General features: G+C 37.2%; 2 protein-coding genes across 3 annotated transcripts; both read left to right on the top strand.

The window, feature by feature from the left end:
* Window positions 1–22,015: 22,015 nt before the first annotated feature.
* On the top strand, window positions 22,016–86,753 carry LOC149773080 (baculoviral IAP repeat-containing protein 8-like). Of its 2 annotated transcripts, none has more exons than XM_089946875.1 (8): window positions 22,016–22,059; window positions 49,237–49,807; window positions 53,934–54,119; window positions 79,590–79,768; window positions 80,710–80,785; window positions 83,372–83,479; window positions 83,998–84,132; window positions 85,044–86,753. In XM_089946875.1, the coding sequence occupies exons 2-8, from the start codon at window positions 49,408–49,410 to the stop codon at window positions 85,241–85,243; spliced, it is 1,284 nt and encodes a 427-aa protein (XP_089803001.1). In that variant the 5' UTR covers window positions 22,016–22,059; window positions 49,237–49,407; the 3' UTR covers window positions 85,244–86,753. The 2 variants fall into 2 exon arrangements, with proteins under 2 accessions (XP_089803001.1, XP_089803000.1); XM_089946874.1 differs by lacking the exon at window positions 22,016–22,059 and adding an exon at window positions 48,482–48,738.
* Window positions 86,754–101,579: 14,826 nt separating this feature from the next.
* LOC149773079 (baculoviral IAP repeat-containing protein 8-like) lies at window positions 101,580–131,591 on the top strand. Its single transcript, XM_089946873.1, has 8 exons — window positions 101,580–101,980; window positions 118,896–119,441; window positions 120,045–120,230; window positions 120,547–120,725; window positions 122,007–122,085; window positions 124,929–125,036; window positions 126,339–126,467; window positions 128,822–131,591. The coding sequence occupies exons 2-8, from the start codon at window positions 119,057–119,059 to the stop codon at window positions 129,016–129,018; spliced, it is 1,263 nt and encodes a 420-aa protein (XP_089802999.1). The 5' UTR covers window positions 101,580–101,980; window positions 118,896–119,056; the 3' UTR covers window positions 129,019–131,591.
* The last annotated feature ends 11,281 nt before the right edge of the window (window positions 131,592–142,872 follow it).

The following is a 142,872-nucleotide window of genomic DNA, read 5'->3' as shown; positions in this document are numbered from 1 at the left end:
GAATGGTATAAGAAAACTGATTCGTCAGAAATTGTTTCAGTGGTCAGACATTGTTCAAAACTTTGAGGTCACCAATGATGTACATGTTCATAATTTTGGTTACTTCGACATTCACTTACTGCAACGTATTGAGGAAGACGAGTTAAAGGATTACCAACATTTGTTACGTGGAATCTGCTTAGCGGAAGACGAATCCCTACTGGAGAACGAAGATCTCTGGCTAGAAAGTACGTGTATTGCATCCGAAAAAAAGAGAATATAAAAACAGGCTGCCATGCCACGACTTATGTCACATGTCATTGAACAGATTCCGTGGAAGGAACTCAATGACCATATTCAAACCGTGGATCATTACCATCGATTATTACAAGAACTGTATCCATTCAATTTGGGTCGACAAGTGGTGTGTGTCTTAGTGACTTGTTTTCTGGGATTTCGTTTACCAGCCGATTCTTTGTGGACTCTTTACGATCAGTACTTACCACCTCAATGGCCTTAAATGGTCACGAAAAACTCCTCTTGCTCAAAGCCTTGCGTTTTCATCTGGATACTTCTCGACCTCTACGGGAAAAAAAGATTCGTCAACTTTTAGCTACCCAAGACGTGTATGACGATGTGTGTGTAGCTTGCGACTTACATCCCCATTGGACAGATGTCCGTGCCTGGAAAGAATGGGATTTTGAGGCTTGGACCCAAGAAGTGGCCCAGTATGCACGAGAGTTGTTCAAGGAAAAAAGTTACTTTTCAACCCGTGTTAGTGACGGTGCCAGAAGAACCCGTCACCCAGGACAGGACTGTCGTGGACAGGCCTGAAAGACCCTTTCGGGAGGACACTTGTGTGACCTTACCCCCTACTATAGATCTGGTTAGAACATTACCCAAAACATGTTGTACAGACACTTGTTTTTATTCCACGTTAATGGTTATCATGTACCTTTTATCCTTGTACTTAAGCCTTTGGCTTTTATGTATTTTTGTCTTTCGTATTCATGTTTGAAAAAAACATTCAATAAACGTGTTCTGAAAAAAGTATATAAACTCTCGTCTTGTTTGTTTTCGTGTCACAAGTGACATTTCTCACACAATGGCTACCTCTACTGTCTCTGCTCCCTCTTCCTCCACTGTCAAAGTCATCGACGAACACTTAGATCGTGCCAGTTGGGAGGCTTTGTATCTTCGCCATCCCTTTAACATGCTCATTGCTGGACCTAGCAGTTCAGGCAAAACCGAATTCGTCAAACGTTTGATCGAACATAAACATCATTTGATCGATCGGCCACCTCAGCGGATCGTGTGGTGTTACAAAGAGTGGCAATCGGCGTACAGCCTCTTGCGAGAAAGTCAAGGCGATTCCATCGTGTTTGTGGAAGGCATCCCTAAAGAAGACGACAGCATCGTCTCTGACTCTCGTCAAACATATTTGGTCATTTTCGACGACATGTTAGGAGAAGACGAAGAAGAAATTAAACTGTGGTTCACGCGCAAAGGGCATCACCGTAATGCCAGTGTCGTTTACATCACCCAAAATTTGGTTCAACAAAGTAAAGCCCATCGCACCATCAGTCTCAATGCGCATTACGTGGTCTTGTTTAAAAGCCCTCGAGATAAATCGCAAGTGCAAGTCTTAGCCAAAACAGTTAGGAACGCCTTGGCTGACTCAGGCGTACGACGATGCCACTCAAACTCCACACGCCTATTTACTCGTCGATTTGAAACCTACGACCCCCGAGGATTTGCGATTTCGTACCCACTTGTTTCACCACTGGTGCCAAGACGGAGGGCCTGTCCTGTACACGTCTCCGTCCTCGACTTAATTTCACTCCACATAAAAAATCTATAAAAACCTCAGACCTTATTCGTCTGTCTCACACAGTGTGAACATGACGTCCCTTCAGTCGCATCTTCCCGTCAAATTGATTCGTGCCTTGTATGGCATCAGTCGAGAAAAAAATCCACAAACACGAGCTCGTGTCTTAGAAGCTAGTCTCAGAGAAGTCTTACGATGGTTCACGGTGACGGCACGTCAAATACTCCAAGGAATCATTCAGATTCCTCATCAAACCAAACGCTTTTTCGATCGAAACAAAGTCGCTTTGGTCCAACTGGCCGATCCCCGTATCGACACTCAAACCAAAAAACAAATCATTTTGAAACCTGGAGGGAGCGGTACTCTAGGAGGGGTCATCATTCGCTCTCTCTTAAGATGGGATCCTAATGCCCCCAAAGTTATACCCAAGAAAAAAGTCCAACGAAGCCCCAAGAAGAAAAAGAAAAAGACCAGGTCCCCAAGGAGAACTTCTCCAGTGGCGGGACCCTCCTCTGATCAGACACCACCACCCCGGAAAAAGAAAAGAAGCCCCCAGAAAAAGAAACAGAGAAAAAGTCCCCAGAAAAAGAAAAGCCCACAGAAGAAAACTAGTCGCAAGAGAGGCACTTCGGCCAGGACGCAACCTTACACTCGGAAACCACGATCTGCCACGGCAGTGACTGCGTCTCCGGCATCCTCACGTTCATCCACTTCTCCGTTGATGACACCAAGAACTGAAGAGTACTTGGAGACGTTGATTACACCAAGAACTTCTCCGGTGGTGACCCCAAAAAGAACTTCCCCAGTGGCAGGACCCTCCAATTTAGTGGCAGTGGCTGCTGCTCACAAAGTACCTTCTCCCAAAATCAAAGTCCAAGAAAGATCGGGCATGTTACAAAGTTTACTGGATTTGTCCAAGCAAGAACTGGCTCGATTTAGTCCGTTGCGTACCCCTGCACGACGTGTCATGCCTGTCCTCAAACTGATACGACGTAAAGACAATCAGTGGCGACGCGTTCCAGTATAAAAAAGGCCTGTGGCCAAGTCGGGGGTATCAGTGCTTTTTGGTACTCCTGAAGACTCAAAGATGTCACCCTCCAGAAAACCCCAAGGAAAGAAAAGGAAAGGACTACCACCACGTTTAGTCAAACATGGGGACATGTTATCTATCCTGTCCAAAGCTTCTCCACCTCTACGAAAAAAAACTCATTCAATCGGCCTCCAAAGAGGTCATCAATACCGTGTGTGAATGTTGTTTGAACGTCTTGAAAGGCATGATCCCTTTGTCCAAACACCAGAAACAATGCTTAAGCAAACATCGTCACGTTCTTCGCCAAATGGTTCAAAAGAAAATTCCCATTCGTCAAAAGAAGAAGATGTTGGTCCAACGTGGAGGCATTTTGCCTCTCTTGTTAGGCCCCATACTGAAAGGAGTCTTGGGAACCATGTTGGGAGGACTGGTGGGAGCAAGATAAAAAGGCCCTCGGAAGTCCCAAGATCTCAGAATCGACCCCTGACAACCCCATGGAAGGACGAAAACTAGCTTTAGTACCTTACAAACGATGGATGGAATACCATCGGTGGCAAGAACAACGCACCCCGCATTTACCTCCCAATCCCAATTTGAGCGAGATGTCCCAGTTACAACACGAATTGCAGTCCTTGATGGATCGGCAAGATTTGTCCGAAACAGAAAAATCGCAAAAGTACGGTCAACTCTTGCAACGACTGCAACTCTTTCACCAGAAAGCTTTAGACGAAACAGCTCTACCCACTCTGAAAGATTTTAAGACCTTGATGAAAAGTCCAGCTCCATCATCACTACCACCATCACCACCACCACTACTACCATCCCCAGGGGTCACCAGAGATGCTACCCCACGAAGACCTGAGGAAGAAGAGATGCGAGAAGTGTTTCAAACACCGTCAGCAGCTCCCATTTCGAGTAAGATTGCAGCATCCTTGTTGACCCCGTCCCCCACACCCCAACGAGAAGAAATGAAAGCTTGGGTTAAAAAGATGATGTCCACTCCTCCTTCGACAGAAGTGAAAAAGAAAGAAGGGAAACCAGAAGTGAAAAAAGAAAAGAAAACCAAAGCCATTCCATTGCCACCTCCACCAACACCACTACCTTCGACTTCTACTCCCGTAGCCCATCGGACACGTAAATCCGTTTCTAAACCACCCTTTCGACCCACCCAAAGTAGCATCACCGAAGAGTGGGTGACATATTAACACACCAAAAAATGGAAAAAGTCTTAGCCAGCATTTACTACGATCCCTCCCTTCCTGCAGGTTACGCAGGAGTTCAAAAATTGTATCGTGCTGCCAAAAGTCGACTGAAAAGTCTCCGTTTACCTCAAGTGCAACGATGGTTACAAGAACAAGCTACCTACACTTTTCACAAACCCATTCGACGCAAGTTTGCCAGAAGTCGCACCCGAATGGAAGGCATCGATCATCAATGGCAAGCCGATTTAGCCGATGTCTCTCATTTGGCCAGCTACAATCGTGGCTACAAATATTTGTTTTGTGTCATCGACGTCTTTTCCAAATTTGCCTGGGTCGTACCCTTGACTTCCAAATCGAGCAGCGAGTTAGTGCGAGCTCTGCAACGGGTGTTGAAACAAAGCGGTCGTCACCCTCTTCGATGGCAAACGGACAAAGGTACTGAATTTCTGAACCAAGCTTTCCAAAAAGAATTAAAGAAACGTGACATTCATTTTTTTTACCACCGAGAATCCCGAAACCAAAGCCAGCATCGTGGAACGTTTTCAACGCACTTTGAAAGAACGCATGTGGAAATATTTTACGCATCACCACACTCTGAAGTACATCGACATCTTACCGCACCTGGTGCAAGCGTGCAACCAATCTTACCATCGAAGCATCGGACGTGCCCCGCAAGACGTGACTCCCGACAACGAAGTGTTGGTGTTTGAGCGCCTGTTTGGTACGTCCCCGACGAGGGCTGTCCCCAAGAAAAGTGGAGAGTTGGCCGTAGGAGATTGGGTGCGCATTGGCAAAACCAAACGCACTTTCGACAAAGGTTACTTACCTAACTGGACGACCGAATTGTTTCGCGTCACTGGACGAGTGCATGGCCGTCATCCTACCGTCTATAAATTGGAAGACATGAACGGAGAAGTGCTCAAAGGAACGTTTCATTTGCCCGAGTTACAACGTGTCACCAAAAAAGAAGACGACGTGTACGACATCGAAAGCATTCTCGAACGCAGAACCCGTAAAGTGGGAAAACGACGTGTCAAAGAAGTCAAAGTACGTTGGAAAGGATATCCACCCAGTTTTGATTCTTGGATCGACGCTTCGCAAGTCATCGACTATAAAAAGAAGTGACCATCATGCCCTTTCACACAGCAGACGCAGCTACGTCGACCACTCCTCCTTCACCTAGTTCTTCTGTGCAAGATTTACAAAAACAACCCTTGTGGGTGTGGTGTGGAGAACGTGTGCCTAAAACGCAAATCGTCTTTATCTGCCAAATCTTCGTGGTGTATTGTGTCATCGGTGCAGCCATTGCCAATTTGAGTTTGCAACAAGGAGACAAACAATTGTGGACCATTTTGTTGAGCAGTTGCATCGGTTACCTGCTTCCCAATCCCTCCCTGAAATTCTCCTCGAACGGGAACAACGGGAACCTTGTGTCCAGTGCCAGTGCCAGTCACCACTCCAACAACAACCACAACCAGAACCCCGTTTTGGGCGGAGACACGCCTCTGACGTCCAGTAACCCCTCGGACAGCCACAGAACTCTAGAATTATGAGTCACCAAAACCAATTTTACTTAACCTTACCCAGTGACAGTTCCATGGAGGTGTTTCCCCACAACACGTTGTGCTGTTACACGGCCAAATTACCTCAGGCCATCCCCTTAGATCACGAAGCCCATTGGGAAGTGGCTTTAGTAGAAATGATTCACCCGACCCAAGTCCTCAATGTCCTTCCCAATCAAAATTTTTTTCATGTCGAAGTTCATGACGAGCAATTGCAACAGGAGTTGGATAAGAGAGCCATATATGACAAGAAAACCTATAATGAAAACACTCAAAAGTGGACCTACCACTTGTTGATTCTCCCAGGCTATTATTTTAGTGGTCAACATTTGGTCAACACCATAGCTGCCAAGTTTAATGGCGTGTTTGGGAAAGCTTTGGAGAATATCGACAAAAGTGTCACCATGGAGTACCACAAAGTAGTTCGTCGCTTCTCGATGAAATTTGAGCGGAGTAAAATCATGTCCATTTTATTTTGTCCTGAATTGTTTGACATGTTGGGCAGAGACATGAACATGAGAACGACCATGCTCAATAACAACGAATTACCCATCGTTTACGACAACGAGTCTTTTAGCAAGTTATTTCGTACCCCGGTAGAACTGAACCAAGGACTGAATTTGATGTTCGTGTATTCCGATGTGGTGGAATACAACGTGGTGGGACACACCTCCGTACCGTTACTGCGTGTCATTCCTTTCAAAGTGGATTCTGCCGCGAACGCTGACGAGGAAGGTGGAAACACTTACCACGTCCACCGCGAATTTGTCCATCCTCACTATTTGCCGGTCAGCAAGTCGTATTTGGACACGGTCAACATTACTATAAAAGGAGATTTGGGACAAAATATTCCATTCACCAAAGGAAAAGTCACGGTGAAACTCCATTTTCAAAAACGGTTCTCTCACGACTCGTAAGTCATGTATCCAGTGTACCGAGGGGTTGCTCGACAGCGAGGACACGGTTTAGGAGACATGTTAAAATCGGCCTTTCGTTCGGTGGCCCCAGTCTTGAAACCGATGGTGACACGCGGATTGCACGCCTTGAAAGATGCGGCACTGACGCAAGGCAAAGAATTTCTCCAAAATGTCATCATCAACAAACAAAACCCTAAAGAAGCCTTCATGAGGGCTGGCAAAAATGTCTTGCTGAAAACGGGCAAAGACATTTTGGACCGACGAGACACACCTATAAATGCCCTGCACGTTACCGAGTCAGGCATTCAGCAAGGACAAGGCAGAAAGAGACGACGCAGAAAACACCCTTTCACCAGACTTCAAGCTAGAAAGGCCAAGAAAAGAAGAACCGTTCGAGACTTAGACGTTTTCGATTATTGAAACACAGAAAAAAAATGATGCACCGAGAGTCTTGCGCTTGTTCCAAGACGGAAATGGACCTGTTTGCCATGCCCCCCACCATGATGACGATGCAAGAATCCCAATGGGTGGAATTTCATCCCGTCTCCTCTTTGACGGATTCCGCTCCCATCGAGTTTGAAATCAAAGGACAACCCGAAGATTACATCGATCTGAATAGCAGTTACCTGTACTTGAAAGTCAAAGTGAGCAAAACGGACAACAGCAATCCTGGAGCCAATGATAGGGTAGCTCCTGTTAACAATTTCATGCATTCCTTGTTCAGTGAAGTGGACTTGTACTTGAATAACAAACTGGTCAGCGGCAGCATGGATACTTACCCGTATCGTGCCTACCTGGAAAATCTCTTGACGTACGGAAAAGAAGCCAAGAATACTCATCTGGATGCTTGCGTAGTATGGAAACCTGACACGGCCGGTGCAAACACGTTTAACGACACAGCCCTGACAGAAGATAACAATGATCACAATGTGGGGTTTAACACACGTAGAACTAAAATTCTGCAAGGGCGAAGTTTAGAACTGATGGATCGTTTGCATTTGGACATGTGGTTACAAGAAAAGTATTTGCTGAACGGGGTGGATATCCGTCTGAGACTGAATCGTAGCAGTGCCGCTTTCCATTTGATGGCCAATACCAATGAATACAAAACTATCATTCAAGAAGCCAGACTCTACGTGCGTCGTGTGGAAGTGTTACCTAAAGTGGGAAACGACATCAGTCAGACGTTGAGCAGAACGACCGCCAAGTATCCGATCCGACGCGTGGAAGTGAAAACGTTCACCATTCCCAAGGGACAGCGATCCATGATCGAAGATCATCTGTTCCAAGGACAGTTACCCAAACGTTTGATCGTTGGTATCGTCGAAAATGAAGCCTTCAACGGAGCTATCGCTAAAAATCCTTTCTACTTTCAACACTTTGGCGTGTCCAAGATCGAAGTCAGTCGCGATGGCAAGACCTTGTGTACCCGACCTTTCGAACCTGAATTTGACAAGAAGAATTACTTGAGATCGTACTTGTCCCTGTACGAAGCCACCGGACAGTTAGGAACCAACACCAGTCACGGCATTACGTACGAGGATTACGCAGGAGGCTATGCTTTGTGGGCTTTCGATTTTACTCCAGACCAAGGCAGCGACGAGGGACATTTCCACCCTCTAAAATCTGGCCAGATTCGTGTGGAAATTCAGTTTGCAAACCGAATCCCTGATGTAACGGTGAACGTCATCCTGTATGCAGAATTCGATAATACCATAGAAATCAACAGTTTGAGAGAAGTCATTCTAGATTATTAGAAACCATGGAAGACTGTTCTCCCTCTTTACCTAGCGGAGAAACTTTAAAGATGGAATGTGAGGAGACTGTGGAAAAAGAAGAAGTGATCATGATGAAGTCGAGATGGCCAGAACAAGAAGCCCATTTAGTCTCCTGTTTTGCCAAACACCTGGTCGACAAAATGACGGAATTGATCAAGAAAAATTGTTATGGATGTCAAAACGATCATCCCAGTCAAATTCAACACGATAAATGCCTGATGTTGAGTCAAGAAGAAAAATTGGACGAGTATCTGGACGAAGCTTGGAGTCTCATCTCGAACAAAGACGTGTTGCACCAGTGGTATAAAGACTTGCGTGAACATTCTTGTCCACCATTAACCACTCAAGAGATCCATCGTATCGAAGCTCTCCTGAATCAAAGTGAGGAGACGAAACAAAGAAACGGTTATTTGTCAGACATTTTCAAGCAAAAAGTCAGGATCGAATTGACGACGTATTATTACCTGTGAAGAAGAAAAAACACACAAATCAATGGATACCTGGGAACTTTATTACCTTTTGAACCACAGTTCGTATACGGCTTCTTGGAATCCTGTCGTCTGTGCTAAAGATGAACTCTCTCATCGCAAACCTCAAGACCATCAAGCTTACGTGATCAACACGGACGACAGTCATCTCCCAGGAACCCACTGGGTAGCCGTTTACTTTCCTCAAGAAGGATGTGTGGAATATTTCGATTCGTATGGATTGCCCCCTTTGGAAGACGATATCATTGACTTTATGAGAAGAAATGCTCAGACCACCCGATTCAATAATGTGAAATTACATGGCACAGATTCCTTGGTGTGTGGACAGTACTGTGTGTATTTTCTGCATCATCGCAGCCTGGGCTATTCCTTAGAACATTTAGTGACTCATTTTGATCTTCGTTCTTCATCGAGAAATGATGTGAAAGTAGATCGATGGTTTTGTGACCATTATGCTTATCTTTTGTCTCAAGCTAGGAAACGTAGTGTCCATCAATGGCCTAATGACTTCCAACAGTGGAAATCACAATTTCATTCACAACGTTGTCAGCCCTGTTTAAAGTAGATTGTCAATTGAGAAAAAAATGTTTGTGATTTGAAAAAATTGTTTGATGTTATCATGTTGGATTATTGTTTAAAATATGTTAGAGTTGTTGTTGGTTAGTGTTAAGTGATTTTTGAATAAAAAATGTTGTGTTTTGAAAAAAAATGCCTTTGTCTTTTGTTTAGCTATAAGAATGTTGGATTGATGCTCTTTAATTTCTTACTATCCCTCTCATGACACTCATTGAACGTTGCGACTCGAAAACGGTGGGGATGTTTTCCTTCACGTCCGCGCTTTGACTTTAAGAACCGGGGCAATTTCCAGTCTAACCATCCATTGTCGACTCATCCTCCTACGAAGATGTGCTCCAAACTAGCTAAGCTCAACGAAGCCTACGTGAATTTGCATAGGGTCAGACACAGTCTGATACCGAAGCCAGAAGAAATAGAGAATGTGAGAATGTTAAAAATCACTGAAGACCTGATAGAAGAACTCTTCAGAGAAGAAGTGAACAGGGAGAAAGAAGAATGGACAGAAAAGTACAGACTTCAGAGACAGCAGCAGCAACAGCAACAGCAGCAACAACAACAGCAGCAGCAACCTGAAGCTGACAGAGGCTTTGTCGATTGCCGTATCGACACCAAAGAGTTCTTCTTCTCTTTCCGAAGAAGCAGACCTATCGCCAGAAAGTCTATCCTCAGAGGACATCGCATTCTTAGAAACTAAAAAAAGATTGCCATAGCAAACAAAAAAAACCAACCCTTTTCAGGGCTACCCCAATACTCTAGAAAAGAAATAACCATCAATTTGCCAATGTGTAGGTAGAGTAGTGTGAATATAAACACTAACTCTTTTTTTAAAAAATGTGAGGGTATGTGTTTGTGTGTTTGTAAGTGCTCACGTACGTTGGTGTGGATAGTAGATTAAAATGATGTCTTTTTTGGTGTTTGAGGTGTAGATTTGGGCTTAGATTGGATTGCTTTGCGTATGTGGATAGTCTATTGAAGTGGTTAATAACAAAAATTTTTTACAATAGTAATGGGAAGCATAAAAAAGTGAGTGAGTGTTTCTTTTAGGTCCGCGCGTTGTTGTTTTTGGTCATGATCTAGGTAAGATCAATTTTATGTTTTTTAGGGGGATGTTTTCCTTCACGTCCGCGCTTTCAGTATAAATTGAAACTCGCTGGGCAGTCTAGCTACCCTTGTTGATTGATCAACACCAAAAATGAACACGAGACTGGCGAAACTGTTGGAACTTCATGTGCATCTGGAATATTCCAGGCGCCTGCTGAATGAACTGGCCGCGGAAGCCATTGTGGAAGACGGAAGGATGAGAGAGGAGGAGGAAAGAAGAAACAAAGAAGAGGAGGAGAGAAAATACAAAGAAGAGGAGGAGGAGAGAAGAAACAAAGAAGAGGAGGAGGAAAAGGAGAGAACAAGAAGAAGAAATTTCAGAATCCCAGAGAGCGAAAATTGGGATTCTGAAGCCACATATCCTGCCTCTGCTCTCTCCCCCCAAAAGGTAAAAAGTAACTGGGGGACAAGATGTGTATGTGGCGCCAGGCCTGGAAGGTGCCACCATTAACCAGGTGTCCATGAATTTAAAAAAAAAAAACAGCCCTTTTCAGGGCTACCCAATACTCTAGAAAAGAAATAACCATCGAATTGCCAATGTGTGTAGGTAGAGTAGTGTGAATATAAACACTGACTCTTTTTTAAAAAATGTGAGGGTATGTGTTTGTGTGTTAGTGTTTGTAAGAGCTCTGGTATGTTTGTGTGAATAGTAGATTATGGGTTTCTTAGCGTATGTGGAGAGTATAGTTTGGGTTTTATTATATGAAATGAGAAAAGTGGGGATGTTTTCCTTCACGTCCGCGTTGTTTAGTCATGATCTAGGTAAGATCAATTTTATGTTTTTAGGGGGATGTTTTCCATCACGTCCGCGCTTTCACTATAAGAACCCACAAAGTTTGATGTTGGAACCATTCTAAGGAATAACTGAGACAAAATGACTCAAGTATCAGTTCTATTTATTCTATTGAGAGACATCTATTTCTGGATAATGGATGTAGAATATGTTTTAGGAAGAATAGAAGAGGAATGGAGGCATGGAGATATGAAAGACTTTGTAACGAGTCAAGTTCAAGGCCTAAAGACAGCAAGAGATATCATAGCAGGGATGATTGAAGAAGAAGTCAATAAGTCAAGAGGCTTCATTAACCCACCTTACTTCAGAGTGGGAAGTTTGAAGGAAGCACTGGATAATGTCGTCAAAGTCCGGTGCTTCCTAGAAAAAATATTGTACTGGACAGAGTGGAGAAATGGAAAATGGGGATTGGAAAAGGTGAAGAAAGGGGAAGATCTTATGAGAAAAGTAATGGAGGAAGAAGTAGAGAAGATTAAAGAGAAATGGAGGGAAGAAAGAAAAGATGTGGAAAACAAAAAGAAACAGGCAGAGTTTGAGAGGTTGAATCAAAATTGGATAAAAGTTCAGGAAAAGTTTAGAGCTCTAGGTCATCCTGACTGGATGCCAGAAAAGGAGAAAAAGAAGACAGGAATAGTGACAAAAGTGAGAAGATGGTTGAAGAAGTGGAAGTGTTAGAAGAAACCCAAAGGCCCTTTTCAGGGCCAGCCATATTTCTCGAAAAAAGAATGACTTTTCAATTGCCTACCCCTTTTTTAAATTTTTTAAAAAAAAAAAAAAAAAAAATCCCATATTCAATTCCCCTTGTCCCTAAACAAGCCCAAACTCTATTCCCCATGTTAAATTCCCCTTGTACGTAAAGTGACCCACGATTTATTCCCATGTTAATTCCCCTTATACGTAATCTGACCCACGATTTTTCGCCATGTTAAATTTCCATTGTACGTAATCTGACCCAGGGGTCTCTGTAATGCTAATTTCCATTGTACGTAATGTATCCCTACTTACTACTATTGAATGAAATATTTGGCAACAAGAATTTGGAAAAGATATATTTTATGAGGCTCGAGTGTATATTTTATGAGGCTCAAGTGTAAAACTCAATATCTTGTTTAGATTTGGTTTTTTGGGAGGGGTGGATGGGTGGGATCACTAAGCTGATTTTGTCAATAAAGTCTGCCAACAATTGGCCTCTGTATCGTGATCACCAAGGATGGAAATTTCATCATCTCTAATGTTAGTCTCTCATCAGTATTATTTCTCCAAGAGAAGTATAAGATTCAAAAAGGGAATCTGTATTATCAATACATTCTTGGTAATTAAGATTATCACCAGCAGGGTGATAACCCCCCCCCCCCCTTTCAAAAAAAGAAACAATCAGAATTTTTAAAATCAACCTTCATTCAATTCTATGTTTCTGTCGTTACTGCGATCTAATTGTTTGACAGAATATGCAAGAATTTTCCTAAAAATTATTGCTGCAACTATTTTTTTTCGACTTGTATTATTAATGCCATACTTACTATCATTTACTTTAGTGTAGCTTGAACATCTATCGCGTAAAGTACTGAAAAATTTCTCTGAATGGTTTTTTAACTTGAGTTAGCATATGACTGCATTATCAGTATCTAATAAATCAAGTAAATTATACACTCTCACATTTTAACTAAATATTTTAAGACTGCCATGTAACTGTGTGTATCTGTGTATTATATCTGAGACCGCTCCGGTGGCCTAGTGGTTAGAGCGTCCGCCTCGGATGCGGGATGTCGTCGTGGGTTCGATAACTTAGATTACCCCCATGACCCGTTCTGACATAGGGGGACGTCCATTAATTATGTCAACAATTTTTAGGCAATTTTTTACCCCCCTCCCCCTTTGTCAACAACTGTCAAAATTTCAGTGACCCCCCTAATAAAATTGTACCCCCCCCCCCACAAACTAACAATATTTTATACGGCTGGCTTTTATGCTAAAAATACAATTATGGAAATTAAAAGGTCTACAAATAAATTTTAATACATTTTTTTACTTGTTTAAAAGATTTCAAATTGACTATAACACTTTGAATTCAAGAAAAAATCGAGAGTTTATATTCTAGCTTCTATCATCTTCCCATGGGGAAGCCACATGTTCCTCAATTGTTATAATGGGCATAGTGGCTGATTCATTAATTTCTTGTGGAACCGATACACACGACAAGTCGACATCTTCTTCATCTAACCATTCTGCGCTTAACATCTCTCCATGAGCAATAATTGCCATCAGCTCTCTCTGTCTTTTGGCAGCCACTCCTATTGGCCGAATTCTTTGCGGTTGAGGAGCATGTGGTAATTGCCTAGGCCCAAGATAGCGTTGTCGGTGCTGTTGAAAATGCTTCTTCAACATGACTTGTGAAGCAACATAGAGGTGAGAGATTTTGCAGATCCGTTCAAGCAACGACAGCTGAATGGAAGGACAATATAGATCATATGGAAGAAGTTTGAATGCCTTTGCCGATCGAGGTAGCATGTTATCACTTTCAAAGGCTGCTTGAAGAAAAGAGATGGAAATCTGTGCAAGTCGCTCTCAGATGCATCTGGTGCTTTACGGCCTGTCTACAGTCTACAATCTACATTGAATAAAAACAAAATATGATGATGCAAGACTATGACTTCCTTGGCAAGAGCTCAACCGGTTTAGGACTAAGCTGGTGGGCTGTTGACGGGCGAGTGAGTGTGTGCCATACCAACGCACCGACTAATTTCCTTTTTGATTTATTAAATTTATTGTAAAAAATAACATTGTTGACGTCAATTTATCTTGAACTCCCCCTCCCCCATGTCAACAATTGTCAAACTTCTTCAAACCCCCTCCCCCCTATTTTGTTGACATAATTAATGGACGACCCCTATGACCCTCTCTATCATAATATATAAGAGAGTAATTCCGTACCTTCTCTCTTATATATTATGATAGAGAGGGTCCTATGTCAGAATGGGGGTAATCTAAGGTATTTTTGTCACTCTGTATGATTGTTTCCTTTAGATTATTGTTTTTATTTCTTTTGTTTCTCTCAACATCAAGCTCGCGTCGAGCACCTGTGCTACTAATGTGACTACACAACTCTCGCAACCTAGTTGTCAATTACATCAGAGGTCATACAGTCATGTGATATCAACAATAAACAATTTCTAGTGTTGTTGGAGGAAAACAAATCGAACATATAAATGAAAGTCAAATTATTTTTTATAGAAAAATGAAAGAAAAAAAACACATAAACTTCTCAAAATCTTTATTGTGAAAACAACGACCAAAAATCTGTAAGTGTTGCAGAATTTGAAGAAGAAAAAAAAAAAAGATTCACTACGCAGAGAGCACGTGTCAATGTGGTTATCTCGTGACACCAGCAAAAACATCGTTATCACGTGCTCGGTACTTCTTGAAAATAGTTTTCTGCACCCTACTGCGATACCGGCAGGTTTCTGGTCGTTGTTCTCAGAATAAATACGCTGAGAATTAAGTATGCATTATATTTATTTACAAACATTAAGTGATTTTTATATAATATATCCAAATTCTATGAACAGCAACTTTGAAAATGTGTTTATTGTCGATATCACGTGACTATATGACCTCTGATGTCATTGACATGTTGGTTGCAAGATTTGTATAGCCATGTGACTCGGGGTGCAAATGGTCAGATCCAGGTCAAATTTCAGCAGTGACATACTTTCGTCTCTTCTGTCAGCGGATTAGAAAATAAATCATATTCTTATCGATTTCATGCGGGTATATATCGATGAAAGGTCGTTCAAGTTGGCTGGGCTGGCTAGTAAGCGGCTACCCCATGCGAATTCCAACTTTTCGATAGGGAATGGTCTCTAACCCTACACACCAACATAAATATCCAAATATAAAAAATGGAGGGACAAGGGTCAAAGGAAAATCGGACCGCATCAGCAGGGCACATGCCGGCACCAAGCCAAGAGCGGAGGCGGCCAGTTTCAGCACCACGTGGCAATCACTATTTTCGAACCGGAGCCTGCACAAGCTCTTAGCATGAAGAGAGCAGTTGCAGAGTGAGCTAACTGATGAAGCGCTAAACTGTATTCTCGAGGAGTTTTCATTAATCCCTCCTGAAAAGCCGCAGAGGTCTATTCTAGCATTACTCCGAATATTAAGGCGACTGTCCGATTTTATATAGCGGCAAGGTAGAGTCAATGCTATTATGAAAGACTAATGCACCACCGTGCCCGATAAACACGAGAGAGAAGCAGAAGTCCTGGAATTTCTTAATGCTATCACTTCTAGGGTACATTATATTCTGTCGAGAGACCTTAAATGCCTTGATGGCCTTAAGTTTGGCCTCATCGTACAGGCGCGATGGAGAAACTTATGCCTGGCGTAGGAAACGTCTAAGATAAAGGGAATGAAATGTCAACCACAAAACATTATTGCTCAAGGGGTCTGGATGGGCAATTGCGATTGGTAGCCCTTGGCATTGGCGTGTCGCCGTATTGCACATTTCGTAACCGGAGCCACATTTCAACACCACAATGCATACCTAAGCGAGCAAAGGCATTTACTTTCTTGTCAACCCTAGCGATGTTGCCAAGCTTGGGCGCTGCAATTTACTATAACGGCTAATGTCTTTGGTTGGAATGATGGCTTCTACCTAATGCATATTAGCGAGGAAGTTAGGCCACGCGTTATCTATATATTGCTGATTTCATCGATTCCAGAAGGTTAAGGGATAGCTGAAACCACGGGAAAGAACAATTCAGTCTAGATAAAAGACATAAGCTGTAAGATATGAAAATAAATTTAATGCAAAAATAAGCTTACGTCGGCAATTCGCGTCTTTAACCGTGCAGGCTTTTGGAATGATCCATCAAAGACGCCTTCGGTATAGCAAAAAGCCACGGCGACCGTCCTTACTAAAAGAAGGCAACACCATCATAGTCTTCCGGAACCAACGCCAGATACGTGTTCAATACATCACTGGAAACATGGAAGCACTCAACGTTGCCTTTAATATATAGTCGTCAGATGGGACGGATTAACCAAAAGAGCCGGTCTATTATTGAAGTAATGAGGCTATTGCCACCTTCGTCTAGAGTATAGTGCGTATGTTAGAGAAGATCAAAGAGGTCTCTGAAATCCCGCGGAGATGGTATTTTAGGGAAGACGACAAAGAAGCTTTAAGAACGCCAACGATTGCAGCATTTACGGCAAGAAACTTGACCACTATCACACAGGAGACCACTGCCATATTACCAGAAAGTTTGCGGAACCGCCCATCCAGCATACATTCTCAGGTTGCGAATCTAGGGAGAAAAACAGGTGGTTGTTAATGAGACCATTGGAACAGTATCGACACAATATAAGCGACATTTCAAGCATGGAGAAGTACATGCTGTTCTCATTGGGACAGTTACAGTCTGATGACATCCTCCAGTTTATAAGCAGTATCCTCGAAAAGGATGGTTGCCAAAATGACTAAAGTGATGTTTCACTCCACGGAACGCCGGATGTAGATATTACACTTTTGTTTCGCAAGGACGTACTCCCAATATATGAGCAGCTGTGGACGAAGAAACACAGTTTCCACATTCCAAAGTGAAGTTAAACCGACCAAACAACCTTTACTGCAACAAGATTAAGGCTATGTATGGAGACAAGGTGGCCATGCTATGCACATACACTGACAGGCTGCTGCTACAGATCGAGACAGTAGATGTCTATCTTGAAATGGCTGAAGATGCAAGCCTGTACAATAAGGTCGAATACCCAGGACACTCGCTCTACAGCGCGGCCAGCAGGAAGGTGGCGGGCAAGTTTAAAGATATGTGAGCCAGCTAGTCCATTACCGAGACTGAAAGCCTCCGCCCTAGATGTATAGCATTGATTTGCATTGCCAAATACATTTCGGGTACAGTTGCAAAAGCTGACCTCAGGTACATCTTATTCCTGGAGTTCCTCGTGTAAAGAAAAGAGTTTCTGCTATGATGTTGTAGTGTAATTTTGATGTTGTACTGTTTTTAATATACTGTTGTACTGTCTTTAATGTGATGTTGTATTGTCTGTTATGAAATATTCCATTGTATTTAATCGGATGTGACATTGACACTATAATTTCTACACGTATATTGTTCTACTGTAATGTACTAACTGTATACCTGTCTGTAAAATTATGAAATACTATTGTTCTGTCGGTAAAATAAGTCGTACAGCGCTAGATTTTTTTAATGTATTTTATTCAGATCACCGACGTTAAATAAAATGTATTGTATCTTGTATCTTGTCATCCGCTGTGATCACCAAAAATGTGTAGTCATCCGCATGGGCAAGACAAGCTTGAGTTCGCTGGACATAAAAAAACAACTTACGGAGAGTTCCTGATGGCATTGCAACTCGGGCATATAGCCACTACCTACTGAATTAGCCAAGTGATGCGACGAGGGAGGACACTGAATTGACCAATTCTGATGACTGCCTGCCTGCAGGGGAGCTATCAACCCACCCCCCCATGGTCAATTAAATTTTCATATTACGCTTTTTATAGTGGACTTTTAGTTTTCATGTACTCGAAACTTGAAGATCCTCCTGATTTTCACTTTAGAAAGATATGCAAACTGAAACATTCCTAATTGTTGAGGCTGAACTGTACCGTAAAAAACGTACAGATGCGTGGTAAACCCGTTTGATGGGGTTGACATTGTACTTATGACTGTGTCTATGGGCACAGGTGTGTGTGGGGGGGGGGGTGAGGGCGTGGGGGGGGGGTGCTTGGGCGTGTGGGGGTGCGTGTGTGTGTTTGACCTATTGTCATTGCCACCCCTATCACGCCTATGCTGGTTTCAAAGGCTGGAAGTTTGATTAGCCGGCAGATCTCCTTTAAGGCCAAAACATCTCTGAGGAAGAGTCAAGCTTATCATTCATGAAGTCGATAGATATTCGGCTATGAAAAACAAGATACGGGCTCCGTCATACTAGATACACGCTGAAAAATATCATACTAGTTACACGCTGAAAAATATATGCATTGTGTTTTTTTTAGAGAACCTGAAAATTACATTGCATTCTCGGTGGTTCTTCCCGGGGTTTTCCCGGGTTCTTCCTCCACCATTAATACTGGCCGCCATGCATAGTCTATCGTGTGCTGAAATATGACGTTAAACCCAACAACAACAACAACAACAACAACATTGCAGTCTTCCGAGTCCTCCCTCAAACTCACTTGAGCTCATTAAACATGGTGTTACCTACAGCATTTAGACTAGATTAGTTTCGGTTCAATACATTTAATTATTCTTGTATGTTTATGTTACATAGGTGAATCACTATGTAGCGTGTGGGTGGGGGGCGTAAACACGTAGAACAAGGTGTCTGTGGGATGGAACCCCTGGTATGGGCCCAGGGGGTGAAGTGCTTGCATTTTAAGCATTTCCAGGGTATACATTTAATTATTTAACTGTGAAGAAAACTTACTTACTCTAGGATTAGTGCTCGTCATTGTAGGGGAAGAGTTGGGGGGGGGGGGCAGCCATAATGTTCTAATTCACTGTGCTCAGTAACACTTAGCATTAGATTCGTTACCAGTCGGAAGAGTCAAATGCATGTCGGTATTAGTCGTCCGCCTGGATTGTCTGGACTGAAAATGAGCACCTCGTTTATGGGCGTTCATCATATTCACCGTCTTGGGCATCCACACTATTTATTTAAAGCTTCTCCTTTGAGTATAGCTAGATGAAAGTTACAGTAATTTGAAGTCCAGTTCAACCATACATTAAAATGTATCATGCAGTACAAATGTTCTCTCTGTCTGACCTTAGTACTAATATTAGTACCCTTACTCCTACCTCGTGGACTGGAATAAATAGACTCTCTCTCTCTCTCTCTCTCTCTCTCTCTCTCTCTATATATATATATATATATATATATATATATATATATATATATATATATATATATATATATATATATATATATATATATATATATATATATATAAGCGTGTGTGTTATTTGAACTTAACTACTTATGAAATAATATTCTTTTATCCCTATTGCAAAAATGAATGCTATTTTTAAAAAATAAATCACTTTTATTAAAAGGTGAATCCAATCTGATTAAAATCTTATCCGCTTTCCTACGTGAAGATATGACGACGACCAATTAAGGGTCATGTTCTGGTGACCTTTTGAATTAGCCAATGGAAATGCAGCTTTCAAAAATCAAAAAGTGAATCAAATTGTTTGGTACACAATCATGCTCTTCATCCACACTGCCCAGTCTCCAAACGCGAATATATAATACATCATCTGATTGCTTGATAAAATTAGCGGTTATGGTAGTAACTTAGATTACCAGAACATGACCCCTAAGCAATCGCTATCAGGTCTTCATGTATAACAGTCGAGATCTGATTTAATCAGATAGAAGGCGAATTCAGGGCCCTAAACCTGGTATCTCTGTATGCATTTGCAACATTGTATAGAGGAAGAAAAAAAATCTTTATAAATGCAGTCTTAGTACTTGTGCAAAGAAAATAACCAATGCAGTAGTATCACAGTGGGTGTTCAGTTTAACTGGCCGATCATGGTTACAAATCTCTAAACCCCTTTTATATTCCCCATGTGTTTTCACCTCTGAGACTTTCTGCACCTTTGTGCATCCGCGACTGCCTCCCATGTGGGCCTCAAACAAAATTTGCACAGTTCTCTGCATGCAGTATATGTCATGTTTTGCTAAATAAACCAAAACATGGTTTGGTCCAACTACTTCAATGGCTAGGTTCAATTGACTCCAAACAGACAATACCCACGCACACTAGTTTCCCACGTTAATGTTGTCAGTTATAGTAAGGCATATATGGTTACAACTGAATAAGATAAGATAAGATAAGAATTCTTTATTTCAGACTACAAAGTCCATACCTCTAAATTAAAATATAATTATAAAGTAAAAACATTGTAAACATAAAAGAACATATATATCATACATACAAGTGTACAGATACATTTAAAACAAATAATTGTGCCATGCTGAGTTAAGAATGATATTAAACGGCACATTTAAATAGTAATTTGTTCCATCTACTAATAACGTGAGAATTTAAATGAATGTCATAGTTCCAAAGAGATTTCAATATACAGTTCTTACTATTAGATATTCTTGTCATCATTGAGAAAACATACTTTCTCATTACTTCATAAAAACTGAATACATTATGATTTACAAACATGCTGGAGGCACTGTTCCACCTAGGAAGACCTATTAGAAAACGAAGACTATTATTATTACCAATAACTAGTTTTCTTTTCATATATTCACTAAAGTTTGTCCAAAGAGGAGCACAATACATTGTGCAGCAATAAGATTTGAATAATCTAATTTTGATATTCAATGAACAATTCTTAAATTTACGTAGAAGCATGTTTGTTCGAGTACACAAAGATCGGTAATGTCTCATCATATCTTCATTATCCGACCGATTGGATTTCAAAATATGACCCAAATAGGTATAGCTGTTGACATACGTAAGAGCATTGCCGTTAAGATGTACAGGGGGAGGAGATGGTAATTTGAAAGAAGCTGGCTGAAAGACCATGCATACTGGTATTTTTTGTATTATAGTTTATATCATTCTCAAATGCGTATTGTTCACATATCTTTAATAATTTCCTTAAACCTGTGATAGAAGGACTTACCAATGACTTATCATCAGCAATGCTAAACTTGTTAAGAAACAACGCTTTTGGTGGCAGATGTAACCCCACGCAACACTGACCGAGCTTACGATTTAACTCGTCTATATATATATTAAATAACAAAGGGGAAAGAATACCCCACTGCCTCACCCCATTGGTTACATGGAAAGCGCTGGATATTACACTTCCCCATCGTACACAATACAACGGTTTGCCATACCAGTTAACTATAATATGATCTATGTAGACAGGTATTTTAATATCAATCAACTTTTTAAAGAGTGTCCGGTGATTGACCCTACCAAATTCCTTGCTAGCGTCTAAAAAGCATGCAAATACTGGGCTGCCATGATCCACATAATAGCTAACAGTTTCCTTAAAGGCATATATGCATAAATCTGTTGAATGCTGCTTTTTAAAACCAAACTGATAATCGGAGATTGTGACTTCACATTTTTGCAGTATGATGCATTCAAATATTTTTGAAATAATAGTCGTGAGAGCTATGGGTCTGTAGTTATTTTTGTCCGCCAGGTTACCAATTTTGCTCTTTAGTAGCGGTATAATTGTAACTTTTGTGAAATCATCTGGTACAAAGTGATGCACAAACATACAATTAAATAAAATCATCAAAAGCACATGAAGTCTAGTATCTGAAAGTTTAAAATGTTCCACATATAAAAATTCTGATCCTGGACATTTACCGCCTTTTTGTCTTGTAATTGCACTTTGGATCTCAGATAATGTGATTTCCTCAGTAGGAACAGAAGGGGTATTCAATGCTGAAAGCACATGCTTCTTATTCGATTCATTTTTAACACTATTGAGTAAGTCTTCGAAATGATTTTTCCACATGTTGCATATATTATTCTGACCATGGTTCCCATCAATGCAGTTTGGTAGTTTATTGGAAGTTGTCGTAGTATTTTGTTTAACTTGCTTCCAGAATTCACGTTGGTCGACATTTTCACATTTTTGTGCTAACGAGTCTGCTCGATGTTTTACTTCCTTCATCTTACATAATCTAAGAGCATACTTAAATTGTACTCTTGTTTGGCGCATTTGGTTACTGAGATGGCCGTGACGAGGTTTACCGTTATCACGCCACATAAGGTAAGCATTTCGTGCATGTTCATGTAGTTCTTTGACAGTCATTCCAGCCTGGTATAACCCGGTGACCGCGTTTGGATTTACTAGTCAAGTTATTACCAGAGCTCGACAAAGCTTTTACTATATCAGTGTATAATCCATTTATCTGTTTCGTATGCACCTGGCTAGTGCAGCCGTGGTCGTTACAGATCGCAACACAATGTGGGATCTCAATCTTGCTTAATAAGAATGCAGATGTCTGAGTATAATTCACTTTTTCATCAGAAGTAAGGTCTGACCAATTGATGTTGTATTTCAAGTTTAAGAGTTCACTGGGGCATGAATCAAATCTGGGAAGTAGATCAGTCTTAATAGTCATTAAAGTAGGACGATGGTCGGACCCTACTAGGGTGTGAACTATTCTCCTATCAGTTATAGCGGAATGAGCAGACTGTGTAGGGACACAATGATCCAACCAAGACAATGTATGTTGTGAATCACTGACGTAAGTAAAATTTGTTGTGTGGTCTACGATTAGTTTTAAGTCCGATATGATATAACCATATTTGTCACAAAATAGACGAAATTCATCTCAAAAGGGAGTCGATTTGAGCGTATTAGCATTCCAATCTCCTACTACATAAGGATTTTGAGTATTAGCATTTTTTACAATAGAATTAATTTTGCCCAAATAATCTACAAATTCCCCAAAATTTTCCGCAAGATCACAAGGTAAATAGATATTGACAAAAAGCAAAGAGGAATCCCCCGTATGGATAATAATACCTATTAATCTGGGATCATCGAGGTGTTGTACTTCAATGTACTTGTACTTGAATGACAGCTTGGAGCTGACCTTAGGTGACCTGTAACTGTCAGACCATTTGTAGCAACAAAATGTTAATACCGTATATTACCACAACTTCCTCAAAACATGAGTTTTATGCTTTTCTTTTAAATTCACGTATTCATTTCTCCTTATCTTTTTAATAAATTTGTGAACATATTACTTGACAAAGTTATATTTTACACACGAACACACACACACACACACACATATATATATATATATATATATATATATATATATATATATATATATATATATATATATATATATATTAGTAAGAAGGGTGGTAAATTGGGTTTGGCTGGCGTTATCTAGAGGATGACCTCCCTAGATATTATACTAGATATTATAGCCCGGCGGGAGTGAAAGAAGAATGGAATTTCAACAGAGAACTGAGCAAGAATACTTGGAAGAAATAAAACAATACGAGCCCCCTTTGACAAGAAAATAACAAATTTAATTAGAACAAATTCATAACGGCAATTCCAATTCAAGTTAGATTATATCAATAGAATTTAACAGGTATGTCTAATTTGGATTTATTTCATCATCATAACAAGTAGTGAAAAGAGCGCAATGTCCACGACTGATTTGCATCACCTTACTGTCTGGACCGTATATCAACGTCTCCTAGTTCCTCCTTCCAAAGCTCTATGCTTTGCTCCTTCATGGACTTCATGGTCCTTTTTTTCTGACCTCGTCCTTCTTTCCACCGGACTTCTGTCTTCAGACTGTCCCGTCTTTTTCTCTTGAAAGCTGTTCCTTATTGCTGTTCTCTTTCAGAATTTCCTTATTGCTGTTCTCCTTCAGAACTTGTGCATCCTAGCACTAAATACTGTCTTTCTTTTTACAAGACGACCACCTGGTCCCTTTCTTGCTTCACTTGGAAAGCTTTATTCTCTTTCTGCTTTCCATGGAGTCGACTACGTTTCCTCTTCCAGGAAATTTTCAGACTAAAGAATTTCGACTAAGGTCGTCACTTTAAAGTCTGATTGATCTAAAGTGTACGCCCTAATTTATTCTGCCCAATCATAGGCAGTGGTCCCTAATTTTTCCCAAAGAAAAAATTCATTTTATCAGGTTTAGACAGCTCGGAATCTGTGAATGACAGTTCATGAAAATTTCCCTTTGAAAAAATGATAAGTGGACACAGGTTTCTACCAAGCGGTTAGGGTTGGTAGCTCAAATGTTTACTTTCTAAGGATCGTGTTATGATACCCCGGTCAATTTCAGTGAGTTGGAATGCTACCCCTTTGAAGTTTACACTGACATGGGGGAGATGAACGAAGAAAGGTCGAATTGACCTTTCACATAGAATTTTCTTTCTTAGATGCGAATTTTTTTTAATGCTCTATGGATTCAATTTTAATATTTACTGCAATTCAAAATTCGACAATTCACACACACACAACCATATATATATATATATATATATATATATATATATATATATATATATATATATATATATATATATATATATATATATATATATATATATATATATATATAAAGAGTTTCTGGTGAGTTGTTAAAGTTCTACTACTAGTTGTTAAAATTAAGTTGTAGCCCTATGAGACTCACAATCATTCGTATACTCATGAAAAGAAATACATGGTGATATATTGGCATTGTCACTTAATATTTTGTTCTTCAATCCAGTTGTTATCACTGCATATAAACTGATGTGATCTAACAGATGTATCATGTTCTTAAACACCTCAAGTTTCTAACATTCTCGAGACACAATTTTTGTAATTGAGAAAGATTATCGAGTCCATGTAAATACTCTCTGTATCTTGAAGTTTATTTTATTAGAAGTCCGCCCCTTGTTCAGATCTCTCCTGTCTGGTTTGGCTCATTGATGACTAATGGCGTTTCGTCATTCAGTTCAGTGACGTCCTTGTTAGTATCTTCGTCTGTATCATGTATCTCTGGTATTGCCTCTTTTTGTTTGTAACAGATGTCTTCGGTTTCTCCTGTATACAGCACCATCCTGGGTTTTCATATTATACGACCTTGGAGTGCTACTTTTTCTGACGACTACAGCTGGTTTCCATAGATCTTGTTTTCTGATTAAAACTTGGTCTCCAGAAGTCAGATTTGGAAGCTCTTTAGCTGTTCTGTCATACTGTTTCTTTTGCTGATTTTTCTTTTCACATAGTTTCCATCTTAGGTTTGTCTCTTTTATAACTTGCGGATGTAGCTGTATGTTGGTAGAAGGTAAAGTCGATCGGAGTCTTCGACTCATCAGTATTTGTGCCGGAGATCCTGTATCATCAATCGGTGTATTTCGATACTCCAATATCGATAAATATGGATCTTTTCCATCTCTCTTTACCTTACTGAGAATCACTTTGACAGTTTGAATGACCCTTTCTGCTTAACCATTAGACTGTGGATGCTTGGGACTTGACGTAGTGTGATCGAATCCCCAGGCTTTTTCAAACTGACCATATTCCTTTGAGGAGAACTGTGATCCATTACCACTCCTTACTTCTCGTGGTATTCGATGTCTTGCAAAACCTGACTTTGTGTGTGTTATTACTGTGCTTACTCGTGTATTTTCTAAATTGGCAACTTCAAAATATCTGGAGCAATAGTCTACTATCAAGACATAGTTGTAATTATTCCACATAAGTAAATTTTTTCCAACCATTTCCCATGGTACAGTAGGTTGTGTAGACAAAAATAGTTTTCTTTATATATTTAATTTTCTGTATTCCTGGCATGTAGAACAATTCGATAATGTGTCTGCAATTTGTGCATTCATGCCAGGCCAATACATAATGTCTGTTGCTCTTTGCTTTGTCTTCTCAATGTCCATATTATTTTTGTGCAATTCTTTTAGCAATTCTGTCTGAAGTGCATCTGGTATTACAATCTCTCCTTTTAGAACAAATCCGTCCACTTATGAAAGTTCATATAAGCTGTTCCAGAACTATCTGATTTAAAAGGTATGAGATGTGTATCACTTGACCATCCCTTTTGAATCATTTATCTTAATTTGGTCATTTTAGTATCACGTTTAGTTCCATTCTTTTTATTATTGCTTACTGTGTATCTGTAATCTGTATATCTGACATAATCATGCGCACATAGCACTTAATTTCACTATCCATGTTCATCTCAGATGTGTTTGTCTGTCTGTACTCTCGACAATGCATCTGCTACAATTAACTCTTTTCCTGGTCAATACGTTAAATTAGAACTGTACTTCTGCAGTCTTAAAATCATTCTCTGAAGTCTAGGCGGTGCGGCAGATAAAGGTTTCTTGAGGATTGATTCCATATTTATGATCCGATTCAACTTGTACTTGACGACCATAGTTTTACTGATTAAATCTTTCAAGACCAAATGACACAGCAAGCAGTTCTTTCTCGATCTGTGCATACACTGTTTCTGCATCTGTCAAATACCTTGATGAAAATGCTATGGGTTTGCCTGACTGCATTAACACTGCTCCAAGTCCTGATTTTGATGTATCACAACTAATAACGACAGGCTTCTTAACATCGAAGTATTTCAACAAAGGTCTTTTGCTTAGAAACTGTTTGATCTCTTCAAATGCATGTTTCTGTGCAGTTTCCCAAACAATTTCATTGACATTTATCAAAGGTTTTCTGATTGGCTCTGTCACAGTAGACATGTTTGGGATAAATTTCTCTTGGTAGTTGACTGTACCCAGTGATCTTTCAAATCCTTTCTTGTCCGTCGGAGTGGGCATTTCTGTGATTGCTATTACTTTTCCGGGTCATGTTTAATACCTGATGATGTCAACATGCGTCCCACGTAGCACACTTCTGTTAGTCTAAATTGGCATTTTTCCAAATTCAGTGTCAGATTTATTTCCTGGCATCTGTTTAAAACATTTTTCAGTTTTCCATAATGATCTTCCTTTGAAGTTCTCCAAAAATTATGTCCTCTATTTCAGTCTCCACCCCAGGCAGGTCCTCAAAACACTGTGCCATACGTTTCTGGAACACTTCTTGAGCAGATTTAATACCAAAAGGCATTGTCAGGTAGCAAACGAGGTGTTAAATGTTGTCATTAACTGGCTTTCCTCTTCAAGGGGTATTTGCCAGTAGCATTGATTGGCATCTAGTTTGGAGAAAACCTTAGCTCCAGCCATCCTTGTTGTTATATCTTCAATTGTAGGAAGTTGATACTGCTATCGTTTGATAGCTTGATTCAAATTTCTCGGATCTAGACAAATTCGTAGTTTTCCCGATTTGGGTTTTTCAACAACTACTAATGAACTGACCCATTCTGTTGGTTCATCTACTTTACGTATTACATTTTTCCGTTCCATCTCTTCCAAAGTTGATTTCAGTGGTTCTAGTAAAGCTGTAGGAACATTTGTTGGTGGATTGATGACAGGTTTCACACTTTTGTCAATTGCGATATGATATTTCTGTTTCAGTCATCCTACACCTTTGAACACACTGGGAAATTTGTTCACGATATGATTGTCCTTATTCCTGTGAACATTGCAAACTACTTGTATTAAATGGAAATCCTTATACGCTTTGAACCCAATAATAGGTGGTTTGTTTGTTTTTGTGATATAAAAATCAAGATCTTGAATCATGCAGTTTCATTTGCATTTGCCTATGACAATTAGTTTGTCATCCGAGTAGCTTGTGAGACAGGTCTTGGTTGCTTTTGCTTTAACGTTGTCAGTGTTCATTGTTTAAAAAATGTGATTTGGAATGATGTTTACTTGCGAGCCAGTATCAGTTTTATATCTGACAACAGTACCATGAAGAGTCAGAATGACGTAGCATTCTTTGTCACTGATATCAGTGTTTGCCTTTGTCACTGTTCCCACAGATGATGTTTCTTCCTCTTCACTTGAGTATTCTTGCATGCAATGCACCCATTTTGTCTTGCAGCATTTCAGAAAATGATGCTGTTTTCGACACCTGTAGCAAGTTTTCCCATATTCTGGACATTTTGCATGTAATTTGCCACATTTACCACATTTGAATAATCTAGAATCTGATTTTATATATAACGTTTCCGCTTTCTACCGTTGTGCCATTTTCTTTTCTTTTTCTTCCTTTTCACACCATCAATTTCTGATGAAGCTGCTTCATTTTGCATACTTTGAATCTGCTTTTTGGATTTTTCGTCTGCTCTGCAGATAGCCAGTGCTTTTTGTAATGTCAGTTGATCTTCTCGTAAAAGTCTTCCTTTTACTTTTTCAGAATTAGTCCCACAGACAATTCTATCTCTAATCATTTCATCCTGTAGATTTTCAAATTTGCAGTTCTTTGCAATCAATTTATGTTCAGTTGTATATGTGTCAACGGTTTCATTATTTTGTTGGATTCTTGTATTGAATATGTGCCTTTCTACTGTAATATTCTGCTTCGGACTGCAATAGTCCTCAAACTTCTTTACAAGTGAAGCAATTTTTCAGCTTCATTGGCCTCAAATGTAAATATGTTGTAAATGTCTCTACCATGCTAACTAATAATATTTAGGAAAGCACTGAATTTTTCTTTGTCTTCTTTATCTGTAAGCGCAACATCTAAGTAAAACTGCATCGACTACTTCCACCTCCTCCAAGTTTCTGCTAGAGGGTGTGAATTAAAGTTCATTTCTTTTGGCTGATTGAGTTTTTCCATGATGTCACAATTAGCACATAAACTTGTGCATCCAAAATTTAGTATTGTTATGGAGATATACATCTTAATGGTATAAATCCAACCTGTTCCAAAATTTTCACTCCTGACACCATGATATGTTTTGCTAAATAACACAAAACATGGTTTGGTCTAACAACTTTAATGGATAGATTCAATTGACTCCAAAGGAGATTACCCACGCACACTAGTTTCTCACCCTAATGTTATCATAAGGCCTATAGGGTGCCTGGAGCTGACCTTAGGTGACCTGTAACTGTCAAACCATTTATAACAACAGATGTTAAAACCGTATATTACTACAGTATACTGTCATTAATATTTCACGGCTTAAGTCAAGAACTAGCGTAGTCTGCGTGCTTGTAATTTTTAAAGAGAACCCAAGCAATTATTCACTTGAACAAGAAATGAAGTATTGTGCGTGTTTGCAATTTTCAAAGAAGAATAGATTATTTGTTGACTTATACAAGAGACAGTCAAATTCTCCACCGTCGATGTGAACGCGATTCAAGTTCTTGTAGGTGGAAGTGAAGGTCTAATAATTTGAGACATATAATTACATAGCAAGATGACAGCTATGAAAAACATGTGGGGCCACCTATGGCTTCATAAAATGGTTTATGTACACTATGAAATAATAGGTGATGGTATGGTAATTCTAAAATTGGTTCTTTTATCACAGCGAAAAATAGGGAGGGGTGCATAACATTGTATTTCGCCAGCGCTGTTAAATTAATACAAGTGCTTTTCTTGTCCATGTCAAAAGTTCTCAGTGGCCTAATCGTTTAAGCACGTGACGCTCTTAATCGAGACATTACAGATTAAACTCAGAACAAAACAGCTTTCTTTATAGTTAAAGAAACGTCGAGTTCAGGTTGTTACACAGGAAAATGAAAATCAAATTGATGATGCACTTTAATTGTGGATTATAACTATCACGGAGGCATACTTCTTTGAAATGGCGTCTACTTTTAAAAAAACTTCAGCTTTTTAGGATGACGTTTGACACGCTAAAGACGCATTAGTGGTTGCAAATTCACACCTTCGTAATTGACGCTGACTAGTACACACCCTGTTCACTAAGAAATTATTGCAAAAGCTTAAGATAGCAGCGTGCCTAAAATTCTCAAAGATACTCTCCAGAACAGAAGAGCTCTATCGGTTTCGTTATAAGTGAGAATATTATATGAAACAATAGCAGCGTATATATATATATATATATATATATATATATATATATATATATATATATATATATATATATATATATATATATAGAGAGAGAGAGAGAGAGAGAGAGAGAGAGAGAGAGAGAGAGAGTTTAATCTTGAAAGTTTCACTAATTGACACTTGTAGTATTTCGAAAGTATTCATGAACATAACTTCTACCGAAATCAATAATCCACGTAGCGGTGTATTTGTAACGCCACAGAAATAATTAAATCAATAATTCGCTTGAATCCATGATACCGATTTGTTAATGTTGCCGAAAAGATATATGATTTTTCAAACACGTATCCGGAAATTTTTGATAAATTAATCTAATTAGGGATTATGTTGGAGTAAGCACAATGTAAACTTGGCGAAGCATATTTCAGCAAGCATGAAAAGTCATTATAAAACATTGTGAAAAAACATTAAGTTGCTGACATTAACTCTGTCGCCCTATATGTCCCGTGAAAACAGCAATATGGATCGACCAGAGAATACAGCAATGGGCAAATCAATTAGAAATATGCTCCGGACAATAATATAGCAATGGCAAGTGCACCCGACGTTCATGATGTTTACGAATTGATCTACAACGCTGCAAAAACAAAACAGCTAAGTCAATTGGAGAAATTCTCCAAAGTCGTTTCTAAGTCTAAGTAAGCAGATTCGATGGCTGAAATATACAACGGCCACGTTAGAGATCGAACTGATATTTAATACAATGACAGTCGTACGTAGACGTGTAAAGTGTGACATCTGTGCGTGTTGTGAAGGTGAAAAGTCCTGTTTACGCAATATATTACGGGAATAGTCTCGACTATATTGTCCGTGTATTGTTCACAGGAACCCCAGAGCTTCTAGCAGACTTCGTCTCCCACGCTGCACAGATAGCTGAACAAGTTGTCATACAGGTCGTTGATAGCATCAAAAGTACTGCTGTCGATGGTTTAAGCATGGTATCGCAGGTGTTTCCAGCGATTCGAGATCGACTACGACGATTAGCGACTCGACCACAAAAGGATCAACGTTGCGGCTCAACAACGTCTGGCACAAGACAATACTGATCCGATGAGTGAAAATCTGGTAATGGGAACAGGCTCAACCAAAAATGGATAAATGATAAGTCAATTGTAAGATGTATCCGATTCCGCGTGTGACATAAAAGCGCCTTGTTGCAAAGAAGCAATCAAAGTTACAAGTATTACACATGCAAGGCCATTGATCCAGACAGGCAAGGACCAATAGAATTTGAGGATCATGACTGATCTCAGTATCTTCTTCCATGCGAGGCAATCTTAGAAGTTCAAGGAAAGCTTGCACAAAACAATAATGCGGCATATAGCGTTAACGACAAAGTCGGATATGTCAGCAGTGGCGTCATGATTCCATTCAACAGTGCACATTATCTCCTCGAAGAAATGAAATAGAAGCAATTTTCCACAACGCTGACGTCGCTGCAAAAAGTTTCGAACTCACTCGTTACTGTCACAGTTACATAATGTTTGCTGGCCCATCCCTATCTATGAAAGACACAAAGGACCATGTTCATAATAGGCTTTATATATTTCGTCTACTGACACATGCTGTTTGTGGATCTACAACCTGCAAAAATGTGTTCCAGATCGGGTCCTATTGGCGACCATCTACTGTTTAGCGCTAACAGAAAATGAATGAATCATAGGCTTTGCAGCGCGACGAAACCAAATATATGTGTCTATTAAGAAATTATCGCGGCCGCCGACGGATGCCTCAACACAATTACCAAGCTGTATAGTCACTGGGCATCGCAGAAAAAACAATTACCATGGCGGAGTTCGAGATGGTGCTGGTTGAAATTGAAAACCACCGACGACTCCGCACACACACAAAAAACCATTTGGTAAAATATCCGCGGCAAGCTCCACTTATCCAAGAGAATGATTTTCGTTTGAAATAATGAAAAGTATATAAAATATGCCAATAGACATGCAGACATTCCGGAGCATTTTTGTTGCAGAAATATAAACTCTGCAAGGTTTTATTCCTGCAAAAATAAGTCCAAGAAATATTCGGAATCAGCTCAACCACATTATATTAGGCATGGAATGGTTTCAAGTACCAGAAAATATACAGCCTATAATTAATACAACTAAGTCACTAAAATATCTGGTAATAGCCAAAAATACCTACAGCAAATAATTGATAGTATTCAGTCGGTGATGCTTGGATTCGATGACGTGGAAGAACAAATAGCATCGCTGGATAGAAGAAAAAAAATCAAAAATAGAAGAGAATGTTTTACAGCCATTTATTACGTTCTTAATGCTTGCAATGCTTTCAGAAGTAGCTGGACGATTGGTCATACAAACCATAGAGCATTTTATGGAAGAACGATCGTCAAAAGAGTGGCAAACAGCTGACAAAAGACTTGTAGGATGAAGTCTAGGAAGAAATCCAGGAAAACCTGGAGGTTGAATAAGGCATCTGCTAGGATTCATGTTTGGCCAACGCGAGTTTTTGTTCGCAGAGACGCAGATAAAAAAAAAAAAAACATTGATACCACCATGAGCTGAGGTGCATTGACCAGTGGTAAATAATACTGGGGCACCCCGTGGAAAATTCGTTTGCGGGCGAACGCGGGTTACAATCGCGTATGCACGTGTGTGCAAGAATCCTCAACGAGGAAGCCTGATGGGGAATATAAAATAGGTTTAGGGATTGGGAACCCTGATCGGCTGGCTAATCTCAATCGCCAGTTATGATATTACTTAGTCTATTCAGTGCGTAGCTATATAGCTGCATTGTCGTATGTTATCACATGCAAATCAGATTTCAAGTACTGTTAATGTAATTATCGTGCTAAGACTTTTATCAATTTTACGAAAGAATTTGTTCGTTCTCCTCTTGAAAGAGGTGTCATTTGATGATGTTGAAAATACAGCTACATGTTGGGGCATGCGAGAGTACTCGGGATCGAGCTGCAAAGACAAAAGTCTGTTTGAGCTTCTGGCCAGCAAAACTTTATTGAGTTTGTGTGTGTGTGTGTGTGTGTGTGTGTGTGTGTGTGTGTGTGTGTAATTTAGATTTTTAACGTAGCTTTAACAATTTTTCAGTCATATCGCTACGATGTCTGCAGTGTGGCAGTTTATAGTGAAGTCTAGCACTGGGGCATCATGCCGCAGACATGTAGCATGATGTCCCACCCAGGCACATTATCATGACACCAGGCCGACCAGTCCTAACACTAACCTCTTAATGCTGAGCGCCGAGCGAGGCAGCTGTTAGTACCATTTTTGTAAGTCTTTGGTATGACTCGGCCGGGGATGGAACCCACGACCTCCCGCATAAACTTTATTGAAATACTCAACATGTGAACTTACATTTCAATATCAACTACAATAAGCTCAATTTGCGGATATAAGAAATACATATAAAACTACGATATTCTTTCACTTACCAACATCATACCTGTATAATAACTGCCGTTTAGAATGTAATACAGATAATTAAATATCGAATAAATTCACGATAGTAAAAGAATCTAAAATTCAATATTTCAGACTAATATCGTAATTGAAATATATTTTACTGAATTAATTCTAAAATGTCAACATATTAAACTCTATTATTTAAAGAGTATTTTATTTCTAAATTAACTATTACTGAGTATGAAGTTGGTAGCGAACGTTGCTTTTTACTATAATCAATAATATAATTATAAGTAAATATGAGTTCTTCAAACAATTAAACTTTCCGATACATTTTGTTAAACAATAGCAAAGAAATATTAAAATAACACTGGACAACAAATTTTTACAAAAGTCATGTTACTGAAATAAAATTAGTCAATTCTTATCAATTTTTATGTGCTGAACACGAATATGACAGTCAAATTGCAAAATTGGCTCTAGTTTTTTTGTAATCTGCAAGAAATTAATGTTTACATAACGAAATGCATTCCAATAGTAAAAGGTCAACTGTAATAGCCTACCTATAAAAAATCAAGTCATTGACTACATCTTAGATTTCTTCGCCTGTCTCTTGTACAGCTGTTCGGGAGCATCTCTGAGGAGTGTCCAGTAGTAGTCAGCCAGCATTGTAGTGGACCATTTTCCCTGGTATCTTTGTTCCATTGTTGCGATATCTTGATGAAAACGTTCGCCGTGTTCATCACTAACAATACCACAGTTGCTAGGAAAGAAATCCAAATGGGAATGAAGGAAGTGAATCTTTAGAGACATATTGCAGCCAAGTTTCTTATACTTCATCAACATGTCTTCTACTAGTTCCTTATAGTTTTCTGCCCTAACATTTCCGAGGAAGTTTGTAGAAACTAGGCGAAAAGCATTCCATGCTTGTTTCGCGTCACCTTCCAGCAAGTTGTTGAACCGGTCATCTTTGAAAAGCTCTCGAATCTGAGGACCCACAAAAACTCCCTCTTTAATCTTTGCTTCGCTGAGTCGAGGGAATTTTTCATGCAGGTATCGGAATGCTGGCAAAGTCCGGTCAATGGCTTTCACGAAGTTCTTCATCAAACCTAGTTTGATGTGAAGGGGTGGTAGCAAGATTTTCTGAGCCTCAACCAGAGCTGGGTGTTGGATATTCTTCTCTCCAATGGCTACATTCTGCCTGTGAGTCCATTCCTTCCTCATGTAGTGCATTTCCCTTGCTCGGCTATCCCACTCGCATAAGAAACACATGTATTTTGTATATCCTTGCTGCAGTCCCATTAAAAGGGCAACTACCTTCAAATCACCACAGAGGTGCCAGCTGTACTTGTTATACTCAATGGAATTCAGTAGCTGCCTTAAGTTATCGTATGTCTCTTTCATGTGGACAGCATACGCTACTGGAATAGATGGAAGAATGTTTCCATTGTGCAAAAGCACAGCCTTGAGACTCAGTTTCCAAGAGTCCACAAATAGTCTCCATTCTTGTGGGTCATGAGTGATTTTTAAAGCATTCATGAGGCCCTCAATATCGGAACAGAATATCAGATTACTTTCCTTTCTGAAGAAAGGCTCCAATTGCTGGTGGCGCTTTCGATATGCAGTAATTGTGACATCTTACCTTCTAGAAGATTCCATTGTTGGAGTCTTGATCCTAGCAATTCTGCCTTGTTCTTTGATAAGTCCAAATCACGAATCAGGTCATTTAGTTCTTCCTGTGTTATTCTGTGTGGGGTTGATGATGCACCACAGTGAAAATCTGGATCACTGCATGCTGATGGACCAGGAGAAGAACAGGTCGACTCACCTTTGTCTTCGTCAGATGAATCAAGAGAATATTCTGCTGGAGGTTCTGGAATAGGAAGTCCCTCACCATGTGGAACTGGTCTCAATGCAGACGGAATGTTTGGGTAGACTATTCTCGACTTCTTTCGCTTCGTTATTCCGCCGGAAAGAGGAGGAACCAAGCAGAAGTAACAGTCATTTAGGTGGTTGCTTGGCTCTCTCCACACCATTGGGACTGCAAACGGCATTGATGACCTTTTGCAATTCAACCACTGTGAAAGCTGTGTTGTACATGTAGCACAGCATATATGCGGAGCCCAAGGCTTGTCTTGGTCACCAACCTTGCATCCGAAGTAAAGATGATATGCCTTCTTCACTTGAGAATTGATACTTTTCTTCTGGTTGGCAAATGTCACTTCCCCACAAATATAGCAAAAATTGTCCGCGGTATTAACACACTTTCGAGGCATTACTGTTCTTTATTGTACGTAAATGGATAAAATAATAAGTTTTATGTAACAGTAGCTTGAACTGTCTCGCACAACGTCTAAAATATTTTAAATGCTGAACCTATCTGATTGGGCTTTATATAGTACACTGCTTACGTCAGCTTCAGCAGCCGCCTGGCATTAGTATAATAGGCCTACACATGTATAGTACACTGCTGACGTCAACTTACTTCAGCAGCCGCATGGCATTAGTATTGCATTGCATCAGAAAATGATGCAATCAACTATGGATGATGTGAGCATGATGGTATTATGCAATGTTACATCATTATTCCGGATGTTGCTGCAGTCCTACTGGAGAAATTTACACAGTGAAACATAGAAAATGAGGTATATGAATATCTTCAAAACGAGAGCCAATACAAATTTTTCACGGTTATATTCGTGTTTGGCACACCAAAATACTACAGATTAGGGCCTTTTCAAGTCAGTAATGATTTCACTGTTGACCAGTGTAATCTAATGTTTAAACATACTGATGTTAGGTTAAAATCTGAACTCTAAACATTCTTGTAACACCAAAAAGTCTTATACTATAAAAATGTGCACATAGACCATAATCTTACCTGTAAAGACAAAAGTCTGTTTGAGCTTCTTGCCAGCAAAACTGGTGTCAGCCCGTGGCTTGGGTTTTATATACCAGTTTCTTAAGACAAAGCCAAATATGGGTATGAGTCTTAGTTCTTTTGCTTTGGCCAGAATCTCATAACGAGGCTTCGTAGTCTCTACAGATTATCGTCTGGGTCTATGTACATTTTTACGTAGGTACTTCTGCAAGATCAGCGCATTTGCTCTCTAGAAAAATCTATGGAATCTGTCTAGTTCATCTATTTACGTAACCTAATGAATGTACTTTTTTTCTGAGTGAGATACAAGCAGTGTGTATAAGACGGTTCGTACTTGATCATAACAGCGTAATCATTGTTGAATAGTAGTATATAATTGTAACAACGAATACATGGATTCAATCTCAATATATTTTAATAGAAATTTACTTTCAATATAATTTATCAACTTACGTTTAATACAATTCAGAGAAAATTTCAATCCTGTCAATTGTATAAAAAAATCTGTGCTAATATCAATAAAAGTTTTCTACAGGTGTGATAAGTTACAGCTTCCTTACTAAAGTTTAAAAAAAGTTAAGCTTAAGTTTAAATCGAGACAAGCCTCTTCGTATTTAATGACCATTTACCGAGACGAACAAGATATTTAAAGTTTGCCTTCGATGCATTTGGGCATATCTGATGTTATACATAGAGAGTTCTCGTTTGTAACTCTTACTTAATACAACATTTGTTCGACTTAATTGATGCAGATCGTGTGCATAATCACTTGTGACTGCTATAATAAGTATACAGATTATTTGTCTAATATTACTTCCTTATTACCGGTGAAAAAATAGAAAATTAATAGTGAACTTTAAAACAAATGTTATTCCAGTATTTCTAACATGTGAAAAATATATCTTTAGATCATCACATATGCAAATACAATGTTTCCTATCATTTCGTGAACATATTTTAGTCTACACTATATTGCTGGTAAAAATGGTCATTTTGCAGCAAATAAGTATAAACTGTATACCTTCAGGCTTATAAATTATGTTTTACCCAAGATATTTTACTAGCCCCACCGCTCGTGTATGAACGAATTCATTTCCCAGAGAGACAGAGAATTGTTGTTGTTGTTGTTGTAGGGTTTTAACGCCATTTTTCAGCACAAGATAGGCCATACATAGCGGCCAGTATAACTGGTGGAGGAAGAACCCTGGAAAACCCAGGGAAGAACCACCGACCCACGAGAAGCTACTGGCAGGCTTTCTTCGTACCCACGTTAGCTGAGCCTTGGACTCGAACCCACTCAGACAGAGGTGAGATGGCAGTGATCCGGAACGGTGAGTGCTTTAGACCACTTGGCCACTCGGGGCCCCGAGAGAGAGAGAGAGAGAGAGAAAGAGAGAGAGAGACGGGGAGGGGTGTTTGCATAATGGAGTAGGATATCTGGCTATTAGCTCAACAAAACTGCTATTAGCACATTTCTAGTTTTAGAAGATGAGTGTTTAACAAGAGACCTAATTTACCCAATAATGTAACCACATGGTAAGTATCGTTTAATTTTCCTCTTATTAGCTGTTTCATTTCTTTTATTGCTGGTTTATGTATGTATGTATGTATGTATGTATGTATGTAGAATATTCAAGACAGAATTGTAGGAGTTACTTCCCTTCAAACATAACCTCGTTTCGTTATCACGTGTGTCATGTTACACAGTCAAGCACGTTAACTGCGTAAAATCTATTAATGATTTTCTTAGTCATCATGTGACAATTTTGACCTTATTCATTCGTTGTTTGCTGCTTGATTTAGAAAACATGTGTATAAAGGATTGTTACGAGTCTATGATCTTAAAATGAGTAACAGAAAAGAAGAAGACAACAAGGTTTGTAACATTTAACAAGTAATTCATTTCCCTAGAATACAAAGTAAAAAATGAGAAAAAAGACCTTATGGTATTGCGAATTAAATCCAATAATAATCCAAGAATTAAAGACACAACTCATAGTAGTAAAAAGTCCTGAATAAAACTCAGTTCAAGTCACGAAAAAATCCAAAATTGAAGGTGATGACGTGTCGATTATAGCCTACGAAGTAAAATTCTCACGGTCACAAGATAATATAGTTCTCTGCTTGACGTCAGGTCACAATTTTCATTTTCTAAAACAACCATTACCATATGGAAAATGACCTTCCAGTTTGATCTAATGAGCCTTGTTCATTTACAACACAATAGCCTACTAAATTCAGTTAGGAATCTCCAAAACCCTGACCCTCATAGACATATTTGCTCCTTCTTTGTTTACCTGAATAATAATCCTGATAATAAGCTCATACATATTGAGAATAATGAAGATATTACTAGCTGTTTACACACATGAAATAAATTTAAATTTCAAAAAAAAGTTCAATCAGGTCAAGCAGAAATGAACACAGTTTTGGACAACATCAAGTCCAGCATACAATTTTACATTAAAATAACATGTAATAGAATTTTAAAAAATCAAAACTCACAAACATTTAAATTAAATATACATAACACGGAATAAGATCTTATGTCACAAATGTTCTTTGATTGGAGAGGTGAGTGAATTTCATCTTGAATATACAAATTGTCGACGAATTTACATGAAGTGACATTTCGTCCGCGCCCTCCACAAACATGTTTACTATATGCGCACAGACTACCTCTACCAGCAAGAGGTCGTGAAGGGATATGGAAAGAAAGAAAGAAAAGAAAAAACATTTCGAAAGGGGATTTCGGAAGTACCTTTATAAATAAAAGATAGTTCAAGTGTGTTGTCAAAATGTTGGTCTACCGCATTTCGAGTCCAAATTGGTTATTTAATATTTTGTGTGGATATAATTTTTCTGACGAATCTGAATTAACGCATCTTAAAGCGTCCCGTATTTGTAAGACAAATTATCCCAAGTTGTTTATTATTATTATTATTATTATTATTATTATTATTAAACGGGACAAAGTTTGCAAAATGCAATTAAAGGATACCGAAAAAATATTAAAAAGGAAAATGCATGTATGTATGAGTGTATGTATGTCTTTATGTATGTATATATGTATAATCTCGGTACAAGCACATACATATTTTCTAAAAATAACGTTTTATCGAATACCAGATAAACTTATCCATACACTGGGATCACAGAGTGAGTTAGCTGCACATGATTATTAATTTTAAGTATGCATAACGGACATGTGATTAGTTTCGGACATTTTTTAGCAATAGGAAAAGACACGAGTGCCTATTACGGTAGTTCAAACTTATTTTCTAGAAAAGGTGGGTACAATTATGTCTTTAAAATACTAGCATATATGCACATTTCGAAGACATTCAATACTTCAACAGACATTTTTCACTTCTGTTTCTTACATCTGAAGCTGTTATCTTTCAGATACTGACTATTGCGCATTCCATTTCTTTTGACCCCAATACGTGCCGCTGAAGACATTTTTAACCATCTGCTTCAAATATGCATTTCTCATTATCTAGGTGAATCCTTCTGTTCAATATATATATATATATATATATATATATATATATATATATATATATATATATATATATATATATATATATATATATATATATATATATATATATATATATATATATATCTGCTGAGAAAAGTGCACACTGGCTTTATTTTGTTTGTATTCTTTGTATTACATATATTTTCAACACCAGTTTTTCAAATAAATTTAAATCGTACATCTATTTGAAATGCGCCAAGGTTCTCTTTTTAATAGTGATCCTGAATTTTTTTGTAAAATATAAAAATGTTTATCGTCCTATGTCTTGGTATAGGTAGCCTAAAAACCTTTTATCTTTCGGTATTTTATGGTCTCCTTGCTTTCCAGTTAATAAATCATGGGTATTTACACGATTTTATGACAATTTTTATTCTACGTTGGTAAATTAAAAGCATGGGATTAAATTTATATTTGTAAACAATTAAAGAATGATACTTGTCCATTGTTTTTTTTTCTTATCGTTTCTCAAGGTGATTATGAAGAAAGCTCTTCGTTATATTTATGAGTTAGTGTTTTTAACATTTGACAGTTTACTATGCCTATTTGATGTCCATACTTTTAACACGTATGTCCATTCTGATTTTCAGGCTTTGAACACATCTGTCCATTTTTATGTCCGTTGTTTGGACACGTATAACCACTGATAACCAAGATTTATAGCCTTCAATATACTGTTCTCTAATCTGCATGTTTGTGCAAAGATGAAGCCTAAGTTAATCTATTTAAATGTCTGGTGAAGATCAGATTTTAAGATTTTCTTCCCATAAATCATATTTAATGCAAGATTTCAGGCCTTTCTATAAACTTTGTGCACTATTTGAAATAATTTTGTTTGTAAGTTCTCCAAAGAAAATATATATGTTGTTAATATTAATATTAAAATCACATACAAATTTCTGATTCATAATTTATGATTTGAGTCGAGTATCAGATAGCTTTATTTGTACTTGGGGATAGCGAATGTCCCTCTGACAAATATTTGGCCTCAATAAAATTTTCGCTTTTATCAACATTAAGCTGCCATTAATATAGAAAGCACTATCAAGGTATTTATACTTATCTACATTTTCCTGCCATGAAAGGGATGTTATATTCTCATACTTCAGTTTGTTGAATATTATAAATTAAGTTTTATCCGGTACATAACAGTCTTTCAACGAATCAAGGCAGGGTAGCAGACCTCGTTCAGTCTTTGCTTTAAGAGAAATAATAAGTAATCTGCATTTTAAATGAAATCACCGTAAAAAGAATTTAAAAGAATTGACCAAAGAAGTTATACCTTCCAAATCATTAACACAAATATTAAACAGAAGTGGGCTTAAGCCATCACCTTGTCTTACAACCCTCCATATTATCAATATTCCCTTTGTATGTATCCAGTTTGACGTGTGTGTGTGTGTGTGTGTGTGTGTGTGTGTGCACATTGCTTCAATGACTTAATAAAGGTTTTCAACTATTCCTAACGTCAATAGTTTCTTAAAAAAAGCAAAAGTCTTCAAATAAAGACAGATGCTTTTGGAAAGTCAACATAAGTTCAAAAATAGTTTGAAGCATATTGTAATCGGCTGTCCTTACGTTTGATTAAGAGCCAGTCTGGATTATAGACATTTTATAACTTTCATTATGATCGATATTTGATCTTTATATAACTGCTCCAGAATAGCTGGTTCAATTACCGATATAAATAGGATTAACATTTCGTTGTCGTCAGTGCGCACTTCAAATACTCCAAGGTTTTCCAAAATACTTGTAGGATTTTTTCTCAACCAGTTCTTGTAATCTATGTAGTTTTTCAGATGTGAATTGTTTCATATTTAGTTTCGTTTAAGTGTTTGTAATCCTGTTTTAATTTATTAAAAGTTGATCTGAAGCAAAAACTTACTTGGCTGTTGATGAAGTCTGTTGGCGATGAACTTAATTATCGTAAGTAGGATGTAGTCATTAGCATTTTACCATTTGAGATTTTTTGTAAACTCTCATTCGTTTTCTATATCTAGCAAACTTGAGGCATTTACTTGCTGCTGATAAACACACACACACACACACACACACACACACACACACACACACACACACAATACTACGACTCTATGGTCTTAAAATAAGTAATAGAAAAAAGCGAAAGCCAACAAGTTTTGTAACATTCAGCAAATATATTTTTCCTAGAATACAAAAGTGAAAAGGAACTTAAAGTATTGAGAATTAAATCCCAAACTGTCCAAAGTTCTATCACCAGTACCAATGAATAAAAATCTAATTAAATTCCAGTTGTGTTCGAATTAAGATCTAGCTCTGAAGGCGTCCAGGTGCCTGTAGTTTTGAATATACTAAGATTCCTGTAGCTTTAAGTGTGATGATGTACTAAAAGTCTTCCAAGTAATCACAATAATATAATCCAAAATGTCCTTGTGTGAATTCACATTAATTACAAATTAATGCTTTTTTCCAAGATTATTATTAAGAGCACTACATATTTCCAGTAAATAATAATTTGAATAAATTCCATCCAAATCAAAATCTGAACACAATGATACAAATGATTCTGCTACAAGATGTTAAAGCAAGAATGAATATTTTTTCAACTAAACAATATTACATGAAAAAACTAAGACAAAAAGAGGAGTCAAAATGAAGATCTAAAGTTGATTTCTAAAATTTCTAAATTTTATACATATATAATCTGTTGCTAAAATTATTATGAAGAATATGGTAAATCGCAGGTACAAGCATGGGGAATACCAATGCCATATGCCCAGACCCAAATAAATACGTTTATTGTTATTGATAATGATTCTAATATTTAACCCACACTCTTAAGGAAATATTCATCTATGTATTATTTGCTTACCAAACTAAACGTTAATGGTCAGGTAGACAATTAACTTGATTTTGGACCAGGTCAATTCCAAAATACAATTATACATATCATATAATCATGAAAAAACAACTAACAAACAATACCATCTAAATATACATAACAATACTTGTTATATCTATTAATACCAATAAGCACTTCTGATATAGGGGAACAAGACTGATTATCTTGCAATGTTTTAATGGAATGATCCATGCAGTATCCCATAAAATGCCAAGGAATAAATCTCACATTTTGTTCCTTTTAATTTTTCTTATCTTGAAAATACTAATTACGATTTAGTCCTGTCTTGATAATTATCTGAGAGCTTATATGATGGAGAGACTAAACCCATTATATTAGATAAATAACACGAATAAACAGTAATATAATACAAAAATCATAATACTTTTTCGATATTTGACCTTGAAATGTTAAATGCATATATTTATTCAGTGCACCCATTCCATGCAGGTTAACATCATGCAGGTTTGTATTTGCAGTTATGAAATAATATTTTCTCCGTTACATACAGGTTTATATTATTTAGATTTATACAGTCATTAGCATTAGAAGTTGTGTCGTTCAGATCAAAAGAACATTGCTAGCTTCCGTGCATTTGGTAAGTTTTGAAAGCTATTAGATCTCAAAGTACGTGTAATTTTCACACTGTTAGCAAGGTCAATGTCTAATATAAATAAGAAAGTCATATATATCTTTTTCATGACCACATTTTTATTTCTGCTTTTGTACGTAACATGTGTCTGAATATATTTCTGCAGTCCCTTTTGTAATTCCTGTTTATAAAATAACTGTTAAGCCTCCGGATTTTCGACCTTTCTTTATGTTTTCTTGGCGGCAACAGCAACATTCAAGCTCTTGTATTTCAAAGTGAGAATTACCTGGTCGCACGGTTTCAACTATTCTAATAATGCCAAACTTACGGGCATAAAATTATTTTATCTTATTTACATTAAAACCATGAATATTCGAATATTGCGCATTTACTGTTCATTATTTAACATTTTTCAGTGGCATCAGTAGCTGAATTGAAACGACTAGTCGAGGAAAGGCCTTAAAAATTGGGATATTCACTCGATATTGGGAATTATTTTTCATGTAGGTCTATAGTTTATTTCCTTTCCACAATTCACGTGTCGAGTTGATTTACTCTCTGGTCATCGTATTCTATTTTCAGATAAGTTGATGAACTCCTTGTGATCTCTCAGGGTCATTATATTTTCACAAGCAAAACACTACTATATTTCTGTTTATATATTTTTAGGGTTTACTGCAGCGATATGGAATTCTATAACAATCAAAACACCTATCTTGCATAACCCTGGTGCGTTCATCACTAGATATTGCTTTGTCAATTATTCATATTTATTCTAGACTGCTACCATGGAATTAATCTCTTCTAAATTTTCCTCGTCACTTTGATTTGAACTGAGTTCAGCTGTTATCACCTTCTTGTAATTAGAATGTTATGTCATAGTTATTACGAGTCTATTGTCTTAAACTATGTAACAGAATAAAAGCGAAACCAACAAGTTTTGTAAAATAAACAAATACTGTTCTCTAAGTTACAAAGTGAAACTTGAAAAAGCGCTCACAGTATTGTGAATCACAAGTCCAACTGTACAGAGTGCTCCTAATTAATTCCAAAAAACATTGAATGTCTTCATTAATCACAATGATATAATATAGAATGCCTGTGAATGAGTCCTCAGTAATCCAAAGTAGTGTTATAGTTTAAAAGATCAACGAATATTTTGTAATTCCAGTAAATAACTTTAAAAAATTCCTGTCAGATCATATTTGAGCACAGAAATTCTTTTTTCTAAGGATTGGTCCTAAGTTATGAACGAAATATTTGCTTACGCATCCTCTACTTATATACAAACTATCACCTGACCTATGACGCAATAGAATGTTATGGAAACTTACCATTTCTAATGAGAAAATAAATTCATTAACTCGTAAACAAGGTCAGATCTTGAACTGAAATTTAAGTAAACATCCTGTTTACCTCTTACTATCGTGACAAAAATCAGGCAAGCAAAACCCTCAATCATGACAAAAGTCAGGTAGGCACAACCTTTCGTCACGGACAAATATTAAGCACATGATATAGATATGCATATCAGTATTCACTTTGCTTATATCGCAACACCTTGCGTTTGTCTTATAGTCGCCTCGAGTTGGTAAAGTTCATACCTCATGTTATCTTACATCTTAGCTAGCGAAGGTTCCGATATGACAACCCTATCTACACCTTGGAGGATCAAACAGATATTTTAGTGCTTTATTCTAGTGACATCTATTGTATTTCATGAGTTTCCTGACTTAGTATATAATGCCAACTAAAAACAGCGCGTAACAGTGGTGCATTGGACATCGGCCGAGAATGGAGGAGGCAATTGACCTAAAAGGGAGACTTCGTAAGTTTAACATCGGACTACGTACCAGAGGAAAGACATTACAGGTGTGTTTGAGTGAAAGATATTTGCATAACCACGAACTGGCAGTGGAAAATTGTTTATTTATCAGTCGTTGTGTGCTCCCCTTTGCTCGATCATGTAGGAATAAGTTTTAACAACTTGATTTTGATTGGATGCCGTGGCTTGCCGCCGCATCCAATGAAATTCACAGACCCTAAGCACAGAAATATCTGATTAATAAGCCAAAGTGTAGATAGGGTTAGTATCATATCAGAGCCTTGATATATTGGAACTTTGGCTAGCGAAGATTTTTCTTTCATCAGCCGGTTCCCCATAAAGTCATCATTTCGTTCTCTGTGTGTTCGTGAAGGTGGGCTAATTTTGATTTTTGTTATTGCATTTTAATAGACATGACTGTGATAGCTTGGCACATGGCTTCCTTTGTTTTTTCGTGTCTGTAACAATTTAGTACTCATACAGTTTCGTCTGTTTAAATCTGACTTCTTCTACTGCTAATGATTCATTATTAATGCAAATGTCTATGGCTTTAATATTTTGTCCGGAGCTTTCATCGAGTTCCAGAGTCATCTGTATCTCTGATATTATGTGTACTTGCTCCTGTAAGCATCTTGACTTTTAAACAATAGTCTGAATAGTTTTGTTGATTTCATTAGAGTTTAACATATACCTGCCTTATTGTAGTTTAGTTCAGGAACGTCAGTATCGGTGATGAATGTTTTTATCACTTCTTGTATTCTGTGTTTTTGTTGCAGCTTGTTTGTTTTTACTCTTCGCGTACTATGTCCTCTGCCGATTGATTTGCCAACAAATCTGTGATACTATTTGGGGAGTGGAATTTGTATTGGATGAATTGATCACAATAGTTTCCCTGGGCTTTAATTGTTTCCGTGTTAAAACGATTCTTGAAGTGAATAAATATGTGCCTGTCTTGGAGTCAATTTTTTTTTGAAATTCTTCTTTAGAACATTCCGTGTGGCGTGTTGACCGATTTCAGTCTAGAATCTTTTTTCCATGACATTAATCCGCAAATAATTTCTTGCTTCATTTGCACAGCAGTTAACCATTTTTGTTGAAGGTTTGTATTTGGTTTTGTTCAACGTTTTTAACTGGTATTGTCGGTTTTCGGTGATGATTTGAATTTGTTTGGTTTTCTGCACCAATTTCTGATCAACTGAAGTATTGGTATGAAATCATCTACAATAAGGTACCAGGATATTGTACGATATATAAGAATAATAACTGATAATTACGTGTATAATAACTGATAATTAGGTATGTGTCGACTTTAAAGGTACAGTAAATATATTATATTTTCAAATGTTGCGGAAGCCAAAGACGGGAGCCGCCGTTTGCTTATTTACAGGAAGTTAGGTAACCATTTTCTCAAGTCCCTTTTTCACTCTAAATTCACAGAATGTTTCTCCAACTAGCACTGTTACAAAATATGGTAATAGTGTCGAATGTGCTGTTTTTATTGTTTTTAGTTTCAAATGCAGCATAGTTCACATGCATGCTGTTTTGGCTTCAAACTTCAGTACAATTCACATGCGTGCTGTTTGACTTCAAACTTCAGTACAGTTCACATGCATGCTGTTTGACTTCAAACTTCAGTACAGTTCAAATGCATGCTGTTTGACTTCAAACTTCACATGCGTGCTGTTTGACTTCAAACTTCAGTACAGTTCACATGCATGCTGTTTGACTTCAAACTTCAGTACAGTTCAAATGCATGCTGTTTGACTTCACATTTGAACATAGTTCACATGCATGCCGTTGATAAATAAAAGGAATGATGCAAGTATATGTCAATTATGATTGCATTTTCTTAGAATCCGAAAATATGCCATTTCAGCCATAATTCCGAAACTGCGGTCGAAATTACATACTCCATTGAAAATCAGCAAGTCTTTGAGCCTCTGTCATAATCCATTTATGAGGGATATACTCCACATGATACTTTTCCCTATCAGATCCAAGTTCAGTCTAAATTATGACCGAATAAAAAAATCTGAAATACCGCTGAACAGAACTTGACAAAAGTTGAACACAAAGAATCCTAACCACAATACATTACAAACAAATTCAAATGATTTCAATCTGCATTTGTATACAAATGTCGTTTGCTCAAAATAGAAAAACATTTAAAAGACTTTTTCAATACCCACCGAATAACGTTTAACCAAATTTAATAAGCCCTTGTTCATTCTCTTCCTTCCCTTATTCTTTCTCTCTATCTTGCTACTTTTTAAATACATTTTATCACTAATTTCATTGTGAAGTATATGGTATCGTGTTGTATGTATCTTGTCATTATTATCATAATGGAGAGGAATTCTTAAGTTATTGTACAGCATCCACCATCTACAACCCTTACTTTCAAATTGCCTGAACAGAAACAGAAAACTCTCTGTCTCGGCAACAAGTTGTACTCATCGTCACAATTAATATGGCGCGGATTAATTAATCTGAAATTGAAAATCTGCTAATAAATCTTTGAGATAGGAGTCAGTGGGGGAAAAATCTGGTTTACTAGCTCCTTAAAAAAGAGGTGTAGAAAATTTAGTTTATAGGAATAAAGAAGTAGAGTGATATTTAGCACAAATGTTTCTGTAATAGCCACAATATAACGGCTCTAAAGAAAACCCCATGACAAGCCCCGCCAGCCAAATATGTGCCCAACATTCATCGTGAACTTTGAACCGGGCGTGTAATGACCAAATCAACAAACACAATCACATATAGATATTGATTTTAGTTTAAAAAGCTGATACGGGCTTGATATTTATAACTAGTATCTTCTCGTCTTAGCATTAGTCTACCCACCATGCAAGGACACAAAAGACCTTGCCTCACAAATAATAATTATCAAATTAAATTTTTTGTGAGGTTGTGGTGTGGATAATTGAATACGTTTGGTTTGGGTTTGCATGATTTAACGCCATTTTCAGCGGCCAATATACTTTGGTGGAAGCAGAGACATGGTAGACCCTGGGACCACCGACCCACAGGAAGTTAATGACAAACTTTCTCCCATTCCCAAGTTGTTCGAGCCGAGACTCGAACTCAGGCGGCATATATGTGATGTGTTTGTGATCTGTAAAGGCAAAAGGCCCCAAGAGTTTCTGAATAAGTGCTATGAGAAGAAATAGAGTATTATATAAGTACAAGCTTAATAACTCTACTTTTAATTACTTAAGACACCTGATCATTTTGGAATACATCATCAAATGTTAATTACTTAAGTTTACATCATTATCCCCGCTTAATACTAAACTTTATGTACGTAAAGTGTTCTGGTTATCTGACAAAAAGGCAATATGTAACGTTGAGATGGTATCTTTTCATATGTACTATATTAGGAACCACACACTGTGCTGGTAAGGGTCTCGTACATCTATAATTGAAAGTGTTGTCCGATAGCAGATTTACAGCTAATGTCATATGACCCTGGGGGGACGAGGCGTGCTGTATAATAAATACACATGGGAATCCCTAGGTAAATACCAATCCAAAAATAGATTTCGTGTAAGTGAATTGAAACCCATGTCTTTTCTTTCATTAGTATTCAGGATATAAGTTGAAATGCCGTGACTATCTAGGACAGACTTAGTGTGAAGGATATTCATGGATTCTGTCATCGGGATGCTTGACCATGAGTAGAGATTGCGTCGCTTTAATGTTGAAATAGAAGATACAACGTACATAAGCTCTGGTGTTTAGCGGAAGATACGAAATATATGTAGAAACTTCGAGACACCATAGGTAGCTGACAAAAAAGTCAACTTGAATAAATATTTAGGCTTGATTAGCTATCTGGAAGTGTATATGGATGTTTTGAGGTAAAAAAAAAAAGGAACGTACTATTTTGCTTCCTTCATGCTGAATCGTTCTTATCTCTATTTATTTTCATACTACATGTACCTGTATTGATTGATTGATGATGATGATGAGAGTCGTGGAGAATTACTTGGCATAGTCATTATGATTGCAGCATCTATAGCAGTATTAGAATGGGGTGGAGCACAAACAAGTCAGACCATAGGCTGTTTTGTCCAGTTTATAAACCGTTCTGTCACTAGATGGTTTAAGTTTTTTCTGTTTATGAACATGCCCCTGGAGTTTGATTTATGTAAATTATTAGTTGTTGTATCCATAAATAAAATCAGTTTGTGTTAGTTCGTTGATAGTTTGTGTCCGTGTATGGAAAGGTTCATTTCTGTGTTTTAGAGAATGTACATTTGTATATTTAACTTGTCACAAAGTCCTAGTATTTTCAATCTTGGCAATTGTGTGAAACCCGCACTTCAAACAATGACAACTCTTTCTTTCTCTTACAGGTTCATTCGACTGGCTGTAAAAGAAACATTTCACCAAACAACATCCAGTTTTTTCACGCGTTAAAGAAGGGTCTTAGACTATGATTGAACACTATTTATGTGACAAAATATCAGTGGAGTTTTGAAAAGCTACCAATGTAAATAGTAATCATTGTCACATCATCACGTCCCATGGCTGCCAGAAACCAGGACAATCTACACTCATTTGTAAGTTTGCAAGAAGCAATTGCCCTTATGATTGCAAACCCAGAAGCTGTTATTACAAATCAGCCTGTTGCACCAGGAATTCTACGACAATCATTTGGGAACGATGACAGTGAGAGAGATCAGCCACAAAGGAGATTGAACAGCCAAGGACAACAGCAAGAGAGGAATTACGTTGAAGAGCAACACTCGTACAGAAGAAATGACACGCCGCGACAACAGAGATACGAAAGCAGCAATGCTCAAAGATGGCAGCATTCACCAGAGAGACACGAGCAAACTAGAAATGAGTTGGCAGAAAATGATACCACATTAGTTGCAGATGATGATCTTCACGCTGACTCCATGGAGAATCTGCAACATGGTGGTAAATATATGGAGAAAGATAACAATTCACTATCTTATATTAGTACAGTTCACATCTATCACCACCAAAAACAACATCACAAGCAGAAACGTCTAGAGTCACCACAATCGGTCAACCACTTGCACAAAATGTGTCAGTGTACAGTTAGTGCCTAGTTTGTGTCCTTGCAGAACACGATTACCAATGCCAAAATTAATATTCAAACCACAAGCATAGTCAATAATGTTGATACAACATGTTATATGGTGGGTTTTTTTAAGTTACTGGCTTGTCCTTACCGAAAGGAAAAGGAGAAACTATATCATCGAGAAGACACTTGTGTAAGTCTACCAGAGTTCTTACAACTCAGATAAAATCAGGCAATTTATGATAAGTCGGGGACAAGGGAAAACTTAGTCAAAAGCAATGATAAGGTAAACAAAGTTTTTATACTCGGTCAGGATGGTACTGATGTGGAAAATCACGCCAAGAAGTGTGATTTGTAATGTAATATTGCAAATGGGTTTGAAGATCTCCAAATTCAAACTGGGGCATGAGCTGATTACTTGGCTGGTTAAATAACTACTTTTGGTGGGTTTTATTTTGTTGGTTTCAACGGTACTTTTAGCACAGAAATGGCTAATATCATGCCGGGAACTGGAAGCAAAGTGCCTTTCACAAGTACACACCGAGGCAAGACGTATGGCCTATCTGGATCTCAAACCCACGACCCATGTATTACGATGCTTCTGCTCGACTCGACTGAGCTACTGCTGTTCCCTGTTTGTCTAAATAATGACTTGTATGTTGTTCTTAGCTGTATTTGTTTTAAAATAAAATTTGATCTTTGTAATTGTGAATTTCAGCTGGCTTTGTGGTACTAATATTTTCCGAACTTTAACATCAATAAATATATAGTGTTAGACTCCAGCCTAGTTTACATGCATTTGGTTGTACTTTATGAAAAAAGGAAATTAACCTTGAGAAAACTATTTGTTAAACATTAATGGTTAAATATGGGAAAATGTATTTTTCGCATCTATCTTTTTTATAATAAAACACAGTGTATGGATTAAAAATCTATATTGTTCGTAAAGATTACTCCGTCCTAATTCGCAAAATTTACTTTTAAATTTAATAAGAAATTGAATGAACAAATACTGCATTACCTCCCTTGTCTAACTCATTCGGTTTGCTGTTGTATAACGTCATTTTAAAATGGGCCGACCTAGCCTGGTACACTGGTCTCCAAATGGCCGATACCACTGAAGAAATTCATGATAGCGGAAGTAATACAAAATACACTGCATTTCCACCGGCATTTTTGTTGATTTAGTTATAACTATGTCAGTTAAAAATGTAATGAGTATGTTTTTTAACGTACCACAATGCAATACAGTAATTTGCAGCCATTATGTGCGAATTGGCGAAGATGGTATGGTGAGAGATTGCAAAATCGTATGGTTGTCCTTTTTGTATGTGTCAGAGAGGCTTTACTGGAATGAAAGTTTAATCGATTGAGTTTTTCCATTATTTTACTTTAAGTTTCAAGACTAACTAATAGACCGATTTTCATGTCGCTGAGCATACATGTATTTTGGAATGCATTAATGGAACAGAAAACGGGGTCGGGTGGGCGAAATCAGATTGGTAATGCAATAGATGCCTATTTATGCAATGCAATTTGTGGAGAAAAATGCCTGATCAGAATCTTTGCTGGCACGAATTAATAATTATATATTTAGTAAAAGAGAAATGACTAATAATTTCAAAATCCAACACCTGTTTAGATTTTGGTAATATGTGGGTATATAAGTTTACACTTTTTGCATGATATCTGTGTTCATGTACGTAACTTGTTTATTATCCGAGCATGTATTTTATGTAGACTTGACCTATCCGGATTTCCAAACGTAGCTATCGCATAGTGACTAGAAAAATATTTTCTTTTTAAACAACATAGATAAATATCGCGAAAAATTCCAAAATTTGCATTGCATAAATTGGTATCAATTGCATTAAGAACCTAATCCTACCCACCTATACCGCATTATCTGTTCCATGGATGCATTTTAAAATACAGGTATGCTGCAGGCCAGGAAAGTCTGTATAGTCGAAAATGTTGAAACTTAATGCGTAATAACGGTAAAACACAATTGATGCAAATTTCAGTCAAATGAAGCATCCCTGAGACAATTAAATCACACGTATGTAATTGCACAGTCTCATATAGTATCCAAACCCCCAGTTCATGCATAATTGCTGAAAATGATAGTATATATTTAAATAGTTTGTGAGGAGTTCAGGAAGATAGTGTATATTTAAATTGCCAATAAGGATTTCAGGAAGATAGTGTATATTTAAATAGTTAATGAGGTTTTCGTGAAGATAGTGTATATTTAAATAGTTAATGAGACTTTCAGGACGATAGTGTATATTTAAATAGCCAATGAGGCTTTCAGGAAGATAGTGTATATTTAAATAGTTAATGAGGCTTTCAGGACGATAGTGTATATTTAAATTGCCAATGATGATTTCAGGAAGACAGTGTATATTTAAATAGCCAATGAGGATTTCATTCATAATTTCGTTGCCGCTTCGTAACATCACAGAATCATTAGGATTATTTTATATAAATATATGTGTGTTGTATTTACATTTACACTTTCTTTACCATTTAAATCCGTCTTTTTTTAAACACATCAATCATTTTCCAAATGGAAAGGTTGAATGCAATGTGGGAGAGTATTGGATATGATGGAATTGGAGGTCAACTCTATTGATGGGAATCCCATAATAAATCTGTGAGAGCTTAAATTCAGTGGAAACAAAATGGCTGCGGGGACGGGATTATTATAGGACATTTCTTTCCTAAGATGCAATCTTACAAAAATATTTTTAAGTGGGGTTAGTCATATCAATAAACATTGGCTTATTATTGAAGAAATATCGTCCATTGCTTTTTATCTTATGTTTAAAGAGGAAAGTGTATGAAAAGTGAGGTCAGGAAAATGTTTAATTACATAAACCTCTGGGAAACACTGTCCACACATATTTTAAGACAGATATGAATCTTGTAAAAACGTAAATATTTATGTCAGTAATTCGTGAAGCCGATTGGAAGAAAGTTTTGATGACCTTTCTGCACGCGTGACAAATCCTTAGTTGGCACTGTTTATGCAAGTGCAGACATGTACCCCAGACAAACTATGACAAATATTGCATTTGTATGACACAGTTGTTGATATCATTAATTATACTTAATTACTATGTAGTTCTGCGAAATAATTTTGTAGTGTAGCCAGGCTTTATTTTGGTTTACAAAATACATTTAGTATAAGATCACTGCTAGCAGAAATATCGACGCGTCCACATTTGAAAAAGTGGATCATCAGGTCACTGTAGACTTACACCTGACTTTGAACACTAAACCTGCTCAACTAACAGTCGCGCACACGAAGAAGTTATTTTCTCTCGAACAATGTTTGGAACTTAAAAGTGATTGAAGATATTTCACGCTGAAGCAATACGTCAGATGCTAGACTGATTGCTTCCGAGTATAACCAAGTGTTGCAAGTGTTAGTGTGTCTTTGACTTTGTCGACAAGAACGGTTTTGGGAAAGTTCAACTTGACAGTTGACTGATTATGTTACAAGGTTGCATTGTTATCTCTTTTATTGTAGTGGTTTCGAAATAAAGTTCTATAGATTACTGACAGATAAGACAATATATTTTTACAATTAATTTATATCGCGCTTGTTATGGTGGACAGGCGTTGCGTGTGTGCCTTGTGTTATTATGTTTTAGCAAAATCATGAAATGCAATAGAGGATCAGTTAATAGTGTGATTGCTTCTACGAAGGTTGTAGCTACGCAATTTACGTTTGCTGAATGGTTTGGCATTACTTAATTAAATTCATCACCTGTGTGGGACAAATATATTATACGTATACACGTTTTCTTTGATATCAAGAAAGGAATAAATCTACAGCACATACATCTTTATGGTCAGAATATTGAACTATATCCCTGGACCGAAGATAGTTTTGTGGTGGTGATATGGGGTTGGGGTGCGGATAGACATGAAAAAATATGAAAATTGCAGGAACGTGCAGTTTTGCTGAAGATTTATAATTAATCTTGGCAGGTGTTTTGGCTTCATTACCTACCACTAACGATTTTATGGCGGATGGCTTCCGCCTACCGGCTGGAAGCAGTGTCAGAAGTCCACAGTTCTACACCTACAAAGAGAGACTCCGAACCTTCAAGAAATGGCCCCGTCATCTTACCCAGAGACCCAATGAATTGGCGCTGGCCGGATACTATTCTTTAGGTTAGTCGATATTTCACTTTTTAAATCTAACGTCATCGCAGGGGTTTGGTTTCTTGACCAATATTTTGCAATAGAGCTGCAATTGCAATGAACATGATTGCTTCTTTCCTACAAGTACCACATACAATTTCCAAGGTAATTGCATCAAGATTCATTTGTGTTCGAATGTATGATGATTCATCGCCAGTACGTTCACCATTTCGTCTTAATTATATCATATTGCCGGTATGTCGCGTGTTTCTCTTTTTCTATTTTTAACTCATAATAATACTTTATGAACACAATAATGTGAGTTTGAAAAATAAATGGATGGCTCTATTATGGGCGCTTAGAAAAAGTAGGAGAGTACAACTATCAAGTTCGTTCTTTTGTGACAAAAATCCATTATAAATTTCTCAATTTCTCAAAATGATAAGCCTATTCATTTCTAAATCACTGAATGCAGCAAGTGGGAATGCAAGAAAGCAAGAACTTCAAACTTTATACGTGTGGCCTGTCGGGGTTGTTATGCCAACACTGTGGTAGGTGTAGGGTGGGGTGCTTCCAATATTTATTTAAATTATTATAGAAGTCCAACTCAGGCTCGAATCTGGTTGGAAGTTAAATTAGTGAAAGATAGATGTAAAGCTCCAAGCCCCCAATCAGCAATGCCGACGGTTAAATGATTGAATATACAAAAAAGTGAAATTCAACTAATAACAATTTAAAGACAATTCAATAATTAAATGATTAAAATTTCCCAAGTACTCTCCTTCCGCTCGACCGTGTGATAGCCTATTGCATCATTTGATTTGTTGTCTGAGATAGCTTTCCACCTGTCCTTGTATTTTACTCATCTGTGTATTCTTCTCTCCTATTCCTCCAATTCCTTCACCTCTTCCTCCCAACTTTCTCCAAATGCATTCTCCTCCTCTACTTCTCCTTTTTCACGTTCTTCACCTCAACTCCTTTTTCTCCTCCTCGACTCTATTCACCGACTAGACTTGTCTACTCCGACTGTCCTGCTTGTCGCACTTCCGTCTTCCTCTTAGAGATTCGGGACTCACTGAACCGGAGGTTCTGTCCCCCAAAAAAGCTTCCTTTACGAAGCTTTGTCTGTCATTATAATCTCCTCTCTAAGTTTTCCCGCCAAATTACATTTTTTTGGGAGGGTGATCTCCCAGGTTGATCTTCTCAGACCATTTATATATATATATATATATATATATATATATATATATATATATATATATATATATATATATATATATATATATATATATATATGCTCATTTTTTGTACATATTTTTTTTAATTTGATAAAAATCCATTTTTTTTATTATACTTTTTGTGTTGTTGAAAATAAGATGAAAATATATCCAAGGCATTCGTTGTCTTCCAGAAGGAAGATAGGTCTTCCAGAAGGTAGGTAGGTCTTACAGAAGGTACGTAGGTTTCCAGAAGGTAGGTTTCACTCATTTTAGCCCCTTATTTCTCTTTTGTCTCTTTATAGCCATCCTTCTACGTCTGTCTCTGTTTAATTCTTCTTCTAACGATGCTGTTTGCTTTGGTTCTGTTGTTACTTCCTCTTTTGATGTTATCATTTTGGTTTTCGGGTTTTCCAAACTATTCCGGACAATCATCAATAGTCTTCCAGAGAGCTTTCTATCTCTTCATCCATTATACATAGTTGCGCTATTTACATTGTTTCCGTTGTTATTCTTGTTGTTTTTATCTTTTTGCTAAACTGCTCTGGTTTTTGTTCCAATGTTTTCTGGTTCTCTTGTTCTGTGTTTTCCTTCTTCATAATTGGCTGTGTTTGTTTCTTTTGTTTCTCTTGGATTACGTCTGCTTTTGGTTTATGTATTCCTGCTGATTGTTGTTGTGCTTTCTTCTGTTGTTGTTGCTGGATCTGTTTTTCTACTAATTGGTGTTGTTGTTTCCGTTGTTTGAGCTTTTAGTTTCTTGTTTTTTGTTGTTGTTGTTTTTGTCGCTCTGTCTCTTGTTTCTGTTTTTTTCTTGCAGTTGTTGGTGATTATTGTGTCCATTTTGTTGCCTTTGTTGTTGCCCTTGTTCTACGTTTTGTTTTTCTACATGGTGTGGGTTTGTCGGAGTAATCCTATTTGCTCAGCAATCTTCCCAGGAGAACTAAATTTCGCTTGCTAGTTAGAAGTTTTAATTTCGATCGAAATTGTTACCACACCCTATGTCTCAATTCCGATTGGATGTCACTTTGATTCGATCCAATCAAACTTAGCGGACACTGTTATTCTCGCTGTCTGTTCACGTGGGGACGGATTTAGAACACTTTCCGATCTTTGCGGGTTCCTCTGATCTTTGTAACACATAGATGGGAAGTCGCTCGATCTAACGCCTATGCCGATTCAAGATGCCGGATATTCTCTCTGATCACAATAGCCTTGCGTAAAAGATTAACTCTTGCCTGCGGCATGTTCAGACATCAAACATGGCTTGCAATGATAATACCTTAGTTTATACACGACATATGAACTGACGTTGAGCAAACGTGACTTTATACACGACATATGAACTGACGTTGAGCAAACGTGACAATAAGAAATGTGATATAATCCACAAATGCCTTTATTTTTCAGAATATTTATTTGTATGACCCATATCCTCACTTCCTTTCAGTTATAGGTGCACGGTGTTAACGGTATACTGATATACCGCGGTATTTTTTTTACGGTGGTATGTACTATAGTACTTTTTCACCGTACCGGCACATCGCTAGTTTCCGTCAGTAAGGAATGTAATGATATTCCCAAAGAAATCGTGTTGCCTGTTTAATGATATGAACAGTTGGGTTTTATTTTTCAGTGCTAAAGACAAAAGCGTAACAAAATACTTTGTTTTTGCATAACGACTGTATCTGTTACAAATGAATGGTGAAAACAATTAATTTATGATCCTTTAATCACATGTTTGACACCTGTCGCGCATGCCAACGCGGTAGCAAAATAGAAGTGTGAAACACATTTGGGAAAAATCCAACTTTCACAAAAATATCAGATTATTAAAAAAAAAAGAAAAATACATATATAAAAAGATAAAAAATAAAAAATTAAAAATAAACCATGCAATGTTTTAGTTGTTTACTAACGTGTATGAATGAATTAATCATACAATCTACATATCGCCCTTGCCACAGTACTGAAACTACTCTTCTGAAAGTAGTTAATTACATTCTGTCTGCTTTAGATAGCGGAAAGATTACAGTCCTCACTTTCCTTAATTTGTCTGCAGCATTTGACACAACAGACCCTGATATATTACTTCACAGTCTCCAGCATGTATTTGGCATTCAAGATATGGCCTTACTGTAGACGAAGACATATCATTTAGAGGTGTACAAGTCTGTATAATCGGGCAGCAGGCAACAATCACATATATCATGAAAAACAGCACACACACACACAAAACGGAACAGCTGCTGCAAGCCGGTTAAGCGATAGCGGCCACCTTGACAATGACGTACATTTATCCCCACAAGACGTAGTACATGCTTCTTGTTGTTGAGAATTGAAACACTATAAACTATGGGTAGCGAACATTTAGATGAAAATATTGAAAACTAATTTACTGTTCAGCCTTATATCGATATGCGTGCACGACGCACTAGATCGTGTCGCTTTCAAAACTGTTCCATTGTTTCAATTTATTTTCTAAATTCCCGGTAATACAGGTAAAACGGAATCAATGCTGGCTTCCATATGTCGCCGAATTTGTAAATAAGAAAAAAAAAAAAAGAGAAATAGGCACACTAAATAGAATCAAAGGAAACAAAGCTAGTTTCTTTATGTCGGCCGACTTCATTAAAAAAAAATCGACATACTTAAAATAATTCAATTTCCGGGGTTGGCTTGCTTTGTGGTAGTCCCGTCTCATTTGCGATTTTGTTATCCGACATCTGCTACATATCCATCTGTTCGTGGATATATATGTGTGTGTGTGTGTGTGTGTGTGTGTGTGTGTGTGTGACCGATTATACAGACTTGTACACCTCTAAATGATAAACGTCACATAATAATACCTAATGCAAAAATAAAGAGTTTTATCAAAGTCTACACTATGCACGTTCAAAAAGTATTATGATTATTTTAAACATTAATATTTTACATCTGCAGTAACATTACTGTACTGTAATCTGGTATTTGATATATTTTCTAACGCTCTTTCTATCCCACTTATATGCACCATAGAGCCTATCCCTCACCCTATTCGATCCCATAGCTTCAGTCCACTTTTTTGTGGTAAACGAGGTCTTTCGGAAAAAGAAACAACCGTTTTGTCCCATCATCACTCTTTTTATTACATCCATATGCAACGCAGTGAAACATATTTGCTGTACAAAAGCACAATCGTAAAATATATCACACAGACATATACGTTGGGAAATTAAACACTTGACTGGCTAGGTTGAATAAAAGGGATAAATGTACGTTATATCCATTTTTGCACGCGGAAACTACCGATTGTTTATGGAGATTGCAGAATAAATTTGTCATTAAAAAAACTGAATTTTTAAAGTCTATTTCGACATTTTTTTGGTGTCCATACATAACATGTGCTTTTTCTGTATGACAATAAAAAATATCACGCGTTTGTGCAATATAGGCGGCCAGTGACCTTTAAATATGTGAGGGGGCCGTGATGTTTCCTTTTGAGTTGAAATATTATTTTCTTTTGTCTCAAGATAATTCGTATTTTTTCTGATTAATATCATGCATATAATATGGTATGTTATTTAGAGCAAGATGTTTTTTTCCAGTCTTTGACAGACGGAATTAAAAGGTGTCTGGCCACTGCCCCAGAACATTGAATATTGGTCCCTAATATAACTGGTTTATACTGTGGAACGTATCGCGGTACGTTGAGAAATACCGCGGTACAAATATTTCGCGGACCCAGTTCTACTTTCTATAGCTTACACGAGCTGATTTCATTTGATAAAAGATTCAACATGAATATGTAAGTAGTGAATGGGGGCACTTTACGTACAATGGGAATTAGCATTACAGACCCCCCCTGGGTTAGATTACGTACAATGGAAATTTAACATGGCGAAAAATCGTGGGTCAGATTACGTACAAGGGGAATTAACATGGCGATAAATCGTGGGTCACTCTACGTACAAGGGGAATTTAACATGGCGATAAATCGTGGGTCACTCTACGTACAAGGGGAATTTAACATGGGGAATAGAGTTTGGGCTTGTTTAGGGACAAGGGGAATGGAACATGGGATTTTTTTTTTTCTTTTTTTTTTAAAAAAATTTTTTTAAAAAAGGGGTAGGCAATTCAAAGACTATCTCTTTTCGAGAAATATGGCTGGCCCTGAAAAGGGCCTTTGGGTTTATGTTAATATTAATATTAATATTAACATAGATGGCATCTCTCACATCTTCTTCTTCTTCTTAAACTCCTTCTAACTGCCGGTCCATACACAAGTACCCTCTTCAGACATCCTTGTCTTTCTATATAAACTCTCCTCATCCATAGACTTGTATCTGTCCTATCAACAACAGTCCACTTGGACCGGACATACATGAGCATGTCCGTCCTGAACATCATTGTTGACACAAGGGTTGAAGATTGAACGTCGGTCCACATCTTGAGGCTCCGAGAAACAGGTGAATCAATGCAGTGAACGGCGCTTATTTATAGGCAGAGGTAGGATTGAAACGAATTGAGTTCATTCACCAATCCGAACACGCGTTACAAAATTCAGCCAGTCGCATCCAATCCGAAGAGAGCAGTCTGTGACGTCACGTAGTCAATATAGATTTGCTAGCGCTTGTGTGCAGTCAATCTATGCGACAGTGATTCAACATGACGGAAACTCAGAAAACGATCCATTGGGGTGCACCAGCAGGGGAGACTTCCCAAGGGAACCCGGACTTACTTTCAGAAGAGGTGAACTGGGATTTTGTGGATTTTCTCTCTTCGCAAGAATTTGTTCCGGAACGTGCGTTACCTTCTTCATTACCGCAAGTGGAGAATTTTAGACAGAGACAGAAAGAAGAATTGGAGAAATTTATACAACGACAAAAGGAAGCGGAACAAGCTTTTCTCCTACAGCAACAGCAACAAGAAGAAGAGGTAAGAAAAAAACAACAGCAGCAACAGCAAGAAGAAGTAGCAGCAAAGAAACAAGAGGGTGAAAATCAAACGGTCACGGTACTGTTGGACATTTTAGCGGAGTTAAGAAGTCTGAAACAAATGTATCAGACTTCTTTATCACGACCGAAGAGAATACGACCTTCCCGAGCTAAACACGTCAACCCTGTGACTAAGCCTACCGTACCACCCTTAGTGATTTCAACTCAATCATCATCAACATTACGCAGTCCAGAAGTAGGCCTTGGCCGTGGCAAAGGCATAAGGCAGTTAAAGTTGATTGCTTAAACTCACCCCTGCACCAAAAAAGGCCCTTTTCAGGGCCACCCACATTTCTCGAAAAGAAATACAATTTCAATTTGCCAATAACTCAAAAAGAAAAAAACCACCCATTTTACCCTTATAGTACGTGTCTGTGTATGAGTGCGTGAGTGTAGCTTCTTATTTTAAAATCACAACTCAAAGACACTTACCTTATATCATTAATTTATTCTTTTCTCCATTTTTGTACAATCCAATTCACAATTCACAACACAACACTTTAATAGAAAGTTCATTGACTTCTTCTTTCTCCTTGTTTACTCTCTCTCTGTTTTTTAAATTTCTTCACCGTCTTTTCCTCATTTTCTTCCCTTCTTCTTTTCTTCTTCCCCTGTTTCTTTGCCTCTTGTAAATAGAATTGTCTTTTTTCTTCCTCTTCTTCCTCTGAAGAATCCCTCTTTTCTTCCGAAGAATCCCTTTCTTCTTCTGAAGAATCCTTCTTTTCTTCTGACTCCTCTTGTTTCTTTTTTGGGCAATCTGGAGACCAATGTCCTTTTTCTTTACAATAATAACAGGTATCTTGACTTTTGTCTTTTTTAGTCCCTGTTTTTGTTCTTTTTTGACGGTCTGGACACTCTGAAGACCAATGCCCTTTCTTCTGACAGATATAGCAAGTATCTTGACTTTTATCTCGAAAGGAAGGAGAGTAGTCCGTAGGCTGGTCTGAAGAGAATTTTCTAATGACCCCTCGCAAAGCTCTGACGAAACGTTCCATCTGGTTAGTCTCTTCCATCGTTGTGCTCGGCTTGAGAGTGAAATGAATAGTGAAAGGATAAGACACACACCCTTTTATATACGCTGGTCTGCTATGACTATAAAGTAGCTCATGGTGTTTGAACTTGAGTCATTTGACTTTTTGCTTTCAAGATGAAACGATCCCATTCATTTGAGAAGAAAGAAGAAGAAGAAAGTAAGAGGCAGAAACGTGATCTATCGCATCGTACCAGGGCTGAAATCTTGGCACAAATTCATGCCAGTGATTTTGAAGAGGACATGAGTGAACCAGAATCAGAACCCTCTAAACCAAGTTCACCACCCTTAGTCAACCCTGAAAAGTACTATTCCATTCGAGAGACGGAAAAGCGCTCCTCTAGAAAATTTAGAACCACGGCTTACAAATACACAGTGAAGTTTAAAGATTTCAAGGCTGAAGTGCCGTTAGAGAAAGCAGAAGTGTTCATCACTGAGGTGTGGGATTCTTTGCTCACTGCACTCAAGCAGCAATGTCAACCCAAAGAAGACGATCGCTTGAGACTTTCCATACAACACGACGGTTTGAAATCCCCTGTTTGGATCGAGTTTAGCACCCCTGCAGAATTGACCGCTTCCAAAGTCATGGACAAGATTCAACACGTGCAACAATCTAATGACCAGTTTGACATCACCGATGGAAAAGCCACACTGGACATGACCCACGTCTCTCCTCCTCAAGGAACTGGACGCAAAAAGATGTTATTGGTGGACGACCTTCGCAACACCAAAAAGAGTCTCGTCCGAATTAACAACTCTCATGACCAGATGTGTTTAGCCCGTGCCATCGTGGTGGGACGAACCTATGCCGACAAGAACGACACGGTAGAATGGAAAAGAACCTGGAACACTATTCAACGTTCCCATCGAGCCGAACAACGAAACGAAGCAGAACTCCTGTTGCAAGAAGCCGGCCTGTCCAAAGACACACCCTGTGGCATTCCTGAGATGCAAAAATTGCAAGATGCCCTAGCTCCACGCTACACCTTAAAAGTGCACCCTCAAGAAATGCGCGGGCCTCTGTTGTTTCGAGGCCAACATTTTAAGGACGGAAAATACATTCACGTTTATCATCACGATGACCATTTCGATACGATTACCAGTATCACCGGATTCCTGGGATACAGTTATTACTGTGAGAAATGTGACCATGGTTATAATAATCGAGAGCAACACAAGCATTGTGGATCGAAATGCTCAGGATGTTTGGCCTCTTTACCCTGTCTGAGCGAAGAACCAGTGCCTTGTTCGACTTGTCTGCGCACGTTTGTTAGCCCTACTTGTTACCAACAACATCTGAAGACGCAAGGTTCACAGCAGAAATGTGCTTGTCAACTCCTGAGATTGTGCCCTACGTGTGGACAAGGCATACGTACCAATAGTACCAAGGCACACGTATGTTCAGGAAAAAAGAAATGTCACATTTGTCACCACATCGTGGACTTGGAACACCAATGTTACGTGCAAAAATACCAACCCCCACCAGAGAAAGAGGACAGTCACAAGAGGAAAGGCAATTTCATCTTTTTCGATTTCGAATGCATGCAAGAGACCGGTATTCACATTCCTAATTTCTGCGTGGCTCATCGAGCGTGCGAGAAGTGCATTCAAGAACCTATCTTCAGTCATTGCCCTCACTGCAGCAAGATTCCTGGAGGGCGTGAAAAAATCTTTCGGGGACCAAACACGTTAGCCGATTTTGCCCAATGGGTCTTAGACCCCATCGACAAGACGTGGAGCCAAGAGGACATCGAACTTTACGGAGATTGTCATCGTCATGCCACAGTGATGGCTCACAATTTCTCCGGATACGATGGACAGTTTCTTTTGAGGTACTATACGGAACATGGCACCGAACGTCCTAAAGTGACTTTGAACGGAGCCAAAATCATTTTCATGCAAGTGGGACAAGTACAGTTTAAAGATTCGATGAGCTACTTGGCCATGCCTTTGAGCCGAATGCCTAAAACGTTTGGAATGACAGAAATGGCTAAAGGGTACTTTCCACACTTTTTCAATACGGAAGCCAATCAACACGCCGTTCTACCCCATTTACCTGAGGCTCACTATTACGACCCCGACAACATGCGTACCGAACAACGAGAAGCTTTCTACGCTTGGTATCAGGCTCACGCCTCTGACCCCTTCGACTTTCAGGAAGAAATGTTAAAGTATTGTCGTTCCGACGTGGACATTTTACGGCGTTGCTGTGGAAAATTTCGAGAACTGTTCATGGAACACGGAGGGGTCGATCCTTTGAAAGAAGCTTGCACCATTGCCAAAGCGTGTTCCTTAGTGTATCGCCAACGATTCATGCCTGAAAACACCGTGGCTGTCATCAGTCCTCAAACGACCCACTTTGTCAAACGTCAATACTCGGTCAAAGCCCTACGTTGGTTACATTACTTGTGCGACAAGGAAGACAAGTGGATTCAGCATGTCCGCAACGGAGGAGGCGAAAAGACCATCGGAACGTATTCGGTCGATGGTTGGGACTTAGAAAACCCCAAGATCGTGTACGAGTTTAACGGTTGCTTATTTCACGGATGTCCCGTCTGTTACCCTGACCGTGGCACTAAAAATCAGTTTTTGCAACGAACCATGGAAGACTTGTACCAGGACACTTGTCAGCGGCGCCTAAAGTTAGAACAGCAAGGATACCAAGTGGTGGAAATGTGGGAACACGAGTACGATCACCGTATGAAAACCGATCCCGAGTTTAAACGCCTCGTGGAAAGTTACCAGTTCATGGACCCGCTGAACCCGAGGGATAGTTTGTACGGAGGAAGGACCAATGCCACCTGTTTGCTGTACCAAGCCGACGAAGAGAAAGGAGAAGAAATCAAATACTTGGACGTGTGTTCGCTGTATCCCTACGTGTGCAAATATTGTCGCTTTCCTGTAGGGCACCCGCAATTGTTAACGGAACACATCGACCTGAAAAACATTCGACAATACGAAGGCTTGATCAAGTGCAAAGTTTTGCCTCCCACGAACCTATACCATCCCGTCTTACCTCACCATTGTCAAGGCAAACTGATGTTTCCCTTGTGCCGTACTTGTGCCGAAACGTGCAACCAAGACCAACCTTGTCAGCACACCCAGGAAGAACGGGTCTTGACGGGAACCTGGGTCAGCGTAGAATTGTTCAAAGCTCTGGACATGGGATACCAACTGTTAGAAGTGTACGAAATTTGTCACTTTCCCAAGACACAACAATACCGCAAGGGTGACCCTACTCAGAAAGGCATTTTCGCCGACTACGTGGATGCCTTTTTGAAACTGAAGCAAGAAGCCAGCGGCTATCCTTCCTGGTGTCACACTCCCGAAGACCAAATACAATTCAAAGAGAAATACTACGAACAAGAAGGCATCACTTTAGACCACATCGAGAAAAACGAAGGCAGGCGATCGTTTGCCAAAGTGATGTTAAATTGCTTGTGGGGTAAAATGGCACAACGACCGTGTTTACCCAAGACGGAATATTTGACAGAACCTTCCCGCTACTTCCAGATGATTCACGACAAAACCAAATACATGAAACACGTGGACGTCGTTCGAGAGAATTTGATCTTGGTCAATTACGAAGAAGATCTGGACTTTGTACAAGACGACCCTTTTGGAAATGTCATCATTGCGGCTTACGTGACAGCCCATGCTCGCTTAAAATTGTACGAAGCTTTAGAACTGTTAGGGGAACGCGTCCTGTACTTTGACACGGACAGTTGCATTTACATCCATCACCCGATTCAACATCACCCTGACATCGAAGGAGACCGTTTAGGAGCCTGGACAGACGAGCATCCCGACGACAAGATTCTAAGTTTCGTCAGTGGCGGTCCCAAAAATTACGGCTACGAATACCGTGACAAACAAGGAGAAGTGCACACGACGTGCAAAGTGAAAGGACTGACTCTGAATTATCGTACCAGTCGAGTGGTCAACTTTGGGGTATTGAAAGAAGCCTTGCAATCGGGAGAGGATGGAAACTTTAAAGTGACCACCTATCAACCAAACAAGATTGTACGTTTACCCACTCACCACATCGTCAGTCGACCCTTGGAAAAAGTCTATCAAATTGTATACCAGAAGCGAGTTCGACTTCCCAATCATTTCACCTTACCGTACGGTCACGTCGGTATTGGTCTGTATATAAAAAAGGAACCCTAGGCAAGATCGATAGTTCATTGTGACTACCAAGACCGAGCGAAGAAGATGAATACTTTGAAAGAGGCATCGTTCCAGTTTGGGGATTGTAAAAAAGTTGTATCTTCCTCTAGTGTGACTAATATTGGATGGATAAGACCCATGCATTGCGACGGAAAATGTCCGGAAGGAAACTGCGATTGTCCATGTGGTTACCATTGTAATTGCGTAACGGAGTTTGCAGACGAGTGCGATTGTGAGCCTTGCGATGGATACGATGCTGTACCTTGTGACCTGAGCGATGCCGTAAAGCATCATGGGAACTTTAGTGCCCCTACCCCTATCATGGAAAGTGATGCTGTGCGTGTCAAGCCTGTGGGATGCGAAAGCGATGCTGCTCGTCCTCTTGGACATTTTACTGGGTTTCGTTTTAAAGGGGAATGTTCACCTTCACGTCTACCCCCCTACGGATGTCATCCAGCCCTGAGCAAACTCCTACCCATGTCACTCAACCCTCATCGAAACGAACCTGTGAAAGACGAATATTCGTTCCCTGTGCGTTTGTCGGAATACTGCGACTTTGAAAATCGTCTTCAATCGTTCAAAGGAAAATGGCCTAAGTATCTGGGAGGACCGACCCCCGAAGAATTAGCCAGAGCCGGATTTTTCTACTTGGGCGAAGGAGATAAAGTCAAGTGCTTCAGTTGCGGTGTGTCACTTCACCACTGGGAACCGCAAGATTCGGCCTACGTAGAACATGCTCGATGGTCACCGAATTGTCATTACTTACCCTTAGTGGGGCCGAGACATTGAAGTAACTTCTTACCATAATAATCTGTTCATGGATACTTTACAAGAGAACATTTGTGCTTTGCCCGTGGAGTTGAGAGAACGCATTTATCGAGAACTGGTCAAAATACAAGTGAAACGTAAAGAACAATTGCATCCGTTACGTCACCGGTGTTTGAACCACTGGTACCTGAAGGCTATACAAGGATTGATTCAATTGAAAGTGTTCCATCGGACAGACATTGATCAACGATCCTCTAGTTTTCAAAAGGATTGGTTTGTTATGGACGATTCTACCTACATCATTGTAAACGTACTGCATCGAATTCCAGAGGAAGAGTTAACGAATTACCAACATCTTGAACGCAATGTCAACTTGGTGAAAGAGGAAACTTCTGAACGAATTGTAATGTGTAGATTAGTGACTCAACGATTTAAATTCGACACTGAAGTAAAACCATGTTTGTGCAAAGAGTACATTTCTTGTGTCAGACCAAAGAGAATTTAGTATGACCTATTCATGGATACTTTACAAGAGAACATTCGTGCTTTGCCTGTGGAGTTGAGAGAACGCATTTACCGAGAGCTGGTCAAAATACAAGTGAAACGTAAAGAACAATTGCATCCGTTACGTCACCAGATCTTTAACCACTGGTACCTGAAGGGTATAAGAGAACTGATTCGTCAGAAATTGTTTCAGTGGTCAGACCTTGTTCAATACTTCCAGGCCCCCGATGATTCACGTGTTGATCATTTTGGTTACTTCGAGATTCACCTAGAGCATCCCATTGAGGAAGACGAGGTAAAGGATTACCAACATATTTTACGTGGAATCTACTTAGCGGAAGAGGAAACTTCTAATCGAACTCTGACGTTTCGGTTACAGTATGCAAGATTTACATTACCCACTGGAAAACGAAGATCACTGGCTAGAAAGTACGTGTATTCTTTTCGAAACAAAGAGACTATAAAAACAGGCAGCTATGCCACGACTTATGTCGTATGTAATCCAACAGATTCCGTGGAAGGAACTCAATGACCATATTCAAACCGTGGATCATTACCATCGATTATTGCAAGAACTGTATCCATTCAATTTGGGACGACAAGTGGTGTGTGTCTTAGTGACTTGTTTTCTGGGATTTCGTTTACCAGCCGATTCTTTGTGGACTCTTTACGATCAGTACTTACCACCTCCATGGCCTTAAATGGTCACGAAAAACTCCTTTTGCTCAAAGCCTTGCGGTTTCATCTGGATACTTCTCGACCTCAACAGGAAAAAAAGATTCGTCAACTTTTAGCTACCCAAGACGTGTATGACGATGTGTGTGTAGCTTGTGACTTACACCCTCATTGGACAGATGTTCGTGACTGGAAAAAGGGGGGTTTTGAGGCTTGGACCCAAGAAGTGGCCCAGTATGCACAAGAGTCGTTCAAGGAAAAAAGTTACTTTTCAACCTGTGTTAGTGACGGTGCCAGAAGAACCCGTCACCGAGAACAACCACTCGCTTCAGGACAGGACTGTCATGGACATTCCTGAAAGGTCATTCCGGGAGGACACTTGTGTGACAATACCTCATGTAGAGACTGTAAGAACATTATACACTGTCCCTAGGACATCTTGGTTACCCAAAACATGTTGTACAGACACTTGTTTATATTCCACTTTGATCGCTTTGCTGTGTTTTATATTCCTGTACATCACTATTTGGGTTGTATGTATTTTTGTCTTTCGTGTTCATATTTGAAACATTCAATAAACGTGTTCTGAAAAAGTATATAAACTCTTCTCTTGTTTGTTTTTCGTGTCACAAGTGACATTTCTCATACCATGGCTACCTCTGCTGTCTCTGCTCCCTCTTCCTCTACTGTCAAAGTCATCGACGAACACTTAGATCGTGCCAGTTGGGAGGCTTTGTATCTTCGCCATCCCTTTAACATGCTCATTGCTGGACCTAGCGGTTCAGGCAAAACCGAATTCGTCAAACGTTTGATCGAACATAAACATCATTTGATCGATCGACCCCCTCAACGGATCGTGTGGTGTTACAAAGAGTGGCAATCGGCGTACAACCTCTTGCGAGAAAGTCAAGGCGATTCCATCGTGTTTGTGGAAGGCATTCCTAAAGAAGACGACGGCATCGTCTCTGACTCCCGTCTAACCCATTTGGTCATTTTCGACGACATGTTAGGAGAAGACGAAGAAGAAATTAAATTGTGGTTCACGCGCAAAGGGCATCACCGTAATGCCAGTGTCGTTTACATCACCCAAAATTTGGTTCAACAAAGTAAAGCCCATCGTACCATCAGTCTCAATGCGCATTACGTGGTCTTGTTTAAAAGCCCTCGAGATAAATCGCAAGTGCAAGTCTTAGCCAAACAGTTAGGAACGCCTTGGCTGACTCAGGCGTACGACGATGCCACTCAAACGCCACACGCCTATTTACTCGTCGATTTGAAACCTACGACTCCTGAGGATTTGCGATTTCGTACCCACTTGTTTCACCACTGGTGCCAAGACGGAGGGCCTGTCCTGTACACGTCTCCGTCCTCGACTTCATTTCACTCCCCATCAAAAAATCTATAAAAACCTCAGACCCTTTTTCGTCTGTCTCACTCTCAGTGCGAACATGACGTCCCTTCAGTCGCATCTTCCCGTCAAATTGATTCGTGCCTTGTATGGCATCAGTCGAGAAAAAGATCCACAAACACGAGCTCGTGTCTTAGAAGCTAGTCTCAAAGAAGTCTTACGATGGTTCACGGTGACGGCACGTCAATTACTCCAAGGAATCATTCAGATTCCTCATCAAACCAAACGCTTTTTCGATCGAAACAAAGTCGCTTTGGTCCAACTGGCCGATCCCCGCATCGACACTCAAACCAAAAAACAAATCATTTTGAAACCTGGAGGGAGCGGTACTTTAGGAGGGGTCATCATTCGTTCACTCTTAAGATGGGATCCTAATGCCCCCAAAGTTATCCCCAAGACAAAAGTTCAACGAAGCCCCAAGAAGAAAAAGACCAGGTCCCCAAAGAGAAGAACTTCTCCAGTGGCGGGACCCTCCTCTGACCAGACACCACCCCGAAAAAAGAAAAGAAGCCCCCAGAAAAAGAAACAGAGAAAAAGTCCTCAGAAAAAGAAAAGTCCACAGAAGAAAACTAGTCGCAAGAGAGGCACTGCGGCCAGGACGCAGCCTTACACTCGCAAACCACGACCTGCCACAGCGTCTCCGACAGCCTCACGTTTGTCCACTTCTCCGTTGATGTCACCAGGAACTGAAGAGTACTTGGAGACGTTGATTACACCAAGAACTTCTCCGTTGATGACCCCCAAAAGAACTTCCCCAGTGGCAGGACCTTCCAATTTAGCGGCAGTGGCTGCTGCTCACAAAGTACCTTCTCCCAAAATCAAAGTCCATGAAAGATCGGGCATGTTACAAAGTTTACTGGATTTGTCCAAGCAAGAACTGGCTCGATTTAGTCCGTTACGTACCCCTGCACGACGTGTCATGCCTGTCCTCAAACTGATACGACGTAAAGACAATCAATGGCGACGCGTTCCAGTATAAAAAAGGCCTGTGACCGAGTAGGATATCAGTGTTTTTTGGTGCTCCTGAAGACTCAAAGATGTCACCCTCCAGAAAACCCCAAGGAAAGAAAAGGAAAGGACTGCCACCACGTTTAGCCAAACATGGGGACATGTTATCTGTCCTGTCCAAAGCTTCTCCACCTCTACGAAAAAAACTCATTCAAACGGCCTCCAAAGAGGTCATCGATACCGTGTGCGAATGTTGTTTGAACGTTTTGAAAGGCACGATCCCTTTGTCCAAACACCAGAAACAATGCTTAAGCAAACATCGTCAGGTTCTTCGCCAAATGGTTCGAAAGAAAATTCCCATTCGTCAAAAAAAGAAGATGTTAGTGCAACGTGGAGGCATTTTGCCCCTCTTGTTAGGCCCCATACTGAAAGGAGTCTTGGGAACCATGTTGGGAGGACTAGTGGGAGCAAGATAAAAAGGCCCTCGAAAGTCCCAAGATCTCAGAATTCACCCCTGACAACCCCATGGAAGGACGAAAACTAGCTTTAGTGCCTTACAAACGATGGATGGAATACCATCGGTGGCAAGAACAACGCACCCCGCATTTACCTCCCAATCCCAATTTGAGCGAGATGTCCCAGTTACAACACGAATTGCAGTCCTTGATGGATCGCCAAGATTTGTCCGAAACAGAAAAATCGCAAAAGTACGGTCAACTCTTGCAACGACTGCAACTCTTTCACCAGAAAGCTTTAGACGAAACAGCTCTACCCACTTTGAAAGATTTTAAGACCTTGATGAAAAGTCCAGCACCATCACCAGTACCAGTACCAGTACCGGTACCAGTGGTCAAGAAAGAAAAAGGAAATGAAGAAGAAGAAGAAGGGTTTCAAACTCCACCAGAAAAAGTACGCAAGTTAACAACACCACCTACCTCCAGAATTGGATGGATTAAAAAGATGATGGCCACCCCTTCTTCATCACAAGAGAAAAAGAAAGTGAAGACAGAAGTGAAACAAGAACCGATATCCCCTGCTCAGACATCCTCCTCTTCGACACCTATTGCCGGTCGCACACGCAAAGCCTTGCAATCCAAGAAAATACCCCAAGAGAAAAAGAGTAGCCTCTTCCAAGAGTGGGTGCCTTATTAACACAAAAAAAATGGAAAAAGTCTTAGCCAGCATTTACTACGATCCCTCGCATCCTGCAGGTTACGCAGGAGTTCAAAAATTGTATCGTGCTGCCAAAACTCGACTGAAAAGTCTCCGTTTACCTCAAGTGCAACGATGGTTACAAGAACAAGCTACCTACACTTTACACAAACCCATTCGACGTAAGTTTGCCAGAAGTCGCACCCGAGTGGAAGGCATCGATCATCAATGGCAAGCCGATTTAGCCGATGTCTCTCATTTGGCCAGCTACAATCGCGGCTACAAATATTTGTTTTGTGTCATCGACGTCTTTTCCAAATTTGCCTGGGTCGTGCCCTTGACTTCCAAATCCAGCAGCGAGTTAGTGCGAGCCCTGCAACGAGTGTTGAAACAAAGCGGTCGTCACCCTCTTCGATGGCAAACGGACAAAGGCACCGAATTTCTGAACCAAGCTTTCCAAAAAGAATTAAAGAAACGTGACATTCATTTTTTTACCACCGAGAATCCCGAAACCAAAGCCAGCATCGTGGAACGTTTTCAACGCACTTTGAAAGAACGCATGTGGAAATATTTTACGCATCACCACACTCTGAAGTACATCGACATCTTACCGCACCTGGTGCAAGCGTACAACCAATCTTACCATCGAAGCATCGGACGTGCCCCGCAAGACGTGACTCCCGACAACGAAGTGCTGGTGTTTGAGCGCCTGTTTGGTACGTCCCTGACGAGGGCTGTCCCCAAGAAAAGTGGAGAGTTGACCGTAGGAGATTGGGTGCGCATTGGCAAAACCAAACGCACTTTCGACAAAGGTTACTTACCTAACTGGACGACCGAATTGTTTCGCGTCACTGGACGAGTGCATGGCCGTCATCCTGCCGTCTATAAATTGGAAGACATGAACGGAGAAGTGCTCAAAGGAACGTTTTATTTGCCCGAGTTACAACGTGTCACCAAAAAAGAAGACGACGTGTACGACATCGAAAGCATTCTCGAACGCAGAACCCGTAAAGTGGGCAAACGACGTGTCAAAGAAGTCAAAGTACGTTGGAAAGGATATCCACCCAGTTTCGATTCTTGGATCGACGCTTCGCAAGTCATCGACTATAAAAAGAAGAAGTGACCATCATGCCCTTTCACACATCAGACGCAGCTACGTCGACCACTCCTTCTTCCCCTAGTTCTTCTGTGCAAGATTTACAAAAACAACCCTTGTGGGTGTGGTGTGGAGAACGTGTGCCTAAAACGCAAATCGTCTTTTTCTGCCAAATCTTCGTGGTGTATTGTGTCATCGGGGCAGCCATTGCCAATTTGAGTTTGCAACAAGGAGACAAACAATTGTGGACCATTTTATTGAGCAGTTGCATCGGTTACCTGCTTCCCAATCCCTCCCTGAAATTCTCCTCGAACGGGAACCCCGAGAACCTTGTGTCCAGTGCCAGTGTCAGTCACAACCACAACCAGAACCCCATTTTGGGTGGAGACACGCCTCTGACGTCCAGTAATATCCCCTCGGACAGCCACAGAACTCTAGAATTATGAGTCACGAAAACCAATTTTACTTGACCTTACCCAGTGACAGTTCCATGGAGGTGTTTCCCAATAACACGTTGTGCTGTTACACGGCCAAATTACCTCAAGCCATCCCCTTAGACCACGAAGCCCATTGGGAAGTGGCTTTAGTGGAAATGATTCACCCGACCCAAGTCCTCAATGTCCTTCCCAATCAAAATAAATTTGATGTGGAAGTTCATGACGAGCAAATGCAACAGTGGATGGATACCCATAGCAAATATGACAAGAAAACCCGTACACCAAATCTCAAGTGGACCACCTATCACTTGTTCATTCCCCCAGGCTATTATTTTAGTGGTCAACATTTGGTCAACACAATAGCCACCAGGTTTAATGGTGTGTTTCTGAAAGCTTTAGAGCATGTCAAAAAAAGTGTCACCCTGGAGTACCACAAAACAGCTCGTCGCTTCCTGATAAAATTTCCTGAGGGGCCCAAAATCATGTCTTTCTTATTTTGTCCTGAATTGTTTGACATGTTGGGCGGTGACATGGAGCTGAGGAAGAAAGTAGAACAACAAAAAGGCGAATTACTAGTCATTTCTGACAACGATTCTTTTGCCAAGTATTTTCGTACCCCGGTAGAACTGAACCAAGGACTGAATTTGATGTTCGTGTACTCCGATGTGGTGGAGTACAACGTGGTGTGACACACCTCTGTGCCGTTACTGCGTGTCATTCCTTTCAAAGTGGATTCTGCCGCAAACGCTGACGAGGAAGGTGGAAACACTTACCACGTCCACCGCGAATTTGTCCATCCTCACTATTTACCCGTCAGCAAGTCGTATTTGGACACGGTCAACATTACTATAAAAGGAGATTTAGGACAAAATATTCCATTCACCAAAGGAAAAGTCACGGTGAAACTCCATTTTCGAAAACGGTTTTCTCACGACTCGTAAGTAAGTCATGTATCCAGTGTACCGAGGGGTTGCACGACAGCGAGGACACGGCTTAGGAGACATGTTAAAATCGGCCTTTCGTTCGGTGGCCCCAGTCTTGAAACCGATGGTGACACGCGGATTGCACGCCTTGAAAGATGCGGCACTGACGCAAGGCAAAGAATTTCTCCAAAATGTCATCATCGACAAACAAAACCCTAAAGAAGCCTTCATGAGGGCTGGCAAAAATGTCTTGCTGCAAACGGGCAAAGACATTTTGGGCCGACGAGACACACCTATAAATGTTCTGCACGCTACCGAGTCAGGCATTCAGCAAGGACAAGGCAGAAAGAGACGACGAAGAAAACACCCTTTCACCAGACTTCAAGCGAGAAAGGCTAAGAAAAGAAGAACCGTTCGAGACTTAGACGTTTTCGATTATTGAGACACAGAGAAAAAAATGATGCACCGAGAGTCTTGCGCTTGTTCCAAGACGGAACTGGATCTGTTTGCCATGCCCCCCACCATGATGACGATGCAAGAATCTCAATGGGTGGAATTTCATCCCGTCTCCTCATTGACAGCCTCAGCTCCCATCGAGTTTGAAATCAAAGGACAGCCCGAAGATTACATCGATCTGAATAGCACTTACTTGTACTTGAAAGTCAAAGTTCTAGATAAGGATGATGGTGCAGTAGATGACACTGAGAATATAGCTCCCGTCAACAATTTCATGCATTCCTTGTTTAGTGGAGTGGACTTGTACTTGAATAACAAACTGGTCAGCAGCAGCATGGATACTTACCCTTACCGTGCCTACCTGGAAAATCTCTTGACGTACGGAATAGATGCCAAGGATACCCATCTCAATGCTTGTGTGCTGTGGGAACCTGACGAAGCGGGCAAGTTCGACCTTGTAGATGGAACCAATAGCGGCTTTGAGCAAAGAGAACTCAAAATCTTAGATAAGAAGAGTTTAGAACTGATGGATCGTTTGCATTTGGACATGTGGTTGCAAGAGAAATATTTGCTGAACGGAGTCAATGTCCGCTTGAGACTGAATCGTAGCAGTACCGCTTTCCATTTGTTGGCTGAGAATGCTAAGGTTCCTAAAAGCAAAATCGAAGAGGCCAAACTCTACGTACGACGCGTGGAAGTGTTACCTAAAGTAGGTAACGACATCAGTCAAACGTTGAGCAGAACGACCGCCAAGTATCCCATACGTCGCGTGGAAGTGAAAACCTTCACCATTCCCGTTGGACATCATTCCATGATCGAAGATCATCTGTTCCAAGGACAGTTACCCAAGCGTTTAATCCTTGGTATGGTCTCGAATTCAGCCTTCAACGGAACCTTCGAAGAAAATCCTTTCAACTTTCAACACTTCGACGTGAAGAAAATCGAAGTCAGTCGCGATGGCAAAACCTTGTGTACCCGACCTTTCGAACCTGACTTTGCCAACAAAAATTACTTGAGATCGTACTTGTCCCTGTACGAAGCCACCGGTCAGTTAGGAACCAATACCAGTCACGGCATTACGTACGACGATTATGCAGGAGGCTATGCTTTGTGGGCTTTCGATTTCACTCCAGACCAAGGCAGCGACGAAGGACATTTCCACCCTATAAAATCCGGCCAGATTCGTGTGGAACTTCAGTTTGCAAAGCCACTGGACAAGACAGTGAACGTCATCCTGTATGCAGAATTCGACAATACCATAGAAATCAACAGTTTGAGAGAAGTCATTCTAGATTACTAGAAACCATGGAAGACTGTTATCCCTCTTTACCTAGTGGAGAAACTTTGGACATGGAATGTGAGGAGACCCTGGAAGAAGAAGTAATCATGATGAAGTCGAGATGGCCAGAACAAGAAGCCCATTTAGTCTCCTGTTTTGCCAAACACTTGGTCGACAAAATAACGGAATTGATCAAGAAAAATTGTTATGGATGTCAAAACGATCATCCTAGTCAAATTCAACACGATAAATGCCTAATGTTAAGTCAAGAAGAAAAATTGGACGAGTATCTGGACGAAGCTTGGAGTCTCATCTCGGACAAAGACGTGTTGCACCAGTGGTATAAAGACTTGCGTGAACATTCTTGTCCACCATTAACCACTCAAGAGATCCATCGTATCGAAGCTCTCCTGAATCAGAGTGAGGAAACAGAACGAATAACCGTTTATTCGTCAGACATTTTCAAGCAAAAAGTCAGGATCGAATTGACGACTTATTATTACCTGTGAAGAAGAAGAAAAAAACCACACAAAACAATGGATACCTGGGAACTTTATTACCTTTTGAACCACAGTTCGTATACGGCTTCTTGGAATCCTGTCGTCTGTGCTAAAGATGAACTCCCTCATCGCAAACCTAAAGACCATCAAGCTTACGTGATCAACACGGACGACAGTCATCTCCCAGGAACCCACTGGGTAGCCGTCTACTTTCCTCAAGAAGGATGTGTGGAATATTTCGATTCGTACGGATTGCCCCCTTTGGAAGACGATATCATCGACTTTATGAGAAGAAATGCTCAAACCACCCGATTCAATAACGTGAAATTACAAGGCACAGATTCCTTGGTGTGTGGACAGTACTGTGTGTATTTTCTGCATCATCGCAGCCTGGGCTATTCCTTAGAACATTTAGTGACTCATTTCGATCCTCGTTCTTCTGCTAGAAACGATGTGAAAGTAGATCGATGGTTTTGTGACCATTATGCTTATCTTTTGTCTCAAGCTAGGAAACGTAGTGTCCATCAATGGCCTAATGATTTCCAACAGTGGAAATCACAATTTCATTCACAACGTTGTCAGCCCTGTTCTAAGTAGATTGTAAATTGAGAAACAAATGTTTGTGATTAGAAAAAAATGTTTGATGTTATAGTGTTGGATTATTGTTAAAAAATGTTAGAAATGTTGTTGTTTAGTGTTAAGTGATTTTTGAATAAAAAATGTTGTGTTTAGAAAAAAATGCCTTTGTCTTTTGTTTAGCTAGAAGAATGTTGGATTGATGCTCTTTCATTTCTTACTATCCCTCTCATGACACTCACTAAACGTTGCGGCTCGAAAACCGTGTGGGGGATGTTTTCCTTCACGTCCGCGCTTTGACTTTAAGAACCGGGTTGTTCCCAGTCTAACCATCTGTTGACTCATCCTCCTACGAAGATGTGCTCCAAACTAGCTAAACTCAACGAAGCCTACGTGAATTTGCATAGGGTCAGACACAGTCTGATACCGAAGCCAGAAGAAATAGAGAATGTGAGAATGTTAAAAATCACTGAAGACCTGATAGAAGAGCTCTTCAGAGAAGAAATGAACAGGGAAAAAGAAGAATGGACAGAGAAGTACAGACTTCAGAGACAGCAGCAACAGCAGCAACAGCAACAGCAGCAACAACCTGAAGCTGACAGAGGCTTTGTCGATTGCCGTATCGACACGAAAGAGTTCTTCTTCTCTTTTCGAAGAAGCAGACCTATCGCCAGAAAGTCTATCCTCAGAGGACATCGCATTCTTAGAAACTAAAAAGAATGCCATAGCAAAACAAAAAAACAGCCCTTTTCAGGGCTACCCAATACTCTAGAAAAGAAATAACCATCAATTTGCCAATGTGTGTAGGTAGAGTAGTGTGAAAATAAACACTAACTCTTGCTTTTAAAAATGTGAGGGTATGTGTTGGTGTGTTTGTGTTAGTAAGAGCTAAAGTAAGTTGGTGTGGATACTAGATTAAAATGATGTTTGTTTTTTGGTGTTTGAGGTGTATATTTGGAGTTAGATTGAATTGCTTTGAGTATGTGGATAGTCTATTGAAGTGATTTATAAAAAATTTTAAAATAGTGATGGGTAGCATAAAAAGTGAGTGAGTGTTTCTTTTAGGTCCGCGCGTTGTTGTTTTTTTGGTCATGATCTAGGTAAGATGAATTTTATGTTATTAGGGGGATGTTTTCCATCACGTCCGCGCTTTCAGTATAAATTGAAACTCGTTCGGCAGTCCAGCTACCCTTGTTGATTGATAAACACCAAAAAAAATGAACACGAGACTTGAGAAACTGTTGGAGCTTCATGTGCATCTGGAATATGCCAGGCGCATATTAAATGAACTGGCCGCGGAAGCCATTGTCGAGGAGGGAAGGATAAGAGAGGAGGAAAGAAGAAACAAAGAAGAGGAGGAGAGAAGATATAAAGAAGAAGAAAGAAGATATAAAGAGGAAAGAAGAAACAAAGAAGAGGAGGAGGAAAAGGAGAGAAGAAAAAATTTCAAAATCCCAGAGAGCGAAAATTGGGATTCTGAAGCGACATATCCTGCCTCTGCTCTCTCCCCCCAAAAGGTAAAAAGTAACTGGGGGATAAGATGCGTATGTGGCGCCAGGCCTGGAAGGTGCCACCATTAACCAGGTGCCCATGAAGTTCCAAACAAAACAGCCCTTTTCAGGGCTACCCAATACTCTAGAAAAGAAATAACTATTAATTTGCCAATGTGTGTAGGTAGAGTAGTGTGTATATAAACACTAACTCTTTTTTTAAAAAATGTGAGGGTATGTGTTTGTGTGTTTGTGTTTGTATGAGTAAAGGTATGTTTGTGCGAATAGTAGATTATTGGTTTCTTTATTGTTTCTTAGCAAATGTGGAGAGTATAGTTTGGGTTATATTATATGAAATGAAAAAGTAGGGGATGTTTTCCTTCACGTCCGCGCGTTGTTTGGTCATGATCTAGGTAAGATCCATTTTATGTTTTTAGGGGGATGTTTTCCTTCACGTACGCGCTTTAAGTATAAGAACCCACAGTATTCGTCGTTCAAACCATTCTACATAGAAAATGGCTTCAAACCACCTGGATAAATTTCAATTATTGCAAGACGTCCTTGACAATTTGGGCATGATAGAACAAATGCTCGTACGACTCGTTGAAGACCACTATTCTTATAGTCCGCATAGAGTAAAAATGGAAATTAACAACTTAAGAAAAGCAAAGGACATGATCAGTGGTGTGATGAAGGAAATAAAGGAGGAGAAGGAGGATGAAGAGGAAAAGATAAGAATAAGAACATGGAACGAAAAAATTGAAAAAGAAGAAGAAAATGAGAAGAGGAAGAAAGAAGAAGAGGAGGAAGAGAAGAAAGAAGAAGAGGAGGAGAAAAAAAAAGAAAGGGAAGAAGAGAAAGAGTGTTGGAGATAAAATAAGAAGTTGGTGGAGGAAAAGAAGAAATTAGAAGCAGAAGAAGAAAACCCAAAGGCCCTTTTCAGGGCCAGCCATATTTCTCGAAAAGAGATAGTCTTTGAATTGCCTACCCCTTTTTTAAAAAAATTTTTTTAAAAAAAAAAGAAAAAAAAAAAATCCCATGTTCCATTCCCCTTGTCCCTAAACAAGCCCAAACTCTATTCCCCATGTTAAATTCCCCTTGTACGTAGAGTGACCCACGATTTATCGCCATGTTAAATTCCCCTTGTACGTAGAGTGACCCACGATTTATCGCCATGTTAATTCCCCTTGTACGTAATCTGACCCACGATTTTTCGCCATGTTAAATTTCCATTGTACGTAATCTAACCCAGGGGGGGTCTGTAATGCTAATTCCCATTGTACGTAAAGTGCCCCCATTCACTACTTATGTATGATATGACCAAATTATGTTCCACTTGGAGTAAGTATATATGCGTTACAGAAACGTATTTGATAGGTTTGTAAATAATACAACTCGATTAGCATTCCAAGTCAGATTTGCTGCCTTATGTTTAAGGTTAAATATCGCATAAAAATAGTAATTGTACTATTATTTTAATTGTAGAACATCACTCTCTCTCTCTCTCTCTCTCTCTCTCTCTCTCTCTCTGGGGACCCGAGTGGCCGAGTGGTCTAAAGCGCTCTCCGTTACAGATCACTGTCATCTCACCTCTGTCTGCGTGGGTTCGAGTCTCGGATTCAGCCAATGTGGGTATGTGAGAAAGCTTGCCAGTAGCTTCTCGTGGGTCGGTGGTTCTTTTTGGGGTTTTCCCGGGTTCTTCTTCCACCATTAATACTGGCCGCCATGTAAAGCCTATCGTGTGCTGAAAAATGGCGTTCAACCCTACAACAACAACCAACTCTCTCTCTCTCTCTCTCTCTCTCTCTCTCTCTCCGATATAAAACTAATTTGATACATTCAAAAGATAGCTTATGATTTTTATTTCTTCACCAGTCATCACCATGATTTTATTTCAGGAACAGCGGATGTCGTTAGATGTTTTGCCTGTGATGGAGGCTTGAAAAACTGGGAACCGGAAGATGACCCATGGATTGAGCATGCGAGGCGGTTTTCTAGCTGCGATTATCTACAACATGTAAAAGGGGGAGAATACGTACGACTTGTACGTCTAATGGACGAGGAATCGGAAGAAGAGGTGAATCGTTTGAAAATCAGTTTGTTGCGATTTACTAGAATATAGGTTTAAAAACACGTGTAAATACAATGTACACGACATCTGTGTTTTAGTTTGGGATTTTAAATTAATCGGAAGTAAGATATACATTTAGCAATATTAATTAAGTGGTTTTATTCTGTATCATCTTAAATAAGTACCCTTGCATTAAATATTAATTTGAACAGTGTATGATAAAAATTAAATAAAACAAAAGAGTTTTTTTTAATTTTCATCGCGTACGACTTTTACATAAGTGCACTTGCACTACATCTTGAAATTACTTTCTGCACAGATTTTTAAAGATAGTGTAATTGCTTCGTTTATTTGGCATTCCATAATGGTCTTTCGTATGAATAAAACGTTTACTAATGTTAAGTAATGTCCAGAAAGCATATATCTTTCTGGCGACATTTTAATAATGAATGTTTCAACTTATCATGTTTGATAAATTCCCTTTATTCATTTAATGCATATTTATTTCATGCGAAATTCGCAAATTTTTTCCTTATGCAAGTTAATTTAGAAATAATGGTTAGTTTCATACTATCGTTTGTGCAATTGATTTCATTTCTCAACTTTCGTCATTGTTTCATCGTCAAGTTTTGAAATTTAAATTCACAAATTGAATCCGTACATCAAAAGGAAGCCAAAAATAAGATAGTTATGCCCTTCACTTTATTATTAAATTATGGCTGAGCTGTCATGTAAGCTTGACTTACAATTTAGAGCTAAACTGACGTAGAATAAACCAATAAAATTCAATCTTAATATTTCCGAAACAATTTCAAGGGTTGTTGTTTTAAACTTATGACAATGTTGAAACTTCTTGAGATTCTTCGCAGGTCGCACTTTACTTCTGTTTAGTGTTCCAGCAAAAAGTAGCACCACACTGAACTAGGTCTACATTTTCTTTTCACTAGGACGAAAACCCGATAGCAAATGACGACGAACAGACGGCAGGGTATATAAAGGCTCTGAACTTGGATGATAAGCAAGGTAAAAATGCAAAGGAGACCAAAAGTACACATGAAAAGACGCTCAAAGCTGATTGAGAGTGGTCTTCGTGATTGATTGTGGTTTTTCGCTATCCACCCTAAGTTCTGTGGCTATCCACCCTTAAGTTATTTGGCTCCAGCACAATTATCGTCTTTATCTTTTAGAACACTTTTGATTGTGTTACATACACTTGTTCAATTACATTTTGTTCCTCTCTTTCTTTATTTTACAACAAGGATGAAATGTTGCTTACACAAGTATAGGTCTCCCTATGGTATATGTCACACTGCCTAATAAAGTGGTCGAGTTTACGTATTTATCAACCGCAGACTCGAGTTGCAAACTATATATATATATATATATATATATATATATATATATATATATATATATATATATATATATATATATATATATATATATATATTCCTCATGCGCTCTATTTAGCCTCAGTAAAGAGCGATCACGGGCCCTGGGTTAAGAAACACCCGGGCCTCTCCTAGCTCTTGTTCAAACAAATTGTTTCTTTTATAAAATTAAAATGTTGTTACGGGCCCGGTCCACCCCCACCCCCTGTCGGCCCTGATTAGCCTAGCTGGTCTACGCTGTGCATATGTATTGTAGCGGTGCTACTGGTGGTGTTTGTTGTGAGATTGTACCTTCTTACAAGGTGTCCGCTTTATTTGGCTATCGTTATCTATAGGGTGATCGCCCTCGGTATTATTGCCCGGATGGAGTAAATATTAAAATAAAGTGTGAAACTTATAGATGGAATAAACAGAGATCTGAGCCGATATAAAGAACATAATGACACGAGCCCGCGTACATGGAAAAACAAAAAATATTTAATCAATTACATGAACAACTGTGATTAATACATTACATTAGGAAGATACACATCCTTTTGAAATAAATCTTTCACCGAATTTCACACACAAATATATTTATATAAATAGCCGGTCTGTTTTGAATGATAGAATTGGTTCATCATATAATCGAGTGAACGATTGAAGTCATTGCCTTGTACAACTTCATAACATGCTTATTCCGGTCTACTCCAACTTCACTATGGTGGTTCCTCTAGGTCCTTTCGCTTTTCCCCTTTTCCGACCTCCCTACTCTCTCGCCTGTTTTCGGCCCTCAAACATTGTGTGGGTAGGTGGGTACGTAGATACTTGGATGAGTAGGTAAGTGTATACGTCAGTGGATACGTCCGGGGAGCTGTTTTTTACCCTTTCAAAATAAATAGGGAAGCAACCCAAATCTTCTATCAGTTGTCCTACTGGGAATAGATCATTATTCCCCTCTCGTTATGTCAGATATCGTTCTATCGGAATTCAAACAGATACCAAAGGCTATCTGGTCAAGCTAAACATGGCAGACCATAAACAAACCTAGTTTCATAAGATTAATGTACTTCCTAATGGCTATTTCCTCCTGATTCACATTAACATCATACGAGACATAGCGGTTCCGTTCTCGTCTCTATTACACAAATGAACGAATGAAATTCATTATATAGTTTAACTACGACATTTTTAGCGAATACACACAGTCAAGTATTGAGCATACATGAAATCATTTAAGATCGGTGAATTCAAAACGGATTCTCGTAACTCATATCAACTAAAGTAATGCAGGAAATTCTTAGATTCCTATAATAATCAAGACGACAAATTCAAACAGTTCGTCAAACTTATATAAAGAAGATCATTGTACGAATTCAAATAGATGAACTCAAAGACAGTTACACTCATTTCAAGAGTAATGATCTACTGATTAAAAAAAGTCATGCAAATAAAAACAATTAAATTCAAGCAAATCATTATATTGGTATCAACGAATTACATGAAACTGACGCAAATACTTTATGCTTTTAAGCTTTGTTCGCTTCTACCGCCGAATTGTGTCCGTTGTTTTCCAGACATCCGGTCCCTTTGACAAATGTTTTACGAGAGAATTTCTTCGGAATTCAATCTGGGATTCCATTAAATTTTCACTCTTGCAGGAAAGATGCAGACTGACTAGATTTTTTTCGATGAGGGCAATTTATCCGCAAGAAATTTCGTGTGGAAACCACACCCCTTATTTAGTGTAACCAATCAGGATTAAATATATATACCGTCTTTTATAACTAGGCGCTGAAATTGCGGTCAGCCTGACTTATAGAATTGCATCAACAGGTCTGGAAAAACTCAGCTTCTGACAGTTCCGATATCAAATCGAAGTTCACCTTCCCCTTTCTAGTCGTCTAACGATTAAGTAAACGAAGGCTTAATTAAGAATCACTTCGTCTCCCGACACAGACATTAGAAATCATTGCTTTATAGCGATTTTAAAAAGCACCCGTCCACATAAATGTAATTAATTTTTCTCTGGCCCAAATTAAGGTGTTCTTCATAGATCGACAGAAATGTGCATCCTTACATGTGTACAACTTTGAATATTAGGTAGCCATGTAGAACTTGCCGCGCTATATTTCGACGAGCTGACATAAATATCACAATTATGCGTGCCATCAGATATGTGTTTACATGTATATATTATGTACATGTACCTACCTATCTACCTACCTTTCTATTTAAGGTAAAGTGGAAACCAGCGTGCTAGATGCAGACTGTGCACAGAGCGTCGTCCAGACTGGTTTTTCTGACATGGCCGTGGTCAGAGCTATCAACGATCTTCTAAAAGAAGGTGAGATTTTTGGTGAATTGTGTATATTTGAAACAAACGATAAAATAAATAAGCAAGTGAATAAATTAGCAAAACAAGTTCGTAAATTAATATTTTAAAGGAAATAGCTTAGATGACACCTTTTCCCATAACGAAAATATGTTTATATGTCTGTCACAGGGCAATTTAGGTCATATGACTGCTATTATCACTACCAAGGCATTCTATAATCGGTATGTATTGCCGACTATACAAGAGACGTACAATATTTAATTTGTCTTAACGGGTGTCATACACAATTAACTTCGTCTGTTAATGAATATCGTCTGCTAGATTCCTGTGTATGCCAGGCTACCAGTACAACAAGACTCTGGTTTTGATCAGAAATTTAATATAAAAAGTGTTTCTTATAGATTTTGCGATGATTTACATGTGTCACTGACTGAGGAAAAATGACCAGTACGACAAAAGGTATATTTCATATTTTTACTGATGTTTGAAATTATATTTTAAATGACTAAATGTGTTAAATGTAATAGGTCGGAAGGAGTACGGAGCCCAGGACATATTGATGGTGATATTAGATAAAGAGGAGAAAGAAAACATACAAAGACAAGAGCGGGGATGTTTACCCATCATCACTAAACGCATAAATACCTATCTAAATGATACAGGTAATGAATTGTAATACATTTCAGTGAAAAGTGTAGTTAAATCATGTTAACTTGAACAAAATCGGCTCGGACACATAAGAGCTTGAATTGATGTTAGACAAATGCATACAATTGTTTTACCTTGTTTGCTTGAAGTACGATCTCTCGAACTTATTTATTCAGTCTGTTCGCGATTCGAGGTATCGATGTTCTAATGTATAAGAAAACAAGAACTCTCTGTAACTAAATTAAGGGATTAATCCCGACCAAAATACTCCTTTTGATTTCTAATATGTTGTTGTTGTTGTTGTTGTAGGGTTTAACGCCATTTTTCAGCACACGAAAGGCTATACATGGCGGCCAGTATTAATGGTGGAGGAAGAACCCGGGAAAACCCCAGAAAGAACCACCGACCCACGAGAAGCTACTGGCAAGCTTTCTCACATACCCACATTAGCCGAGATTTCTAATATGCATTATTCGTGTTTTGCTAATAGAAATGGGACACATTTGTTAAACATTCTGTTCAATATATATTATAGCATTTCTCATTAATTAACAGAACGTGATGGAGCATACTCATTTGCCTCTGCCTAGAAACGTACATGAATGCGTTTTACTGCTGTCGAACAGACAACACAAAATGTATGGCCTTTCAACTGGGGGTTGGTGGGAGTTTGAAATACATTTTAAGAAACAGTGAGTGCAACCAATCTCCAGCAACAACATGAAGATTATAAAACAGAATACACTGTCTTGGATAAGGTTTTATGAAATTTTAACACTGTCGAGATTTTTTCTAGCGATATTTGTTGACATTCTACACCTTTTGAATATATTTAAATATTCTTTCTTTCAGACTATGGTTAGATTTAATTATTAACTGGCCTTATCTTTAGAAATTGATGTATGCGAATGCCATTTTATTTTAGGTGCCGCCATGCCAGTTGTTCAAGAAAATGAAAATCTAAAGCACCAGTTGATGTGCATGGAATGCGGAGAGCACGAGCGCAATGTACTCTTTCTCCCATGCAGACACCACACAATGTGTGAGAAATGTTCTCCACAGATATATGTCTGCTTCACCTGCTTCAGGAGGGTCCAACAGAAGGTCAAAACCTACATGAGCTAAACATGTTCTGTACATATAAGATTAGTGTATAGCCTACGTATGTTAGCGGTTGTTGAACTCGGTCGATGGAACTCGCCCTGCCATTACTCCTCCAGATGGTGTAATAGCATTATGGACGCTTTGGGTTTCCTGTCTCATCAGTTTTACAAGCAAAGTCTTTTGAAAAAAGAAAACCAAATAATAATTTTAAAAAAAAGATAATTGCACACTCACGCCTTGTAGCGATAGTAATGTGAGCTTCAATATTTTTAATGGTGAAACCAGGAACTCTAATGTTGAATTTGATGATGAATGATGTTACTTTGGAGCTACAGTAGTGATTCCTGCATAATTAAGATAAGACGTCAACTTAGTTGCGTTGCCGCCGACTCTTATTTCCAATTTTCAGTGTGATTTCTTTTCTGTTGCTGTTGTATATTTACGCCAATCCGGGGAGATTTATACAAATTAGATTATCGTCTTCATATACGGTCAGAATCTACTCTGAGTCATTTTAGACTTTAACTTGGAACAATTCAAAGAATAGCATGTTCATATGGTATTTCGTTACTTTAGTTTTGTACACAATGAACTAGACACAATTAAAGAAACCACCACACACCTTTCTCTCAAATAATTTGGAAATTCATATTTTTCATTTAATAATTTGGACTTGTAAAGTTATTTTTGTCTGATTATTATACTCTTCTATTTGATGAGTAACAGACGAGTGGTTTTCTTTAAAAGCAAGGTCTTCTTGTACTCCGCTGACCTCTTTTGGTTTTTTTTCATGACACTATATTTCCTATTTTTAACATATGAGACAAAATTATTGATTTTAAAAAGTTTTCTTTCCAGCCAATCTTTAATACAGCGGGATTCTAAAATTTATATGCTGTACAAATTTGTCCTCTCATGCATGTAATCGGTCTTTGTGACTACACTGTATTTGTATATTCCTGAAAAGTGTAATGATACGTGTACTTTGTTTTGCCTATAACTCCAGTCTTTATCAGAATTTTCAAAGCTTCATTCTAATTTTTGTCTTGAAGAATGTGATCAGCATTTGCTGCGTTTATTATCACGAACGTTGTAAATGATTATTATTCGTTTTAACTGAAATAAGTTATTGTGTTCTTTATTCCGTTCGCATTTCTTTTTTCACTCACTTCACTGAAGTATTTTCTAATTTTTTTCTCACGAAATTGATGTAGTAAGCAAACATTTTGCATGTTTATTTAATTTCGCAGATAACTTCAGATTACTTGTTGCCTCTGAAAACTTTAGACGACTTATTGTCACTGGAAACTTCACACGACTGAAAATTTCGGAGGGTTACTTGTCACTGAAAACTTAAAATGATAACTTGTGTATTTCAGACAAATGCATCTTGTGGAGTTGAATAAAGTTTCTTTGATATTAAATTTAAAATTCCACATTTACTTTGAAAGTTTGATAACCTGTTTTTCTTATTAGATTCTTTTAAAAAATAAGGTAATGTCATTACCAGAAATAAATCTTTATGAAATCATTTGTTTGTTGTCTAATGAATATTTCATCAGACTTAATACTATTCACAAGACACAATTAGCCAATCTCGAAATATAATCACATGTAAGATTATACAGAGAGACCGACAATAACATTGTGATTATCTTTATTTCGTTTAACCGATTGGCCATCAGCAAGTATATTCATATACATTTAACCAATTGGCCATCAGCATGTATATTCATATAGATTTAACCAATTGGCCATCAGCAAGTAGATTCATACACATTTAACCAATTGGCCATCAGCAAGTATATTCATATACATTTAACCAATTGGCCATCAGCAAATATATTCATATACATTTAACCAATTGGCCATCAGCAAGTATATTCATATACATTTAACCGATTGGCCATCAACAAGTATATTTATATACATTTAACCGATTGGCCATCAGCAAGCATATTCATATACATTTAACCGATTGGCCATCAACAAGTAGATTCATATACATTTAACCAATTGGCCATCATCATGTACATCCATATATATTTAACCAATTGGCCATCAACAAGTATATTCATATACATTTAACCGATTGGCCATCAGCAAGTATATTCATATACATTTAACGGATTGGCCATCAGCATGTATATACATATACATTTAACCGATTGGTCATCAGCAAGTATATTCATATACATTTAACCAATTGGCCATCAGCAAATATATTCATATACATTTAACCAATTGGCCATCAGCAAGTATATTCATATACATTTAACCAATTGGCCATCAGCAAGTATATTCATATACATTTAACCGATTGGCCATCAGTAAGTATATTCATATACATTTAGCCAATTGGCGATCACCATGTACATACATATATATTTAACCAATTGGCCATCAACAAGTATATTCATATACATTTAACCGATTGGCCATCAGCAAGTAGATTCATATACATTTAACCAATTGGCCATCAGCAAGTAGATTCATATACATTTAACCGATTGACCATCATCATGTATATACATATACATTTAACCGATTGGCCATCAGCATGTATATACATATAGATTTAACCGATTGGTCGTCAGCAAGTATATTCATATACATTAAAACAATTGGCCATCAGCAAGTATATGCGTGTACATTTAACCAATTGGCCATCAGCATGTGTATACATATACATTTTGCTGATTGTCCTTCAGCAAGTATATTCATATACATTTAACCAACTGGTCATCAGCATGTGTATTCATATACATTTAACCAATTGGCCATCAGCATGTATATACATATACATTTTACCGATTGTCCTTCAGCAAGTATATTCATATACATTTAACCAACTGGCCATCAGCATGTGTATTCATATACATTTAACCAATTGGCCAGCAGCATGTATATACATATAGATTTAACCGATTGGCCATCAGCAAGTAGATTCATAAACATTTACCCAATTGGCCATCAGCATGTATATACATATACATTTAACCGATTGGCCATCAGAAAGTATATTCATATACATTTAACGGATTGGCCATCAGCATATATATATGCACATATATATTTAACCGATTGGCCATCAGCAAATACATTCATATACATTTAACCGATTGGCCATCATCAAGTATATTCATATACATTCAACCAATTGGCCATTAGCAAATAGATTCATATGCATTTAACCTATTGGCCATCAGCATGTATATTCATATATGTTTAAGTTTGTTACAAAAATCGATACTTGCAGTAAAGCAAATTTATCGCATATATAGAGATATTCAATCAATAAAGATATATTCTTTTCCATATACATACATACATGTTCGTACATACTAACATACATACATACATGTTCGTACATACATACATACATACATGCATACATACATACATACATACATACATACATACATACATACATACAGATACATACATACATACATACATACATACTGTGGTGGGGTGTAACAATATCACCTAGTGTTTCCCGTCTTTCCCATATCACTACTAGTGATCTCTCTCTCTCTCTCTCTCTCTCTCTCTCTCTCTCTCTCTCTCTCTTCGTCTTCGTCTTCTTCTTCTTCTTCTTCGGGTCATCAACTCTTTGTTGCGGTCTGTTCTCTTTTTCCCACTGTGCAGACAGGTGTATGTATAACTATTTCCTTGTGGTTTGTCCGAGCTCTCGCTTGCTCATCATTGGAGAATCTCCCCAGTGTGCTGCCTTGAGCCCCGCACTTCCTAGGCCGGGCGTGAACCCGAGAAAACCCGGTAACTGCCATCGACGCACGGGAAGCTACTGGCAAGCTTTCTCACATGCCCACACTGGTCCCGCACGGGACTCGATTATACGCTGACAGAAGTGAGATCGCAGTGATAGGTAAAGACGAGTGCTTTAGACCAAAAAGAAGATATTTAGCAATATGTATGTACAGTCTCTTGCTAAAGGTGGATATTACCTAAGGGAAATAGCCGAGTCCTTGTTCGCCCATTTTCTGTCTACAGTGGTGGGAAAGTAGTGGTGGTTGGAGATGGAGTTTCCATGATGAACGATAAAAAGAGTACCTGACAACAATGACTCTACAACAACTATTTCGACCTCTCCAAATTGTCTGATGTTTTTTTTTTTTGGGGGGGGTTTGTTGTTGTTGTTGTTGTTGTTCCCAGTAGTCAATATTTTATCCTAATCTTAAACTTGGTTAATGCGCACGAGTCAACCAGGAAGGAAGTAGGATGACTGACAAAGATGAAATAACAGGGATTTTCATTGGGGATGTTTATTGGGGATGTTCATTGGGGATTTTTATTAGGGATTTTCATTGCGGATTTTTTTAGTGGTTACTTTAGACCTAATTTTAAAAGCAATTAATTTTAATTTAAACAAATTTTATGCTATTTTACCTAAATTTCAAATGATAACCAAACTCATTTTGTTGTGTACCCGCCATGTTGGTTTACATTCACATTTACCCCGTGTTCTCTTAGTTCACCTGTGGTGAAAATTAATTCCCATTGCCCCTAACATTAATATAGCTAAGACAGTTTCTTCTTGCGGCATTATTACAATGATTTGAGCCATTCATGCCCGTAAAAGAAGTTTCGAAGTACAATTTTGCCAACAAGAATTCAACCCTGCGGGTCTTCTGCAATATTTTGTAAATGTCTACAAACCTGACAATCGCAACAGAACATACTTTAATAGGACACTTCAAACAAGGATACCATATGTACCAGGCATTTGTCCTGATTTTGGTGGGAGATATCAAACGCCTGCTCGAAACAATGACCAATGTTTTCAAAGCAGGTCAAAAAAAGAAAAAAGAACAGGACCATTCTGTACGATGACTGACAAAGATGGTGTTAGTTTTTTGTGGTTTGGATTGTTAACGTAGCTTTTAAAAAAATTCTGTCATATCACTACGATGTCTGCAGTGTGGTAGTTTATTGTGATGTCTAGCACTAGGTCATCATGCCGCAGACATATAGCATCAAGTCCCACCCAATCAGAGTATCCTGACACCAGGCCGATCAGTCCTAACAGTAACCACGTAATGCTCAGCGCCAAGCGAGACAGCTGTTAGTACCATTTGTATAAGCCTTTAGTATAACACGGCCGGGGTTCTAATCCACAACCTCATGCATCTGAAGAGGATGATCTAACCACTAGGCCACCGGAACGGTCCGACAAAGTTGGAATCGTCCAGGTGCGTGGATATCATCAAAAATGAGTACGTAGTAATTAATATCCGACGATAAAGATTGGTTTTGTCCAAACTGTACAGTAGAATGTGATCTTTGTAATGGACAGGTCCTAACTGTGCACAAAGACTGTGCTTTGTAACTCATGCAACCTTAGACCCGCAATCACTGCTTATATACAGTTAATATTGAAAATAATGGAATTCAAGCTACATATTGCACTTGGATATGCCCTAAATGTGAAATTCTAAATTTATCGGACTCGTGTTTAAGAAACAACTCACCTATTCAAGCTAAAAATGCACTTAATATTTTCAATAGAGAAGAAAGTGCAGCACTTCATGCAAACCCAAATTCAGCAACAATACACTGAATACAAAATCTAAAGTTTGCATCAATGAAAATAAACAGCATTAGGGGAAAGAAGTTGAATTTGGCTTCCTTCATAGACGTAAAGAGACCGGAGTTCGTGACTGTCTGAGAAATTACTTTGTTGTTATTTGCAGACGAATGTAATTTTAATATAGATTAATATGAAATTCGAAGTATGTCATTGGACACAGGACATTGGATCGTAATATCTGTGGACCAATTCACTACAATAGGTAGCAAGCTGGCCTAGAGGACATTGTAATCACTGTGGCTATATCACAATGGGTATATTCTCTCAGCTTGGAAAGATAAAATCTGAGAAGAATGGGCATAAAGCACATATAAGTGTCATTTGGATTTTAATAATAATAATATTCATTGGACAAATGGAACAGAGAAACTAGGGAATACGTTTGTTAAATTAAAATTACAGTACTATGGCTTATAACAAATAGTCGATTCTCCAGGTCGTGAAATAAATATATTGGAAATTTACATATAAACCTTTTATATAAAAGAGGCAATAGGGATGAATTTGTTTAGCAAATGAAATTTGGATGCATTGAGATCTGATACAAAATTCCAATATGTAAACAAGATGGATAATGTAGTAAACTGGAAAATTATAAAATTATAAAATCATTTCTAACTACACCAACTAACTAAAATGCTCCTTCAAAACGTGGGTAGATCAGCTGCATTCATGCCATGGATTTCAAACAAAATTAAAAATTCGTTCGTAGAAGAAACAAATCAAGTGCTAAAGCGAAGCATACTGGCAGCTAAGACTTGGGGTGGTGGTGGTAGGAATCGGTTTAGTGCTGATATTCAACAAAATGTCACAAATTCATATAACATCAAGAACATGAATGGAAACCTAATTTCAGATTCGGACTCCTTCCGAAAATACATCAAAGGCCAGAAAAAATAAGATTCTGTAGGCATTCTTGTACTTTAGACATATACCATATCAGCAGACACAGATGTAGAGATTGCTAAACACTGCACATCCAACTCTGCATTTTTTGCATTTTTTTACCACTTCAATGACATCACATCACCATGTACATTTACAAATGTACAAAAGACTGGATAATATAGTAGTGACGTATTTAGGAATTTAGCTTTCTACCAAACAGATACAAAGCTTGGTATTCGTGACCAGAAATATTAACAAGGTTGTTTAGTTAGCTATAAGTACTGTATGATGTCATTTGCCTACTAGGCATTGTGCCATCGACCATATCGTTTTCGGATAAACATATGATACAGAATTCAGTAAACCTTATTATAGTTTTTATCTTTATCTAAGTAATAAAGTGTGTGTGTTATCCAAAAAAGACTTTTAAGCAGTTGTTGTGAAACGACGTTTTTATGAAAAATTGGGCTGACTGTTTCTGCATCTATGCATTGTTTTACCCTGTAGAGATATAGGATGATAATGTGTCGACTACCAATGTTTATATTTATGTATTATTATTATTATTATTATTATTATTATTAAAAATGAAAAAGAAGTCAAACTTTAAAATCGTTAAAAGAACAAGAACACAATAAAATCAGAAAAATATATAACGAGTCTAAAATGGATCTTAAAAATAACAGTTGGTTTACAAAAGGATCAATGTGCATTAAATCACAATAATAGGTTTATTAATACCATTAAAGAGATGTACGACTATAACAGAAACATCCGTATGTATTGGTTGCTAGGCAGCAAGAAAATTATTTACAATCATCAGTTAGATTCATTACTGCCTCATGATATTGATTAAAAGTTAATTTGCTTTATTCATGCTCTATAAGTAGGGTATTTTATAATTTAAATAATGGTATTGGCTTGCTGTATTATTATCTGGTTGTCTGAAACTGGAGCTAAATTCTACTTTAGATAATGAGGTAGTGATTCGTCACGTGACACGAGGTTCACTGCCAATCAACCCTATCTTCCGGAAACCAAATTGAGAACTCTTCAAAATTAGTCTGAAATCATTGCGTCTAAAACAATTTGTTGTTGTTATTATTGTTGTTTTTAAAGGGTGATGCTACGCGTGGCAACAATTTTATTCCGATGTAGCACCAAAACAATTTTATTCCGATGTAGCACCAAAACAAATTTATTCCCATGTAGCACCAAAACAATTTTATTCCGATGTAGTACCAAAACAAATTTATTCCGATGTGGCACCAAAACAAATCTATTCCGATGTAGCACCAAAACAATCTTATTCCGATGTAGCACCAAAACAAATTTATTCCGATGTAGCACCAAAACAAATTTATTCCGATGTAGCCCAAAACAATTGTATTCCGATGTAGCACCAAAACAAATTTATTCCGATGTGGCACCAAAACAATTTTGTTCCGATGTGGCACCAAAACAATTTTATTCCGATGTGACACCAAAACAATTTTATTCCGATGTAGTACCAAAACAAATTTATTCCGATTTAGCACCAAAACAATCAAGATCAAAATCATGCATTAGATTATATTCATGTATGGTCCAAAATCTGGTACATGCACGCACCTCCCGCGATCGCCTTACAGCCCCGAGATATAAAGCACTGTTCCATTTATATAAATTACGTTCCTTGGATGTTATTTCATGCTAGAGCTAATACTTTTCTTTTAGTAGGCAATTGTATGGCGCTCACTAAGTCTATTTCTTAGTCATGTGTTGCCGCAGGGTACTGAATGGCGAGAAGAAAGTAAGTCAGCATTGTTTAGTTGTATAGGCCTAATGATACAATGGCTAATTCTGCTGCTGACTAATGTACGTATGCAGATAGTTTTCTTTCGGAACAAAGACAGTGGCAAGCTGAATATTGATCAGAGTATTGAATGGTGCTATTTACTGACTTTAATCACTCTGCCTTTGGCAATGCCATTATTGTCAATAATTTGTGCGTCGTGTCTTCAATATCGAAACATTTCTGTCATTATAAAGTCATTCTGTAATATAGGTATGAAACAAATATCGTCTATACTGGAATTATATTGACAGAGTTCAAGGAGGAGTAAGTATTGTGGCCAGGGCCGTCGTAAAGGTCATCGATAAGGGCGACGGCCCAGGGCTCCAGGCTTCTTAAGGACGAGGATGTGGGTGGATTTAGTAGAGTTTGCAGTATATTTTTGCGAGTTTATAGCGTCTAATGAGACGTATGCCCGTGGTGCCGTTTCGTCCAGCGCAAACTTGTAATGGTCTGCATACTACATTTCGCAATCGTTTGGAATATGCTGCAAAACATCTCTGGACCGAAACCGAATTACAAAAATCCTCCTGAAAGTGAAACATTTTATTTGTCTGGTTCCAAAGTTTTCATGTTTTAATTCCAATAAATTATTCAATAAACCGAAACCCCTGTTTTCTGAAAACTGAAACAATATTTTTTGGCTCCAGATTGCGTTTGTATATAGAATTAACCTCGTATATCCGAAACCAACTAAACGAAGAGCTTGGAAGCTGTCAGATCCCAGTTTAAGTATCATTGATGATATCTGGATTAAGGAACCCTTTTGGCGGGAACTGCCATGTGCGACTACTTTACAGGTGCAAACTTTGTCATTTAGGTATTGGTGGCAGAAGTTTTAGCCACTCAAACAAGCTACGGTCATAGAGCTCAATAACTACCAACTGCACGATATCTTCTCCTACCGTGCCAGCTGTCAGCGTTTTAGATTTATTCAAAGTTATGCCCAGTAGATTATTTTTTGTGGGTGGTCCCTAAGATATATTGAAGACTTCTTGCGCCAAAAATAGATGACTCATATACGACTTGCTATCATAAAATTCCTGTCTTCGTCAAATTCTAGAAAGGTAAAAATTAAAAAGATGTGAGATATTACAAAAACAAAACATTTTCCGTGTAACGTTTTGCGCAAAAATGGAAACCATCACGCGAAATGGATTCATAAAATATACATTATTTTCGTAAATAATTTTACCTAAACCCTAATGCAAAGAATAGTTTAGTTAAATATTGATGCAGAAAACTAACATATATCACCTTCAGTCACGTTGCATATTAATTTGTGTAGCAAAATGGAAATTTGGCATGAAAAGTGAAATATTTGCGATTGATAGTGTTTGATTTTCTTAATTCAGTCAGTAAAATATGATCTTGAAACAATATTTTCGTTATTTATATTTAAGTCTTACAATGTTTATTTCAAAATATTCCAAAATTGTTACAAAAATATAAGTTCATAATGCGAAATGGCAATTTTGCATATCAAACAGAAAATAGTGCACCAGTTGAGGGCGAATGATGGCCATCTTAATTTGCCACGTCAAACCTGGTTTTGAAGCAAGTATAAATGAAAAAGTATTCGATATTAATGGCAATTTCTACGGGTGCTTAAAAATGATGGATCCTTTTTATTGGGCAGGTATGTATATTGAAAAGATATTTAATGTTTTTAAGGTTAGAATAGATGAAAAGTTCTTCTAGATTGTGTATGGTGGTAGATCGTTCCACGAGTCTACAAGTTTTGGTGAATATGATTTGCTTTAACAGAGTTTTTCAAACTTGATATTGAACGATATTATTCAAGTTACTCTGATTATAAGGCACTGTGTCTCGCGAACAAGGAAAGAGTAAACAAGGTTTCTAAAGGGACGATGCATAAGTGAGAATATACGAAACTTAAATAACAAAATTGTACGACAAAGACCACACTACGCCAAGTTTCTCAGAACACAATAATTCTTAAACATTGATACATTTGGTTTTGTATAGAAGTGTTTGGGCAGTAGTTGCTTTCTTTGTTCTCTGAAATAGCTATTTTCAGGGAGATAATGAAATTCATCAACCACACGTAGCACAGTTTTGCATGCAAAGAGTACACAATCTTTCATATCTTGGAAAATCTTCCTTTCTCTGTAGGAAAACAGTTATTACATATTCGAAATGTTATTATATTCGCATTACATATCTGATAGATCTTTTAACAAATGATGTTCTGATTTTAAATTTTGTTTTAAAAATTATATATGTATCAGCTTTTGTAGAGTTATTAATGGATTATTCTCATGTTTGTATAAACTGGTCTTGAAGTCTTTCCTTAAATATCGTATCTAGCCAGCATTTGTTGGGAATGTTGGATTATCACAAATAAATTGAAACCCAGTTTACGCTAGAATCTTTTGAATGTTCTCAACCTAGCTGCTTCTGGCTAGAACAGTATTATAATCCTGTAATAGCCTCAGATACATGATATAAGATGATGGGGTGGATTGTTTTTATCTTTCAGCACATATTTTAGTAAATCTAAATGAACCCGTTCCATCATATCTAATCTTTCAAAACCCCAGATCTCAGCCGCGTATGTGAGAATTGGGACTATTGTAATGTCAAAAATGTTTAAGCTAATAGTCTACAGGCAATTTCAGATTTAATATTCTTTCCTTAAGAACGTACACGGCTTTCCTGGCTTGACAAATTAGATTTTTATTTCCCAACAAATATTTACCATTCTCCACTAGAGTCATTCCTAAATATTTATAAATTCTGACTAATTCAAGTTCCGAATCTTCTAATTTGAAATTCGTATTTCTTCTGTTTCTACATTTCCCAAAAATCGTAATGTTCGATTTTCTTTTGTTAATTAGTTTTATATTGTTGGCAGTAATTAAAGTATGCGTCAGGGTTATTTTGCAGATCTCTTAAGTTATCTGAAAATAACACAGTATCGTCTGCATAGATTAAGACAAATAGCTCTAAATATCTCACTATATCTCCATTCAGTAAATCAAATGTAATGCCACTACAATTCGAACTCAAACATGATTATTAATGTTATTTAAATACGAGACAAATAATACGGAAGAAAGGTTCGCGCATTGTCTAGCTTGTTGACTACTAGTAAATAGCAGTAATTTCTTTCGATTGTGGAACATTCAAGACTTTGCATTCATATACATATTATATATCACCTTGAGTATTTTCCCATTTATACCAGTGTCAATCAGTTTTCTCCAAACCCTGTCGAAAGCGTGAGAAAAATCCACAAAAGTGCTAAACAATGGTTTATGTCTTCTGTTTTAAAAGATCTATTAAGGAATACAAGAAGTACAGTCGAGGAGTATCCTTTACGAGAAATATTAAATTCTTTTCTTCTAGAAAAGCGAAATTCTACTGTCAAGAACAGTGGTAAATTCCTTACCAAGACAACTCAGTAAAGTAATTGTCCTGTAATTGCTAGGATCTCATTGATAACTGGCCTATAATTGGTACGATCTGATTCATCTCCCTTATTGTTATATAGCTGTCGATTAATATTCACCACTATTGCTTGGAATTTGTTGTTTGCATGTTTTGGGAATCTGTTGTTTGCATGTTTTTGGAATTTGTTGTTTGCATGTTTTTGGAATTTGTTGTTTGCATGTTTTTGGAATTTGTTGTTTGCATGTTTTTGGAATCTGTTGTTTGCATGTTTTTGGAATCTGTTGTTTGCACGTTTTTGGAATTTGTTGTTTGCATGTTTTTGGAATCTGTTGTTTGCATGTTTTTGAAATTTGCTGTTTGCATGTTTTTGGAATTTGTTGTTTCCATGTTTCTTAGTTTATCTTGAGTTTTCATCCTATAAAGGTTTGAAAATTTTCAGATTGTTTTCTTGTAATTTCTACCGGCAGAGAGCATGCCGTTCTTACATTGAGGCGTATATAGTCGTGAGTGATGTTTTTAAGCAGTGTGATATTTATTTCAAGCTAGCTTGCATTGTCTCCCCCAAAAATGGTTTACTATGTACTTTGGTATGATAAATTGTTTTATTGTTTCTATTTGTAAATGTTTTATTAGCCCTATTTAAAACAATTGTTGCAAGTTCGTCAGAAATCTCATTTACCTATTGTTTATTGATATTTTTAATTTCTCTCAAGTGATGTAGTTTGTTAATTACAGCTTCCTTTGCGTCTTTACTAATTATAGGTTACTGCATTTGTATGGGAAAATATGAACGTGTTTTTCGGATGGATATACTGCACGAACTTGGGACATAGGATTTGATCCCGAAATTTTCTTTAATCGACGTAAGCTCAAGAGATGCGTGAAATGCCGATGTGTACAATGTGTACCGATATACTGCGGACAGACTTGTCTGCAAATGTTTCCTTGAGCCGGTGTTATCAACCTCACAAATCGTCCATCAGTATATATGGCAATAGAACACAATTACTTTTATTATATGTTCTCTACGTTTGTTTCTCAGTAATGACTTTTCCACTGTGTGACAATCAATGCAAATCATATGTTAATCACCTTCAAAGATGACTTCACGGTGAAGTTCTTGGCAAAGGTTGACCTGCTCTTTTTTGAGATGCTGGACTGTCAACATAGCAGCATGTAAACAGAACACAGATTTCACTTCCGGATCATCACCAAGGCCTTATTACTCACTGTGCACTGTCGCCGAAATACACAAAGACAACAAGACCCTGAGCTGATATTATCGAGAATAAACAGTTACCTTTAAATCCATACCGAAATGCATAAATAAAACTCTTATATCACCATCAAAATGAGAGAGGAAAAAAATGTTCTAAAAATAGACTAGAACTACAGGGTACTGAACTGAAAGTATTACTTGTGACCCGATTCCATATCAGCATACACTGGGCGTTTGATCGATTGTGGGGCATAAAGTCAAGGACAAAACAATAGGTTACAATTCCGATTTTCACGGTTATGAAAGACGTCTAGGATAAAAAGTCACAATTCTTATTTTTTATTGGAGTTATAAAAAAGACGTAGGTCAGCAAGTCACGATATGACTTATGTAATTGTGTAGTCTTCTTACTACCTGAATTAGGACCATGATTTTCACACTCACTTTCCTATATCCTTTATTTAACGATTGCTAATATTCAATTTGTTTAATAGTTTTCCGTAATACATGTCTAGTATACATGTAGCCATCATAATTTTTTTTTTCAACCACCCATGTTTTTGGTGATAATCTTCATTCTATAACGATTTATTTGTCCAATGAAATCTAGGTTTTATACACTAATACGTGTTTACCTGCAAAAATATTGTCAAAAACACCCTTTCTTGTGTACAATATAGGTTGATAAAGGGTGACTAGACATTTACTTCCAGCATGCATATCCTGTAATCTGCTTTATAGGGTAGTTAAAGAAACAGACCATGCCGCTAATTGCTATGTTCTTTTCATTATCACCACTTTACAGTATAGCACACCTGTTGTAAGAAGCAAACCAAGCTATCAATAACTTAATTATTGTCAAAGATACCACCCCATCCTGCCTAACAATACGTCTCCCAGTTATGTGTAAAAAAAAATCATCAGTATTAACGTTACCATTTTATAGCATTACAAGTTTCCAAGTGTGACATTCTGTCCTGTATGTTTTTGTGATTTTTTGTCCTGTGAATTTCTATCTGTTTACCGATTTATCGGACTAAGTTAGGACATTAAACAGTGATCACACCTGAACTATGTTTTTGCATTTGTTTGTAGAATTGTTCCAGCGCCAACACTGCAATATTTGCAGAACGTGGGTTGTATTTGTGCGAGTATACATGTACTTATCTTTAATCTTTTGGGCCGTTATGAACTTATGACTGGCGTAGTTCCCGAATGACGTCCTCAGCCGCCATTGTTGTGGTATGCTGGCAGATTTTCCATTGAGTTTATTCGGTGTTTGGAAGTTGAAATAAATTACATTTAATCTCAAGATATCGTTACAAAAGATACATACATAAATAGAACGCAAATCAGGCTTCCTGTTAGTATATATATATATATATATATATATATATATATATATATATATATATATATATATATAACTTCATTTTGCTTGACTATGCCTTGTTCAGACTTGTCATTGTTGGTGATTGCATAGAGGGAAAACTCCCAAGTTGCCCATAGTCCAGGTAAAATGGTCAGAATATCGTCTGCAAGTGAGTGACCTTATCTGGAAGCATCTATATGGTCACTACGGTACTTTGTATCCAAATCGTATGACCAACCTTGAACCAGTTTATTTTGGGCTTTTGATGATTAAGTTTTATGCAACTTCTCTCGAATTAGAATCATAGTGTTTCTATGAGTCATGAGGTAGACCAGCGGCCACGAAATAGCCCAGGGGCTCGCGTGAAGTAACATAAACAGCGGCACACTGTGAAGAATAGGCCAAATCCCAGTACCCTTTATACCTGGCTGACGTGGTGACTTTCAAACTTCTTCTTGTTGGTGGTAATGTAGGGTTTAACGCCATTTTTCATCACAGTATAGGCTATTAATGGCGGCCAGTATTAATAGTGGAGGAAGAACCAGGGAAAACACCGACCCACGAGAAGCAAGCTTTCTGACATACCCACATTCGCCGAATCCGAGACTCGAACCCACCCCGACAGAGGTGAGATGGCAGTGATCCGTAACGATGAGCGCTTTCAACCACTCTGCCATTCGTGGTCACTTTAAACTTGTTACAGTTGTTTGTAACAATGGCAATGGCGGTCGAAAACAAAGGAGATAACAGTTTTCTGCTGACCATCTATATCCTATCATATCTACACCTAAATAATAATAATAATAATAATAATTGCTGGTGTTGTTTATCTTCTTTTCATCTTCCTTATCCTCATCGAATACCAAATCTGTTTTATGTTACCTCCAGAATGTCAGTTTTAGTGTTAGGATTTAATAAAAGTATACAATGTAAAATTTTATATCATTTTAAGCTTAAATAACCTCAAGTTTTCATGAAACACACGTGCAAGTTCAAGTCACTGATTAGTTTCACTAAAGCTTTTGTTCAAATATGGTGTACTCTATTGTGATATCGAGAGTTTTGACATTCACTGGCTTTACTGGTGAACTTAGTTAGCATCGATACTTTATGAGGAAAGAATAACTATAAAATTATAAATGTCATGGTCACAGCACTAGTTGAAAATTTGATGTCCGATGTCGAGTGGTTGGATTGTATCTTCTGCATTATACGGTGGTTGTTGAAATTTGAATGTAATATGCCGCGAGTTTAAATTTAACATGTTGAATCACATTGATTGTGCTTAAAGTTCCATTTCGTATGTTGAGTGTTTAGATTGTATCTGTTGAATGACACAGCGGTGGTTGCACATTTTATTGTGATTGTCAGAATAGCTATATTTATGTGGTGAAATTATGTGTTGGTATTTAAAGTAACATTACACACTGTCCACTTTAACAATTTAAAACAATATCGTGTATTAAGATACATCATTCGTGTATTCAATTATTAGGCGCCATTACATTTTATGTATTTTACAGTTTGAAAGTTACTATTCACATGTCGAGAATAACTATGAATTTCTTCGCTAGAGGTCGCTCTCGTGATCGGACCGCGTTATTTTTAAACAAGAAGCTGCTTCTCGTTGCTGTGAAATTCAGCAGACGAAATCAGAATACTTGCCCTATGAAATAGAACTTTCATCACAAAAAGCTGCATCTAACGTGTGAATCAGGGATTCTGGACATAAGATTTTTAAATTTCAACCACCGCTGTGGAATTCAAAATATACACTGTAAAACATCGACATAGGAAAAAGGACTTTAAACCACAACTGTATAATTCAAGATATAAAATCTAAAATCTCGATCGAGAAAATGTAACAACGTTAATTACATGCAATTTGATCGAACACGTGATATTGCATTTCTCGACATACGACATCGAAGTTTTAACTACCTTTCTGACCGCTCCTGTGGTCTAGTGATTAGAGCTTCCGGCTCGGAAGCGGGAGGTCGTGTCATGCGAAAGACTTACAAAAAAGATACTAACAGCTGCCTCGCTTGGCCTCAGCATTAAGAGGTTAGTGTTACGACTGGTCAGGAGAATGTGCTACGTGTCTGCGGCATGATGCCCCAGTGCTAGACATTGCTATAAACTGCAAGACTGCAGACATCGTAGCGATATGACTGAATTTTTTTTTAAAATCCACGTTAAAAATCCTGATCACATAGACACACACATACATTCATTGGATCAGCTTTTGTCCGCTACGGCGCCTGAGAAAACGGATAAATGCAAGGTGTCTATTTTTAGGGTTTAAAAATCCCAGTAGATGAAATGTATGTGACTTTGAGCTTATTTTGGGCAGTCTTGGTGCCATGATAAAATCCTGTACAAAGGAGTTCTTAGTGCTAATCAGACTGGTCATTGAGGTAAGCGTAGAAATGAAACAATATTCATCACCTTATGCTGTCATATCTAAATCTGCACACTGCCGCGTAAGATGAAAATCGAAATACTAGGTACTACGTTGCAAATGGAATAATTGCGTTATATCTCGTCTGCTTACGGGTATATTATAAATAGAATTTTGCATCGTCCTGTATGTTTTCGATCCAGGGACGTCATGGGGGGGGGGGGCAGGAGCACCCCACCCCCAAATTTGCATGTGCTGTAACATTACTGCAGTCTATATACGAAAATTAACAAGCCCGTCAAGTTTTGCTCCCTCACTCATAAAATATAAATTGAAATGACGTCCCTGCTATTACTATCTCTCTAATGTGTTATTCAGCCTTAGGGGCCATCCATAAATGACGTCACGCGATTTTGGCCGATTTTTTACCCCTACCCTCCCTCGTCACACATTTTTTAAACACATTCCTTCCCCTCGTCACACATCGTCACAAATGTGTGACCCCCTCCCCCCATGTGCGTGACGTCATTTATGGACAGTCCCTTAGCCTTGATATTTGGATGAATCCAGTTTTGCCCCCATCAACTTTTACCCCCCCCCCCATAAAGTTGAAATGACGTTCCTGTTTCGATCGATTGATCGAGAGAGAGAGAGAGAGCATTATTCATGTATTCATCTAGCTTAAGGTTTTATTGTATAGTTTTTGAATTTTTATTTTAGAATACATGTAATTGCAAACGTTTACACACACCTGGTGTCTACCATTGTTAAAGACATTATGTAGGGATAACAGGCCAAATTTAAAATTTCATCTCAGGTTAATGAATATGTAACCCAATCTATACTTTTATTTGATTCATTTTTCATGATATAATTGCCTATATGTAGGGTTTGCTACTGGTGGTGTGGTATTCATAGGACACAGCATTTGTATGAGAAAATATGAACAAGATTTTCGGATGGAATACTGCACGACCTTTGGAGTGCAGTAAATCCATCCGATAAAACGAGTTCACATTTCCCCATACAAATGCAGTAACATTTTTATTATATGCTCATTTTCTTATCCTACATAATGCTTAATTATATTAACAAAATACACCACAAGAAAAAAAAGTATCTGAATGTATGCCGTATTCCAAACTAAATACACAAGTGCAGATTCATCATTACACAACAACAACATTATTACTGCGTACATAACTCCGCCCAGATAAATTTGAACTTAGTCGCGCGCTACACATACCTTTTGAAAGAACAGGCGACATCTTTAAAAGTGAAATTTGGAGTCATATTATGAACGAATGCGCACTGCAACAACTTCTCCATTTGATCTGGAATGAATAGATTTTGGTATTTTTGTTGGTTCTACGAAATTTCGTGATTATGGACTGCATTTATATGTGACAATTCCACATGAGATACATCGGATTGAAGAAGGAAGGGAGAAGCGTGTTGACATCTGCAGATGTGTTTCTGTTTCTGTTTCTGTCATTGAATGTTTGGAATCATAATGTGGGAAAACATGAAGTCTTTCAATTATCAAGAAGAAAAAAACCGTATGGATGTAATGCATATTTCATTTTGAGTGCGGTAAGGAGGATGTAATTGCACTATATTCGGAATTACAGTACAATTTCGAAATGTATATTTAAGATTGAGAACCTATGCTATGGCTGATGTAATTCGTACTTGCAGAACTAAGAAAGTACATTTTGAGGAAATTCAGGATATAAAATTGTAAGTATATTTTTTGCCATTCCTATTACCAGCTGAATAATAATAATAATAATAATAATGAGAACTTTGTATAGCGCCTAATCTTTAGAAGCTCTAAGCGCTTTACAACATTAGACAACACCTATAAGATAAGAAACATAATAATATTATTACAAAAACAAACAACATGAAATTAGAAAAACATTAAAAAATAAAAAACATGCTGATAATATTTCAGGTAGGAAGCATTATTAGGTCTTTAAGTTTGTTCTTGCAGTCGAAATAAGTGAGTTTTGAGAGCCCTCTTGAACGTGATCACTGTGTCTTCGTGTCTAAATTCAGTGGGCAATTCATTCCACGTTGCTGGGCCCTGGTATGCAAAAGAACGCTGTCCATATGACTTTGTTTTTATAGTGGGAATAATGAGTATACGATTGTCAGAAGAGGAGCGTAAGTATCTTGCTGTTGTTTACACATGGGTGAGGTCAGATAGATATGTTGGACTAGAGTCCGACAGTGAAATGTAGCACAGAGAACACATTTTGTGTTTGATTCTGGATCGAATGGATAGCCAGTTTAGGCTACATCAGCGGGGAGATGTGCTCTGATCGTGGTACTCTAAGTATGATCCGAGCAGCTGTGTTTTGAACTTTTTGAAGTTTCTGGAGTAGATATTGAGATGAACCAGACAGAACTGAGTTACAATAGTCCAGTCTTGAAAGTACTAATGAACACACAAGTGTTTTAGTGGCATCAACTGAAAGATATCTGCGAATTGAGCTGATGCCTCTCAGCTCAAGATATGCATCCTTGCATATGTTCATGACATGTTGGTGCAATGTGAGAGTACTGTCCAGAATAACACCTAGGTTTCGTACTGATTGTGTGAATTTAATGTTGGCGTTGCTGATATTTATTGTTTGAGGTAAAGGATGTGAACGAGAAAGTATTTGTGTTGTGATCAGAATGGCCTCAGTTTTATCATCATTCATCTGCAGCTTGTTACAAGTCATCCATGATTTCACATCAGAAATGCACCTCTCTACACCTTGGATGATAGCATCAACTTCAGTTGGGTGGCTAGATGTGTATATTTGGGTGTCATCAGCGTACAATTGGTGAGATACTGGATGATGATCTATGACACTTGAGAGCGACTGAGTGTACAGAATGTAGAGAACAGGTCCAAGAACAGACCCCATAGGTTCAAGTCCTACTTGGTCAACAGGACAAAAATTGTATCTGCAAATGGAATACACTCCAGCCCAGTTGATCTATGTTGTGGTGTCACTTCCTCTCCCGACACAGACATTAGAAATCATTGCAGTATAGCGATTTAACAAGCACCAGCCCCCATAAATCTAATTAATTTTTCTTTGGCCCAGATTAATGTGTTCTTCATTGATCGAGAGAAATTTGCATCCTAACACTATATGTAGTACTAAGAATACCATGTGAAGAATTTTTAATTCTAAAACATTACTTAACAAACTAAACCCACATTAGGTATGTAAGTGGACGTCTTCCAAAGTCACATTATACTCCGAAGTCAGAAGAAAATACTTTTACATTTAACAAACATCATCATCTGTGTCTAATTTTTTTACTGGATCATTAAATGCGTGGTTTGGGATAACAACGAAACAATTCACGATACTTGGCATCCACGCAAATTAGTGAAACCGCAGTAAATGCCTGACGTAAAAATACTACTTTTGTAGCTATAGTATATTGAATATTTATTCGTTCACATTGACTTTTCAGTTGAGTATGATTCGTTGTTTTCAGCAACTTTCTCTTTGGATGTATTTTTGAGCAAACGTCACACATGTAGTTCCGGGATTCATTTCTTAAAATAGAACTGAGAAATTTAACGCTTATATACTCTCATACTTCATTGTTTACTTTCTGTTTGAACCTTACCATCTTGGGGTACATTTTGAAGTCTTGAAGTTAGACTCTTTCTTCTAAATTAGTAAGTACATAAGTTACGATACGTAGCCATTTTTAAAAAAATTAAAATAAGTACTTTTCCAACGGAGATTTAAGATATTCAAGTTACCAATATGCTGATGCTAGTTAATGCAGTTGATGCAGTGGATGATGTAGATAGAAGATGCAGTTGATAATGTAGATAGAAGATGCAGTTGATGATGTAGATAGAGGATGCAGTTGGTGATCAGTTTAGTTAATGCAGTTTATGATGAGATTACTTAATGAAGTGGATGATGAGGTTAGATAATGCGGTGGACGATGAGGTTAGATAATGCGGTAGATGATGAGGTTAGATAATGCGGTGGACGATGAGGTTAGTTAATGAAGTTTTGAGAATTGTTTAACTTTCCTTTAGCAAGGAACATGCTTGTTGATTACAGGTATTGATTACAATGATTTAGACAATCTTACCAGTGTCCCTTCTTTATAACTTAAGCTTTTTAATTCAGATGTTAATCGAACCTGGGTCATATAGTAACTGGCTTTAGATGTACATCATTTATATTTCCATTATCAGTTTTCTAATACATCTATTAAAATTTCAAAGCAACTTTCATTCTCTAAGATATAACCAAATCCATCTTTTAAAACAATGATATAGTTGGACCACTCTTCTGCTACCTCCCCATACTCTACATGATGTTATTTATTATAGCACAAGGACGTGGCCAATGTGTTTTATGGAATGTGTACTTTGTTAACTGCCCAAAGGTACTGGATAGTATCTGAATCATTTATAATTACCATAGACATTCATAGAGTTTAGCTAAGACTCATAATATATAGCAATAACTGTTATCTTCGCTCATTTATTTAAAATGGGCGAGGTTATGTCTTTATTTCCATTTGTCTTTCCATCCACCAAACCATCGATTAATAATGTAGAGAAGATGCAGACACAATTTTGGGACATGCCTGGGGTGGGTGGGTGGGTGGGTGAACGCGTGAAGAAAGGGTTTTAAAACCTTAATATGACCTTGGACATGTTACCGGAAGAGATATAGTTGTTTAAAATCTGTTGAGGCTTATTTTATAAGTATTGTAGGTGGAGGTCCGAAAGTTGTTTATATCATCAAGACGAGGGCTATAAGGCATGTAATGGGTCTTTGGATTTTACTCTTTTATATTGGTCCTGCTGTGATAATGCCTCTGGGTCATATCATGGAAACTGTCGAGATTTCCAAAGTATAGTCATATTTAGGTCCGTAGAACACGAGGGGACGAAATTAGACGTACTCCCATGCCCACCATGGGTTATGCCCCTTGGGTACTGATAAGGTCATACAATGGAAACATTTGAGATCACCGCACTCAAACCGTATATAAATTTGAAGGACATTAGACTAAATCAGATATGTCCAGTGATACTTTGGGGACTGCGAGGGGAAGGGGATTTATTATTAGGTAATCACTTGGGAACTATTAAGACCCCTAGACTAAAACCATATATAGGTGAGAGAGGCATGAGAGGATTAAATTAAAAGTATAATCAATATAAATCCAAGACTGTGCCGCTGTAGTCGAGGACTTATTCCTGATACATAAAATGGAAAGTGTTTGGATCCCCATATTTCAATCATGTACATATTTATTGCGAATGAGGAGATAAATACAATTGTGCATCCAACACGCGCCCTGGTTCAGGCCTTAGGAGTGAAAGACTTGCACTTGGGTCATAAACTAGAAACCACGAAAATTCCCCCCTTCAATTCATTTATACACTAACTGGGTATGACGAGATAAATACATATTTACAGTGTTGCAACATTAGTGCCTGGGTCAGATAACTCACCTGCAAGCATTGGCAACTCATTGACCTACTTATAGTTTTCTTTTGTATATCACTTTGAAAAATTCATCATCATGGTTTGCAATGAGTAAGTCAAAGCTGTCAATGGTTCTTTGCGGACACAGTTCTTTCCTGCCTTCACAACTAACGAGTAATACTGTCTTGGGCCCTTTGCGGACACAGTTCTTTCCTGCTTTCAGAACTAACGAGTAATACTGTCTTGGGTCCTTTGCAGACACAGTTCTTTCCTGCTTTCACAACTAACGAGTAATACTGTCTTGGGGTCTTTGCAGACACAGTTCCCTTCTGCTTTCACAACTTACGAGTAATACTGTCTTGGGTCCTTTGCAGACACAGTTCTTTCCTGCTTTCAGAACTAACGAGTAATACTGTCTTGGGTCCTTTGCAGACACAGTTCTTTCCTGCTTTCGCAACTAACGAGTAATACTCTCTTGGGTCCTTTGCGGACACAGTTCTTTCCTGCTTTCACAACTAACGAGTAATACTGTCTTGGGTCCTTTGCAGACACAGTTCTTTCCTGCTTTCGCAACTAACGAGTAATACTCTCTTGGGTCCTTTGCGGACACAGTTCTTTCCTGCTTTCACAACTAACGAGTAATACTGTCTTGGGGTCTTTGCAGACACAGTTCCCTTCTGCTTTCACAACTTACGAGTAATACTGTCTTGGGTCCTTTGCAGACACAGTTCTTTCCTGCTTTCAGAACTAACGAGTAATACTGTCTTGGGTCCTTTGCAGACACAGTTCTTTCCTGCTTTCGCAACTAACGAGTAATACTGTCTTGGGTCCTTTGCGAACACAGTTCTTTCCTGCTTTCAGAACTAACGAGTAATACTGTCTTGGATCCTTTGCGGACACAGTTCTTTCCCGCTTTCACAACTAACGAGTAATACTGTCTTGGGGTCTTTGCAGACACAGTTCCCTTCTGCTTTCGCAACTTACGAGTAATACTGTCTTGGGTCCTTTGCAGACACAGTTCTTTCCTGCTTTCACAACTAACGAGTAATACTGTCTTGGGTCCTTTGCAGACACAGTTCTTTCCTGCTTTCACAACTAACGAGTAATACTGTCTTGGGTCCTTTGCAGACACAGTTCTTTCCTGCTTTCGCAACTAACGAGTAATATTGTCTTGGGTCCTTTGCAGACACAGTTCTTTCCTGCTTTCACAACTAACGAGTAATACTGTCTTGGGTCCTTTGCAGACACAGTTCTTTCCTACTTTCGCAACTAATGAGTAATACTGTCTTGGGTCCTTTGCAGACACAGTTCTTTCATGCTTTCGCAACTAACGAGTAATACTGTCTTGGGTCCTTTGCAGACACAGTTCTTTCATGCTTTCAGAACTAACGAGTAATACTGTCTTGGGTCCTTTGCAGACACAGTTCTTTCCTGCTTTCGCAACTAACGAGTAATACTGTCTTGGGTCCTTTGCAGACACAGTTCTTTCCTGCTTTCGCAACTAACGAGTAATACTGTCTTGGGTCCTTTGCGGACACAGTTCTTTCCTGCTTTCAGAACTAACGAGTAATACTGTCTTGGATCCTTTGCAGACACAGTTCTTTCATGCTTTCACAACTAACGAGTAATACTGTCTTGGGTCCTTTGTAGACACAGTTCTTTCATGCTTTCGCAACTAACGAGTAATACTGTCTTGGGTCCTTTGCGGACACAGTTCTTTCCTGCTTTCACAACTAACGAGTAATACTGTCTTGGGTCCTTTGCAGACACAGTTCTTTCCTGCTTTCACAACTAACGAGTAATACTGTCTTGGGTCCTTTGCAGACACAGTTCTTTCCTGCTTTCGCAACTAACGAGTAATATTGTCTTGGGTCCTTTGCAGACACAGTTCTTTCCTGCTTTCACAACTAACGAGTAATACTGTCTTGGGTCCTTTGCAGACACAGTTCTTTCCTACTTTCGCAACTAATGAGTAATACTGTCTTGGGTCCTTTGCAGACACAGTTCTTTCATGCTTTCGCAACTAACGAGTAATACTGTCTTGGGTCCTTTGCAGACACAGTTCTTTCATGCTTTCAGAACTAACGAGTAATACTGTCTTGGGTCCTTTGCAGACACAGTTCTTTCATGCTTTCAGAACTAACGAGTAATACTGTCTTGGGTCCTTTGCAGACACAGTTCTTTCATGCTTTCGCAACTAACGAGTAATACTGTCTTGGGTCCTTTGCAGACACAGTTCTTTCCCGTTTTCGCAACTAACGAGTAATACTGTCTTGGGTCCTTTGCAGACACAGTTCCCTTCTGCTTTAATAACTAATGAATCAAAGCTATATATGGTCCTTGGCCAACACAGTTTCGTTCAACTTTCACAACTAATGAATCGAAACAGTCTAGGGCCCTTGAACTTTCACGCTAAATGAGTCAAAACTGTCATGGGTCCTTTGCACTTTAACACTAAATGAGTGAAAGCTGGCATGGGTCCTTTGAACTTTCACACTAAATCAGTCAAAGCTGTCATGGGTCCTTTGCTAGTACATTTTACTTCAGATTTTAATATATTTAGTGTATTTATTTTAGAGATAACGATATGTTTATTTTTAACAAAATTGCACCAAGAAAAAATAACTAATTGTATTTCAAAAACAATTCAAACAGGCATTTACTACATGTATTAGATTTTTGTGCAGCTTTTGCTGCCAGGTTAACCCTGTTTGTAAATTTCTGGAATATAATTTTCAAGGAATGAACAGGTGGAACTTGATAGGTAAATTAATACTTTTTTTTCAGTTTCAGCAAGGAATGTTTGGATGTTTCAAAAACTTATTACACTTGGTTGGAGAGAATAATGTTATTTCATAAGAAATGATCCGAGTTTTGTTGTCCCTAGCATTTCCAAGAATTACTCTTGGCAAATCAAGAATAACTTTTATGGATTTCGTAATATTATTTTTACTTAAGATAAATTAAAACATATAATAAATTGTATATTTGTGGCTGATAATTTTGCTTCTATTAGACAGCTATCGTAATTAAAATATGTAGTTTTTGTTAGATCCTTTTGCGCTGTATTCACCGATAAAATTATCCTAATATGTTGAAAATAGTATACATGTCGGCTTTTAATCCATATATGCCATCAAATAAATATATATGTCTCATTGGTTGATTGTTTAGAGAGAGAGAGAGAGAGGGAGAGAGAGACTGTGTAAACTTTTATTCTATTACACACCGAGACAACCGCAAGATCACATTACACATCAAACGACCCGCTTTATCTGTTAATCTAGATTAGCTACTCAAAGCCTTGCGGCGCTAATCTCGGTGACTTTATTACTAGACGTTACAATATTTTCATACTATAGCACAAACACTATTACTACATAAATTAACCTAAAACATCAAAAGGTGCATTCACTTGAAGTCTACGTGTTATTTGTACCTCCGACTACATGTTGAGGCGTCACACAAACTTATTTAGCGAAGGTAAAATATATTGGTAGACGAGCTGTCCTACCCAAGGAAACATACGTACCTCCAAACCAGACCTTTAAACGTGATTTTCATCCTTTTACAATGAGGACAAGCTTAATTTCACAACTTTTCTACATTTTCAATCAAACTAAAAACGTAAATGCAAAGTCAAATTTATGACAATTGATAGAGTATATATGAGTTTGGCTGGCCAGGATTAGGTGATAATGAATAGTGACGTTTTAGGGAAAAATATTTTAAAAATTATAATTGTTCTAACTGAAAAAATGCAAAAAAGGTTCCATTAATGGAATTTCAGTCCTTTACAGTCGTATGTTACTTGTTTAGGCTCGAATAAACAGTAACAAAAGAAAGAGTGAAAACAACAAGCGTTGAAAAATTTAACAAATAATTGATTTCCCTGGAAAAACTCTGCAAAAATGAAAAAATATAAACTTGCGGCTTTAAGAATCAAATCCAAAAATAATCCACTAATTAAAGTTTAGAAGTCCTAATAATGAAATGTACTATTGAATTCAAGCTCGAGTCCCGACGAAAACCCCAAGAGGGAAGGCGAGGACGTATAATTTAGTCAGAATAGAGCTGATGTGTATAGTCCTTTGTGAACTACAGAAAACAATTTTCCGGTGTTTGAATTCCGAATAAAATTTAAATAAATATCTTTGTCCAAGAATTCTGTATGAGCACTCAGATATTTCCAGGAATAAGAATTATCCTTTAGAATCCATATAATCTGAATAAAAATTAAAATGTAATTCCCAAACTGGTCACAAACAAACACTTTTCAGTGTAAAGAACAAGCCCCAACTGCCGAATTTCTCTATAAACAAAGGTTATACAGTAACTTGAAACGCAAAACAGATTCCCGGATGAGGGTCAACTCTCTAGAAATTTCGAGTAGTATTTACGTCTAAAAGCACGTAGTTCCCAGTATGACCGTGACAAAAATGGAGAAGCACAATCCAAATTCATTCAATCTGATTTAAACATCAAAATGTTTACATGTTTAGAACATGTTTTCAACGAACGTAAAATTACCTTTACTCGTATACAAAGAGAACGACATTGCCTTTGTATATCACTATCATTTGACAAATCAGAACGAATGACATGTTCTATGGACACAAAATTGAGAAACAACATCATTTCTCCACAGAGCATAACTTCAGGTATGGACACCTTGTTCACATTTTGAGGTGTGAAACACATACCTAGTCTCTTTTGTGCTGTACCCAATATCGTTTGCCAATGCGAACCGCTCACATATTCTTAATAGCTTAATCCACCCCAATATAATGGCTAAGAAAAGCACACCATCAGCAAATATGAAGATACTCATAAATAAGTCGCCGATGCTGCATCCAATAGAAAACCTATTCAAATTACGATTAAGGTCATTAATATATAATTTAACAGAACTAGGGAAAGAACACCTCCTTGCAGCACACCATTTCTCACACGGAAATAAATGGTAGTCATCTGACCCCACTTTACACAAAATTGTTGTTTTGTTGTGCCAGTTGAAAAAAACAACTTCCTATATACCATGAAACTTGTCTATCAAATAGATGTCTGAATACTGTCCAGTGCTTTATTCTGTCAGAATCTTTCTTAGTATCTAAGAACCACACACACACACACACACACACATACACACATACATATCACGACGCTGACCTTCGCCCTGTGTTACAACCGGATAGGAGGTAATTTTCGCGCATGCGCATTTTGCGTAGGGCAAACAACAATAAAAATAACCTATGAAATTTAATGATCGTAATAATTTTGTCAACGTTTTAATCGATTAGAAAATAAATTTGTCAATGAAGTATTGCTTTTAGTTGCATTTAGTCATGTCAAAAGTAAACACTGATACCACAACATACGCTTAAAAGTCTTAACATACCTCTAAGCTGTCGTTTATTATAAAGTATTCGCAAACGTCTTTAACACCGAACGTTATATAATAAGCGTTTTCTTACCTTTTCTTAAAAATTTCGATTGTATGTTTAAAACAGTGTCTTCTGCCTATATATACTATCATACAGGTTACATAATTTTTAATTCGTACTCTGTGGAGATTAAAATATTAATTCTGCCTACTGTTATCAAGCATTCTTCGATTGGAATCCAGGGATAGCACTTTCCGTTTTGTCTGGTGTATATTTATAATTCTCAATAATTAATTATATATACATTGCTTTCTTTCATTTGAATCCGGAGTGACGTGTAGATACACGAGAAGTCAGCATGCGAGTGTTTCTGCTATACCCGAGTGCATATAACACTGATTGAGTAACATCATTTATGGTCATGTGTGCTTAGTCGTGAGGGAATATGGGCACGTGTGTGCAGGCAAGGCGATCGGTGCCGTTTACCCGCGGACTTGGGTTCGAATCTCAGTAGAGTACAATTTAAAATTCTCTAACCTGTATGACAGTATTATTTGTATCAAAATATTAATTCTACTATTATCAAGCATTCTTCTACAGGAATCCAGTAATATCACTTTCTGTTCTGTCTGGTGTATATTTATAATTCTCTCTCTCTCTCTCTCTCTCTGTATATATATATATATATATATATATATATATATATATATATATATATATATATATATATATATATACATGTGTGTGTGTATTGCTTTGGTGGCCCAGTGTTTAAGCCTTGCCTTCACACATGAGTCTTAGGCAAGGCACTTCACATTAGCCACGTAAACCGGTATGTAAAGAAATCAATTTGTTACTAGGAACAATTCCCGTATTCCTTTGTATATCGATTATAAGTAGAGCGCGTATTCACGTTGAGTTATCAGGAGAATTAATGATTTTAAGAATGGAGCAGGACTAATGCCAATAACATTTGTAAAAGAAAAGAATGTATGCAACAACAACAAAAAAAAAAACCTGCTGGGAGTGATTAGTGAAATCGGTAACACAAACCAGCTTACGGTAACACAAACCAGCTTTTCTTGTAGAAGTTAAATTAAGCACAAATGTAATCATGTACTGATTTTATTTTATATCATGACCCTCGTATACTAGACGAGGTGATCGCTTACTAATAGAGGTTTGATAGTATAATGATTAAAATATGTAAATAATGAGAAAATACGTAAATAAAGTAAATAACTTGACATATTAAATAATTTTATTTCACTGTGTATATCTGTCTTAAATACATATATCACATTTTGAATTTCTCATTTATTCCTTTTATTTGTCATTGATCATCGTACTTGTCGAGTCCAATACTATACAACTTCTTGTAGTACGTATTTTTACTCTTTTCAGGCAAAGTTTGCATGTAATTGGTCATTTTAGTAGCTGTTTGAATTCATTTTTTTTTTCTGCCCTGCGAAAATGCGTCTGCGCGGAATTTCATTTCCTTTGCCAGTACGTTAAAAGTGAGTGATTTGATCTCTGCACAGTATTCTCGACCAGCAAAGGAAGAAGCAATACATAAGTAACACAGAGTTAAAGATGGAAGTGTTGATACCAGAGCAAACCATGAATGCCAATCCTAGGCCTCGGTCTACGAAGAGAAACAGGCTGGAGCCTTAAGGCTCAGGTAAAAAGAACAACGCTTTTACTAATGTGGGAAGCACACGAAACTCATTGGAGAGCTAACGCCCCAAGAGGAAGCAACAGAAGACCAGTAAATAATAGGAGAGAACCAAAACCCCTGAGTCCGCAGGTAACAGGTAGTACAGCTACAACTTTTCCAGTTATAATTCCTGCACCCATTAAATTGTCAACACTGGCTACTCAGCCCAGCATGGTTACGGGGGACCAACTAACTTCGCCTAATGAGACTAGAAGAAGTATTGGAGCTGCGTTAAAATCGTTAAGAATGGAGCAAACTGATGCACTTGCAAAGAAAAATCCAAAAGAAACAGCAACAACTTTTCCTAAAACAACTACACGGACATCACCACCAGTTGAAAAGCCAAAATCTACCACCAAAGAAACAATCATAACAACTACATCAACAAGCAGAGACAAAGCGGGAAAACAACAAAAAGAAAATTTAACAACAACCGCAACTGCAGTAATTACAGCAAAACCTGAATTACAACAGCAACAAACCACAATTAGCACAGTGGTACAACAGCAAATGACTACACCACAATCTAAACTTACCAGTTATGCAGCGGCAACTGACTCCTGTTCATTTACTAGTGACGAGGTTAGTAATATTCTTCAAATTATAGAGGAAGAAGAAATGGATCCTGACCGACAGAGAATTTGGACCTAGGATTAGAAAGTACGCTTGAGGATGAGAGAAAAGCTAACCATTTCATCAGTGCGGTTAAATACCTGGGATGGAGATCTCTGAAAACAAGCAAACCAAGGCAACACCAATGGCAGTTCGGAATCATGATCATAACTCGGTATTACCGGGATGCATATGAAAACCATCCACAAGCCTGTTTAATTGAGGCAGCAGAGCAACTCACTGATCTGTATGGGCTTGAAACATTCCCGCACAACACTATGAAGAACAACGTACTGCGGCTGACTTGTACGAAGATGAAGTATTCCGTAGTACATTCTAACCGCTGAAATTTAAACAGCCCTTTTTAAGGCTCTGTTCAAGTGCTTATTATCACAGAAGTTCCATTTTGGCTTGGAAACCCATTTCGACTAAACCAAGATACTAAGCTTGATCCTTTATTCACCGTTCTAAATTAAAAACCAATTGACTTAACATGGCTGTATAAAAAACAATTGGTCTCTTAGTCCTATTTATTTATCAATTCTAAATTGAAGAACATACGTGCACTGTGCACCTTCAGATTTAAATTGAAGTAACATGTAGGAAAAATTATAACTAAATTGCGTGGCTTTAATTACAAAGGTGGCTTACACAAAATTGGCAATAGGATTTACCCATTATGTAGACAACTGGGTATAATTTGATACTGATTATTATACTGTGTTAAAGGTACATTCCGGTTGGCGTTTGGTGTCTTCCTCCGGGTCCTTCTCCTCCCTGCCTATTCGGACATGAAAAGACTAGTGCGTGGTCAATTCCCACTCGTCCAAAATCAGGTGCCCCAAAGAGCGTGCATGCACGGAACTGGGGTGACGTGATCAGAATTGCACAATCAAACTCGACGTCTCATACTGCAGTAAACAGGCACTTCAACTGCAGGAGTGTGTGTTGGGTCCATTCCCACTTATGACAGTCCTTCATACAGGTCGATTGGGACTTTATTGTCTCACGACCTGTTGGCTGAATTAAAAAACACTCTTTGAGTGCATTAAATCGTTGGGGGCGGGGGATGATGCTTTTTTTTCACAGTCCCCCTTGAACAATTAATTAGTCCACCATTGCGGAATTTAAATCGTTGCGCATGCACTATGTGCGCAAGCGACGCTAATAAAATCTCGAGCTCAAATCTCATCATTATTGTATACACAGTATGTTTGATCTACTCTGAGCAAACGTCCTAACGAGACTTAAGACATTAAGATCTTAGATTAATAAAATTATTAGTTATATCAACACATTACTTATTTCGACTGCAAGAACAAACTTAAAGACCTAATAATGTTTCCTACCTTAAATATTATCAGCATTATTTGAAAAAAAATATTTTCTAATTTCATGGTGTTTGTTTTTGCAATCATATTATTATATGTTTTTTATCTTATAGGTGTTGTCCAATGTTGTAAAGCGCTTATAGCTTCTAAAGATGAGGCGCTATACAAAGTCCTCATTATTATTATTATTATTATTACCAATGAGATGATATTGCATATGGCTGACCAAGCTTGTTTTCAATTTAGTCTCCTTCCGATCCGATTTGTATCAAACATACTAATTAGGCTTATATTATCAAGATATCCAGTGTGTTTTATGATGAGTAGAATATGCTTATATATATTAATCAAACTGATCGCAGTCTCAAGACGTGTGCCGTGTAAACTGTTATAATGATACGTTGTGAGAGGACACTGGAATGTATCCTGTTCACCATTACTTCATTCAGGAAACATAATAAATCTGACAAAAGTGAACATGAGAAATGCCCGAACATTAATTATCCCAATCCCTTCTAGACCGCCAACAGTGGTAGCAGCAGCAGTTGCTGTAATTATAACGAAGCCCTATTTTGGCGAGGACATCAAAGGTGGCCAGTAGTTGTTGAGTTCAGTTTACTTTATTAAGAAACTAATATTTTTTTTTATTTTTTGGGTGTGTGTGGTTTTTTTGTTGTTGTTTAAGTGTAGTTTGTTGAACCTTTGGCATTCTGGACAAAAAGAAGATTGTTTGCATGAGTCAATTACAAACCGGGGGAAAAAAATCAGTGCTTTCCGAGCGTGGGAATATATTTAAAGTCCGTAAAATCCAACAATAACTTTAAGAAAAAAATGAAATTCGATCTCTGTGACACATAAAAGGCCATCCTTATGCCATTCTGCCGAAATCAATATCAGTGAAATGATTGAGTGATTGATTGATTACTTCGATTTACGTCGCATGCGCCCAAAAGGTCATATGCGACGGGTTTATTCCCGCACAGCGGGATGCTAAATGTTCATGGGAGAAGGAATTAGTACCACATACCCCAGGCGTTTATGTGCTCAAGGAGCACTGCTAATTTATCCGTCAGGTCGTAGGACTATATGTCCCTAACGAACTGAATGAAGGGCTTTCATGAGTGGGAATGGGCAAAACACACACTCATGTTAACAAAGAGTTGATTTCAGTCCGTTATTGACTGTACTAAGTGTCGACCCAAGCAGTCGTATATCAGTGAAAGAAGTCTGCACCGCAACATATATTAATCTCGATCTTCACTCGACCCCCCCCCCAATCGTTATAAACTGTAATACCGTCAATCATTTTTCAAAAAGCCTAGCGCTTCCATAATGGTCTTTATGTTGATTTGTCCACAGAATAAATAGAAGGTTATAAAACTAGTTAGATATTTTCGAATTTTTGCTGGGACCTTTATTTGTGTATTTGAATTTGAGAGTCCTTTTCTTTACATATAATCTCACTCTTTTATCTCCATCAACATACCAATTTTGTGATGCTGTGACTATGTTGTCTTAAAAATTAAGCAACAGAAAAGAGCGAAAACCAAAACAATGTAGTAAAATTCTAGAAATAATTTATTCGCCTGAATACAAAGTGAAAAGTTTAAAAACAACAATACAAAGTGAAAATTTAAAAACAACTTCCAGTATTGTGAATCAAATCCCAAAATTGTCCTATAAGTTCTGTGAATAGTAAAAGAAATTTATAAAATATTCTGACTGAATTACAGCGGTGTTCAGAATGAATTCCAATCTTGAATGTTCTGATATACCAATGGCCAGGAATAGTGTTGATGTGCTAATGGTCTTGATGTATCACAATAGTAGTACCAAACTGTCTGAAAATGAATTCACAATAATCCCAAAATAGTTCGGAAAGGTCCAATGAGCACTTTGTAATATCAGTTAATTAAATAACTAAAATCCTCAAAATAAAAAGTCAGAAAATAAAGTACGAATGGGTAATTGTAATATACTCAGGCTGAATATAAAAACCTAAGACACAAAAAGAGGACCAGGCTAATGGTCATACATTCATTTCTAGAACATTCTAAGTTGTCAACAAAACCAGATGTATTACTAAAAGTTCAGTAAATATCATGACAAACATCATGTACACATGGAATCCCGAGGGGAAAACCAGAACTCATATCCAAGAAAACATGTTTGCCTTCAAATAATTATAATCTTAAAACATAATCTACAATCATTGACAAAAATAGCTATGTAATATTTTGTTCTCAAAAAGAAAAACATTAGGTATGCCAAAACCCCTTACCTCAATTATGGACAAAGGTCAATCACACAATACAAATTCAGTATACAAAACTGTTCTAGTATTTGGCATGTAGTTGGATAATGAACTGAATTAATTGTACACTGATAACTTTTACTTTTTTTTCAGGTCCACTGGTTCAGTAAGCAAGATAAGCCTGATTAACCTTTTTCAATGCATCATTTTGTTTCATAGAAAAAGAGGATACTTATAACGAACATATAGTGTTGGAGTAATACCATAGTCGTGAACTTCTGTTGATTTGACTCTGACAGTCTGAGATCTGTATCATGGCCAGCTGTTCGGTCAATAACGGAACGACACATAGCCAGAAGACCTGTATAAGCTTACAAGCTTCGATTGCATACATGATCTCAGACCCAAGTGCACATGCTTTAAATCACTCCAATGAATTAGAAAGCCTTCATCAGCCAACTGGAAACATTCATGAACAAAGACATGAAATAAACACGCTAATTGATACTCAGCAACAAGAACAAATTATGGGCGAAAACAGAGAGGAACCACGTCCGTTTAAAAGCCCTGAAACTCAAAGACTGCGAAATTCCATAGAAAGACAGCAACAAATGGAAAATGAATCGACATCCTGTGATATCCCATCGGTTATACTGGAGGAACATCGAGCGGATTCCTTGCAGCATCAACAAGGCAACAGTAAATATCAGAAGCAATTTCCAAATGCATTAAAAATGTAAACAGAAGAAGAAAAAACCTATTGACAACCATGGCAACAGTTATTGGTTACATCTGTACAAAATGTATTGGTTGGTCCCATTCTTAAAATTGGTGTCCTTGCAAAGTGTAAAGGCATCAAATTCAAGGAAACTCTTAATAGGTTATATCAAAAATGGAACCTGCGAAACTTGAAGGAATACAAGTACAGGTGGAACTTGAAGTTGTTATATTTTAGACATAGTAAAGTGGTTTTTGCTTGGAAACCTTATAGCATTCGGTTACTTGTACTTTCATCTCAAGCATACATTGCTGTTAAGAAACGTGCATGACGGTTGGCTGTTAAAGTTCTAGTTGCAATGATATTCATTACTTACTTGAGATCTTGCAAACTAAATGCTATTAGATGCAAGTAATCGGTTAATTAATATATCATCTGTCTACTCTAAGGGTGCAGTGTATATTAATTTTATTGTAAATGTTGGATTGACAAGTTATTATTCTTCTTTGTCTAATTTATCCACAACACAAAAGCAGTTCTGTCTCACTGCAGTACTGTAGTAATAATTTTGTCTTTTCATGCAGGGTCCTTTACTCCATTACCCAACACAAACGATTTAATGTCAGATATGTTCCGCCTCCCGGCAGGATGCCGAATCAGAAGTCTACAGTACCAGCTTTTCAAAGACCGACTCAGAACTTTCACTAACTGGCCCCACCATCTTACCCAGACCCCGAGACAGTTAGCAGAGGCCGGATTCTACTCACTAGGTCAGTCTTAATAATAATAAAAATAAAAAAAATAAATAATAATAATAATAATATTGTTGTTATTATTATTATTATTACTATTATTATTATTTCCAAAACTTTCTGAACCTGGGAAATGATTAATTTGTTTAAAGTCTCCAAGCATCTGGAAAGTCTCCAAGCATCTGGTTCAGTACAAAATTTCTCTTTGAAGTGTGTGTGTGATCCCATAGTATTTAATTTATTTTACATACATTTATGGCATATTACATCCGATTTACAATTTAAGGGAATCAGTACTGGAGAATTTACATAAGCATAATCCTTTTTATTTCAGGAACTGCGGATGTTGTTAGATGTTTTGCTTGTGATGGAGGGTTAAAAAATTGGGAGCCGGAAGATGAGCCGTGGATCGAGCATGCGCGTTGGTTTTCTAGCTGTGATTACTTATTTCACGTGAAAGGTGCAGAATTTATTCAGCTTGTGCATTTGATGGATGAGGAATCCAATGATGAGGTATTAGATTAAAAAATAGTATTTATTAGTTGCACATTTTAGAATTTAATAATAATAATAATAATAATAATAATATTATTTGTATTTCTGGTAATATTTGTATTATTATAGTTGTTCCTGTTAATTGTTGTAGAATCATAGTTGTCATTGTCATCACTACCATCATCATCATCATCATCAAATTACATAATCTTTTTATCTCATCTTTGATGAGGAAAATTGATAGACAGCGATGCTAATTCATTTCAACTATGAATGCAATCTAATAACTCTGAAATTTCCAGTATGACTTTGATATAACTTGCCACACATAATGCTTGCTTTTGTTATTAAAGTGAATTCACACTACTGGGATAAAGGTGAGGTATGTCAAAAGTTACTACCCCTTATTTATATATTTTAATTTAATTAAATGAACACTAGCGGTGATGCATACTTTTTTCTTTGTATTGATCCTTTGCATAAGCAGACAGTTAATTTTCTTTCTAATCCAACATTGTACATGAGTCGAGCTTGTGTGCCTGTCCTTACCTTGTTTGTTATTGTCTTGGGTCATGGTTAGGAAAAGCACTTAGGTAACTATATGTATAAACACTTTCTAGGAATGAAAAAGGTGAATTCATTTGTGCACCAGGCATTGGTCTCCGGGTCTCACCCTACTTACTATTGATTGGTTCTTGGCTCATAACTGGGATCTGTTTTTAAAGAAACACTTACTTTGGCATTGCAATGTAAGTGAATTTGATTTATGTTTTAAATCAACATTGCTTCTTGGGTCTATCTATACACACTAGGGTGGTAAATTTTAAACCATTAAGCATATCCATATAATTTATTTATCATGGAAAGGCCAAATCATTTATGCTACCAGCATTGTTCTCTGGGTCTTAACAATACTCCTCAAGGTGGACTTGTATATGTGGCAAAAGTTTACAAACTTTAAGTTTTATAATAATGTTCTGAGCTTTAAAATAAAAGATGAATTCACCGATAGCAACCCCCTAAAAAGTGGAAAGATGCAGGCTGGAAAAGGGGAAAACATAGTTTTCCTCAGAACACATTTTTTGGTATGTATTTATTCTTGAAAATTATTTTTTTTAAATGCCAGCCTACCTGGCTTTAGTGATTTGTTTGTTGCGTTTTAGATTTTAATAATGAGAGTGACGAGTTTGCTGACAGCTTAAGACCATAATTGTTAAGCATATAATTTAGTGGAAATAAATCTGCTGGTGAATTGATTTTAGGAGTCTCATATGAAATCTCTAAAACAAATAATTTTAGGATGAAGACAATCCATCGATGAATAATAAGGACCAGCTGGTTGAGAATGTGCAGGCATTAGATTTGGATAACAATAAAGGTAAATATGTAAATTGCAGAGGAAAAATATGAATCAGGAAGAAATGCCTCAGCATGTGTTATGTATGCCTACATTATGTCTTTTATTTTTGGTGCATTAAAACTAATCTGAAGTCTTTTATTTTTCTAAAATCTTTAATTTTTGGGTGCATTAAAATTAAGCTAAATTAAAACCTGCTGATGATTTTGGGGTAATTTCCCATTGGATGGTAGTTGAGTCACATGAGTTTGGTTGTGACATATTATAAAATATGTCAGGTGAGAGGTATTGGGACATATATCAAGTAGGAAAATATTTTAATGTAGAGACATTGTTTGTATATAATGATCAATTAGTGAACACTTAATTAATTCCTGTTGCCTCTGTTCTTGTTTAAAATCAGTCTGCATATACGTTTAATGATATTTAAATATTGAGAGGACTTTTTTGTTTGAATTATTCCTTGGAGTTAGAAGTGCTTATTGACTCTCGATTAAAAAATTATTTTGGGATAACTGTGTGAATTAACCACTGAAAGGAGTTTTGGAAAATGCCATTGTGATACATCAAGACTGTTGACACTTCTGCATATTAAAAGATATTAGTACATCAGCACATTTGAGGATCTGGAAGTCATTAAGAACACTATTCTTTTGGATTTATTATAGAACATTTAAGAATATTTTAGATAAAGTTCACAACACTGTAAATTACTCTTAAATTTTCATTTTATAATTAAGAGAATTAAATTATTTGTTAAGTTTTAAACAACATTTTGGTTTTGCCTCTTTCTGTTACTCAGCTTTGACCATTAAGTCATAATACATGTATACATGCAACATTGAACCAACGCATACGTATAATAAAATCAATCAACCATCTGCACTTTTTTCATTTTTAGGTTCCTAAATAACCATTGGGAGATTGTCCTTTGAATTTTTTTTGCCTTTGAGACCTTCTGACCAGTTCATAAAGTTACTTGCACAATATCATCCTGCTTATTGGCTTCATTCTCTTGATTTCTGAATATAATAAGCAAAGCTGACTGGTGTGATTTCAGCGGTTCCTGAAAGGTTACTTACCGTGAACAGTATAGGCACATGGATAAAATGCATATGTTTCCATAAAATGTTACAAATCCAATAGAGAACATTGATACCAAATGTTGTGCTTATCTGTGTGGCTATCCTTAACAAGAGATGGATAATTTCAGTTAATATAATGTGTAATGAATGAAATGACACTAAATCTTGGTTAATAAATTGTGTAATCAGTGAATAAAATAACACCAGATCTCAATAACACGTGTAAACAAAGAATAAAATCACTAAATGTTGAGCGATAAAATTTGTAAACAATGAATGAAATCACACTAAATCTTGGTTAATAAAATTAGTAAACAATAGGTACAATTACACTAAATCTTGGTAAATGAAATTCTGTAAAAACAAGAATAAAATCACACTTTATCTCTGTCAATCAAAGATGCAAACAGTGAATAAAATCACTATATCTTTGTTAATAAAAGATGCAAACAGTGAATAAAATCACACTATATGTCAATAAAAGATGCGAACAGTGAACAAAATCAGATTAAATCCTGGTTAATAGACTATGTAAGCAATAGTTAAAATCACACTAAATAATGGTTAATAAAATGTGCAAACAATTAAAAAGCAAATCACACTAAAAATAGGTTAATAAGATTAGTAAACATTGAATAGAATCCCAATAAATCTGTTAAAAAAGTGTGTAAACACTGAATAATATGACACAAAATTTATGCAAGCAAAAAAATAGATGAGAATTATTTTTTTTTATACCTTTCTTAAATTGTCATGGCAAGAAACCCCAGAATTGTTTTCAACTAAACTTTGCTGCCTTTCTTATAACTCTCTTGAGTCTCAGGTACTAGGTAGGTTCTAAACACTGTCTTCACTCAAAATTGTATTTGCTGGAATCCAAAAAAACTTGGACTGTCCAAGCTGTATAATTATACTGTACACTGACTCAGGGCTCACACAGTTTTTGGGACCTTTAAAATGCTTAGTGTCAACAGGGATATTTTATGGATTTAGCTTAGTGTGGAAAACAAGAAAACGTAACAGATTCTTTTACAGTCATGGTATAAATATTCATTCATAAACTTGAACAAAGAATAAAAACGTACCCAGTCCAAAAATTTTAATGCTCTTATTATGTTATAAATTAAGCTTATTTCCCAGATGTCAGCGTTTGGCATGATTAAACCATTTCGTTTTTGGATAATCTTATTGTTGAAATACACATACATGTACACACAAAATTACTTTTAGGTGTCCCACTTCATTTATTTTCTCCACTTTGGTTTCATGGAAGGGCGGAAGCAACATGAAAATGTCTTAGCATATGAATTTACCATTGTCTCAAATAGACCCAAAAAAAATAACACACACACACACAAACGATACTCACGATACAATATCAGAGGAAAGACACAAGGTAGGTGTTCAAATCAGTCAAATTTGAACCAGGACTGATGCGAATCCTTGTAATTTCATTTTAGAGATCATAGCCTGTGTACTGAACTTTTAAAAGTGACCATTGAATGCAAAACCTGTTTTATCCTTTCACACTTTCTGGATCCAATTATTCTGTTTTATGTGCACAGGGTTCAAGGTATTTTAGCCAAAAAGGTCTATATCATCCTAGAAATGAAAGATGCTGCATTTCTGAACTGCATTTCTGAACAGAAGTTAAAATATAGGATTGAGTTTCACCATGACATTGACTGTAATTGGGATAACAGATGTTCCTCACAATCATCATTAATTGGGATAACAGATGTTCCTCACAATCATCATTAATCAATACTCTCATTTAAGGTGATATTGAACCTAGTGTGCTTGATGCAGACTGTGCCCAGAGTGTCATTCAGACTGGTTTCTCTGAAATCTCCGTACTCAGAGCCATCAACGATCTTTTGAAGGAAGGTAAGGTTAACGCACATTCCTACATTGGCATGAAAAGACATGTGCACATGCCATTTTTAATCTTAAAAATCACCATAACACAAAAAAGGAATTCTAATTTAGAAATTCATATTCAAAAGATAGATAGACTGTTAGATAAATAGATTTAACTTTAGCCTCATCGAAATTGCTTCCTCTCTCACTCATGTACCATGAAACAACTTATCCCAATAAAAAAAAAATAATAATTAATAATGCAACATGATCATTTTTCATATTGATTCTGTTCCTACCTAAGTTTGATTATATTTTTTGTTCAAAATCTGAACTGAGAGGGGTGCTTCCAAATGATGGGGTAAAATGGAAATAACCAACTTCACATAGTGTACTGTTTATTTACAAGTTTAAAATGCACATTATATATATATATATATATATATATATATATATATATATATATATATATATATATATATATATATATATATATATATATATATATATATATAATAAACTGACTGTGAACAGTGCAAAACTAGTATCTAGCTAGCCTAAATGCTTTTGACTCTTAATGAGTCTTTTTCAAAGGCAAATACAAACATAGGCAAGACAAACAAATAAAACAGACAAACCATTGTCCTTGTAAAACTTTACATGACTATGACATGAAAAAGACTCATTAAGAGTCGAAAGCACTTAGGCTAGCTAGATACTAGTTTTGCACTGTTCGTAGTCAGTTTATTACATTTATCTTAATCAATCCCTGATAAACATGATCCCTTGCTGGATCCAGTGCACTTGAAAGGACTGTTATTCGCCATATGATTTGTATTCTTTACATATATATATATATATATATATATATATATATATATATATATATATATATATATGTGTGTGTGTGTGTGTGTGTGTGTGTGTGTTTTATACAAATAATACTATGATACACGATAGAGAATTTAATTCGTACTCTACAGAGATTCAAACCCAGGTCCACAGGTAAACGGCACCCATTGCCTTGGGTAGCATCATTTTTTGGTGATGTGTGCTTAATTGTGAGGGAATATGGGCTTGTGTATGCAGGCAAGGTGATGGGTGCCATTTACCTGCGGAACTGGGTTCGAATCTCAGTAGAGTACAAATTAAAAATTCTCTAACCTGTATGACAGTATTATTTGTATTAAATATTAATTCTGCTTACTATTATCAAGCATTCTTCTATAGAATCTAGGGATAGCACTTTCCATTCTGTCTGTTGTATATTTATAATTCTCTCTCTTTCTTTCTCTGTATATATATATATATATATATATATATATATAGGTCGAGAAGATTATGGGACCCAAGACATAGTGGCTGTAATATTAGACAAAGAAGAACAGGGAACTGAACCAGACACTGCGCAGAAGTCATCATCTGTAGGCACTGGACAAGGTTCCCACAGGTTTGGAGGTAATGCATGTTAGTAGTTCATATACGGGTTTTTATACTTCTGCTGCTTTCAGCTGGACATCTTTTTGTAGTCATGTTCGTCCATTTGTCCGTCCAGTGAAGGCTTTCAGCACTATTGCACAAAACTAAATGTATCTGTGTGTTTATGTTCACATGATTAAGCAGCAAGCACTTGAGTTTGGCAATGAAATTTCGCAGAGACGTTTTTATTTTTAGGTACATAATGTAATAATATATTTCTGGTGATTATGTTTGTTTAATTTTTGTACAGATGTTTTTATGTACTCTTTATTCATTTCCCGTTGACATAAAGTAGATCATTATCTTTTGTAGTGGTATATATTTCTATGATACAGAATTTGAAGTCTGTATATACCGATCTCTCAGTCATTAGTCCATTAACATGTTTAAGTACTAAGGTGACAAGGTTTTACTAATCATATAATTAATGTATTGCAATCGTTTGTATGTATACAAGTATTTCTTCTGCTTGTTTTGTAGTTAGTAATATTTTAATTTTAGTTTAAATAAATATTCTAACATTAATGGAAATAAAGGTTGGTGTTCATGATAATGACAGTGACAATTGTGATGATGTTTTGCTGTATACAGCATTAAGTAATGTGCAGCTTTTTTCCACAAACATAATGATTACAACCTGTTAACTATGCAGATTACTCCATATTTAAGTTGTACTAAATAAAGGAGGGTCTGCTGTGAACTTTTAAATTAGGGCTCCTTAGACTTGGTCATATTTATTTTCGGAGGATATTCCTGTACAGTTAAACTCTTTATATAATTGATCTTTCTTTCTCTTTGTCATATATTTTGCCGACATTTTTCATCTTTCTATATTCTGTTTTTTTTTAAAATTTTTTATCTCCTGTTGAAAGTTTTGTACATGCAACCAATTTATTCAGTACACTTAACCTTGTATATTACATAATATCTATAATGTCATTCAGTATACTTTAAATATTATATTACATAATATCTATAATGTCATTCAGTATACTTTAAATATTATATTACATAATTTCTATAATGTCATTCAGTATACTTTAAATATTATATTATGTAATATCTATAATGTCATTCAGTATACTTTAAATATCATATTACATAATATCTATAATGTCATTCAGATACTTTAAATATTATATTATGTAATATCTATAATGTCATTCAGTATACTTTAAATATTATATTACATAATATCTATAATGTCATTCAGTATACTTAAATATTATATTACATAATATCTATAATGTCATTCAGTATACTTTAAATATTATATTATGTAATATCTATAATGTCATTCAGTATACTTTAAATATTATATTACATAATATCTATAAAGTCATTCAGTATACTTAAATATTATATTACATAATATCTATAATGTCATTCAGTATACTTTAAATATTATATTACATAATTTCTATAATGTCATTCAGTATACTTTAAATATTATATTATGTAATATCTATAATGTCATTCAGTATACTTTAAATATCATATTACATAATATCTATAATGTCATTCAGTATACTTTAAATATTATATTATGTAATATCTATAATGTCATTCAGTATACTTTAAATATTATATTACATAATACCTATAATGTCATTCAGTATACTTTAAATATTATATTACGTAATATCTATAATGTCATTCAGTATACTTTAAATATTATATTACATAATATCTATAAAGTCATTCAGTATACTTAAATATTATATTACATAATATCTATAATGTCATTCAGTATACTTTAAATATTATATTACATAATTTCTATAATGTCATTCAGTATACTTTAAATATTATATTATGTAATATCTATAATGTCATTCAGTATACTTTAAATATTATATTACATAATATCAACTTCATTATTCCGTATACTTAACATATGATATTACTGAATATCTACAATGTTATTCAGTATATGTAAACTATAATATTATGTAATAACTACTATGTTATTCAGTATACTTAACATATTATATTACATAGTATCTACAATGGAAGAAAAGAAAGATGATCATGTTATTCTGGGAAATGCTTGGCGTCATTACTATTGACAGTATAAAAGTGATATGGCACATAATTCATTGTATAGCAAGAGACTATTTATTATGCAATCAGTAAAATCACTAATCTAACATTACTTCAATGTTATTATGAAATTTTCATTTATGATAGGAACTTGTTGTGTTCTCGATATCCCACAAAACAAAGTTTGTAAACAATGTGTGCATTTGTGACTTTCGTGATTTAAATCTGATATTATATTCATTTGCTATATATGTCAATTTTTATTCATATTTTTTGGACTATATTTTCAGACAGATCCATGTCACTCAGGCATGAGCATGAAAATCTAAAGCTCCAGATAATGTGCATGGAATGTAAAGAGCACGTGCGTAACATTCTGTTTCTACCTTGCAAACACCATACCATATGTGAGAAGTGTTCTTCTCAAATATATGTCTGCTTCACGTGTTTCAGAATAGTAAGAAAGAAGGTCAAAACCTACATGTAATAGAAACCTCATTGTGGAGTCCAAACTGTGTCCTAGCCATAATGTGTATCAGTAATCAAAGCTTTGGTGAAAAATATAACTAAAATGTATATAATTTATTTTGTACCCGCTTCAAAAAGGTGTGACCCAGAGCCAATATCTGCATATCACAGAAGACTCTTTCAGTCAAAATTGTGACCTAAGCATATTGTGAATCGGGCTTTGTAGTGACACTCATTGCCATAACTGCTTACATGTTTGACAATTTTGTAGAAAGTCATATGTGACACAGATATTATTGAGACAAAGATACAGCCTTCCATAGTTTGCAGCCAGTTGTTAACAGCTAGTGTTTGCTACAGCTATACACATGTCAATGGACATTTCAAGCTGGAATTATCATTTTATAAAGCATATCCAATTGCAGACTAATCCTTTTATGGGCACCTAGGAAGTTTTGTCAGCAAATCTTGTTGATCTAGGACTAAGGGTCATTCTGTGTTGATAAACATAAGCAGACCCAATCATTGATACAGTTATAAAGTGAGCTCTTTACTTGGATGAGCAGTTTAATTTTTTCACTCTTTTGAATTTCCAATTTGAAGGCATGCTGAGAAACACAACACCTTCCGATTGACTGGTTTTGCCTAATAGGCGATATAATTTTGGTCTAATGTGCGTTAGTTATAATATATATGGTTGTCATGTTAAATTTTAAATTGAGATCTATATTTACTCATTTCTGGTTAGAAAAGGCTAGCATGTTAGATGAATAAAGATACAAATTGAAAATGTCACTTCACCATTTAGCCCTGTTCTCTCCCCCTACCTGATATGCATTGACTGTGATAATTGTAGTTATGTCTCATGAGTTACCAACTTATTGACCGCTTTGACTTTTCCACAATAATGCATTTATATTCCTCTGTTACCTCTCTGAGAATCAGTATTCCTCTGTTACCTCTCTGAGAATCAGTATTCCTCTGTTACCTCTCTGAGAATCAGTATTCCTCTGTTACCTCTCTGAGTATCAATCAACTCTTAAACACTCTTGTTCTTTTCGAAATAAGTTGACCACGACAAATCTCATTTCTTCATATGTGGAACCTCTGATCAAGTGCTTTTTCCACCTGGTTTTAAGTAATAATTCATTATTACATTTGCAGTCTGATATAAAAATGTCAGTGAAAAAAAAATTTGTTCAGGTCCACTGCAGCAAAAGGTTGAAAAAAAGGTTCTATTTGAATGAAAAGTAAGGAAACCTTGTTAATTTTGATAAAAGAAGAGCAATATCTACATAGTTTTAAATTAGTACAAAGAATACCAGCTTGACCATTTACTTGTTCACATAATTATATATTGGGTAACTTTAAATTCATTACACTTGTTCACATTATTATATTATTTGGTACCTTCACATCCATTCAGCTGTATTCTTACTTAATTTTACTAGCACCTTCTAGCATATGAATGTGTACATTTGGTGACCTGTGATTGCATATGTTTCAGTAATAGCTATGAAACGTCCATTGCACAATTTATTCTTTAAATTATTTTAAAAATAGCAGCCTCAGTGTCCTCCGTTAAGGTTTATTAAGAATGTTTTGAAATGGTACCAGAAAATTAACTTGCATTTGAACAATGTTACCTCTTTTGAAACATTTTTTACTATTTTCTCTTTATTTGTGTCACAGTTCCTTCTAGTGATAAGGAAGTTTAATAAAAATAATATTTCTCTCTGTATTTGTCACTGTTTACAGTAATATACCCTGGTCTATATAGCATGTATTAAACAGCCGTATTATAGACTTCTGTACTCTGCTGTATTGCTAGAATTTGCATGCATCATAGAGCCGAATTTAATACGATCATGATGAAGCTCTCCAGCAAATAAAGAACAATATATAAAAGACTGCATATGCAATATACTTTAGTGCAAATACTGTTAATAGCTGTTTACCATGTAACCTCAATAGTAAGCACGATGGAATTTCAATGTTGAAGAAGTTTGTAAATCTCTTACAAATGTACCATAAAAATGGTCGATCTTCCAGGAGGTAATGCTTGTCTGAACGTTTCTTACAAGTAAATCAGAAATATTCATGGGATAAAGTTTCGTCTTTTGTCAATGTTAAGATTCCATTAGCACTCAACCTTGACAAAAAAGTTTCATAACTGAGTTTATTTCGTGAGCATTTGTTACAACAGCAATCGATATCTATATATATCTGTGTGTGTATGTGTTGACACAAGCTTTCTGATAAAGTACAATAATAATTACATATTCATGGTTGTATTTAACATGGCAAGTAACATGTTATTTGTATATTCATACTTGCATTTAAGTTACATATTTCTGTTTGCTCTTGATCAAGTTTGTTTATTTTATTTACAATAACATTAATTTTTTCTGCCAGCCTATTCTCCTCAAGAAAAGTAATTAGCTCTTATAACTCTTTTTATGTGTATAAATTTGACGTTCATTTTGATTTCAAGTGGTTCCTTGATTACAGTAGGGACTAGCATTTGTTTTGTTAAAAGAATTTGCTTGCAATGTTCATTTTCCACATTCAATAAATGATTGTTTCACATAACAGGTTTTGGCATCGTTTATCTTTTCTTCTCTTCTACCATTATGTTAAAATGTAAATACTGGGAAAGAATCGTAGCAAAACAAAACAGCACACAAACCAACCAGCAAATAAACAAACAACCTCTGAGTGTTGATTATAAGCCATAGAAGTAACGGTTCCTTATGCATTAATTCCCTTTCTATTGGAGTCATTAAATGAAACTATAATTTCATGAGCTGAACTTTATTTTACATGCAAAGTTCGAAGACATTTAGAGTGTATCATTTGAATGACATTTAGAGTGTATCATTTGAATGACATTTAGAGTGTATCATTTGAATGATATTTAGAGTGCATCATTTGAATGACATTTAGAGTGTATCATTTGAATGACATTTAGAGTGTATCATTTGAATGACATTTAGAGTGTATCATTTGAATGACATTTAGAGTGTACCATTTGAATGACATTTAGAGTGTATCATTTGAATGACATTTAGAGTGTATCATTTGAATGACATTTAGAGTGTATCATTTGAATGATATTTAGAGTGTATCATTTGAATGACATTTAGAGTGTATAATTTGAATGACATTTAGAGTGTATCATTTGAATGATATTTAGAGTGTATCATTTGAATGACATTTAGAGTGTATCATTTGAATGACATTTACAGTGCATCATTTGAATGACATTTAGAGTGTACCATTTGAATGACATTTAGAGTGTATCATTTGAATGACATTTAGATAGCTTTAAAAATAACGAAAATATAAAAGTGCCTTTTTAATCTTTCAGGGGTATATTTGCTCAGTTAAAAGTAAGAAGTAGTGTTTTGTTGTTATATCTGAAAAGAGAGGTAACTCTTATGCATCCATCCTGTCATATACTCCATTGTATATACCACTGAACAGTTGAAAGTATTATTCAATCAAAAGTAAGTTTTGGCCCACTACTGAATTGAAATACTTTTTAATATTCGTCCAAAAAAAAATTACCTTAGATTTTAGGAGCAAGAGATGCATAACTAAAAGCCACTTCTTTGATGCCTCGTAAAATGGTCTACCTAGTATCAGGATTGATTCGTTTGTCCCGATATACCATAACCATTAGTGTCTTTGATGCATTATTCGAGTCTGTGTCAATAAAACCATGACACCATCCTTGTAATTATCCATAAATCTATATCAATCAAAATACACCCAGCATTCATTTGTTGGCCAAGATGCCTTATAGGGAATATGCCTTAAAGCGGTCTCTGCCCAACCAAACTAGGAAATGAGTGTGTGTGCCTTACATGCTCCAATACCCACTGCAATTACTTATTAGAGGTATCTCGAATACAGATGAAAACATGTGTTATTCAAAGGTCTAATTCTTTTTACGTATCAGATTTAAAAAAATAAGAGAAGAGAGTGATCAAATTTAAAACATGTAAGAATCTGATTTGACTCATTGATCCCTTTTTTCATTGTAACTCTGAAACAGTCTGCTAAATATCAATATTTCCTCTCTCTATTGCTCTTTAGAATGCAAGTGTCAGACATGTATAAATAGAATGCCATACTGCAAGTGTCACACATGTGTAAATTGAATGTCATACTGCAAGTGTCACACATGTATAAATTGAATGCTGTACTGCAAGTGTCAGACATGTATAAATTGAATGCCATACTGCAAGTGTCAAACATATGTAAATAGAATGCCATGCTGCAAGTGTCAAACATATGTAAATATAATGCCATGCTGCAAGTGTCAGACATGTATAAATATAATGCCATACTGCAAGTGTCAGACATGTATAAATATAATGCCATACTGCAAGTGTCAAACATGTATAAATTGAATGCCATGCTGCAGGTGTCAAACATATGCAAATAGAATGCCATCCTGCAAGTATCACACATGTATAAATATAATGCCATGCTGCAAGTGTCAGACATGTATAAATAGAATGCCATTTCTGCAAGTGTCAGACATGTATAAATTAAATGCCATGCTGCAAGTGTCAGACATATGTAAATAGAATGCCATGCTGCAAGTGTCAGACATGCATAAATTGAATGCCATGCTGCAAGTATCAGACATATGTAAATAGAATGCAATGCCATGCTGCAAGTGTCAGACATGTATAAATAGAATGCTATACTGTAAGTGTCAGACATGCATAAATATAATGCCATGCTGTAAGTGTCACACATGTATAAATTGAATGCCATAATGCAGGTGTTATACATGTATAAACTGAATGCCATACTGCAAGTGTCAGACATATATAAATAGAATGCCATACTGCAAGTGTCAGACATGTATAAATATAATGTCATGCTGCAAGTGTCACACATGTATAAACAGAATGCCTTACTGCAAGAGTCCAACATGTATAAATATAATGCCATACTTTAGATGTCAAACATGTATAAATAGAATGCCATACTGCACATGTCAGACATGTATAATAAATTCCTGAAATCACATGATTATTTCGTCAGATATGATGTGACATTACAAAAATAACCACTGGCAAATTTCCTCATTAGCAGATTGTTTTTAAAGATAACGAAAGAATAGCGACCAACTTTCAAATCAATTTATTTTTGTAGATTTTTCAAAGTTCGCACGCAAAGAGATGAATGTTTTTCTTATTTATGGAACTCATGGATTCTTGATTTATCTCATGCATAACCAGGCAGACATTGTTTTGTCGTATAGTCTTGCACGACACATGAGAGAGATTAACTGATGTAATGTTTCAGACATTTGTAAACGCATACAACCAAAATCAAGAGTAAGACCCGAATAAAATAATAATAGATCCTTGGGTCAAGACAGATGGTAATATTGGATATCTTATTAAGAATGGAGAAATAAAAGTTTGAGGATTCTGCAAGGCGCAGTATGACGTTCTCCACGTAAGTAAAACATGCTAGTCATGCCAGAAAAGGCTATTTCGCATTTTAATTTGTTTCCCCCAAAAATTGTGTACCTACTTTTGTTGATGTCTCATACACGTTGGGCTTTAAAGATGAAATTTTGGAAATGGGAATATTTTCTATTTTTTTAATATAAACACACCGTGAAAGGAAATTTAAAATGATTTCCGGAAGAAGAAAGCGACAGACATTTAAATGTTATTTAGAAATTTAATGTGATAGAAGAGAATCAGAGTGTTACTTACCCTGGTTTAAGACCGGTTATCGATAAGGGCTTCAGTTCATCAAATACTATATTTAGTTTTCACTTACGGACTCGATCTTATCCCACGAATGTTTCAAAATATATTTATGTCTTTCTCCTGAGTGCAAAACCATGTTAGTGTATAAATATATATTTACCATTTGTCGATAGGATCAAGGTTTAAAAGAATATGTTCACTTTAATGTATGAATCAGAAGTTTAAGTCAGCGAGTTCTTATCTTGCATACATTGAAACACTAATACGTTGGACAAGAAAAATTGATTTTGTGTTTACTGTTACCCCATTTGATTAGCATTAATTGTAACATATCATCGACAAAGATGGCGAAAATTAAAGTTAGAAATGTAATTTCCCATATACAAGATGGTAAAAGGTTCCGCTGATTTTAAACCAAGGTTTTTCGCAGTTCATTACATACAAATTAGACAGTGTTTATTTTTCATTTATTGTCCCGAATCTTAGTCAACACATGTTTCGATACATCTTTAAAGTCGTCTCCAAATTAATATAATAAAAACGTTGAATTGCTTAAAAATAAAGAGTAAACATTGACATAAAAGGCTAAAAGAGGAGCTCCTTCTTCAATCTTGGCATGAAATATGGTGTACTGAAAATTACCTGTTAAAATGTTTAAAACGGAAGTTATGCCGTAAATTCCAAGTGACACCAATACAACAAAAACATCAAAATTTCTATATCTTTCATATACTCTTTTTCAATTAAATAAGGGATTTTGCAGTCAAGGTTAATGAGTCAAATGTTTAATTTCATTCTGCAGCAGTTTACAAACTTAAAGGAAGAACAAAATTTCACATTTAGTTTTTGAAGCAATAGCAAAACGTAATACATTTGTTCATGTATTAATGAAAAGTTGACTGCAGTTATTATATTTTAACAATATTGACTGGCACTTAAATTGTATAGATTTGGAATGAGAAAAAAGTATTTGCACTGAACTAATTTTAACACAGACTTGAGTTCACTTAGGATTCATTGTCAAAATAACTGGTTGTGCCTGTTGCTGCATCCTAAGTGATTTTCAGGTTTCTATTCCGTCATTGGTCATGTACGGCAGAGGAAAAGCCGCCATTTGTGTGTGAAAAGGGGCTGGAATGTTGATTTGTGAAAATAGAAGGCTGCAGGCCCATAACCTCTTGTAAAAACAAAAACAAAATTCTGTTTAGAAGGGTATATGAGGGCCATGCAGGTGACCAGCGCAAGGCTTTTTTATTTTTATCTACAAGCCTGTTAAGTGTATAACGATGTTTATGCATATAGTTTGACTGTGTATTCTAAATCTGATATTACGCATAGGCGAAAGAAATTTAGAAAGAAACGTTTGACGACGTACACGACGTTTTGATAGAAATCTTCAATGAACTAAAAGCTGAAGAAACAAATTATAATTCGATGAAGGAAAGAAATATTTTATACCAGAAATGAAAATGAATTTGTGCAGAAGAAAAAAATATTCAATACTTTTTCTGCCTGCAGAGAAAAAATAAGCTATAATAGCAAGGCTTGGTCGAGGTCATAAGACTGGAATGTGTAAGCATTGTGATGAAAATAAAACCAGAAGTGTACAGATATATCAAAAATCTTATAGAGGGACATAATATGTCGTCCCTTAAACTTAATGCGAGTACTTCACTGTAATAATAATAATAATAATAATAATGACCTTATTTAAAGAGGGTAACACAATTAGCTAAGAACTAATCTACCTTGAGGCCCTAATACAAAGGAATTTATTTATTTTAGCTGCATCTCTGAAGCCGCTGGATATATTGGGTTTGGAAGAATGAGATAGAGTGGGAATTTCTAATCTCAGCTGGAATACTATTCCAGAGCAGAGTTCCAGAGTATTGGAAACATTTTTTTAAAAAATAACTCCTTATTTGGCTTGGGAATTTTATACTGTTTGGTAGACATGGATCGCATGTGGGGAGTATTGCCAGGTATCCTATACTGGAATAGTGATTGTAAATATTCAGGAGCACTATTATGGGATATCATGTACATTAATTTGGCTTTTCTCAAACAGATTCGGTCTTTAATAGGTAATATTGTTAACTTACCAGCTAAATTTTCATTGCTTTCTTCTGGATTGATATTAGCCATAATGCTCTTTTTTGACGATATGCCAGCTTTGCTATGTTTTTATCATTGAATGACCCCATAGCGTATTACAGTAGTCTAAATAGGGTTGTGTATAACTGTTATAAATTAGTTTTCTGTGTCTTTCAGGGAAATAATGTCTTATCCTACTGAGAAGCCATACACTTGAATTGACTTTTGTATTGATATGTTTGATATGTTCAGTCAATGATAGGTTATTATCTACCAGAACACCAAGTAGTATATCATTGGCAAATTTTTATCCTTCCATGTCAGACAGAGTTCATCACTATCAAGATTTGTCCTATTTTGCCGTGTTGAGATAAGTAATATTTTAGTTTTACCAGTATTTACCACCATGCCATTGCATGTGCACCAGTTATCCAGTTTGTTTTGGGCATCCTGTAAAAAAATTTTTAGTTTGTGTTTTGTGTTTTGGATGTCTGACAACGTTGTGTCATCTGCATAGAGATCTGTAGATGATATTGAGTCTCTTAGTAAAAGTGGTAGGTCATTAATAAATACAATAAATAGGAATGGACCTAGAATTGAGCCTTGTGGTACTCTATATATAATTGTTCCAGATTCAGACAAAACATTATTTATGTAAACATGTTGTGTTCTTTCACTTAAGTATGAAGTAAACCATCTAATTGTTCTTTCATTACATTGGTAGATTTTCAGTTTCTTTAAAAGGATTTCATGATCCACCATGTCAAAAGCTTTCCTGAAATCTACAAATACAGATCCTATTATTCTACCTTGGTCAAGTGCTTGAAGCCATTTATCAGTTAGGGAGATCAAGGCAGTCTCACAGGAATGTTTGTGTCTAAAGCCTGAGTGATTATGGTGTAACAGCAAGTGTTTGGTTAAATGACATGAATGAGTCATGGACATGCTTTTCAATCAATTTTGACAAGCTGGGTAGTATTGAGATTGGTTGGTAGTTATCAGCGTCATCCTTATAACCAGATTTGTGAATACGAGTTACTTTTGCAGTTTTCCATATTTTGGGGACAGATGAGTTTGCAATACTAAAACTGATTATGAATGTTATTCTATCTACATAATCTGTGTTGATCTCCATACACAGTTCATACTTCGGAATACATTGCTGGCCTTGCTTAGTCTGCTCTGGATGTCGTTATTGGTGCCTTCATCTTGTCGGATGCTGCTGCCCAGTTATGTAAAGCTGTTAGTGCTAGGTAAGTCTGCACGATCTATCCTAATTGATGTTGGTGAGTCTATGTTGAGATATATAACTTCGGTCTTCTTCTGGCTTGCTCTCTGTCCTACATGGTGTAAAAAGGTGCAGGTGTGTTGTGTCTTATCTTTTATTTGCTGGTGGTGTGGAAAGCAATGCGAGATCATCTGCAAGGCGCAGGTCTTACATTGTGGAAAACAGTGTCCGTCTGATGTTGTTAATGTATCTTCTGTTGTTCTTCGCATGACCCTGTCCTTTACTGGGTTGAATCCCTGTCTGACCAGTCTTGACTTCAAAAACACATGTCGCAGAATGGCTGTGGATGCTATCAAAAGCCGTTTGGAGAGCAACAAAGTTAATGTACAGCTGTCTCTGCCACACTGTTTACTGTTCTGTGATGTTTCTCGGGGTGAAAATGTGATCTATACATTCCTTTCCCTTTCAAGATTAGACCTTGTCCTTCCTCAAAGTTTTATCGACAGCATCTGAGATCTGCTTGATGTTAACATTGGCAGGGATCTTACTAGTTATGGATAGCAGGGTGATGCCATGCCAATTATTACAGTCGCCGAGTGCACCTTTCTTGGGAATCTTTGTCCAGTCCTTGGATATTTGTTGTTCTTCCCAGATTTTGTAAACAGTGGCTGGAGAATGAGGCTGCGATATCTGGATCGGTTTGGAACATTTCAACATTCGGGTTATCATGTCCTGGAGCCTTGCCATTTTTGAGAGATTCAATAACTGCAATGATTTCTTCTTTCTCTGGTGAAGATTTGTTAATGTCAAGGTCTTCCTCGGCTTGTTGGATGTCGGCTTCTTCTTCAAGTGGTGGTCTATTCATAACCTTTCACGGTAATCCGTGGCTTACTGTCATATTTTTTGGCCCTTAACGTTATTTACTGTTTAAGTATTTTTCCTCTTTGTCCTGCTTTTGCAATATATTTCAGTTACATGTATATATCAATGTGACGTGGCTACTATATGGCTGCCTTATAGGCATGTCCCTTCCTCCCTTTGACGGTAAGCCGTCCCACACTTTCATTTTTTCGTCGATAATTTAATTCCTTGAAAGAAAGGAACAATATAACACAAAAGTCAATAAATTATTCCACAAAGAAAATATACAATAATTTTCTCCCTACCCAGACACAAAAAACCCATTGCTAGCAGAAATGTTTAATCAAATTCGCATTATTAGAATGTGGAAGAATTTGACAGACAATGAAACCAAACATTCTTAGATCTATAACCAAAATTGTTGGTGGTGGATTTAACAGGTCATATTAGATATCAATAGGCATGTCGTTAACTGGAGTATATAAGAAAGAAAACAAAGGTGGAGTGTTTATAAGCGTTGTTTATTATCTAACAACATATACATATGAAACCAGAACTTACACCATATGTGAAAACGTTAGTGTCTAAAAATATAATATATTGTTTTATAAAAGCTGTCTTCCTAATTTTACGGAGGAGAGTTTTAAAAACCAGATCCATAATTTTAGGATACCCTGCAATATATAAATTAGAAGACTTAGCTGGGAATAATACTAATGGAATATTTTATCAGGATGATGTATCTCCATGTGAAAACGAAGATGTCGTATTCAAGGTTAAAAACGATTTAAAGACCAAAGGAATGAATGGTAAAAAAAGTGTTTGTGCTTATAAAATGGAACTCATATGATTAATCTTTCAATACATTGGATCCCGTAGAAATTGTTTCATCACCAGCAAAACAGTCATAACGTCCAAAGACCCAGGTCAAAGAGTACCATAAAAACATAGTAATATTTATATGTAAAATAATTATGCTAAATAGACTGATATACATACTTTCAGGATATTAATGAATTGGAACGTCAAAGCACAAGCTACACACATTGTAAAGAGTATACAAGAGTGTACAAATGAAATCAAACCTGAAATATTAAAAGGGAGAACATAAAAACATCAGAGAATACAACCAAACAAATTCATGTGAATCTCGAAATACTGCAACAAGAACATCAATGTTTAATCAAGAAAAGTTTTCAAACTAATTTTACCAACGAATTTTATGCAGAAATATTTTACCAAATGAAAGAAAGTAATACTAGATAATACATTGCAGATGCAAAATTACCGAAATGTAAATGAAGAAAGTTACAGCCCACTTCTATTAGTCTTTAAACTAGAGGAAAAATAAAACGAATTCTTCATGAATCTAAAAGACGAATTATTTGAAACAAAATCCAGGACACTTTTAATAAACCCTGAATGAAGATATATTTGTAGCTGGATGAGCAGGAAATCAAAAACATTTGAGTGATATAACGTATGTTTAATAAACAATGAACCATACTTATTTCGAAAAAAGTAGACAAATAGAGATTTAGACTCAGTAAAAGTACAATTTTGTATCCCTACTAAAGTCAGAATAGTAGACAATGTCCACAGATTAACATGTGTACGTTTTGTATACTGGCTTCACATAACTAAAGGTACACACGCATAATGAAAAATGAAATTGAAAGTAAAGTTCGAGAAATGTTTGAGCAACCAAATGCAAAATTTCGACAGGAAATATATACCGAAAAACATAATTATTTGAGCAAACTTTACATGTGGACATACATAGGCCACTGGGTGGTTGAAATTCACATATGGATTGACCAAAACTGATAAAGAATATAAAAGCACGTCTTAATAGACAATATTTGTTTTCTTTATGCCGTAAGGTCAGTTATAAACCCGTGTAAGATGATCAGGACAACTCAAGCAAGTATAACCTTCATCAATATAAGCATTGGTTAATAAATTTCTAATCAATGCGTAAGATATAAACTGAATTTATACATTAACCAGTAGATGAGGAGGACTCCACTGCTGGCTGGCGGAAGTTATCAATGAGAATAACAGAAAGAAAATGAGATAGTCACGTAAATACAATATATAATGAAGTTAATTATTATTTAGATGAAATAAAGTATTGATAATTGGCAGTATCACAAATTATACGCACATATAAAAACCACGAAAGAAAAGAAGAAAAGCAGCAGAGGGGGCGAACAGACTGACTTTTGGAAGCGTCCAAAAACCGAAATAAGCCTTCCTAAAAAAAGGATTAATAACCTTAAAAATCAAAATAACTAACTACAGAGGACTCTCAAAGAGTCCCTCAAAGAGTCCCTCCAAAAGTCCCTCTTGGGGTTAGTCCACGTTATTTCTCCAACTGAAAACTTGTCGATGGCGAGTATATTACAAAAACGAACCAACTTGAGGTCCCGCCCCCTCTGCTGCTATAATTAAATCATCATCATATTAATAAATGCCACCGGCTAGTAAATCTCACACTGCTAGATTAGCTCGAGAGAGACTAGAAGCAATAAAGAAATTTATTCCTGTTCGTGATTCTGTTAGACAAAAATTGCAAGAACGTCAAGAAGCCCAAGTTGAATTTGCAGAAGGCGCAGAACAGTTATTTAAACCTGTTACAAAAGTTACCGAAAGTTTACTCCCTCCGTTAGAACAAACTGCTAAACAAACTGAAAAGATAGCACAACGAACTAAACAAACAAAAAAGATTTTACGGGATCTCCCAACCGAAATAGTTGCGGTACAACCTTATGATGAAGTACTTGAAGGTATTGGCAGAGTTCGTGCTGACATAGATGAAATAAAAAGTCTTGAATCAAAACCAAGACAAGAGGAAAAGGGTGAACAAATTACACTAAGTAATAAATTTACCAGTAAAAGCATTAATTATATACGAAATATTGAAGATGTCGGTGCATTAGCAAAGTTTGCCGTGGATAACTTTGAAGTAAAAGACAAATATTTAAAATATGGATATAAACCTAGGAAAAAAATATATCATGAAACCTGGCACAAATGGATTTTTCGTATATATTACAATAAAAGTAGAGCTCCTGGTGATCCAAGATATGATAATTTTCTCAAGGAAATAAACGATTATAATGCAGAAAAACAACAGTCTTCTTCACCGCAGAAAGAGATGTTGAAACCATCTAGAGAGAAAAGGAAACAGATGGCAAAAGAAATAAAGCAAAACGTAGAAGAAAAATGGAAACAAAGAGAAGAAATATTTAGAGATATGGAAACTAAACAACAGGAGAAATTACGTTCACTGGGTGAAGAAAGATATCCTGGTGATGATCATCTGGCGCTACTGGAAGTGGCCTGGGAAATGGTCTCATTGATTGTCCTAACAATGTTCTTTCTGACGTAGAACGACTAGAAATACTAATTGGAGGAAAACGAGCTGGAAATAATTCTCCAGAAATTGTTAATGAAATATCTGATATTTGTCGAAAATTATTTACTGGCGGTATTATGGATCGCAGCATTTATCGTTCCCTTATTGATGAAATTGCTGATGATTATCACAGCGACTAAACAATTAATTAATCAGTATATAAAAATGATTATACACAGTGCTCAACGTGGACCAATCATGGTCAGGGTAGTAAACTCACGACTGCCAAATTACAAAACAATTTACGGAGATGGACTTGGTGATGTTGTTCAGGGTCTATTTAGAAGGATGGCTCCAAAAACAATACCGATTGCAAAACAATTAGGGATGAAGTCTATTGAGGCTGTTTGTGATAAAATTCCTGGCGCTATTGGTAATCTTGCCAGTAAAGCGTTCTCGACAGTCAAGGACAGACTAGCTCGATTAGTACGAAGAAAACTGCAGCAACCGGCGAAACTGGCCAGCACTGAAGTTATGCCAGCAAATGTCAGTAAAATAATAAATCAAGCCGCAAGTCAAAAA

The sequence above is a fragment of the Sinohyriopsis cumingii genome, unplaced genomic scaffold (assembly GCF_028554795.1).
Source record: "Sinohyriopsis cumingii isolate HCF-2022 unplaced genomic scaffold, ASM2855479v2 utg000913l, whole genome shotgun sequence".
Taxonomy (NCBI): Eukaryota; Metazoa; Mollusca; class Bivalvia; order Unionida; family Unionidae; genus Sinohyriopsis; species Sinohyriopsis cumingii.
Note: the sequence above shows the minus strand (reverse complement) of the source record. Positions and strands in the feature narration are given on the sequence as shown.

What these genes read in the sequence shown, in the direction of transcription:
- LOC149773080 (XM_089946875.1), top strand. Translation starts at nt 49,408, where the DNA reads ATGGCTGCCAGAAACCAGGACAATCTACACTCATTTGTAAGTTTGCAA. An exon ending in GAACTTGGATGATAAGCAAG is followed by an intron (nt 80,786 to 83,371) that starts GTAAAAATGCAA and finishes TTTCTATTTAAG; the next exon opens with GTAAAGTGGAAACCAGCGTG. An exon ending in TACCTATCTAAATGATACAG is followed by an intron (nt 84,133 to 85,043) that starts GTAATGAATTGT and finishes ATTTTATTTTAG; the next exon opens with GTGCCGCCATGCCAGTTGTT.
- LOC149773079 (XM_089946873.1), top strand. Translation starts at nt 119,057, where the DNA reads ATGGCCAGCTGTTCGGTCAATAACGGAACGACACATAGCCAGAAGACC. An exon ending in GGCCGGATTCTACTCACTAG is followed by an intron (nt 120,231 to 120,546) that starts GTCAGTCTTAAT and finishes TTTTTATTTCAG; the next exon opens with GAACTGCGGATGTTGTTAGA. An exon ending in AGATTTGGATAACAATAAAG is followed by an intron (nt 122,086 to 124,928) that starts GTAAATATGTAA and finishes CTCTCATTTAAG; the next exon opens with GTGATATTGAACCTAGTGTG.